At 44.5% G+C, this 144,179-nt stretch overlaps 1 pseudogene; it reads left to right on the forward strand.

The window, feature by feature from the left end:
* Positions 1-28,484: 28,484 nt before the first annotated feature.
* LOC137373229 (flavin-containing monooxygenase 5-like) lies at positions 28,485-84,023 on the forward strand (annotated as a pseudogene).
* The last annotated feature ends 60,156 nt before the right edge of the window (positions 84,024-144,179 follow it).

Raw genomic sequence — 144,179 nt, forward strand, 5'->3', positions numbered from 1 at the left:
CAACCTCCCTGCTGACTAGTCTGTAGACTGTCTCCTGCCTGTTCACACCCCAACTCTGCATGGAGCTTTCTACTGCCTGATCAGAGTCAAAACTGTTGCCCCTTCCCTGCCAGGCTGAGTCCCAAGGCCTAGGACATTGTTCACCATCTGGAGTGGGAACCCTGGCTGATTTTCCACACTCTCACTCGGTGACTGTGAGGCTAATTGTATCGCGAGAGGACCAGTATAGACTGGAGATTGACCATTGAAACTTCCCCATCGCAGCACCACACTGATCCACTAGTCTGTCTAATTAATTATTTTGAACAGCGGCCTTCACCGTCATTTGATCTAATATGAACAGCACAAACCTAAGCATTGTGCTTTTTTAAACAGTCTCACTTACAGTCACTCATGATTTTGCCACACCAGTATAATGGCTCTTGACAGTTTTGGACTATAGTGAGCCAAGAATTACAGGTTAACATCCTGGTCATTGTTGGCTATATATAGATTGGCGTGCTTAAGCACAGCTGCTGATATTAAATGTCAGTAAATTGATGCTACACAAAGCACTCATAATTCATGTGTGCTTGTTGCTATGGAAATGTGTCTAAGTATTTACCTTTCATCTGTGATGCAGTAAATCTTTTGACTGCTGTGCATCCTTTGCACATTTATACATCCTTTTAAAACTTGGGTGTGTTTCCTAGCATGCTAATGGCGAGAAGTGGAAACATGGTGGAAATTTTAACTTGAAGGCGTGCTGGGAGCAGGTGGGTCTGTTAACTCGTGGGAAATCCTGCAGTAAGTGCAGTGTGTCTATCAGTGGCTTTTTAACTCAGCCACTCCATTTGCATCTGACTTCCGGGTTTCCCAACCAATTAGGTTGAGTGGGCTTGATGACGACCCGCATGAGTTGATTTCAACTCCAGTACTTAAAGGGACACTGCAAACATGACTGTTGATAGATTCTAGAAGTGGGAAAACAAAAGAAGGAACTGCCAGAATTAAGTCCCAATGTTCCAAGTCTGTACCTCACTTTAGTGATGCCTCTCAGGATCTGATGCTGGGAGCTGGAAGGGCCTGCAAGGACATACCATTGCCTAATGACCAGAGGAAGAAGCATGTCAGTAAAAGCAAGAAGGCATGATTTGAGTTTGCTAAGGAGGTGAGCAGCAAGAGTGTGGTAGCATGTTCTTGTATTCAGTGCCGAAAGTGGTTTAATGACCAAATTGGAGCAGGAAAGGTGAGTACTTAAGAACAAAAGAAATAGGAGCAGGAGTAGATCATATGGCTCCTCGAGTCTGCTCTGCGATTTAATATGATCATGGCTGATCAGTTGCAACTCCCCACACCCGCTCCCCATATCCCTTGATTTCCTGTGACCAAAAATCTGTCTATCTCCGCCTTAAATATATTCAACGATGGAGCATCCACAACCCCCTACAACAGAGAATTCCAAAGATTCACAACTCTTTGAGTGAAAAGATTTCTTCTCATCTCAGTCCTAAATGATCAATGTCTTATCCTGAGACTGTGCCCTGTGTTTTAGATTCCCTAGCCAGGGGAACCAGCCTCTGTGTCTACCCTGTTAAGCCCCCTCAGAATCTTGTATGTTTCAATGAGATTACCTCTCATTCTTCTAAACTCCAGAGTGTATATACACAATTGACTAATAGGACAACTCTCTCATCCCAGGAACCAAGCTAGTGAGCCTTCATCATACTGTCTCCAAGGCAAGTATATCCTTCCTTAGATATGGATACCAAAACTACACACAGTACCCCAGGTGTGGTCTCATCAAAGCCCTGTACAATTGTAGCAAGACTTCCTTATTCTTGTACTTCAGTGTACAGTGGCACATTCAACTACATCCCAATGTGTTTATCACACCAACTTCCTCTCATTGTCTTCTCAAACCTACTCCAGCACATCACTCCTCATACCAACTTGTCTTGCAGGTACACCTATCCCTCTATGTCTATGCATTTCCTCATGACCCCATCTTTCCAACTATAACTGACAGTCTCCCTCATCTTAATGCAATATCATGTCTCTTCCTAATAGTCACCCTCAACAAATGTCCATCAATCTGTTCAACACAGTTCATTATTCTCACTCATAAGTCTCTTCTTTTCCCTCCTTGCAGGAGACGACAGCATAGAACACCAAAGAGAGGAAGAGAATTGGAGGTGGTCCTCGATCAATCTTGTAATTAACACCTGCAGAGAAGGAGGCCCTAGAGATCTGTGGAGTCTCGGTTTGCGTGGCTGGTGAAGATAGAGAGATGGGGGCCTTCCAGCTACCTGATGACAGAAATAAATATCTCTCAGCCGCATGGCATACAAGACTCACTCATGATGCAAGGGAAATATGATAATTTGCATAATCAATTAAAATATTCTTACCTTGACAGTTCTGATTCATGTCTTTAATCTTCCACAGGTCTTCAAGTGTCCCACAGGTGGTCCACAAGGACAACGTTGACTTCTCAGATGAGGTCTCTCCCTCTGAAGGTGCACCGTCACAGGCCATATGCAGACCATGCACCAGCTCAGATACTCACACATCAGTGGGACCGGTAAGTTGGGTTTCCACCTGGTGACTCACACATAAAAAGGGAGCAAGAACAGATGCTGGGGACAGGGACAGCAGTGGTGAGTCCACGTGAGAGGCTGCAGGATGCTCTAAGCTCTACTCAGCTGGATGGAGAGGCTGAACCTTGGGGACTGTCAATGAAGAGGACACCTCTAGAGCAGCAGCAGAGAATGTGCGATAGACTGGAGCAGCAGCAGAGAATGTTTACGATAGACTGGAGCAGCAGCAGAGAATGTGCGATGGACTGTGCATGCTTGCAGAGAGATTGGAGGAGTCCATCTCAAGCCTGGTGTCGCAGGTAGTTGCAATGATGACTTTGTTTGTGGAAAGAGTGGCCACCTGCATGGAGCATCAAATGTGGCAATCAAACAAGTACATGCAGACCCTCACGAATAGCTTGTTCGCAATGAATGCCAGGTAAAATAGGTTTCATGATACTCTAATCTGGGCCATCCATTGCTCATTGGTCTGCGGAAAAGTTTTCTCCAGCTTATTGTTAGCAGGGAAATGTGAATGGGCCATGAGAGGGTTGGTTTTTAGAGCGACATGGAAGTGGAGACTTGGCTCAAAGTGCTTCCACATTCCACCTGTTGGCTCCACCTGCAGTCTGTACGCCACATGCTGCCTCGTGTCCCGATGGCCAAGTCTTCCCCTGCACATATGCTGGTGGAGCAGTCTTTAGCAGGGCCTTCACAGGCTCCAAAACCCAGAGGATGTGGTCAAGAGCATCTCAGTAATCAAAGCAGGGATCTGAGCAGCCTGCCTTTACCTCTGCTGAAGCCACAGGGGATGCACCACATAGACATGCTAGGAAGAGGAAGAATAAAGATTTGTAGTTATGCAGGGTATGCACATGGGTGTGTGTTTGGTGATTGGTAAGTTTCTGCTTCATTTTTGAGCCATATGATATTTTTGTTTCCACCACTTTCCTGTCTTGCCCATTTTTGGCTGATGCCTGGCAAGTGGCGTTTTCACTTGTTATAAATGGGAAGACAAGACTTTATGCTGAGCAATAGGGAGCTGTGTAAGGGATGCTTGGTTGATTTAAGACTGCTTTGTGTTGGAGGAAGGGTGGGGGGAATTGGTTTTAGCATGTGCTGCCAGATGGTGGAACCTGAGGTAGAAGATCAGCCATGATAGCATTGAATGGCGGAGCAGTCCTGAAGGGCCAAATGGCCTACTCCTGCTCCTATTTCTTATGTTCTAAGTGCACCTTGCTATTATGGGGGCATCCTGGGCAGCAATGTGCGCCACTGCTGGTGCATTGGTTGCATCACATTCCTCATCCTCCTTCAAAGAGACTCTACGCTCTGTGCCTTGCTTCTCCTGAAGGTCCAAGCATCGCTGCTGTGCAACGTTGTGCAGAGCACAGCAGATCATTACCATTCTGGAAGCTCTGGCTGGTGCGCATTGAAGGGTGCCTCCAAATCTATCGAGACACCTGAAACACATCTTCAGCATGGCAATGGCTTACTAAGTGACACATCTGGTTTTCATGTGACTTTTATTGTATCACTCCTAGGCCTCATTGGTTGGATTCCCCATGGGTATCATTAGCCACATTTGAAACGATAGCCTTTGTTTCCAAGCAGCCACCTGCTTTGAGGTGCGAAGAGATCCGGGACGATTAGGCGTAGGATGAAAGCATCAGCGCAGCTGCCTGGACATTTTGTGCACACTTGCATAAAGATCTTTTTGTGGTTGAACATCAGCTGCACATTGATGGACTGGAAGCCCTTCTGGCTAATGAATACTCCTGGGAGATTTGGGGCTGCCTTAGTTCACCACATGTGTGCAGTCGATGATCTGCACCAGAGCGCTAAACTTGAGTGCCCACTCATTCTGACTGGCATCATCAGTGGTAAAGTGTAATTGCTTGCCATGACAAACATGACATCAGTCATTTGGTGTAATGCATTTGTGGCGGCTGACTCCAAGATCCTGCAAATGTCTCTGGTAAATCCCTGGAAGGATCCAGAGGCAAACAAGTTGAGGGTGGTGATGACTTTGACAGCCACTGATAAAGCGTGGTCACCAGGTCCAGCAGGCAGCAGGTCTTATTCCAGTTGGCTGCAAATGTCTTCCACCACCTGATTTGAGACCCTTATCATTCTGAGATACAAGTGTTCTGACATGTACACTGTCAAGAAAACCCCATATGCCAAAAGAGAATTATTAATTTCATCATTGGAAACTTGACTTTTAATGGAGAAAAACTTGCAGTTAACGTTTAAAAAAAAAGGAACCAAGATGGCCACCACAATTTGCATCTGAAACACTTTTTCATATTCAAAAGATCCACCCAGAGCCAGAGGGTTGAGCAGCATGCACCCAGGACAATGGCTTGCTCTAAGTGATTGAATTAGAATGGCTTCATTAGTACAATAGTCAAGGCAATCCCAACATATTAACTTCGAAAGAGAAATCCCCCTCCGAGTGTAAATTGGCACCCTGGGGCACGAGGAGCCAATTCCTAACCTTGAACTTCATTAGAAGGTTCCAGAAAATCTGAAGCAGCCATGTGACTGTCCATCTTGGGGGAAGCTATTTTTGTTTCCTTTGGACAAAAAAAAAGAAGTAACTGAGATTGCAGCAGCAGAGAAAGCTGTAGGCTTCCCTTTCTCTCTCTCTCTTTTTCTCTCCCCAGAAAACATCAAGTTTTGAAAACTATCTGCAACTGTGGAGCCTTCAAGTCTACAGACTGCTACAGCCAGTGACCAGGGGAAGACAGCCAACAACAATTCTGCCTTCAAGAAAACCTTGAGCAAAGCAGGCCAACCACAAAGTGCACTTTGACAAGTTAGGACTTCAAGAATACTGCTTCAGCCAGAGGACTACCGGATCATCCACTTCACAGACTGTGGCCGGGATTTAACCCTGGGCGGACAGGAGCCGGCCACCAACTAACTGATAGGTGGCGAATCCTCTTCCGCCTCACCTGGGAATCTGATCCATATTTTGCGGGTCGCTAGGCTTTAATAGATGCGAGGCGGGACTTCCACCCGCTTGCCGTAGGCAGTCCCGCCTAATAGAGCTGCTGGCTAATCAGCGGGCCGGCAGCTAACTGTCCCAGCAGCGCCACCGGGAGCGGTGGCCACTGCTGGGATTGCAGCCCAGCTTGAAGATGATGATATCGGGGAGCCCGGAACAAATGTAAGTTTTGGTTGCCTCGCTGGGGGTGATCGGTCAGGCCCCAGCGAGGCAAGGGTGGTCAATTGGGGAGACGGGGCGGGGGGGCATGTTGGGGTGGTTGGGGCAGCGGGGGTGGCCCTCCATCAGGCACAGGGTGCCTGATCATGAAGGCCCCCACCCCCGGGCCCTCAGAGAGCCATCCACTTTTGTTAGGCCGCTTCTCTCGGGCCTCGGCCGCCCAACTAGCCACGGGTAAAATCCCTGTGGAGATGGGTGAAAGCCCTTAAGTGGATGTTAAGTAGTCACTTAAGGGCCTTGATTGGCCTGGGGAGGGCGGGCCGTTTTTCACTGCCACCACACTGCGTAAAGTGGAGGCGGGAGCGGGTCAGGAAGGGCTCCCGGAACCTCCCGCTCCATTTTACGCCACCCCCCCCCCCCCGCCACAATCCTGCTCTTTGGGGGTGCATAAAATTCAGCCCTGTGTATTTAAGTTCCATTTATTCTGGACTTTAATCCATTAAGAGCAAGAAGATAATTAAGGAAAGGGTAGGGCCTATCAGATGTACAAGGGAACTTGTGCATGGATGCAGAAGATGTCGGCAGGGCTCTTAATGAGTTTTTTGTCTCTGTCTTCACAGAGGAGAGGGTTAATGTAGACATTGTAGTTAAAGAGGAGTGTGAAATATTAGATACGATAAGAATAATGAGAGAGGAAGTACTACAAGGTCTGATATCCTTGAAAGTGGATAAATCGCCCGGGCCGGATGGATTGCATCCCAGGTTGTTAAAGGAAGCCAGGGAGGAAATAGCGGATAAGCTGAGGATTATCTTCAGATCCTCACTAGATACAGGAGAGGTACCAGACGATGGAGGCCTGCGAACATTGTACTATTGTTTAAAAAGGGTGCGAGGGATAGGCCAAATAATTATAGGCTGGTCAGTCTGACCTGCTGGTGGGTAAATTGTTCGAATCTATTCTGAGGGACAGGATAAACTGCCACTTAGAAAGGACCAGATTAATCAGGGATAGTCAGCATGGATTTGTTAAGGGAAGGTTATGTCTTACTAACTTGATTGAGTTTTTTGAGGAAGTAACAAGGAGGATTGTTGAGGGTAGTGCAGTGGATGCGGTCTACATGGATTTTAGTAAGGCATTTGACAAGGTCACACCTGGCAGACTGGTCAGTAAAATGAAAACCCATGGGATACAGGGGAATGTGACAGGTTGGATCCAGAATTGGCTCAGGGACAGGAAACAAAGGGTAGTAGTCGACGGATGTTTTTGTGAATGGAAATCTGTTTACAGTGGTGTTCCACAGGGGTCAGTGTTGGGTCCCTTGCTGTTTGTGGTATATATTAGTGATTTGGACTTAAATGTGGGGGGCACAATTGGGAAATTTGCTGATGACACAAAAATTGTCCGTGTAGTTGATAGTGAAGAGGATAGCTGTAGACTCCAGAAAGATATCAATGGTTTGGTTGAGTGGGTAGAAAAGTGGCAAATAGAATTCAATCCAGATAAGTGTGAGATAATGCATTTGGGGAGGGCAAATAAAGCGAGGGAATACACAATAAACGGGAGGATATTGAGAAGGGTAGAAGAAGTGAGAGACTGTGGAGTATATATCCACAGGTCCCTGAAGTGGTAGGACAGGTAGATAGAGTGGTGAAGAAGGCATATGGAATGCTTTCCTTTATTGTCCCGAGGTATAGAATTCAAAAGCAGGGATGTAATGCTGGAATTGTATAAAACGCTGGTTAGGCCACAGCTGGAGGATTGCGCACAGTTCTGGTCACCACATTACAGGAAGGACATAATTGCTCCGGAGAGAGTACAGAGGAGATTTACAAGAATGTTGCCAGGGGTTGAAAGTTGCAGCTATGAGGAAAGATTGGATAGGCTTGGGTTGTTTTCCTTAGAACAGAGGAGACTGAGGGGTGACTCAATAGAGGTGTACAAAGTTATGAGAGGCCTAGATAGACAGGAAGGACCTTTTCCCCCTAGCGGAGAGGTCAATTACCAGGGGGCACAGATTTAAGGTGATTGGTAGAAGGATTAGAGGGGACGTGAGGAAAAACCTTTTCACCCAGAGGGTTGTGGGTATCTGGAATTCACTGCCAGGAAAGGTGGTGGAAGCAAAAACCCTCAACTCATTTAAAAGGTACCTGGACATGAACCTGAAGTGCTGTAACCTGCAAGGCTATGGACCAGGTGCTGGAAGGTGGGAATAGATTGGGCGGCTAGTTTTCTTGGCCGGTACGGACACGATGGGCTGAATGGCTGCCTCCTGTGCCGTAATTTTTCTACGGTTCCAACCACCAAATATATCTTTCCCTCTCCCAACTATTTTTGCATGTGATTCTTGTGTGAATGTGTGCAAGAATGTGTAGCATATTTTTAGATTATTTTTAAATTGGGGTTAGATTGTTAAGTATAATAAACCTATCTCTTTCTTCTTTAAACTCAAGAAAACCTGTCCAATTGGTTCTTTCACGATCACAATAAAGGTAAAAAGTAAAACACTCACATAGGTGGAAAGCACAACCACTGTTTAAAAGGAATAAACCCTGTTGCAGTCAAATAAGAGGAAGGGCAAGAGGGGAGCATAAGACCCCTCCTCACCGTCTACTGAGGTAGTATGGGCCGAGGTTAGAAACAGGAGAGGTGAGGTCACCCTGTTGGGAGTCTTTTATAGACCTCCAAATAGTTCCAGAGATGTAGAGGAAAGGATAGCGAAGATGATTCTCGACAGGGGCGAGAGTAACAGGGTAGTTGTTATGGGGGACTTTAACTTTCCAAATATCGACTGGAAATACTATAGTTCGAGTACTTTAGATGGGTCAGTTTTTGTCCAGTGTGTGCAGGAGGGTTTTCTGACACAGTATGTAGACAGGCCAACCAGGGGCGATGCCACATTGGATTTGGTACTGGGAAATGAACCCGGCCAGGTGTTAGATTTAGATGTAGGTGAGCACTTTGGTGATAGTGATCACAATTCGGTTAGGTTTACCTTAGCGATGGGCAGGGACAGGTATATACCGCAGGGCAAAAATTATAGCTGGGGGAAAGGAAATTATGATGCGATTAGGCAAGATTTAGGATGCGTAGGATGGGGAAGGAAACTGCAGGGGATGGGAACAATCGAAATGTGGAGCTTATTCAAGGAGCAGCTACTGCGTGTCCTTGATAAGTATGTACCTGTGAGGCAGGGAGGAAGTTGTCGAGCGAGGGAGCCGTGGTTTACTAAAGAAGTTGAAGCGCTTGTCAAGAGGAAGAAGGCGGCTTATGTTAGGATGAGACGTGAAGGCTCAGTTAGGGCGCTTGAGAGTTACAAGCTAGCCAGGAAGGAACTAAAGGGAGAGCTAAGAAGAACAAGGAGAGGACACGAGAAGTCATTGGCGGATAGGATCAGGGAAAACCCTAAGGCTTTCTATAGGTATATCAGGAATAAAAGAATGACTAGAGTTAGATTAGGGCCAATCAAGGATAGTAGTGGGAAGTTGTGTGTGGAATCAGAGGAGGTAGGGGAGGTGTTAAATGAATATTCTGCGTCAGTATTTACAGTAGAGAAAGAAAATGTTGTCGAGGAGAATACTGAGATTCAGACTACTAGGCTAGATGGGATTGAGGTTCACAAGGAGGAGGTGTTATCAATTTTGGAAAGTGTGAAAATAGCTAAGTCCCCTGGGCCAGATGGGATTTATCCTAGGATTCTCTGGGAAGCTAGGGAGGAGATTGCAGAGCCTTTGTCCTTGATCTTTATGTCGTCATTGTCGACAGGAATAGTGCCGGAAGACTGGAGGATAGCAAATGTTGTCCCCTTGTTCAAGAAGGGGAGTAGAGACAGCCCTGGTAATTATAGACCTGTGAGCCTTACTTCAGTTGTGGGTAAAATGTTGGAAAAGGTTATAAGAGACAGGATTTATAATCATCTTGAAAAGAATAAGTTAATTAGCGATAGTCAGCACGGTTTTGTGACGGGCAGGTCGTGCCTCACAAACTTTATTGAGTTTTTCGAGAAGGTGACCAAACAGGTGGATGAGGGTAAAGCAGTGGATGTGGTGTATATGGATTTCAGTAAGGCGTTTGATAAGGTTCCCCATGGTAGGCTATTGCAGAAAATACAGAAGTATGGGGTTGAAGGTGATTTAGAGCTTTGGATCAGAAATTGGCTAGCTGAAAGAAGACAGAGGGTGGTGGTTGATGGCAAATGTTCATCCTGGAGTTTAGTTACTAGTGGTGTACCGCAAGGATCTGTTTTGGGTCCACTGCTGTTTGTCATTTTTATAAATGACCTGGAAGAGGGTGTAGAAGGGTGGGTTAGTAAATTTGCGGATGACACTAAGGTCGGTGGAGTTGTGGATAGTGCCGAAGGATGTTGTAAGGTACAGAGGGACATAGATAGGCTGCAGAGCTGGGCTGAGAGATGGCAAATGGAGTTTAATGCGGAAAAGTGCGAGGTGATTCACTTTGAAAGGAGTAACAGGAATGCAGAGTACTGGGCTAATGGGAAGATTCTTGGTAGTGTAGATGAACAGAGAGATCTTGGTGTCCAGGTGCATAAATCCCTGAAGGTTGCTACCCAGGTTAATAGGGCTGTTAAGAAGGCATATGGTGTGTTAGCTTTTATTAGTAGGGGGATCGAGTTTCGGAGCCACGAGGTCATGCTGCAGCTGTACAAAGCTCTGGTGAGACCGCACCTGGAGTATTGCGTGCAGTTCTGGTCACCGCATTATAGGAAGGATGTGGAAGCTATGGAAAGGGTGCAGAGGAGATTTACTAGGATGTTGCCTGGTATGGAGGGAAGGTCTTACGAGGAAAGGCTGAGGGACTTGAGGTTGTTTTCGTTGGAGAGAAGGAGGAGGAGAGGTGACTTAATAGAGACATATAAGATAATCAGAGGGTTAGATAGGGTGGATAGTGAGAGTCTTTTTCCTCGGATGGTGATGGCAAACACGAGGGGACATAGCTTTAAGTTGAGGGGTGATAGATATAGGACAGATGTCAGAGGTAGTTTCTTTACTCAGAGAGTAGTAGGGGCGTGGAACGCCCTGCCTGCAACAGTAGTAGACTCTCCAACTTTATGGGCATTTAAGTGGTCATTGGATAGACATATGGATGAAAATGTAATAGTGTAGGTCAGATGGTTTCACAGGTCGGCGCAACATCGAGGGCCGAAGGGCCTGTACTGCGCTGTAATGTTCTAATTCTAATTCACCTGGCCGTAGCACCCCGGTGTTGTAGGTATCGTTTACTCTAAGCTGCAACTCACTCTTCATCCCCTGTTTCCTGTGGAGTAGGTGGTTTTTGATGAAAAGGCTGCTGCTGGTCATCTTGGTCCTTATCTGAGGTCTAAACTAATCCAGCATAGGTGGCACCCATGCTAATCTGATAGATCCCAGCTACAAAGTGGAGATATGATGCACAAACCTCCAAAGTAGTGAAATTAATTTGTAAAGTAGTGAAAATAACCTCTCAGCAAGTACAGTTCACACAATTAGGTAAGAAATCAGCTATGAGATTTCAGTACTTATGGGAACTTTTGCCTGTCTTGACCTCAGCCCCTCTCAGTTGCTAGTGTGCGCTCGCTTTGCTTTCACTAGTGAGTTCCAGGAAGCTCATGGACCCACTGTTAAATTTCAAAACCCATGTTAAAATTGCACTTAATGAGCTATTAACATATTGAAATTAACAACCTGCCTCTCCCAAGGAATTTGCATGGGCACAGCCTAACACGCTACGGGAAAATATGGAGGTCAGTGGGTTGGAGTCAGTTTCCCAAGTCGCTGCCAATTGCAGAGCTTTTAACCCCTATACCTGCTCCCAAACCCACTCACTCCTGCAAGTAAAAATTCCCCCCAATGTGAGCCATACAGAGCAGAAGATCAGTTCCCAGCAAGTATGGTGTTAAGTCTAGTTTATTTTCCTCTTTCTATGTTCTTCTTTTACTTTTCCTTCTCAGTTGGACTGCGACTGGGGAGACACAAGTCGCCCTGAACTGAGAGGAGAATTATTAACATGGTTTTACATTCCTGATCACTGGCTAGTGGAAATCACTGGAAACTGTGTGCACGATTGCTGGATGTAAACAGCATTAGGGTGATTTTGAGCTTGCCTCAATTGTGTAGCCCACCAAAACTCTTTACCTATACTTGCATATAAAGAACTGCCATGACGTTGCTGGCGCCCAGCAGTAGTGAGTAACTTCAGGAAGAAATTGTGAAAAGAAAATGACTTGTTGGAGCATTGCATGCATTTATTAGTACTGATAAATAATTTACCTCATCCATCTCATTTACTTTTTTCAGCTTTGGTGCTATTATGCACCACGGACTTTGGTGCAATGATTTCAACTTAAGACAAAAATTGTTATGACAGAATCATTTCCCTCCTTCATATAAATCCCTGGTGAGTCAATCACTAGTAGAATAGCAAGTTAAATGTACTAATTTCTGTCAAATACAGCATGGTGCTGCTACACGCTGGAAATGCATTCGCTTTTACAATATTGATGAGGTAAACTGATTCCCCATGTCCTTTTAATGTTGTGCTTCATTTTGTAGGTCTAGCTAAACTCCTGTCTGTCATTATCATGATGGCAAAAGTACTGGAGAGGAAAGATGACCAAAAGGTTTGTATTTTACACATCAGTACCGAAGATAATCAATTTGACATTCCACTTTAATCCACTGCCTCGATTGGGTTTCACTAATGTTGAAGGCTCCATTTCCCCTCGCAAGATTTGTTTTTTGTTAATGTCATTAGAATTTTAGAGTTCCTCAAGGGTCGAGGAAAAAAAAAACAGGCAGTTGCACTTAAGAGCTGTCAAATTGTCGATAAGTAGCACAAGACCTGTTGAACTCCTTAGGGATGATGTACAAGAATATTGAACTCCTCAGCATGCACTTGGGAGATCCACTAATCCCTTGAACAGTGATCCATAGAAGGCGCTCAATGCCTGAGTGCTGGCCCACAGAATTCACTAAATCCTCAAGCAGTTGCTCATAGGACCCATTAAATCCCCAACTGATAGCCTTTGAGACCCATTTAAACCCCTCTGTAGCATGTAGAAACCACTACATCCCCCAGTTAGACTCCTTCCACCCTATAGTGGCGTGCACATTGCTCAATTCAATATATGTTAGCATGGAAATGGAAGTGGTTATCCCACAACTAGAGATAATAAATACTGAGGCAGAGGAAAGAAATGGGTGACCATTCTCTTGGCGAAGTGGGTGGGAAAGGATTTTGGTACAGGAGGTTCTTATAGGTATATAGGGTAGAACAATCACAAGAAACATTTAGTATTTGGAGAATATTGTTATAGTTATTTGGTAGGAAGAGAGGGAGCAATAATAGTGTTGAGGAAAGCAAAGTGTCAGCTATAGGAAATGCAATCCTTAAAGGTTTAGATAACCTTTTCTACAGCCACAATTGAAAGTCTCAAATTGTCTGGTCATCCAGGTGCCATGATAATGGACCAGATTTTGGAAGCGGTGCAGCCTGAAGTTTTAGTTTGTACTGAAACCAATAGCATAGGGAAGAACTGAATGGAGGTCTTGCAAAGGGAGATTGAGGAGTTCAGTGACAGATTTTTAGAAAAGGCTTTTAGGGTAATAATTTCAAGATTACTCCCAGTAAAGTATGCTAGGCCAATTAGGGCAAAGTACATTGGACACATCAACACATGATAAATGGGGTAGAAAGGAGGGTTTCAGATTTCTATGGCACTGGGATGCGTTATCTAGTAGGGAAATGCTAATAGACATGATGATCTTTATTTAAACTGATCCCGTACCAATGTCCTTGCACCAAGGATAATTAGAGCAACGGGGGAGGTTTTAAGCTAGTAAAACACAGAGGAGAGACAAATTGTGGGGCACATGGAAATGGGTAAAAAATAAGGATGGTAAAGACAAGGAATAGGAGAAAGATAGTGAAGAATAAAGTAAGAACATTTGAAAGGAAAAGAATACTAAGCTACATAAACGTGTCATGGTTGTATTGGTTATGTGGAAATGAATAAAGTATAAGAAATAATGCCAGGGAACGAGAAACTCTAAGCATGGAGGGAGATTATATTCTCAGTCAAGAAGCCAATTTAGGTTATGAATATGAGGTGATGGGTGAGTAGGATGTAATGTGGAACAGAAAATGGACAGCTTAGATTGGGGGCAAAAATGAGTTTATGTAGGATGAAAAGCCGACAAAGTGGGTATTGGAAAAATTGGGTCTGGAGGTGACAGCAGTGTAGATAAGGATTTTGGTGGTGATGGGACTGAGGAAGAGCAGGAAGCAGGCAAGGTTCCAGAGCTGGAAGGAAATAATCTTGGTGATGGACAGGATGTCAAGTTTGAAGCTCTGCAAAAGATTGAACACAATGCGAAGCTTTTGCATAGTCTGGTTCAGCCGTGTGAGTGGTCAGAAAAAGGGAATTGTATCAGTGGCAAGGACGTGAAATTTTTAGTCGGAGCCAAACACAATGACGTTGGTCAGGTTTGGTTGGAGCAGATTTTGACTTGATGTTAAGCAGGTTTAAAAAATTTTTTTAAAAATTCATTCATGGGATGTGGGCGTCACTGGCTTTGCCAGCAATTATTGCCCATCCCTAATTGCCCTTGAGAAGGTGGTGATGAGCTGCCTTCTTGAACCGCTGCAGTCCATGGGAGGTAGGTACACCCACAGTGCTGTTAGGAAGGGAGTTCCAGGATTTTGACCCAGCGACAGTGAAGGAGTGGCGATATAGTTCCAAGTCAGGATGGTGTGTGACTTGGAGGGGAACTTGCAGGTGGTGATGTTCCCATGCACCTTCTGCTCTTGTCCTTCGAGGTGGTAGTGGTCGCGGGTTTGGAAGGTGCTGTCTAAGGAGCCTTGGTGCGTTGCTGCAGTGCATCTTGTAGATGGTACACACTGCTGCCACTGTGTGTCGGTGGTGGAGGGAGTGAATTTTTGTAGATGGGGTGCCAATCAAGTGGGCTGCTTTGTTCTGGATGGTGTCGAGCTTCTTGAGTGTTGTTGGAGCTGCACCCATCCAGACAAGTGGAGAGTATTCCATCACACTCCTGACTTGTGCCTTGTAGATGGTGGACATGGTTTGGGGAGTCAGGAGATGAGTTACTCACTGCAGGATTCCTAGCCTCTGACCTGCTCTTGTAGCCATGGTATTTATATGGCTACTCCAGTTCAGTTTCTGGTCAATGGTAACCCCCAGGATGTTGATAGTGGGGGATTCAGCGATGGTAATGCCACTGAATGTCAAGGGGAGATGGTTAGATTCTCTCTTGTTGGAGATGGTCATTGCCTGGCACTTGTGTGGCGTAAATGTTACTTGCCACTTATCAGCCCAAGTCTGGATATTGTCCAAGTCTTGCTGCATTTCTACATGGACTGCTTCAGTATTTGAGGAGTCACGAATGGTGCTGAACATTGTGCAATCATCAGCAAACATCCCCACTTCTGACCTTATGATAGAAGGAAGGTCATTGATGAAGCAGCTGAAGATGGTTGGGCCTAGGACACGATCCTGAGGAACTCCTGCAACGATGTACTGGAGCTCAGATGTTTGACCTCCAACAACCACAGCCATCTTCCTTTGTGCTAGGTATGACTCCAACCAGCAGAGAGTTTCCCCCCTGATTCCCATTGACTCCAGTTTTGCTAGGGCTCCTTGATGCCATACTCGGTCAAATGCTGCCTTGATGTCAAGGGCAGTCATTCACACCTCACCTCTTGAGTTCGGCTCTTTTGTCCATGTTCGAACCAAAGCTATAATGAGGTCAGGAGCTGAGTGGCCCTGGCGGAACCCAAACTGAGCGTCACTGAGCAGGTTATTGCTAAGCAAGTGCTGCTTGATGGCACTGTTGATGGCACCTTCCATCACTTTACTGATGATTGAGAGTAGACTGATGGGGCGGTAATTGGCCGGGTTGGACCTGTCCTGCTTTTTGTGTACAGTACATACCTGGGCAATTTTCCACATTACCGGATAGATGCCAGTGTTGTAGCTATACTGGAACAGCTTGGCTAGGGGTGCGGCAAGTTCTGGAGCACAGGTCTTCAGTACTATTGCCGGAATATTGTCAGGACCCATAGCATTTGCAGTATCCAGTGCCTTCAGTCGTTTCTTGATATCATGTGGAGTGAATTGAATTGACTGAAGTCTGGCATCTGTAATGCTGGGGACTTCAGGAGGAGGCCGAGATGGATCTTCAACTCGGCACTTCTGGCTGAAGATTGTTGCAAATGCTTCTGCCTTATCTTTGGCACTGATGTGCTGGGCTCCCCCATCATTGAGAATGGGGATATTTGTGGAGCCACGTCCTCCAGTTAGTTGTTTAATTGTCCACCACCATTCACGGCTGGATGTGGCAGGATTGCAGAGCTTAGATCTGATCTGTTGGTTATGGGATCGCTTAGCTCTGTCTCTTGCATGCTTCTTATGCAGTTTGGCATGCAAGTAGTCCTGGGTTGTAGCTTCACCAGGTTGACACCTCATTTTGAGGTATGCCTGGTGCTGCTCCTGGCATGCCCTCCTGCACTCTTCATTGAACCAGGTTTGGTCTCCTGGCTTGATGGTAATGGTAGAGTGGGGGATATGTCGAGCCATGAGGTTGCAGATTGTGGTTGAGTACAATTCTGCTGCTGCTGATGGCCCACAGCGCCTCATGGATGCCCAGTTTTGCATTGCTAGATCTGTTCGAAATCTATCCCATTTAGCACGGTGATAGTGCCACACAAAACAATGGACGGTATTCTCAATGTGAAGGCGGGTCTTCGTCTCCACAAGGACTGTGCGGTGGTCACTCCTACCAATACAGTCATGGACAGAAGCATCTGCGGCAGGCAGATTGGTGAGGACAAGGTCAAGTATGTTTTCCCCTCGTGTTGGTTCCCCCACCACCTGCCGCAGACCCAGTCTAGCAGTTACATCCTTTAGTACTCGGCCAGCTCGGTCAGTAGTGGTGCTACCGAGCCACTCTTGGTGATGGACATTGTCATCCCCCACCCAGAGTACATTTTCTACCTTTACCACCCTCAGTGCTTCCTCGAAATGGTGTTCAACATGGAGGAGTACTGATTGATCAGCTGAGGGAGGGCGGTAGGTGGTAATCAGTAGGAGGTTACCTTGCCCATGTTTGACCTGATGCCATGAGACTTCATGGGGTCCGGAGTCAATGTTGAGAACTCCCAGAGCAACTCCCTCCCTACTGTAGACCACTGTGCTACCACCTCTGGTTGGTCTGTCCTGCCGGCGGGACAGGACATACCCAGGGATAGTGATTGCAGTGTCTGGGACATTGTCTGTCAGGTATGATTCCGTGAGTCTGACTATGTCAGGCTGTTGCTTGACTAGTTTGTGGGACAGCTCTCCCAACTTTGGCACAAGCCCCCAGATGTTAGTAAGGAGGACTTTGCAGGGTCGACAGGGCTGGGTTTGCCGTTGTCATTTCCGGTGCCTAGGTCGATGCCGGGTGGCCCGTCCGGTTTCATTCCTTTTTATTGACTTTGTAGCGGTTAGATACAACTGAGTGGCTTGCTAGGCCATTTCAGAGGGCATGTAAGAGTTAACCACATTGCTGTGGGCCTGGAGTCACATGTAGGCCAGACCGGTAAGGACAGCAGATTTCCTTCCCTATAAAGTATATTGTTAGCAATATAGAGGTAGAGGCTGAGCCCATGGCTATGGATGATGTCACCAAAGGGCAGCATGTAAATGAGGAAAAGAATGGAGCCAAGAATAGAACCATAGGATGTTTAGTAGGTAACTGTACAGGGGTGAGAACAGAAGTCATTGCTAGAATGAACTAGCTGTGTTTGGACAGGGAGAAGTGGAATCACACAAGGGTAAAGCTGTAAATCAGGGGAATGGTGTCATAAAAAAACCCTATGTGCCAAATGGGAAATACTAATTTCATTGGTTAGAGCCTTACATTAGACTTTTAATGGAAAAATCCTGGAAGTTAACTTTTAAAAAAACTGGCAGCCAAGATGGTCACTGCAATTTACATTTGAAACACCAGGAGATTAAACTGGAGATGAAAAATTTCACCAAACTCAGCCAGAACAATGGCTTACTCTCAGTGATTGAATTACCTAGAATGGCTTTATCAACATTGTCATCAAGGCCATCCACACCCATTGACTTTGAAAGAGCCAACCCCCCTCCAAGTGTGACTGGACCTCCTGAGGCATGTAGGGCCTTGGATCTCAGAGAAGATTCTGGAAAAAACCTCATTAAAAACAAAGGGGTTTGATAGACCCATGTGATTGCCTGTGCAGCTCTGAAGAAACTGTAAGCTTCGTCACACGGACAGCAGAAGCAGTAACTGAAAAGCCATCAATGAAGCAGGCTCTCTCTCTCTATCTCACGCTCTCTCTCTCTCTCTCTCCCCCCAGAACATATCAAGAGAAGATCCGGCTGCAACTGGGAATACCCCCAAGCCTACAGACCGCCATAGCCAGCAACCAGGGGATGAGAATCCACCACCACCCTTCTGCCTTCAGGAGCCCTGAGCAAAGCAAGCCCACCACCGTGCACATGGCCCAATGAAGACTTCAAAAATACAATTTCAGCTGAGGACTATTAGACTCACATACTGTATTTAAATTCCATTTATTCGGGACTTTAATCCAACCACCAACCACTGTAATCTATTTGTGTGTGTGTGACTCTTGTGTTAATGTGTAGCATATTTTTAGTATTTTAAATTGGGTTCGAGTGTTAAGTGTAATAAACTTACCTCTTTCTTATTTAAACTAAAAAAAAAACCCTGTCTGGTTAGCTCTTTTGCAATCACATTGGAGGAACAGGAGCAAACACTCAATCAAGTGGTCTGCTCAACCACAGTTAAGAAAGAATAAACCCTGTTGCAGTCAAATGAGAGAAGAGGTGAAAGGGGAACTTGAGAAGCCTGCCTTCCCTGGCCGTAACAGAGGAGGATGGCTTGATCAACTAGATCAAACATGAAGAGGTTGAGGATGGTTAGTGAAGATGCATTTTTTTTTAACTTTGGTCTGGTTAACGTTGGAGTTGTAAATAAGTTGAAACCAGGTAGAAGTGATTTAAACAAGTTTTGGGAGAGATAGGCACTGACATGTTAAAGGACCTTAAGAGAAGAAAGGAGACAATAATTGAAGATAAGTGAGTCAAGGGTGGGCATCTTTGAATAAAGCAGGTGATAATGGTGGTATCATAAGAGAGAAGGAGATGGCCTGAGCAAAGCATTAACAATGTTGGCTAGCATGTGGGCCATCAGAGATGATTCAATGGTCAAAAGTTGAGTTGAGGGAGATTGAGGGAGCACTAGGTGAATTTAGTGGAAGATATGAGTATAGAAATGGTGGGAGGAACAAGGAGAGAAGCAGCAGAGTGACAGGATTAGAGCTAGAGTGGGTGGAAGACTGGGGGTTGGGGAGTAAAGAAAGGAAAAGCAGGCAGAGGGCTCAGCATGGATGGCTCTGATCTTAGAGATGTAGAAAACAGTAAGCTCTTCATAATGGATATTGAAAAGAAGAGGACAGCGAAGGAGGTTTAAGGGAATGTTTGGTCATGAAGAAAAATATTTTGGGTTATCCATGGTTTCTAGAGTGATCCTGGGGTAGTAGGAACCTAGGTAGTGCTTGACATGGTTGAGCTAAATCTGGCAGTGAATGACTAGGCCAGCTTTGCCCTATGTCACACAGATTTTCAGCCCTCTGACTTAAAGGAACAAAGATGATAACTGAGGAGGAGTGGCATGGCTGAAAGATGACGAGTAATTTTGTAGGAACAAGGGCATCAAAGGCAAGGGAGCAGTTTAGCAGGTGAACAATAAGAGGTGAACAGTAACAGGTGTAATTACAGATGGAGGGCGAGAGAAGGAGGTGGGAATTTGAGTGAATTTTTGAGGAAGCTTGTAAGATGTTGCTTTTGGTATATTTAATTAATAAGCCTGGAGTATAGTGTCAGTAATTTTAATACATTATTAAGTATAATCAATTTTTCTATCCTCTACCTTATCGTATTATCAAATCAATCATAGTAAATAAATAACATGTCCACATACCTACATGTAAACAGCCCGTTGGATGTAACCGTGGATACGTTGAGCTTGATCTCCACTGTCTTCGGTTCTAACTGCCCATTGGTTACTAGGGAACCCTAACCTTTATACTTCTTCCATAATACACCTACTTTAGTTCATAGGATGTGATGTAACCATAGCAACACGTTCTATTCTCAGAGAAATGGTAGCAACCAGTTTTGTCAAGTTTTGCAGTGCAGATATTTGTCCTTATCTCTTCAAGGTTTCTCTATTCAGTAGTTTGTTCCATTCGGCCACAGCTGGAGCCTGTCTCTCCAGGACACCACTTCAATTGTCTGATTTCAACCCTTTCACCAAACATTTATTCTACTTATCTGTAACTACCTTTCCTTCTGTTAATTATGTTAGTTCTTATACTGTTAAAATATCTGATTTATTCTATTATTTATTCTTGATTAGGCTACATTACAATTATCCATAGACAGTCCCATCTTCTCATGTTTCACTTCCTTATTTGTTGAACTTGTATCTCTTGTTTGAACCTTATCTGTTTCAGATACTTACAGTTCCTTGCCTCAAGGTCTCTCTCTCTTTTGCCTGCTTCCTCACAGAACTCATTAAAATTTCAAGCTAAGATTCCCATAGTAACCTCAGCCATCTTCAAGGCATTCACCATGCTTTCTGCTCCAGCCAAGTTACCTTAACCACTTTCTATGCACAGATTCTAACAGAGCTGAGGGTAAGTTTTTTTTCCCCCCTCCAACATCTGGAATGGATAGGTTTTATTAATAGTTGCACTTAATCCGACTTTTACATGGAGTACAGGAATGAAAATAATGCACTTCACATCAAAAGTAATAAATTGTGCAAACATTGTCCTTCAGGTGGGTACTTCACTTTTGCAAGTCAGTACCATTTCTACCTTTCTCACTCTAACTGTCCTAACCCAGAACCTCTGCAGACTTTCCTTTTCCAGTGAGGGGAAGTCAAAAACTTGACCCCTTTCTGCATCACTCAATATGACTTTTACCTCAATGAACCATTTATCCTTCAGCTTTTCCTCAACTAATTATGAAGAACATTTGAGCAGCAATTGCTGGAAGTAAAAGAAAAAGGTATTCCTCAGTATAGCTGACTGATATTGATGCATCCTGGGAAATTAGGCATGCTGTACATGCTCAGACTGGACAATCTGAATTCAGCTTACAGCTACACCGTTCCAAGCAAAAATATCAAATCCAAACCCAGGCTTTTGGCAGAGGCTGAGGCCATCAAGTAAAAACTTCAATAAAGACATTAAAGACAATTCAGTGTATAATATTAATCCCGTGAGCTACATGTTGGAGATTTTTTTATTCTTTCATGGGAATAGAATGACGGCAAAGCCAGCACTTGTTGCCCTTGAGAAAGTGGTAGTGAGCTGCTGCCTGGAACTGCTGCGGTTCATGTGGTGTAGGTACACCCACAGTTAAGGAAGAGTTCCATGATTTTGTCCCAGTGACAGTGAAGGAATGGTGATATAGTCCCAAATCGGGATGGTGTGTGGCTTGGTGGGGAACTTGCAGGTGGTGGTGTTCCCATGCACCTACTGCCCTTGTCCTTCTATTTGGTAGAGGTCACGGGTTTGGAAGGTGCTGTCAAAGCAGCCTTGGCGAGTTGCTGCATCTTGTCGATGGTACACACTGCTGCCACTGTGCACCAGTGGTGGAGGGAGTGAATGTTTAAGGTGGTGGATGGGGTGCCTATCAAGTGGGCTACTTTCTCCTGAATGGTGTCAAGCTTCTTGAATGGTGTTGGAGCTACACTCATCCAGGCAATTGGAGAGTATTCCATCACACTACTGACTTGTGCCTTGCAGATGGTGGGACAGGCTTTGGGGAGCCAGGAGGTAAATTATTCAGTGTAGTATCCAGTGTCTTCAGCCATTTCTTGATATCATGTGGGGTAAATCAGATTGGCTGAAGGCTGGCATCTGTGCTGCTGGGGACCTCAGGAGAAGGCAGAGCTGGATCATCCACTTGGCACTTCTGGCTGAAGATGGATGCAAATGCTTCAACCTCATCTTTTACACTGATGTGCTGGGCTCCCCCATCATTGAGGTTGGGGATATTTATGGAGCCTCCTCCTGTAGTTAATTGTTTCATTGTCCACCACCATTCATGATTGGATGTGGCAGGACTGCAGAGCTTAGATCTGATCCAAAAGAAGAGCAAAATACTGCGGTTGCTGGAACTCTGAAGTGAGAACCGCAAGTGCTGGAAATACTCCATAGGTCTAGCAGCATCTGTGTAGAGAGATCTCATTTGATCTGATCCATTGGTTGTGGGATTCCTTAGCCCTATTTATCACTGTTTAGCATGCATGTTGTCCTATGTTGCAGTTTCACCGGGTTTGTACCTCATTTTTAGGTATGCCTGGTGCTGCTCCTGGCATGCTCTCCTGCACTCCTCATTGAACCAGGGTTAATCCCCTGGCTTGATGGTAATTGTAGAATGAGGGATATACCAGGCCACAAGGTTACAGATTGTAGTTGAATACAGTTCTTTTTTTTTATTCGTTCATGGGATGTGGACGTCACTGGCTATTGCCCTTGAGAAGGTGGTGATGGGCTGCCTTCTTGAACCTCTGCAGTCCCTTGGGTGTAGGTACACCCACAGTGCTGTTAGGAAGGGAGTTCCAGGATTTTGACCCAGTGACAGTGAAGGAACGGTGACATAGTTCCAAGTCAGGTTGGTGTGTGACTTGGAGGTGGAGGTGCTTCATGCATCTGCTGCCCTTGTCCTTCTAGGTGGTAGAGGTCGCAGGTTTGAAAGGTACTGTTGAAAGAGCCTTGGTGAGTTGTTGTAGTGCATCTTGTAGATGGTGCACACTGCTGCCACTGTGCATCAGTGGTGGAGGGAGTGAATGTTGAAGATGGTGGATGAGGGGTCAATCAAGCGGGCTGTTGCTGATGGTTACAGAGCCTTATGGATGCCTAGTTTTGAGCTGCTAGATCTGTTCTGAATCTATCCCATTTAGTACAGTAGTTGTGTCCCACAACACGATGGAGGGTATCCTTAGTGTGAAGACGGGACTTCATCTCCATAAGGACTGTGCGGTGGTCACTCCTATCAAGACTGTCAAGAACAGATGCATCTGTGATGGATTGGTGAGGATGAGGTCAAATAGGTTTTTCCCTCTTATTGGTTCTCTCACCACCTGCCACAGGCCTAGTCTGGCAGATAAGTCCTTCAGGACTCGACCAGCTCAGTCAGTAGTGATGCTACCGAGCCACTCTTGGTCATGGACATTGAAGTTTCCCACCCAGAATACATTCTGTGCCCTTGCCACCTTCAGTTCTTCTTCCATTTGGTGTTCAATATGGAGGTGTACTTATCCATCAGCTGAGGAAGGGCAGTAGGTGGTAATCAGCAGAAGGTTTCCTTTCCCAGCCTTCATGAGGTCCAGAGTCCAGGTTTATGCCTCATTTTTAGGTACGTCTGGTGCTGCTCCTGGCATGCTCTCCTGCACTCCTCATTGAGCCAGGCTTGATCCCCTGGCTTGATGGTAATGGTAGAATGACGGATATGCCGGGTCATGAGGTTACAGATTGCAGTCGAATAAAATTCACTCCCACTTCCCATTCCTTCACGACTGGATACCATTGTGTCACCACTTCTGGTAGATCTGTCCTACCAGTGGGACAGGACATATCCAGGGAAGGTGATGGAGGAGTCTGGGACCTTGGCTGTAATGTATGATTCGATGAGTAGGACTATGTCAGGCTGTTGTTTGACTAGTTAGACAACTCTCCCAATTTTGGCACAAGTCACCTGATGTTGGTGATGAATATCCCTCCCCACCCTCATTTCAACACTGAGCAGCATTTTGAACCCCACTAGGGTTGCCAACTCTGGTTGGAGATATTTCCAGAGGTTTAAACACATGGCCTCCAACCACCCCACCCAGTAAAACAGCCTTTTCCTCGATCTCCAACATTTTTGTAACTTGTAAATGAAAGTGTTCAAAGCATTTGGGAAAAAAAACACTGAATTTTTGAATGGTCCTATGATTTTACACCTGGGGTGCTCACAGCAGTGTCTAAGCAATTACTCGGAGACACCAGGGTAGTCCTGGAGGTTTGCCAAACCTAAATCTATCTCTCCACTAAACTGTATTTCCATGTTTCCACCACCTCACTGTGCACCCCAAACAAGTTGATCCTCATCATGGCAAGGTACTGAGGTCCTTCTCCATGCTGTCACCCCTCACATGGCAAATTATAATGCAGCTGAGACAACGCCAAGAGTGGCAGGCGAGGGGGAGGTGGAATGGGGGGGGGGGAGAGTCAGAGTGACAGGGATGAGGGGGGAGGTGGATAGTTGAGTGCAGTGCTGAGCCATAGAAACCTGGATGTTCGCTGGTTCAACTCCCCAGCCTATGCTGAGTTAATGGAACACTGGTAGAAAACAACCAGAGAAGAAGAGAGCCAGGGAAGAAAGGCTAATCCAATTCTTCTTAATGACCGTCTGGAAAATTCCAGTCAGCCCAGGAGAGGGGCCTTAATAAGTCACTTAATTACCTCAATTACTTCATTCTGCCCCCAAACCAGCCTCCTGCAAATTGGCACAGGGTGGGATGGTGCAGGCAAACTGGCATGCTGGCCGGCAATGGCGCAAAATCAGGGCCCACCCGCCCACCAGTCCTGCCCCCATTGTCCTTCAAAAATCCTGCCTTGAGAGTCATCCAGAAGCTTCTTTGCCAATGCTGCTGAAACTCATGGCTCTGTTGGTTGCCCTTGGTGATGTTTATCTGCTTCTCCAATTAGTCAGAAGGTTTTTCTGAGGAGTTTCTCTCTGCGTTTGTGTCAGCTAAATAATAGAGATTCAGATTCTGATTGTTTTTAATCATAGTATTGATTACCTCTCACATGGTGTATTTTGTTTCCTGTGGATTTGTTGCTAAATACTGAACGTCTTGATTGAATCAGGTTTTACATCTGGGTTCAGCTGTTGTTAGTGATTTAAGGAACATTTCACCAAGAAGCAGACTGCCAACTGTGGGTACTTTATTTAATGAACAAAATGTTCCATGTGGTGTTAATAATTACTAATGTATAAACTGCATATCCTTCTTTATTCATAAGCTATTAATTAGAGTCAGGTGATTTACAAAAATAGGAATGAAAGTTATATTTTTTGAAATATGCTATGAAAGCTTTATTTAATAATGTGTTGCAGTGAGGTGGTGCTGTTGGAATCTTCTAATAGTTGAAGAAATCCATTCCAGCCAATTGCCAATTATGGCTACAGGACCATGCAGATATGCTTGATGAGTGTAATTGGGGAGTGTGAGATAACTGGGCAGCACAGAGGCGCAGCGGTTAGCACCGCAGCCTCACAGCTCCAGGGACCCGGGTTCGATTCCGGGTACTGCCTGTGTGGAGTTTGTAAGTTCTCCCTGTGTCTGCATGGGTTTTCTCCGGGTGCTCCGGTTTCCTCCCACAAGCCAAAAGACTTGCAGGTTGATAGGTAAATTGGCCATTATAAATTGTCACTAGTATAGGTAGGTGGTAGGGAAATATAGGGACAGGTGGGGATGTTTGGTAGGAATATGGGATTAGTGTAGGATTAGTATAAATGGGTGGTTGATGTTTGGCACAGACTCGGTGGGCCGAAGGGCCTGTTTCAGTGCTGTATCTCTAATCATAATCAACTAATATTGATGGACTGGACGTTGGATGCCTTTTAAGTGCTATAACAGGTGTCAATTCTAATTTGCAATGCTTTATCTTCTCACAGAAGTACTGTCCTGTGAAACACCTCTGGTCACTGCACAGCTGAGAGGAGTTAGTTTAGTGCACCACCAAGTGGAAAATGTTCAAACCTCTTGCAGTCCACCACATGTTGCTAGATGAAAATAGTTGACTGGAGTTTTTAGGAAAGATTGAACCTGAAATGCTGCTGTTCTGTTCGAAACAGATCTTATAAAAAGGGTGTCAGCAATCCCAGTAGTCAAACTATTTTTGCCTGTGGCATTTACAAAGTTGTAGTTGTCACTGACTGCAGGAGTTAAAAATGAAATCCAGTGGATACTTCATAGAAAGTTTTTTTAAATTCACTTATGGAATGTGGGTGTCGCTGGCAAGGCCAGCATTTATTGCTTATCCTTAATTGCCCTTGAGAAGTTGGTGGTGAGCCACTGTCTTGAACCACTGCAGTCCATGTCTTGTTAGGGAGGGAATTCCAAGATTTTGATCCAATGATGATGAAGAAACGGCGATATATTTCCAATTCAGGACGGTATGTGACTTGGTGGAGAATTTGTAGGTGGTGGTGTTAGTTTCCAGGTGGTCGGCCTGCTGTCCTTGTCCTTCTAGGCAGTGGAGGCACGGGTTTGGAAGGTGCTGTTGCCAAAGCCTTAATGAGTTTCAGCAATGTATCTTGTAGGTGGTACAAACTGCAGACATAATGTGTTGGTGGTGGAGGGAGTGAATGTTTAAGGGGTGGATGGATTGCCACTCAAACAAGCTGTTTTGTCCTGGATAGTGCCAAGTTTCGTGAGTGTTGTTGGAGCTGCACTCATTCCTTCAAGTGAAGAGTATTCCATTACACTCCAGACCTCTGCCTTGTAGAGGCTTGAAAGGCTTTGGGGAGTCAGGAGGTGAGTCATTTGCCATAGAGTACCCAAACTCTGGCCAGCTCTTGTAGCCACAGTATTTTTATGAATGATCCAGTTAAGTTTCTGGTCAATAATGACCCCCAGGATGTTGATGGTGGGGGAATTCATCAATGGTAATACCATTGAATGTTAAGGGAATGTGGTTAGACTCTCTCTCTTGTTGAAGATGGTCATTGCTTTGCACTTGTGTAGCGTGAATGTTACTTGCCACCTATCAGGCCGAGCCTGAATATTGTCCAGGTCTCGCTTCATGCAGGCATGCATTGCTTCAGTAGTCTGAATTGTGAATGATTGCACAGTGTTCAGGACCAGTGAAGAGCTCTGCTTCTGACCTTGGGACAGCACAATGGCGCAGTGGTTAGCACTGCAGCCTCACAGCTCCAGTGACCCGGGTTCAATTCTGGGTACTGCCTGTGTGGAGTTTGCAAGTTCTCCCTGTGTCTGCGTGGGTTTTCTCCGGGTGCTCCGGTTTCCTCCCACAAGCCAAAAGACTTGCAGGTTGGTAGGTAAATTGGCCATTATAAATTGCTACTAGTATAGGTAGGTGGTAGGGAAATATAGGGACAGGTGGGGATGTGGTAGGAATATGGGATTAGTGTAGGATTAGTATAAATGGGTGGTTGATGGTCGGCACAGACTCGGTGGGCCGAAGGGCCTGTTTCAGTGCTGTATCTCTAAACTAAACTAAACATTGATGAAGCAGCTGAAGATGCTTGGGCCTGGGACACTACCCTGAGGAACTCCTGCAGTAATGTCCTGGGGCTGAGATGATTGGCCTCCAACAACCACAACCTTCCTTTGTGCTAGGTATTACTCCAACCAGTGGAGCGTTCTCCCCCTGATTCCTATTGATTTAAATTTTGCTAGGGCTCCTGGATGCCATACTCGATCAAATAGAGGCAGCAAATATGTTAGAACCATTTAATAGTTAATAGAAGGTGGGGGAAAATATAGGCCGGAAGGCGGGAAGCAACCTACTCTATCCATTGAGGCAGATTGCAACTTTAACTATGATCAGGAGGCTGTGAGCCTCACAGTCATACATGTTTTAAACTTTAACTGCTGTCAGCCAGGTTTGAAAACCTTGCAGCTTCCTCGAGGCCAAGACTTTGGATTGAGGAGGTGATTGCCTTCACACCAACCTCCTGGACCCAGGTGCCTGCCTGAGGAACTGGACTCTATCTTCTCCAAGGCCTCTGACCTCCCCCATCACCACCACCAGACCTCTGAATTCCCTGCCACCTGACATGGCCTTCAATTTCCACCCACCCTGAGGCCTCCAACCTCCCCTCTCAGGCCTCTACCCTCCCCCACCTCAGGATGGGTAGCTCACCCGATCAACTCCCACATCCAGTTAACCTAACGCCCTGCCAAATCAATGCCACCCCAATCGACCTCCCCCACCCCAGGGTTGACCCCCCAGCACCGACTTTTCTGTTGCTGTGGTTCGTCAGTTACTGGCTCCTCACGTAACTGATGGCCAAGCCTGTCAATCAAGCTGCTCTGTGTCGTCGCTAACACGCTGTGGAATTAAAGCTCCATTGCACGTGAGGGAATTCTGAAATGCAGGTTCCCTACAACATTCTGACTGACCACACTCTGTGGGGCAGGTCAGTAAAAATTCTGCCCTGCAAGTGGGCCTGGGTGTCCCAGAGGGAACTGTTCCTTCAGAATGCTGAAAGGGGAGTGGAGTGGAAGATGTGTTTGTTGGTGGTATCAAACTGGACGTGGAGGAAATGAGAGAGAATGATCTGGTGAATACGGAAACAGGTGGGGTGGAAGGTGAGGACAAGGGGAACCCTATCATGGTTCTTGGAGGGAGGGGATAAGGAGTGAGAGCAGAATTGTTGAAATGGGACAGACATGGTCAAGGATCCTGTCAACCAGGGTGGGGGGGGTTATCCTCAGTTAAGGAGAAAGGAAGACACTGGTGTGGAAGGTTGACTCATCCAAACAGATGCGAAAGAGACAGAGAAACTGGGAGAATGGAGTTCTTACAGGAGGAAGGGTGTGAGGAAGTTCAGTTGAGGTAGCTATGGGAGTCAGTGGGCTTCTCATGAACATTTGTTGATCACCTATACCCAGAAATGGAGACAGAAGTCAAGGAAGAGAAGGGAAGAGCCAGAGATGAACCATGTGAAGGTGAGAGAAGAGTGAAAATTGGAAGCAAAGTTGATGAAATTTCCCAATTCAAGGTGAGAGCTGGAAACAGCACTGATACAGTCATCGATGTACCAGAAAAGAGGTGAGGGAGGGGGCTGGTTAGGACTGGAACAAGGAATGTTCCACATATCCCATTAAAATATAGGCATAGCTAGGACCCATGCAGGTACCCAAAGTTACGCCTTTTATTTGGAAGAAATGAGTGGGGTTAAAGGAGAATTTGTTCTGTGTGAGAACTAGTTCAGCCAGGCGGAGGAGGGTGGTGGTGGATGGGGACTGGTTGGGCCTCTGTTCAAGGAAGAAGCAGAGAGCCCTCAGACCATCCTGATAGGGGATGGAGGTGTAGAGAGATTGGACGTCCATGGTGAAGAGGAGACAGTTAGGGCCAGGAAACTAGAAACTGTTAAAGTGATGGAGGTCATCGGAAGAGTGACAGATGTAGGTGGGAAGAGACTGGACGTGGGGAGAAAAAATAGAGTTGGGATAGGAAGAAATCAGTTCAGTGGGGCAGGAGCAGGCTGAAATGATAGGAACGTCTTGTGACTACGTCCAGAGTGCAGAACTGCAGTCACATCCTTTCTGAAGGTATATTGTTGTGCTCTGGCCAGCTAAGAATAGACTCAGGTCTTGAACTTTCAAAAGGTGCAGTAAATGTTCTTGTGGGGTGGAAGCCATTTTTGAAATTTGACCTCAGACTCTCTAAAGTATCAGGTGAGGCGCATTTTTGATTTGGTGGCCCACTTTGTCCATCCTGTCCACCCTATGTATCAATAGTAATGAAAAAAATCAGTTGCCTTTAGAAGGGTTGTTGCCATTACACTGCCAAGTCCAAAACTGGGCAGAGCAGCTCAGTGCAGCAGGGCCTCTATATCATGGCATGCTAGATTAAATTGTTAGAAAATAATAGAACAGAAGTGAAACATGTTAGCACAAATAGAGATAAAGAGCAAGTGTTGGAAATATCCAGCAGCTGAAAAAGATAGGTTAACATTTTTGATGAAAAACCTGATCAGATTGGAGTTCTGAAGGAAGGTCATTTCACAATGTTAGTTGACTGTTTTTTCTCTTTCAGCTCCTTACTGACTTTCTGTTGCTTTTCTAGCATTTTGGAAGAGGCTGGAAGACTATGTTGTTGATTGACTTAGTAGGCCCCGAGTTAGGTATCGTTCTGAAGAAGTAAAAGAATTAAATTGTGCTGCATCAGCTAAAGTTGCAAACTACGAATGGGTGCTGGTAGTAAAGGGAGTAAGTAGAAAGAGTGGAGTTTATTAATCCCTGAGACAGATTGAGGTGTGTCACTAAATCCAGTTAGGTAATACCAGGACTGTCAACTCCTGCGTAAAACTGTTGAATATTTATGAAAGGATATCAAACAAATCCCCTCTGCCTCAATTCAACATCAGGAAATTGGTTGAAGATTTACCACCATATTTAAGGATTATTAGCTGCCTGAATTCTGGTTCATCTCAGAACTGTAATACTGTAGATTACCCATCTGAAAGTAGATTAAAAGTTACACCAATCAAACAAACCCCCCAAGCACACATACTATTACATGAATGAGTTATCCTCTTGACAAGAGTCATCTAAAATGGAGTCAGACATAGAAATTGATGAACTAACATAACTTTGCTAAGCTACCTATGACAACATGATTAATACCATTTTAAGATTAAGATCTAAGATTAGGTACCTGGTAGATATGTTAAGTGACAGAATCTAAATCATTACCAGCTCAAGTTTAGTTTAAATATGTTACAATAACATTAGCTAGGGTCTACTTAATACCAGATAAAAAGACCTCAATTACCAGGTTGAAAGCTTTGAATAACTAGTATGTCCAGGTATGTTTCAAGTCTATTTCAGTGTATTGCCTATAAGCTGCTGACTTCTACAATATTGTATCTTCCTTTCATACAATGTCACCCATCTGAGTCAATTGTGGTAGAGTTGGGGTGATAGGTCAGATGTGCCTGCCTTTGGAACACTAGGATTCAGCACTAGGGATGTTCAGGACTAATGTCCATTGTTAACGCTTATGTGTTTTGTTGAATGATAATTTTCTTTCGTCCACTGACTGGAGATCTGAATTTATATTTTTTTGAAGAAATTTAAAAAGGACATTTAAAACGGGGTGACTGCTGGCACCTTAAGATATTCACCTAGTTTGCTACACTGTATCCTACATTGCAAGGGACTGTGAGGAGGGAGATGAAATACTTGTGCATTTCCCAGCAAGAACCAAGATGCAGGAAGTTTAAAGGAACTACCAGTTCTTTTCAGCAAGCAGAGAAATACTACTAACTGCTATGTTTGAATCACTGAGTGACTGTCATGTGACAAGTCCCTCCCCATCTGTGGTTTTTAGGCTGGTGTTTTTCTCTGCAGCAGAGGAGAAGCAACTAGACTCTGATATGAGCAGACATAAGTGGGGTCTCTCTCTCTTTCTCCACCCCCCCTCCCCCACCCCCACCCCTGTTGGAGGAAATCATCTGCATCGCTAATTCCAAGAGGTTCACCGAACCAGTCATCGATCTCTTCAAACTAAAAGCCTCAGAACCACAGAATTTAGTTAGAAGCCAGTGAATCAGCAAACTCCACACACTGTATACCTTTTTTATGGACTCTAGCTCAACCAATCTACCTTTTCGCACTCTAACTTATTTGTGTGTGTGTAACCATCTAGTGTGTGTGTGAGAGTGAAAGTTGGCACATTGTTTATTATTTTATTAGTTCAGTTTAGGTGCAATAAAGTTAACCTCTTTCTTTGTTAAACTCAAGAAAACCTGACCGATTGGTTCTTGTTATGATCATAGCAAGTAAGTAATCAAACACCTACTGAATTGGCCAGTACATCCACTTTAAGAAAGAATGAAACCTGTTGTGGTCAAACAAAGTGAGGGGAAAGAGGGAAGCTGTTTGAACCCTCCTCACTTGACATTAACACCATCCATAGCTGTGGTACTGTCTTCTCATCCTGGCATATCCAATATTGCATGTACGTTATTATATTTCTGAACTATGAATAATTTCTCAATTTTTTTTTCTCAGACTTGAGCTATCACACAACAATGTTATATTTTCAAAATTTGACTTTGAACTTTCCATGTAAAATTTTCAAACCTTTTTTTGGGGGGAGGGGGTTATTCCCAATGATTCTCCTCTTTGGGTGTCCACAATACAATGTTTTATTCTTTTGACTACAAAAGATAAGATGCCTTTTCCTACATATTTGTTAAGTGACCAACCAACTTTGTCACGTGGATACATATTTAAGTGTCAGTTACTCTTTACAGACACATCAAGAACTCATTCAATTTCAATTAGTTAAGATGGTTAGGTCATTGGAAAGATATTTACCCCTTTTTTGTTCCTGTATCACTGAGACTTCAGTACTAACTAACTACAAATGGTCTTACTTGGGAACATTCTGAGATAATCCCTGTCTTAACAAAAAGGAAGGTTTTGATATCTCTTGCCCCACCCCTGCTTTATTTGCTTAAAACCTATTACATTTCTAACCTTTGCCACTTCTGATGAAAGGTCACTGACCTGAAACGTTAACTCTGCTTCACTCTCCACAGATGCTGCCAGTGCTGCTGAGTATTTCCAGTATTTCTTGTTTTTGTTTCAGATTTCCAGCATCTGCAGTATTTTGCTTTTGTTTTAGTATCCTACCTATCCTTGTGTCATTAGCAAATTTAGCAACCATACATTCGGTCCCTTCATCCAAATCATTGATATAGATTGTAAATAGTTGAGGCCCCAGCACCGATATCTATGGCACTCCAATAGTTACAGCTTGCCAACCTGAAAATGCTCCAGTTATCCCTACTGTCAGCTTATTGCTAGTTAACCAATCCTCTATCCATGCTAATATGTTACCCCCTACATCATGAGCTCTTATTTTATGTAGTAACCTTTGATGTGGCACCTTATCAAATGCCTTTTGGAAATCCAAGTACACCACATCTACAGGTCCCCCTTTATCCACCTTGCTTGTTACTTCCTTGAAGAACTCTAATAAATTAGTCAAACACAATTTTCCTTTCACAAAACCATGTTGACTCTGATCGCATTAAGAGTTTCTACGCGCCCTGCCATAACCTCTTTAATAATAGATTCTAGAATTTTCCCTGTGACAGATGTTAGGCCATCTGGCCTGTAGGTTCCTGCTTTCTGTCTCCCTCCTTCCATGAAAAAAGGAGTAACATCTGCTATTTTCCAATCTGATGGGACCTTTCCAGAATCTAGGGAATTTTGGAAAATTACAACCAATGCATCTACTATCTCACCAGCTACTTCTCGCAAGACCCCAGGATGCAGGCCATCAGGTCCTGGAGACTTGTCACCCTTTAGTTCCAATAGTTTTCTCAGTACCCTTTCCCTGGTGATTGTAATTGTTTTACGTTCGTCCCTCCCTTTCACCTCTTGATCTACAAGTATTTCTGGAATGTTATTTGTGTCTTTTACAGTGAAGACAGACACAAAATATCTGTTCAAAGCTTCTGCAATTTCCTTATTTCCCATCATTAATTCCCCAGACTCTCTCTGGAGGACCAATGTTCACTTTACTCACTCTCTTCCTTTTTAAATACTTGCAGAAACTCTTACTTTCCATTTTTATATTTCTAGCTAGCTTTCTCTCATACTCTAATTTCTCCCTCTTTATTTTTTCGTCATTCTTTGCTGGTCTTTAAATTCTGTCCAATCTTCTGACTTACCACTAATCTTTGTAGAATTGTATGCTTTTTCTTTCAATTTAATACTACCCTTAACTTCCTAAGCCACAGATGGTGCATCTTTCTCATTGCTGCATTAAAAAAGGGTTTCCTCGGGTTGCCTTTGGTTCTTTTGCCATTCACCTTAAATCGGTATTCACTGGTTCTCGACTCTTCTGCCACTGGCAACAGTTTCTCCCTTTCTACTCTGTCTCGACTCCTCATGATTTTGAACAACCTTTATCAAATCTCCTCTCAACTTTCACGAAAAACAGCACCAGCTTTCCCAATCTATCCACATAACCAAAGTCCCTCATCCCTGGAACCATCCTTGTAAATCTTTTCTGTACCCTCTCTAATGCCCTCACATCCTTCCTAAAGTATGGTGTCCGGAATTGGACTGAATTCTACAGAGTCGAGAATGAGGAGGCACGGACTGAAGATTTAAAGTAAGCGAATCAGAACACGCAGCAAGAGAAACTGCCTTAAACAGACAATTATGAGGTGGTTGAAATCACTTCTGAATGAGCGGCTGAGGCAGCAACTCCGTCAGTACAAGATCAGATTGGACAAGTGGAGGGAAAAAAAAGTGGGATAAAGGACTAGGGACGCAGGGTGAGTCAAGTGATTAACACTAAAGCTTGGCTACCCGAACCGAACTCGACCAAACCCGACTACATGTGCCGGGTTTGGATCGGGTCTGTATTCTATGTCCAGCATACAGGCTCGGGTCTGGTCAGGCTGGGCTGTACTGTTTTGTTTCGTATTGTTTTCGTTTTAATCTACAATTTTTTTCTGTTTCAATAATATGTTGTTTTATTCAGGTCGGGTGGGGCATGTTAAAAAATTAAAGGACTCAGGCCTGGCTCGGGCCCGAGTCAGGTTTTAATTTTACACCTGAGCCAGGCTCTAATTAGCACTATTTGCTGCTAAGGGGAGTAAAGGCTGACAGGGACTGTTTGTTCAAATCGCCTGTTTGCTTGTCGGTGTTTTCTGTCAAACCTGTTGCTGCGGGAAAGTCGATGACACCAGTTCTGCCTAGAGCCGATGTCGTGGCTGCAGTTTTCAATGGTGGCGGTGCAACCCAGCGCCTTTGCTAGAATGAGCCAGCCGAGCGCCCAAAGAAGTGGCTGCGATTGGTCTGCTAGGCGCTGACATTCCTTTATATATTTTTTTCTTTAAAAAGTAAAGCTAAATTAGAATTTTGTGCATTCAAACAGATACCTGAATCCAGGTAAAAGACTCCGACGGCCTTTTGATTTTAGTACTTTGCTTTTGCTGGGGGCAGGGTTTCTTGTGCAGATTGGCCTGAGGACCAAGTCCTTTTTTTTTTCACTGATTTATATAAAAATCTCTCAGCTCCGCTTCCCCGCACCCCCCCCGAGAGTTGAGAGAAACTTTCTCTTCAAAGGCCGCCCTGCCAGGCGGGATACCCGGGACCGGCTGGAGAGTGAGCGACCAGTCATACTCCAGACCTGGAGCAGACCCTGGCTGGACCCCTGGCCAGACCAGAGCCAGGTACCCAGGCCGGCCCTCTGGACCCCGGCCAATAATTCCGCAGAGGAGTAGTGCACAATCCTGTGCTGCAGTTTGGTTGGGATTGTAGATGTGTAGATTTTTCCACCCAAGAATGTACTTTATTCATAAAAATTTGTAAAAAAAAAGTTACAAAATAGTTCAAAGCAGTTCAAATTTGATATTTCGGAAATTACAATAGCAGATTCCTTCCATACAGAACACGAGTTGCCTCACAACTCTTTCCATTCTATTTTATATGCAATGTACATTTGCATTACACAGCAAAAACATATTTGGTGCATACATCCTGAGGGGTTTTACGCAGATTCCAGCTCCTCGGTTCACTATGGTGGGAGGACCTTACACAGTGGCCTTTCCCCATTGAGCCTTTGTGGCAGCTGCCCCAAGCTTTAGTGCGTTCCTCAGCACATAGTCCTGGACATTGGAATGTGCCAGTCTGCAACACTTGGTCATGGACAACTCTTTGCACTGTAAGATCATCAAACACAACCAGAGTGTCCAGACTCTGGGGACAGTCATTGGCCAGAATTTTAACTGGTGGCCTTGCCTCAGAGAGCTGCTGACCAGTCAGAGGGCCAGCAGCTCCTCAGTCCCAGCAGCTCCACCAGGAGCGGTGACCAAGGCTGGAACTGCAGGCAGTCCCGAGCAATAATAATGGAGGAGGCCCCAGAATGAAACATAGAATGGAGGTCAATCAGCTAGGCCCGGACGAGAGGCGGAGGAGAGTGGAAGCGGGGTTGGTGTGGTTGGGGGTGGGGGGGGGTGGTCAACGTGATGGGGGGAATCAGACTAGGAGGGGTTGGAGTGTGGGTGGGGATGGCTGGAGCGTGGTGGGGATAGTGGTTGGTGTGTTGGGGGGTGCTCAGAATGTAGAGTCGGGGGGAGTTTTTCAGCAGGGGCAGTCTGTGCTGCTGTGGGGACTCCAGGGGGCAAGGGTAGCTGATCTGGTGGGCCCCTCACCCAGCCTGTAAGGAGGCCACCAGGTATTAATGGGCTGTCTCCTCAGCTACCAAGGTGCCCGACTGCCACTGTTAACCAGCAGCACCAGAATAAGGCCCTTAAGTGGTCATTAATTGGCCACTTAAGGGCTTCATTTGGCTAAAGGGCAGGTGGGCTGCCTGCCAGCTCCCCTGCCACTGATCAAATAGCAGCAGGGGTGGTTAAGTGACCGGCATGGCAATCTCCCCGCTTCCCACCCTATTTTACAGCCCCACCCCACCCCCCTCCAACCTCATAGCCTGTTCCTGCTGAGAGCGTAAAATTCCAGTCATTGTATCATCTGAGCCATTTAAGACCATCTTTATATTTGGAAACTGTAGTTTAGTACCTTGGCTAGAACAAAATCAATGGGCAATCCAAATCCCACAAAATCAGCCTCACCAGGAGAGGTGGGGGCAGCTGTGACGGGTGGGAGATCGAGACGTCGCAGAGGTAAATTTTAAATTGAAATTCTGAGGCGTAGGGAGGTCCCTCTGGATGTCTCATTGGGGCCATGGGTGGTGGAGGGGGGAAAACAGCCTTCCCTGCCCACGGCCCCCTCTTTGGACTATCGGTTTTATACAACTGACCTACAGTATTGCAATAAATGGCGAGCAGTTAATACAACCCATTTGTCTTTCCACAAAAGTCTCGTTCACACTGATTAGATTTTTAATCTTGCGTGGATGCACTTTCAACCATCCTGAGAGTGCTGTGACCTTTTAAGAGAAACATGTCCTGCTCTTATGCTATTCAGCTACCTTGGGCTGCAGGTGCACACAATACATCCATAGTTTGCTGAAGCCTCGTATTTATTAGTTTAACCTGCTTCTAATCCTTCAGCCTTCCATCTTTGTTCCACATGCTTTGATTTTGGTCCTTTAAATGTGTGAGCTAGGTTCCTCCAGCAACTCTGCTTTTGATTAGGCACTTTGCAGCCTTCTGGACTCAACATCGAGCTCAACAATTTTAGATCATAACCTCGGCTCCCATTTTGTTTTGTTTTTTCTTGACTGGTTTGTTATTCCTTTTTTTTGATTTTAAGAACATATAAGAACATAAGAAATAGGAGCAGGAGTAGGCCATTCGGCCCCTCAAGCCTGCCCTGCCATTCAATAAGATCATGGCTGATCTGCCCCAGACCTCAGCTCCTCTTTCATGTCAGCTCCTCATAACCCTCAACTCCCCGATAGTTCAAAAATCTATCCACCTCCTCTTTAAATACTTTCAGTGATTTAGCCTCCACAACTCTCTGGGGTAGAGAATTCCAGACACTCACTACTTTCTGAGAGAAGAAATACCTTCACATCTCAGTTTTAAATGAGTGTCTCCTTATTCTGTAACTATGTCCCCTAGTTTGAGATTCCCCAATAGTGGAAACATCTTCTCAACATCTACCCTGTCAAGCCCCCTCAGAATCTTGTATGTTTCAATAAGATCACCCCTCATTCTTCTAAACTCCAATGAATAAAGGCCTAACCTGTTTATCCGTTCTTGATAAGTCATCCCCTTCATCCCAGGAATCAGCCTAGTGAATCTCTTTTGAACTGCCTCCGATGCCAGTATATCCTTCCTTAAATACGGGGACCAAAACTCTGCACAGTACTCTAGGTGGGGCCTCACCAACAAGTTGTAACAAGACTTCCCTATCTTTAAACTCTAACCCCCTAGCAATAAAGGCCAAAATTCAATTTGCCTTCTTAATTACTTGCTGCACCTGCATGCTAACTTTTTGTGTTTCATGCACAAGAACACCCAGATCCCTCTGTACTGCACTTTTTTGGAGTCGCTCTCCATTTAAATAATAGCCTGCCTTTTGATTCTTCCTACCAAAGAGCATGACCTCACACTTTCCTACATTAAACTCCATCTACCAAGTTTTTGCCCACTCACTCAACCTATCTATATCCCCTTGCAGGTTCCTTATGCTCTCCCACCTATTTTTGTATCGTCAGAAAATTTGGATATATTACACTCTGCTCCCTCCTCCAAGTCATTAATATAGATAGTAAATAATTGAGACCCTAGGACTGATCCTTGTAGCACTCCACTAGTTACATGTTTCCAACCTGAAAAAGACCCATTAATCCTGACTCTCTGTCTTCTGTGAGTTAACCAATCCTCAATCCATGCTAATGCATTACCCCCAATATCCATGACAATATGAAAGGCACAATTCAGCATAACGGTGCCTCATCAGACCCCTTTCCTATCCTGAGTGGCGTGAACCAGGGCTGTGTTCTCACACCTACACTGTTTGTGATCATCTTCTCCCTGCTGCTCTCGCATGCGTTCAAGTCTTCAGAAGAAGGAATTTTCCTCCACACAAGATCAGGTGGCAGGTTGTTCAACCCTGTCCGTCTATGAGCGAAGACCAAAGTACGGAAGGTCCTCATCAGGGAACTCTTCTTTGCTGATGATGTTGCACTAACATCCCACACAGAAGTGTGTCTGCAGAGACTCATCGACAGGATTGCGGCTGCCTGCAAAGAATTTGGCCTAACCATCAGCCTCAAGAAAACGAACATCATGGGACAGGATGTCAGAAATACTCCATCCATCAATATCAGCGACCACGCTCTGAAAGTGGTTCAAGAGTTCACCTACCTAGACTCAACTATCACCAGTAACCTGTCTCTCGATGCAGAAATCAACAAGAGCATGGGAAAGGCATCCGCTGCTATGTCCAGACTGGCCAAGAGAGTGTGGGAAAATGGCGCACTGACATGGAACACAAAAGTCCGAGTGTATCAAGCTTGTGTCCTCAGTACCTTGCTCTACGCCAGCGAGGCCTGGACAACAGATGTCAGCCAAGGGCGACGTCTCAATTCATTCCATCTTCACTGCCTTGGAGAATCCTTGGCATCAGGTGGCAAGACCGTATCTCCAACTCAGAAGTCCTCGAGGCGGCCAACGTCCCCAGCATATAGACCCGACTGAGCCTACGGTACTTAAGATGGCTTGGCCATGTGAGCTGCATGGAAGATGGCAGGATCCACAAGGATTGTACAGCAAGCTTGTCGCTGGTATCAGACCCACTGGCTGTTCATGTCTCCGCTTTAAAAAGATGTCTGCAAACGCGACATGAAGTCCTGTGACATTGACCACAAGTCATGGGAGTCAGTTGCCAGTGATCGTCAGATCTGGCGGACAGCTATAAAGGCGGGTCTAAAGAGTGGCGAGTCGAAGAGACTTACCTGTTGGCAGGAAAAAAGACAGAAACATAAGGAGAGAGCCAACTGTGTAACAGTCCCGACAACCAATTTTATCTGCAATGCCTGTGGAAGAGTCTGTCACTCTAGAATTGGCCTTTATAGCCACTCCAGGCACTGCTTCACACACCACCTCCAGGTGCTTATCCATTGTCTCCCGAGACAAGGAGGCCAAAGAAGAAGAATACCATGAGCTCCTTTCTTGTGGAATAATCTTTTATGTGGTACTTTATCGAATTCCTTCTGGAAATCCAAATACACTACATCTACTGGTTCCCCTTTATCAACTCTGCTTGTTATATCCTCAAAGAACTCTAGCAAATTTGTCAAACAAGATTTCCCCTTCACAAATCCATGTTGACTGTTTGATTGCGTTAAGCTTTTCTAAATGTCCTGTTATTTCCTCCTTAATAATGAACTCTAGCATTTTCCCAACGACCGACGTTAGGCTGACTGGCCTATAGTTTCCTGCTTTTTGTCTCTCTCCCTTCTTGAACAGGGGCATCACATTAGCGGTTTTCCAATCTGCTGGGACCCTCCCGGAATCCGGTGAGTTCTCGAATATTTCGACCAATGCCTCCACTATCTCTGCAGCAACTTCCTTTAAAACCCTTGGATGTAGGCCATCAGGTCCTGGCGAATTGTCTGCCTTTAGTCCCATTAGTTTGCCTAATACTTTGTCCCTCGTGATAGAGACTGTTACAAGATCTTTCCTCCCATTAGCTCCTTGCTTATCTGATATCTGTGGGATGTTAATAGTGTCCTCCACCATGAAGACCGATGCAAAATATTGGTTTAAATTATGCCATTTCCCTGTTCCCTGTTATCAATTCTCCAGTCATATCCTCCAAGTGTCCCACGCATACTTTAGCTATCTCTTTTTATATACCCCTAGAAGCTCTTGCTGTTTGTTTTTATATTACTTTCATAATCAATTTTCTGCCGCTTTATTAGCTTTTTAGTCAGATGCTGCTGGCTCCGAAAAGAAAAATTCCCAATCCTCTGGCCTACCACTAGTTTTCGCCACTTTGTATGCCTTAGTTTTTGATTGGATACTCTCCTTGACTGCCTTTGTTAACCGTGGATGGTTCATTCTTCTCATCGAGTCCTTCTTTTTGACTGGGATAAATTTTTGCTGAGTGTTATGAAATATCTGCTTAAATGTCTGCCATTGCTCATCCACTGACCTTCCCCTTAGTTTATTTTCCCAGCCCGCTTTAGACAACTCTTTCTTCAGACCTCTGCAATTGTCCTTGTTTAAGTTCAGGACACTGGTTTGAGACCCGAGTTGCTCGCCCTCGAACTCAATTTGAAATTCTGCCATGTTGTGATCGCTACCCCATAGAGGATCTTTAACTACAATATCTCTTATTAATCTTACTTCATTACACGTTACTAGATCTAAAATAGCCTGTTCCCGGGTAGGTTCTGCAATATATTGCTCTAAGTAACAATTCCTGATGCACTCTACAAATTCCTCTTCTATGTTACCTCTGCCAATCTGATTTGTCCAGTCAATATGCAGATTAAAATCACCCATGACCATTGTAGTGCCCTTTTTACACGCCTCCATTATTTCCCGATTTATACTTTGTTCTACAGTGAGGCAACTCTTCGGGGGCCTACAGACCGCTCCCACCTGTGACTTCTTCCCCTTGCTATTCCTTATTTCCTCCCAAACTGATTCCACATCACGATCTATTGCACCTATATCACTACTCACCACTGCATTGATCCCTTCCTTTATTAACAAAGCTACCCCACCTCCTTTTCCTTTTTGCCTATTTTTTCCAGAACGTTGAATACCCTGAATATTGAGTTCCCAGTCTTGGTCACCTTTGCAACCACGTCTCTGTAATAGCTATCAAGTCACATTCATTTATTTCTATTTGTGCCGTCAACTTATCTATCTTGTTACAAATGCTGTGTGCGTTCAGATAAAGAGCCTTAAGCTTTGACTTTTTGCCATTATTACTCATTCTGGTTCTAACTTCTGCTGCACTCTTCTTATATTTTCTGCACCTTCCTGTCACACTTTGATTACCATTCGCCTCTTCACTACCCTGCACCTTTGCCACCTTGTTTTTTAAAAAAAAAATTTTAAACATCCCTTCAGTTGAACGCTCCCTCACCCCCCACCCCCCACTAATCAGAACCCATTTCTCCCACACCAATCTTTGAGCCACGCATTTACTTCTAATCTTATTTACTTTACGCCAATTTACACATGGTTCAGGCAGCAATCCAGAGATTATTACCTTTGTGGTTCTGCTCTTTAATTTAGCCCCGAGCTGCTCATAGCTCTTCAGCAGAACCTCTTTCCTAGTCCTACCTATGTCTTTGGTAGCTACGTGGACCACGACAACTCGATCTTTCCCCTCCCACTCAAAGTTCCTCACCAGCCCAGTACCAGATAGGCAACACAGCCTTCGGGACTCCCTGCCTTTGCTGCAGAGAACAGTATCTATTCCCCTAACTATGCTATTCCCTATTACTACTACATTTCTCTTTTCTCCCTCCACTTGAATGGCACTCTGAACCAAGGTGCTGTGGTCAGTTCTCCCAAAAACTCATCCTCCCAAAAACCTGTGCCCTTGTCCACACTGGGAGCAAGAACGTCATACCTATTGGATAAGGGCACTGGCTGAAGCTCCTCCAAAGCTAAATTCTGGATCCCCATACCTGTCTCACTCTCAGTCACACTCTCTTGTCCCTGACCACGGTCCAAATTTGACGTATGTAATCTAAGGGGTGTGACTGTCTCCTGAAACAGTGTCCAGGTAACTCTCCCCCTCCCTAATGTGTCACAGCGTCCGCAGCTCGGACTCCAGCTCATCAACTCTGAGCTGAAAGTCCTCGAGCAGCCAACACTTGCTGCAGATGTGGTCACCGTGGATCGCACTGGCGTCCACCAGCTCCCACATACTACAGCTGCAACACATCGCCTGCCCAGCTATCTCTATTCTATTTAATAATTAATTTGGATTTTTTTTTATTCATGGGATGTGGGCATCGCAGGCCAGGCCGGCATTTATTGCTCATCCCTAATTGCCCTCGAGAAGGTGATGGTGAGCTGCCTTCTTGAACTGCTGCAGTCCATGTGGGGTAGGTATACCCACAGTGCTGTTAGGAAGGGAGTTCCTGGATTTTGACCCAGCGACAGTGAAGGAACGGCGATATAGTTCCAAGTCAGGATGGTGTGTGACTTGGAGGGGAACTTGCAGGTGGTGGTGTTCCCATGCATTTGCTGCCCTTGTCCTTCCAGTTGGTAGAGGTCGCGGGTTTGGAAGGTGCTGTCTAAGGAGCCTTGGTGCATTGCTGCAGTGCATTTTGTAGATGGTACACACTGCTGCCACTGTGCGTCGGTGGTGGAGGGAGTGAATGTTTGTAGATGGGGTGCCAATCAAGCGGGCTGCTTTGTCCTGGATGGTGTCGAGCTTCTTGAGTGTTGTTGGAGCTGCACCCATCCAGGCAAGTGGAGAGTATTCCATCACACTCCTGACTTGTGCCTTGTAGATGGTGGACAGGCTTTGGGGAGTCAGGAGGTGAGTTATTCGCCTCAGGATTCCTAGCCTCTGACCTGCTTTGGTAGCCACAGTATTTATATGGCTACTCCAGTTCAGTTTCTGGTCAATGGTAGCCCCTAGGATGTTGATAGTGGGGGATTCAACGATGGTAATGCTGTTGAATGTCAAGGGGAGATGGTTAGATTCTCTCTTGTTGGAGATGGTCATTGCCTGGCACTTGTGTGGCGCGAATGTTACTTGTCACTTATCAGCCCAAGCCTGGATATTGTCCAAGTCTTGCTGCATTTCTACACGGACTGCTTCAGTATCTGAGGAGTCACGAATGGTGCTGAACATTGTGCAATCATCAGCGAACATCACCACTTCTGACCTTATGATTGAAGGAAGGTCATTGATGAAGCAGCTGAAGATGGTTGGGCCTAGGACACTACCCTGAGGAACTCCTGCAGTGATGTCCTGGAGCTCAGATGATTGACCTCCAACAACCACAACCATCTTCCTTTGTGCTAGGTATGACTCCAGCCAGCGGAGGGTTTCCCCCTGATTCCCATTGACCTCAGTTTTGCTAGGGCTCCTTGATGCCATACTCGGTCAAATGCTGACTTGATGTCAAGGGCAGTCACTCTCACCACTTGAGTTCAGCTCTTTTGTCCATGTTTGAACCAAGGCTGTAATGAGGTCAGAAGCTGAGTGGCCCTGGCGGAACCCAAACTGAGCGTCACTGAACAGGTTATTGCTAAGCAAGTGCCGCTTGATGGCACTGTTGATGACACCTTCCATCACTTTACTGATGATTGAGAGTAGGCTGATGGGGCGGTAGTTGGCCGGGTTGGACTTGTCCTGCTTTTTGTGTACAGGACATACCTGGGTAATTTTCCACATTGCAGGGTAGATGCCAGTGTTGTAGCTATACTGGAACAGCTTGGCTAGGGGCGCGGCAAGTTCTGGAGCACAGGTCTTCAGTACTATTGTTGGAATATTGTCAGGACCCATAGCTTTTGCAGTATCCAGTGCCTTCAGTCATTTCTTGATATCATGTGGAGTGAATCGAATTGGCTGATGTCTGGCATCTGTGATGCTGGGGACTTCAGGAGGAGGCCAAGATGGATCATCAACTCGGCATTTCTGGCTGAAGATTGTTGCAAATGCTTCTGCCTTATCTTTCGCACTGATGTGCTGGGCTCCCCCATCATTGAGGATGGGGATATTTGTGGAGCCACATCCTCCAGGTAGTTGTTTAATTGTCCACCACCATTCACGGCTGGATGTGGCAGGACTGCAGAGCTTCGATCTGATTATCGCATGCTCCTTACGCAGTTTGGCATGCAGATAGTCCTGTGTTGTAGCTTCACCAGGTTGACACCTCATTTTGAGGTATGCCTGGTGCTGCTCCTAGCATGCCCCCCTGCACTCTTCATTGAACCAGGGTTGGTCTCCCGGCTTGATGGTAATGGTAGAGTGGGGGATATGCCGGGCCATGAGGTTACAGATTGTGGTTGAGTACAATTCTGCTGCTGCTGATGGCCCACAGTGCCTCATGGATGCCCAGCTTTGCATTGCTAGATCTGTTCAAAATCTATCCCATTTAGCACGGTGGCAGTGCCACACAACACGATGGACGGTATCCTCAATGTGAAGGCGGGACTTCCTCTCCACAAGGACTGTGCGATGGTCACTCCTACCAATACTGTCATGGACAGAAGCAGCTGCGGCAGGCAGATTGGTGAGGACGAGGTCAAGTATGTTCTTCCCTCGTGTTGGTTCCCCCACCACCTGCCGCAGACCCAGTCTAGCAGCTATATCCTTTAGTACTCAGCCAGTAGTGGTGCTACCGAGCTACTCTTGGTGATGGACATTGAAGTCCCCCATCCAGAGTACATTTTGTGCCCTTGCCACCCTCCATGCTTCCTCCAAGTGGTGTTCAACATGGAGGAGTTCTGAGTCATCAGCTGAGGGAAGGCGGTAGGTGGTAATCAGTAGGAGGTTACCTTGCCCATGTTTGACCTGATGCCATGAGACTTCATGGGGTCCGGAGTCAATGTTGAGGACTCCCAGGGCAACTCCCTCCCTGCTGTATACCACTGTGCCACCACCTCAGGTGGGTCTGTCCTGCCGGTGGGACAGGATATACCTGGGGGTGGTGATGGCAGTGTCTGGGACATTGTCTGTAAGGTATGATTCTGTGAGTATGACTGTCAGGCTGCTGCTTGACTAGTCTGTGGGACTAGTTAAATATGTGGGGATGTTAAATATTTTAAAAGTGAATTTCTTAACTGTACTCTTCAGCTGTAATAACATCTCTTGATATAAACCACTTGGCCAATCAAAAGAGACACGGAAGAGATACCCACCAATCACCTACCTGTTTTCCTGTGACGTTGCACTTTGGCTCTGACTGGTACAAATGGGTAGAAGGGGCTCTCTGCTGCCGGTTTTTATGTCCCGCCAACGCTGCCCTTCTCACGCAGGTCCGCTCTCCGTGTGCACAGCAGCTATACGTTATCCTGCCATTCACACCTCCTCTAGGCACATATACAAAAGCAAAATACTGTGGATGCTGGAAATCTGAAATACAAACAGAAAATGCTGGAAATACTCAGCAGGTCTGGCAGCATCTGTGGAGAGAGAAGTGGAGTTAACGTTTCAGGTCGATGCCCTTTCATCAGGACAGAAACATTAACTCTGTTTCTCGCTCCATAGCTGCCAGCCCCGCTGAGTATTTCCAGCATTTTCTGTTTTTATTCCTCTAGACACATATTTTGTTTCTTTACTTGTGCCATTACCACTCCCTTTGGCACCATGAACCCTTCTGTCATTTAATCTCTCCTGCCCTCCACCCTATCACACACCTTCCCGTTTATTCTTTTACTCCATCCTTCCCCCACCCCCACTATTCACACTCTTAAACCTATACGTTTCTAACTCTTCCCAGTTCACTGACCTGGAACATTAACTCTGTTTCTCTCTCTGCAGATGCTGCCAGACCTGCTGATTAGTTCCAGCATTTTCTTTCTTTATTTCAGATTTCTAGCACCTGCAGTATTTTGCTTTTATATATTAAAGCTTGTTGTTTAAACCCTCTCTAGCCTGAATCTGAGTGGAGGTTATTGCCACCCAACTACCAACATTTTGAGCAACTGTAACCACAGAGAATTGCACTAACATGCTCTAAAGAAAGAACTTGCATTTATATAACACCGTTCATCACCTCAGAACATCTCAATGTGCTTCAAGGTTAATGAAGTACTTTTGAATTTTTAAAAAATATTTCCAAAATATACTTCATTCATAAAAATCTGTAAAAATTACATTACCAGTTTCAAACAGCACCAAGTCAAAAAATACAAACCGTGCATAAGTGATCTGTTTCCTTCAATACAATCATGAGTTGCCTCACAACCCTTCCATTTCACATTTGTCGTGCCAGATACATTTTTACATTTTACACAAGACAAAATTTCTCCGATACAGTTCGAGGGGTTTCCCATGGATCCAGCCCCTCAGTTCAGCTTGGTGGGGGGACCTTACACTGTGGTCTTTCCCCATTGAGCCTTTGCTGCGGCTGCCCCAAGCTTTAGTGCGTCCCTCAGCACGTAGTCCTGGACCTTGGAATGTGCCAGTCTGCAACATTCAGTGGTGGACAACTCTTTGCACTGGAAGACCAGCAAGTTTTGGGCAAATCAAAGGGCGTCTTTCACCGAATTGATAGTCCTCCAGCAGCAGTTGATGTTTGTCTCGGTGTGCGACCCTGGGAACAGCCCGTAGAGCACAGACTCCTGTGTTACCGAGCTGCTTGGGATGAAACTCGACAAAAACCACTGCATCTCTTTCCACACCTGCTTTGCAAAGACACATTCCAGGAGGAGGTGGGCAACCCTCTCTTCCCCACCACAGCCACCGCGGGGGCATTGCGCGGAGGGGGCGAGACTTCAGGCGTGCGGGAAGGATCTGACGGGGAGGGCTCTTCTCACCACCAGCCAAGCTACACCTTGGTGCTTGTTTGAAAGTTCTGGTGATGAGGCATTCCGCCAAATGACTTTGGCGGTCTGCTCGGGGAACCATCCGACAGGATCCACCATCTCCTTTTCCCGTAGGGCCTTGAGGACATTCCGTGCAGACCACTGCCTGATGGATCGGTGGTCAAAGGTGTTTTCCCGCAGAAACTGCTCCACGAAGGATAGGTGGTACGGCGCCGCCCAACTGCATGGTGCGTTCCACGGCAATGTGACCAGGCCCATCCTTTGCAACACCGGGGACAGATAGAACCTCAGCACGTAGTGACACTTGGTGTTTGTGTGCTGCATGTCTACACACAGCTTGATGTAGCCGCACAAGAAGGTGGTCATCAGGATGAGGGTGATGTTGGGTACATTTTTCCCGCTCTTATCCAGAGGTTTGAACATCGTGTCCCTGCGGACTCGGTCCATTTTAGATGCCCAGATGAAGTGGAAAATGGCTCGGGTGACCGCCACAGCGCAGGAGTGGGGTATGGGCCAGACCTGCGCCACGTACAGCAACAATGTGAGCGCCTCACACCTGATGACCAGGTTCTTACCCACAATGGAGAGAGATCGCTGCCCCCATATGCTCAACTTTTGTTGTACCTTGGCTACTCGCTCCTCCCAGGTTTTGGTGCACGCCCCGGCCCTTCCGAACCATATCCCCAGCACCTTCAGGTAGTCTGACCTGACGGTGAAGGGGATAAAGGATCGGTCAGCCCAGTTCCCAAAGAACATGGCCTTGCTCTTGCCGTGGTTAACTCTGGCTCCCGAGGCCAGTTCGAACTGGTTGCAGATGCTCATCAGTCTGCGCACAGACAGCGCATCCGAACAGAAGACGGCGACGTCATCCATGTACAGGGAGGTTTTAACCTGAGTGCCTCCACTGCCTGGGATTGTCACCCCTCTTATGCTCGCATCCTTCCTAATCGACTCAGCAAAGGGTTCAATACAGCAAACAAACAAGACCGGGGAGAGAGGACAGCCCTGTCTGACTCCAGATTGGATCGGGAAACTTTCCGATTCCCACCCATTGATTGAGACTGAGCTACTGATGTTTGTGTAGAGCAGTTTGATCCAATTGCAGATTCTCTCCCCAAAACCCCATTTTGGAAAGCACGTCCATCGTGTAGGTGTGCGATATCCTGTCAAAAGCCTTCTCCTGGTCCAGGCTGATGAGGCAGGTGTCCACCCTCCTGTCCCGTACATAGGCGATCGTATCCCTGAGTAGCGCGAGGCTATCGGAGATCTTCCTTCCGGGTACAGTACAGGTCTGATCGGGGTGGATCACCGACTGCAGAGCAGACTTGACTCGACTGGCTATGACTTTGGACAGAATCTTGTAGTCAACATTAAGCAGTGAGATGGGCTGCCAACTTTTGAATTGTTGTCACTGAAACCCAGTTGGCAATTTCTGAACTGCAAGCAGCAGTAAGAACAATGACCAGATAATCTTTCTTCGTGATGTTGGTTGATATTACCTCTGTAAATACATTTTACTATTCAATTCAGAATTTTCATGTTAATTTTTACTTAATATTCTTTTTCGAAACATCTAGAATCATAGAATAATACAACAAAGAAAGAGATTCTCTTTTGAGAGAGCTATCCAATTATTCCCACTCCCTGCTCTTTCCCCATAGCCCTGGAATGTTTTCCATTTCAGGTATGTATCCAACTCCCTTTTAAAAGTTGCTGTTGAATCTGCTTCCAGCACCCTTTCGGGCTGTGCATTCCAGGTCACAACAACTTGCTGCATAAAAAGAATTCTTCTCCTTTTCCCTCTGGTTTAGATTTAGAGATACAGCACTGAAACAGGCCCTTCAGCCCACCGAGTCTGTGCCGACCATTAACCACCCATTTATACTAATCCTACACTAATCCCATATTCCTACCACATCCTCACCTGTCCCTATATTCCCCTACCACCTACCTATAATTTATAATGGCCAATTTACCTATCAACCTGAAAGTCTTTTGGCTGTGGGAGGAAACCGGAGCACCCGGAGGAAACCCACACAGACACAGGGAGAACTTGCAAACTCCACACAGGCAGTACCCAGAATTGAACCCAGGTCGCTGGAGCTGTGAGGCTGCGGTGCTAACCACTGCGCCGCTGTGCCGCCACTGTGATTCTTTTGTCAATTATCATAAATCTGTGTCCTCTGGTTACTGACCTTCCTGCCAGTAGAAACAGTTTCTCCCTGTCTATTCTATCAAAACCCCTCATAATTTTGAACACTTTATTGAATCTCCCTTTAACCTTCAATGCTCCAAGGATAACAATTCCAGCTTCTCTAGTCTCTCCCTATAAGTAAAATCTGTCATCCTTGGTACCATTCTAGTAAATCTCCTTTGCACCCTCTTCAAGGCCCTCTTCCAAAAGTGTGGTCTCCAGAATTGGACAGAATGCTCCAGCTAAGAACCAACCAGTGATTTATAAAGCGTTCGTATAAGTCCTTGCTTTTGTACTCTAAAACCAAGGATCCCAATGCTTTTTTAAACAGCCTTTGCAACTTATGCTGCCATATTCAAAGACTTGTGTACCTGTATCCCCGGGTCTCTGCTCCTACACCCTGCTTTAAAATTACCATCTATTTTATATTGCCTTTCCTCATTCTTCCTTCCAAAATGTATCACTGCACACTTGTCTGTTAAATTTCATCTGCCATGTGTCTGTCCATTTCACTAGTCTATGTCCTCCTGAAGTCTGTTACTTTCCTCCTCACTTTTCTTCATTTCTGAGTTTTGTGTCATAATTTCTGACCCTTTTCATTGCGTAAATTGCATTCTTCACTTCTACAGTGTGAACGGAACACTTGTGCACTGTAGTCAATAGTATTGCATACCATTACAACATGTAAAAACCTGACGAGCTGTATCATTCTCTTTGATTTTTGTGTAAATTCTGGCCGGTGGCCACTCTAGTTACTGTATTTGTTTCAAAACCTTGTGGTCTCTCTCAGTTTGTTGTTCATCCACTTTAAATTTCCAGAGGAGAAAATGTATTTTAACTTGTCGCCATTTATGTGGATTTTAAGCAACAAGTGGCAATATTTACTCAACTTGTAGCTAGATGCATTGAGGTCCCATCCTCCCATTCAGCCATTAGCTTGGCTTGGTTCAAGCCACTTTCAAAATAGAATGAAAAATCAAGTTCACACTTTGGACTTTGTTCAATGAAATGGAATAATAAACTGTCGATAACAATGATCATAGGTTAGCAGCCACCAAACTTACCTACAGGGGCAGAATTGTTTTTCTGATGTGAAATTGACCTTCCCTGGCTATTTAAAAAAAAAATAATTCTCTTGACGTGGGTGTTTGGCATGCCAGCAGTTATTGCACTGTAACTACAGTGATCGTAGTGGGACAAGGGCTTGTAAGTTAAGTTTAGTTTAGAGATACAGCACTGAAACAGGCCCTTCGGCCCACCGAGTCTGTGCCGACCATCAACCACCCATTTATACTAATCCTACACTAATTCCATATTCCTACCACATCCCCACCTGTCCCTATATTTCCCTACCACGTACCTATACTAGGGGCAATTGCTAATGGCCAATTTACCTATCAACCTGCAAGTCTTTGGCATGTGGGAGGAAACCCACGCAAACACAGGGAGAACTTGCAAACTCCACACAGGCAGTACCCAGAATTGAACCCGGGTCACTGGAGCTGTGAGGCTGCGATGCTAACCAATGCGCCACTGCACCGCCCATAAATTGCAAACATACTCAACATTCCTTCAGTTTTGAAGGAAACAAAACGGTTAATGAAATCCTGAGTAGAAAGAAGTGCGAAAAACCTAAGATTTATTTTCTTGAGTGGGGGATCTCTGCCCCAGAAAATATTAATTTGTTTTTCACACTTGATTGATGCATTTCGTAGATGCAATGAATTTGGAAAATAGTTTTTTTTAATCTAAAAAGGACAAATTGCTCAATTTATTGAAAACTACTCTATCCTATTTAGAAATTAATTTGCTTAATATATTAAATTTTTTTAAAATTAAGAGTAAATGGGGGTTCAAACTTGATCTTACGGACTAAAGTGGAAGAGCTTTGCCTGTGAGATTACTTACTCAAATTATTTTTTACTCACCATGGTTCTAGGTGCTAAAAGTCAATCTTATGTATAGACCAGGGATGTCCAACCTTTCTGTGTTGTGTGGGGTTGGGGGTGGGGGTCACATTACAATTTTTGTCCTGCATAGGGGGCCTCTCAATCTCATTGTTCTGTGTGTTTTATTTAGGCTGTCGACAAGTTAACTCGTGACTATATCAGACGTGGAGTCGGGACAAGTAACAGAATGGATAGCAAACTGGCTACAAAAGAAAGAGTAGGTGTTAAAGGTAGCTACTCAGACTGACAAAAGGTGGGAAATGTGTTTCATAAGTATCGGTGTTAGGACTACTGTTGTTCACTATTTACATGAACAATTGGGAATTGGATGTACAATTTCAAAATTTGTGAACTACACCAAATTGGGGATATAGCCAATAATGAGCAAGACTGCGACAAAATACAGGAAGACATTAATAAATCTGCAGAATGTGTGTGGAATTGGCAAATGAATTTCAATATGCATAAGTGGGAGGCAGTACATTTTGGTAAGAAGAATAAGGAGGCCATATACTCCTTGGAAACTAAGTCTAAATGCGGTAGAGGAGCAGTGGGATCTGGCACACAGATACACAAATTACTAAAAGTAGCAACGGAAGTTAATAAGGCCATTTAAAAAAACAAAGCACTGTGGTTAATTTGTAGAGGGACAGAATTGAAAAGCAGAAACTGCATTAAACTTAAATAGACCAAACTTGGAGTGCTGAGCACAATTCTGATCTCCATATTATAAAAAGGATATAGTGATGCTGGAGAAAGTGCAAGAAAGAGTTACAAGGATGATATCAGAACTGAGAGATGATATCTATCAGGAAATACTGAACACACTGGTGCTCATTCCTAGAGAAAATATAAGGCTGGGGGCGTGTCCTGATAGAGGTCTTTATAGTTATGAAGGAGCAAATGCATTTAAAGGAAAGCTGGATGAGCAAATGAGGCAAGAAAGGAATAGAAGGTTATGCTGATGGGTTTGGATGAAGAGGAATAGGAGGAGGCTCATGTGGCGGATAAACGACGGCATAGACCAGCTTGGCCGAATGGTCTGTTTCTGTGCTGTAAATTCTATGTAATGCTATGGAGGCGGTAAAGCGAAGCTTCAATACATTAGTTCCTGGGATGAGAGAGTTGTCCTATGATGACAGGCCAGTCAGTTTAACCTCGGTGTTGGGGAAGCTTCTAGAAACAATAGTTATGTACTAAATTAATAGTCACTTGGGCAAATGCGGGTTATTTAGGGAAAGCCAGTACGGATTTATGAAGGGGAAATCATGTTTAACTAACTTGGAGTTTTTTGATGAGGTAACAGAGAAGGTTGATTAGGGTAATGCTGTTGATGTGGTGTACATGGACTTCCAAAAAGCATTTGATAAAGTGCCGCACAACAGATTTGTGAGCAAAGTTATAGCTAATTGAATAAAAGGAACAAAAGCAACATGGATACGAAATTGGCTGAGTGACAGGAAATAGAGAGTAGAGGTTTATGGATGTTTTTCAGACTGCAGGAAGGTCTGCAGTGAAGATCCCCGAAGGTTGGTGTTTGGACCCTTGCTATTGCTGATATATATTAATGACCTAGACGTTGGTGTACAGGGCACAATTTCAAACTTTGCAGATGATACAAAACTTGGAAGCATTGTCAGGAAACTAGAGTTGAGTCAGTAGGACCATATAAAATCAGAATGCTGGAAATTGAAGGGCAAGCCCGTAGCTCTCGTGAGTTTACTGAAAGCCTGTCCTGAAAAGGATGCCCCAATAGATGGCGCTGTTGACAAGCCAGTGCATTTGGCGATGTTGGCTCAGGAACAGAAGTGTTCACTCTTGTATGATAATGAATTAAGTCAGGTCCCTGAAGGATATAGAAGTTTTATGTTCAGGGGTACGGTGTCCTCATATTTGTCAGATGAAGCAGGCAACCCGATAGTATAGTGGGGAAGCTTGGATTTTATTTCCATGCAAAGAGTTAATAATGTGTGGATTGCATGGCTTGAAGCAGCTCATGAGGGAGACAGGCTAGTCTTCACATTCCAGAATGGGAGAAACGCTTGAAAAGGAAAACAACTTTGCAGAAATGGCGAAAGAGGAGGGACGGAGGTTTGGCATACATTTCCCTGCTGTGGAGGGAGTTTGATGCTGAGATGGGAGAGGTCTGAAGCACAGCTCTGTTTTGGAGGGAGTCTGTTGATGAGGACGGATCAAGGTCTGGTGTACATTGCACGGATGTGGAGGAAGTTTGGTGATGAGGAAGGCTAGAGATCTGGCAGACAGAGCTCGGCTATGCAGGGAGTTTGGTGATGAGGAGCAATAGAGGATTGGTGTATATTGCTCTGATGTGAAGAGAGTTTGGTGACAAGGATGGATGTAGGACTGGCGTGCATTGCTCTGCTGTGCGGGGAGTTTGGTGATGAGGAAGACTAGAACTCTGGAGTACTGAGCTCTTATGTGGAAAGAGTTTGATGTCAAGTTAAGTGGGCCAATTGCCCCCCTCCACTGGCATTTGCACAATTGATCGTAATCTGAACCAGATGTAACCCAGCTCTTGCACACATCCTCATTTTGTGGTCATTCTTTTCATTTCCCCATGTGCTACCTTAGTTTTCACTCTCCTCTTTCAATTAATGACTTTGTCTCAACAGTTTCACTTCACTTCTGGTTGCTGTTGCATTACATGGGAGTGGGCTGCAGGAGACCAATTTATTGTGCTACCTGTTCCTTTGGGATTCTCAAAACATGGCCTGATGAAATATAAATGGTAGTGCCTCAGGATTCTTGTCACATTGTATGATTCATGATTCACCAGCAACACATTTGAACAGCACAGCTGGTGCTATTTGTAATGTATAATTAAAGGAGTTCTGAAATATTGCCTTATGTATGTCTTGTGGAAAGAAACAAATGGTGCTTTGGTGCCACATCATACTGCTCACCTGACATGGATGGCAGTGTTGCAGACTGCTAGGTAAATGCTATGTTAATTATTTGATAGAGGCAGTTGCCATCACCCTTAATATATTCTAGTGCTCACTATACGTTGTATGATCTGCAATGAACTGATACATAAAGGCACAAATAATAGCAGCCTTGCATTGTGCTGTTGTAGAAAACATTATCCATTAAACAGATGCATCCTTGGACAACATCTTCACTAGTCATTAGTTGCATTAATAGCAACAGCTTATACTTATAGTGCCTTTAACATAATAAAGCATCCCAAGGTACTTCACAGGACCATTATAAAGCAAAATTTGATACCAAGCCACATGAGATATTAGCACAGGTGACCAAAAGCTTGATCAAAGAGTTGGTTTTAGGGAGCGAGGTGGAGAAGTTTATGGAGGGAATTCTAGAGCTCAGTACCGAGGAAATTGAAGGCACAGCCACTAATGGTAGAGCAATTAAAATCAGGGATGCTCAAGAGGGCCAGAATTGGATGAGCGCAGATATCTGAGGATTGCGAGACTTGAAGAAATTACAGAGATAGGGAGGGCCTAGGCCATGGAAGGATTTGAAAGCAAGGAGGAGAATTTTAAAATCGAGTTGTTGCTTAACTGGGAGCCAATGTAAGGCAGCAAGCATAGGAGTGATAGATGAACATGACTTGGTGCCAGTAAGGAAACGGGTAGCAGAGTTTTGGATGACCTCAAGTTTATGGAGGGTAGAATGTGGGAGACCAGCCAGGAATACATTGGAATAATAAAGTCTAGAGGTAATAAAGGCATGAACGAGGTTTGCAGCAGCAGATGAGCTGAGGCAGGGACAAAGTCAGGCAATGTTATAGAGGTGGAAATAGGTAGTCTTAATTTTTTTTTAAATTCATTCAAGGGATGCTGGCCAGGCCAGCATTTATTGCCCATCCCTAATTGTCGTTGAGAAGGTGGTGGTGAGCTGCCTTCTTGAACCGCTGTAGTCCATCTGCGGTAGGTATACCCACAGTGCTGTAAGGAAGGGAGTTCCAGGATTTTGACCCAGCGACAGTGAAGGAATGGTGATATAGTTCCAAGTCAGGATGGTGTGTGACTTGGAGGGGAACTTGCAGGCGGTGACGTTCTCATGTAATTGCTGCCCTTGTCCTTCTAGTTGGTAGAGGTCGCGGGTTTGGAAGGTGCTGTCTAAGGAGCCTTGGTGCATTGCTGCAGTGCATTTTGTAGATGGTACACACTGCTGCCACTGTGCGTCGGTGGTGGAGGGAGTGAATGTTTGTAGATGGGGTGCCAATCAAGCGGGCTGCTTTGTCCTGGATGGTGTCGAGCTTCCTGAGTGTTGTTGGAGCTGCACCCATCCAGGCAAGTGAAGAGTATTCCATCACACTCCTGACTTGTGCCTTGTAGATGGTGGACAGGCTTTGGGGAGTCAGGAGGTGAGTTACTCGCCTCAGGATTCCTAGCCTCTGACCTGCTCTTGTAGCCACAGTATTTACATGGCTTCTCCAGTTCAGTTTCTGGTCAATGGTAGCCCTTAGGATGTTGATAGTGGGGGATTTAACGATGGTAATGCTGTTGAATGTCAAGGGGAGGTGGTTAGATTCTCTCTTGTTGGAGATGGTCATTGCCTGGCACTTGTGTGGCGCGAATGTTACTTGCCACTTATCAGCGCAAGCCTGGATATTGTCCAGGTCTTGCTGCATTTCTACATGGACTGCTTCAGTATATGGTGCCAATATGTGATCAGAAGCTCATCCCGGTGTCGATTATGATACCAAGGTTGCAAACAGTCTGGTTTAGTCTCAGAGAGCTGCCAGGGAGAGATATAGAGTCAGTAACTAGGGAACGGCGTTTGGAGCGGGGACAGAAAATAATGGCTTTGGTCTTCCCAATATTTAATTGGAGGAAATTTCTGCTCATCCAGTACTGGATGTCAGATAAGCAGTTCAAATATTTAGTAATGGTGGAGGAGTTGAGAGAGGTGTTTGTGAGGTAAAGCTTGGAGTCTTCAGTGTATATGTTAAAACTAACATGGTGCTTTTGGTTGATGTTGCCAAGGGCAACGTGTGGATGAGAAACTGAAGAGGGCCAAGGATAGATCCTTGAGGGACAGCAGAGGTAATAGTGCAGAAGCAGGAAGAGAAGCCATTGCAGGCAATATGCCAGCTATGATAAGGTAAGAATAGAACCAGGTACGTGCAGTTCCACCAGTTGGACAACAGTGGAGAGGCGTTGGAGGAGGATGTTGTAGTCAACCATGCCAAAAGCGACAGGTCAAGAAAGATGGGGAGGGATAGTTTACCTTTGCCACAGTCACATAGGATGTCATTTGTGATTGATAAGAGACATTTCAGTTTTGTGGCAGGGGCAGAAATCTGATTGAAGCAGGCAGTTCCAAGAAACACGGGCATGGATTTGGTAGACAACAGCACATTCAAGGACTTTGGAGATGGGGGAGATTGGAGATGGGCTGGTAGTTTCCAAGGACAGTGGAGTTAAAGGTTGTTTTTTTGAGGAGAGGCTGTTGATGGCTGATTTAAAGATGAACAGTACCTGAAGAAAGAGAACCATTTACAATGTTCGCTAACATTAACTTAATGCATTAGGGGAAGCCAAGTTTTGACAGATTTCCTACCCTGTGTTACTTCTGAAGCTCCTAGATGTCTACCCAAAAATTGTACTGGAATCACCAATTACTCTCAAAGCTGAAACTCTACTGGCTCAGGCGTAATCATACTTCGAGACACAAACACTCTGGCACTGTTAAATGCATCGCATTGCTACACAACTCAATATGTTGCATGATTAACATCTGAATGTGAAAAAGATATCACTGAGGTATCTGTACCTGCATGACATTGCTAAAGGACATGATGCATTGAATGATTTTATTCTGGCTGAGAAAGGTTCACACTACTGTAGTATATTGCATGCACAATCTCGATCTTACTCAGAAAAAAATATGCACACCATTGTCATCCCAGTATCATTACAGAACTGTAATTAACATTCAAAAAAGGTGAAGAATGGACCACATCCAACCCAGTAGTGCCCACCCCTTTCATTAGCTGGCGTAACCTCTTGCACTAAATTCATTAACCTCTAAAAGCCTTGCTGTCCAGTAATGTGGTTGGCCTATGATTTTCATGTAAAAAAAAAAGGTTGATTAATTTTACTTGTAGAACATATTAAATATTGGTGTCTCAATGTATCTCAATGTACAAAATGATATTGAACTGATGGCTGTTTGTTAGGTGAAAATGACAAAGCGTGTCACCATCATCGGGGCTGGTGCCAGTGGCCTAACTTGTATAAAGTGCTGTTTGGATGAAGACATGGAGCCTGTCTGCTTTGAGAGGAGCAATGACATTGGAGGGCTCTGGAATTTTCAGGTATGTTCTGGTGTTTTATAGGGTTTCATTTGGTGTGATTGAAAGTCACAGGGCTGGATTTTCAAAGTGGAGGTGGGAAACGGGAATCTGGTCTGGTTTTTGGTCTGAAACCTGCCACCAATGGGAAGCTGATTCAGATTGCAATGTTCAAGTGGGAAAACATTAATTGGTATGGAGACAGGTTTCCTGTCCTCTTAGAGCCAGTGGGATTGAAAATGGCAGTGGGTCAGATCAAGCTTGAGGCTCATGTAGACTTCCACAGCAGCCATCACCGAGGTTGCTTGTTGTCCTTAAGGAGAGATCTGCCTTCCACAGCACCAGAGGGAAGTGGGATGTCACAGGGGAGCTGGAGGCCTGGCACTAGCGGCAGGGCAGACCCTCACTTCATAGATGCCCACCTGGATCTAATGCTGCAGACCATGAGGGAGAGGAGTGTGGTCCTCTTCCTGGAGGGTGGCAGGAGGCGGCCACCTCATCATGCAGCAGGGGCAACTCTATTTTCATTGATATCCCCTCCGCCCCCTCTTTCTCCTCCTGTCCTACCTCCTGCTCCTCCCCCAATTAGCTGTCTCCTTCCAGGGCCTAACTGTCCTCAAGGTTCAAGCCTCTCTGGAGGGCCAAGTTATGGAGAGCACAGCAGTAGACCACCACAATGTGAAACCCCTCCAGGATAGTATTGGAGGGCGCCACTTGACCAATCCAGGCACTAGATTGCGTCTTCAGAAACACAATGGCCTTCTCAAAGGTTGGCTGCTGCGCAGATGGCATTGGTTATTTTGCCTGTGTGCTAGTCTCTGGGGCTCCATTAGCGGGTTCAGTAGCCATTTTTTTAAGGGATTTACCTTGTCCTCTTGGAGCCAGCCATGCACTTTGGGGGATGGAGTGAAGGACTGAGACAGTTTGGACTGGCAGAGGATGAATCAGTCATGGCAGCTGCCAGGAAAACGAGCGCACACATGGAGGAAGTTCCGAAGAAGGGTCACTGACCCGAAACGGTAACTCTGCTTCTCTTTCCACAGATGCTGCCAGACCTGCTGAGTGATTCCAGCATTTCTTGTTTTTGTTGGAGGAAGCTATTGTTGTAGTTGCGTACCATTTGGACGTTGAGAGTGGAAGCCATTCCTGTTAATGGATCTCACTGGCCAGTTGCTGGATGCCTTGATGGCAACGTGGGTACAATCACAACCATATCCCCCATCCCCCCACCCCAACACCCCCCCCTCCCCCCCCCCCCCCGCTGCATCTGAAAAAATCCATCCATGGCATCACACTGTGTCAAAGTGGGTGTAGTCCCTGCCTTCCTGAAAAGGGCATCCGTGATCTGACTAATGGCCTAATGAGATGCTGACTGCGAGATACCACTTAGGTTCACAGCTATTCCCTGGAATTACCCAATTGCATAGAAGTTCGGGGCACCTGAGACATTGACGGCCGCAGATATGGGACTGCTATGGGGACCGTGAGGCCTAAGGTCATTGTGAATCAGCACACAGGACTGAGACCATCTTCCTGGATAGGCACAGCCTCCTGTGCCACTGGCACACTGTCATTTTCAGGTACCTGACTCTTGAACAGTGCACCCAATATCTTGGGTAGCACCTTCCTCTCCTTGCAGACCGCCCAGCCCCCAACCATCCTGTCCTCCAGTCTCTAAGCTTCAGCTCATCTGAAACTGTTCTGCTGATCCTGCACCATGTCCCAATGACCCATATCACTGAGTTGAGCTACGTTGGCTGCCAGTCCCTCAATACCTCAGGATTGAAAATGATCATCCTTGTATTGAAGTCCCTTCATGGCCTTCCTCACCCATCTTCCTATCTCTTTAATCTGCCATAAACAAGATAATAGTTGTAAGGAGTTTGTTGAGGGGAGGGAGGTGGCAGGGTGGAGTTGCAATGGGAGGGTGTTCCTGAGAGTAGAGGCAGTGTTGTGGAAGGAGTGACCGCATGGTGGAATGGAAAACACTGAGAGGGCTGATGTTGGAGAACTGGAGACTATTTGAATAATACAAGCCTAGAGGCGATCAGAGATTGGGAGGAGCAAGGACAGGCAGGGATTTGAAATGGAGCACAAGAATTTTAAATTCATTTATCTTGGACACACGAAACCAGTGGATTCGGCAAAAGCAAGAATAATGGGATGGGGGCATGGGTGAGAACATAGGCTGTGGCATTTTCATGACAAACGTTCAGTTGAACCTATATTAAGAAATGTTAACACTCTTTTTGGATATTACCTTTTCAGCTCCATACCCTGCAGCTAGATGCTCACTGTATTGTTGGGCTTGCCACAGATTTTTCTGTAGCTTGAGGGTGCTCAAAGTATGGAAAGATTTAAAATGTTGAGCTGCCTAGATCCAATATAAATTTAATAAGGAAAATAATGTTCTAAATGTAACATAGAACTAACTTTGCTTTTCTCACTCTAGTAACTCTAATCTGGTACAAAAGCAAAATACAGTGAATGCTGGAAATCTGAAATAAAAACAGAAAATGCTGGAAATGCTCAGTAGGCCTGGCAGCAACTGTAGAAAGAGAAATGGAGTTAATATTTCAGGTCGATGACCTTTCATCGGAACTTTAATCTGGTTGTTTTTCCTTTTGCTTGAACTGGGACCCGTTGTGATGACAGCATGCTTGTTACCTTCTCTGCCTTCAGTAAACTTCTATTTGCAGAATTGTCGTGGTTCCTTTGAAAATAGGAATAAAGTCAGCAAGGTGTTTGCAGATAATGGGATTTTCCCCGTTTGCTGTCAGTCAAGATTCACATTGTTCACACTATTTGTTATGAGCGCTTCCTTTCCTTTGGATAAATTTTGAGGATTTGTGGTTTAAAACTGAAAAGGACTCCATGGATTTTTTTTTTCTACCAGGATCACCAGACGTCTGGCTTTGGAAGCAGGTGCCTGGCTTTGAAAACAAGCAGTTACTGGAAGGCACCTGTTTTCAAATAATTACCCAGTAGGGGTTGTTTTTGACTTGGGGAAGATGTTTACAGAGAAGTGACAGGTCAAGATTTATAGAGGTCAGGAGGCTTGTCTCTTGTGACATTGTTTATGGTTTTGCTTTGGACAGTGAGTCGGGATATGGACAATGGGTTTGAAAAGACAGTTGGAGAAAACTTTCTAAGAAGAACAAACCACCCCATCTCAGTCTGTTCCAGCAGTTTGGAAAAAGCGTGCCAGTTTTCCATCTCTGGAGGAGCTGAAAAGCAAGTATAAGAAGCAGACTAAAACTGTCACTGAGTTCCTTCTGTAAGGCCTGTGTCTGAAACCTCTGTTGCTGCATTTCCTGGAAGTCTGCCGAAACTGATCTTCAACATCGCCTGAAAAGAACTGTTCTAGGAAGATCCCAGTGACAGCCATCTAAATGCATTTGGGACGCCAAACCTAAACAAAGGACATCTTTCCATATCTTCTCTTTCCTCAAGAATTAGCAATTACTTAAACCAAGTGTATTGGGTTATTTTAGCTATTTTAGGGTTTTTAAAAGAAAATAACTTTTTTGATTTTTTTTTTTAGTTGTTTACAGCAATAAGAGCAGTTACTTACCAACCAATCAGCTTACAGATTTCCCGTGATGTCACTAAGTTTTTTAAAACTCAGCGCACGCCGATACAGCCAGAGAGAGAAAGAGAGAGAGACTGCTGTCTGCCGCTCCCAGGTGATTAAGGAATGGAGAGGGAACAGTTTAGGAATGTCATCACCAAGTTCACCCCGCAGCTTCCTATAGGATTCTTAGAGATCAGAACAAGATACAGGTCCAATGGGAACTTCAACATGGTTTATTGAGTTAAATAATATAATACTGTTATTCTATGGCCATATCAGACCTGCTTCCAGTGACAATGTCTACCTGATGATGTGAAAGAGCAGTGTGGGGTGACCAATCATTTTTCACCCTTTCCTTCACTGCTGAATGACTCCCTGATTTCCCAGCTTAGAGCAGCAACTCAGGAATGCAGTATTCACAATGTGGCAGGACAGCAGAGCAAAGATCTGATCCATTGGTTATGGGATCGCTTAGCTCTGTCTATCGCATGCTACTTACACAGTTTGGCACGCAAGTAGTCCTGTGTTGTAGCTTCACCAGGTTGATACCTCATTTTGAGGTATGCCTGATGCTGCTCCTGGCATGCCTTCCTGCACTCTTTATTGAACCAGGGTTGGCCCCCCAGCTTGATGGTAATGGTAGAGTGGGGGATATGCCGGGCCATGAGGTTACAGATTATGGTTGAGTACAATGCTGCTGCTGGCCCACAGCGCCTCATGGATGCACAGTTTTGCATTGCGAGATCTATTTGAAATCTAAGGATCCTCTAGGGGGTAGCAATCACAGCATGGTAGAATTTCAAATTCAGTTTAAGGGCGAGCAAGTCGGGTCTCAAACCAGTGTCCTCAACTTAAACAAGGGCAATTACAGAGGTATGAAGAAAGCGTTGTCTAAAGCGGGCCAGTAAAATAGACTAAGGGGAAGGTCAGTGGATGAGCAATGGCAGACATTTAAGCAGATATTTCATAACACTCAGCAAAAATTTATCCCAGTCAAAAAGAAGGACTCGACGAGAAGGATAAACCACTCATGGTTAACAAAGGCGGTCAAGGAGACTATCCAATCAAAAACTAAGGCATACAAATTGGCGAAAATTAGTGGTAGGCCAGAGGATTGGGAATTTTTTAGGAACCAGCAGAGGATGACTAAAAAGCTAATAAAGAGGGAGAAAATTGATCATGAAAGTAATTTGGCAAGAAATATAAAAACAAACATGAAGAGCTTCTACGGGTATATAAAAGGAGAGTAGCTAAAGTGAGTGTGGGACCCTTGGAGGATACAACTGGAGAATTGATAATGACGAACAGGGAAATGGCAGATAATGTGAACCAATATTTTGCATTGGTCTTTACGGTGCAGGACACTATAAACATCCCACAGATACCAGATGAACAAGAAGCTAATGGGAGGAAAGATCTTGTAACAGTCTCTATCACGAGGGACAAAGTATTTGACAAACTAATGGGACTAAAGACAGACAAGTCGCCAGGACCTGATGGCCTACATCCAGCAGAGATAGTGGAGGCATTGGTCAAAATATTCCAGAACTCACTGGATTCCGGGTGGGTCCCAGGTGGGAGTGGAAAACCATTAATGTGACGCCCCTGTTCAAGAAGGGGAGGGAGACAAAAAGCAGGAAACCATAGGCTAGTCAGCTTAACATTGGTTGTTGGGAAAATGCTAGAGTCCATTATTAAGGAAGAAATAGCAGGACATTTACAAAAGCCTAACGCAATCAAACAGAGTTAACATGGTTTTGTGAAAGGGAAATCATGTTTGACAAATTTGCCAGAGTTCTTTGACGATATAACAAGCAGAGTTGATAAAGAGGAACCAGTAGATGTAGTGTATTTGGATTTCCAGAAGGCATTCGATAAGGGGCCACATAAAAGATTATTGCACAAGATAGGAGCTCATGGTATTGGGGGTAATGTATTGACATGGACTGAGGATTGGTTAACACGCAGAAGACAGAGGCCAGAATTTTACGCTGCCCCAGCAGGTCGGATGATGGCGTGGGGGCGGTGTAAAATTGAGCAGCAGGCTCCGGGAGGCCTAACCGCCCCGATTCCGCCTCTGATCAAGATTACGGAGGTCCGGCAGGGGGGCGGGGAGGGGGGGGGGGGTGAGAAGCGACCCTTGAGTGGCCAGTTAAGGGCCCTCGCCCGCCTCCACAGGTATTTTACCCGTGGCAAGCGGGTGTGCCAGGGATGTAAAAGGCTGCCCAGCTATAGCTGCCGGCCTTTCCGCACTCTGGTGGCGGGGTGCCTGGCAATCGGGCACAGGGTGCCCGATTGAGGGCTGCCCCCGCCTCCCAACCCAACCCAACCCTGGGCTCCAAGACGCCCCCCCCCCCACTCCCCCCAGACGACCACCCTAGCCGTAAAATACGGGACAGATCCCCAGGCTGGGCGGGAGCGGGATTGGCACCGACATTTACGTTGGGTTCTGGCTCCGGTCCACCCAGCGTAGAATTCGGGCCAGAGAGTCGGGATTAATGGGTCTTTTTTAGGTTGGGAAGGTGTAACTAGTGGAGTTCCACAAGGATCAGTCCTAGGGTCTCAATTATTTACTATCTATATTAATGACTTGGAGGAGGGGGGCAGAGTGTAATATATCCAAATTTGCTGATGATACAAAAATAGGTGGGAGAGCATGTTGTGATGAGGACATAAGGAATCTGCAAGGCGATATAGATAGTTTGAGTGAGTGGGCAAAAACTTGGCAGATGAAGCTTAATGTAGGAAAGTGTGAGGTCATGCTCTTTGGTAGGAAGAATCAAAAGGCAGACTATTATTTAAATGGAGACAGACTTCAAAAATGTGCAGTACAGAGGGATCTGGGTGTTCTTGTGCATGAAACACAAAAGATTAGCATGCAGGTGCAGCAAGTAATTAAGAAGGCAAATGAAATTTTGGCCTTTATTGCCAGGGGGTTGGAGTTTAAAAGTAGAGAAGTCTTGTTACAACTGTACAGGGTGTTGGTGAGGCCACACCTGGGGAGTACTGTGTACAGTTTTGGTCCCTGTATTTAAGAAAGGATATACAGGCATTGGAGGCAGTTCAAAAGAGATTCACTAGGCTGATTCCTGGGATGAAGGGGTTGACCTATCAAGAACAGCTGAACAAGTTAGGCCTTTATTCATCAGAGTTTAGAAGAATGAGGGGTGATCTTATTGAAACATACAAGATTCTGATGGGGCTTGACAGGGTAGATGTTGAGATGATGTTTCCACTAGTGGGGGAATCTCGAACTAGGGGACATAGTTACAGAATAAGGGGACACTCATTTAAAACTGAGATACAAAGGAATTTCTTCTCTGAGGGTAGTGAATATCTGGAATTTTCTACCCCAGAGAGTTGTGGAGGCTAGATCACTGAAAGTATTTAAAGAGGAGGTAGGTAGATTTTTGAAATATTGGAATGTTGAGGGCTACGAGGAGCTGGCACGAAAGAGAAGTTGAGGTCTGGGGCAGATCAGCCATGATCTTATTGAATGGCAGGGCAGGCTTGAGGGGCCGAATGGCCTACTCCTGCTCCTATTTCTGATCATCATTCCAATCCTATAGACCAATATATGCAGCATAACAAAGTGGGTGGATTTCGCCTCCATGGGACAGTGGGTTGTGACGAGACGCTGAGGACAACTTGGAATCTGTTATTTTCGATGCCGTTCCGGTCTGTAGTAGTTACCATGTCAACCCCCATTTGCCACTGGTATCTTTTCCTGGTGAGTTTGTAATGAGTATATTCATCAATTAAATCTCATGTTGCTATTCAGATTAAAAAAAAAATACTTTTTTATACACCGGGTAGAACATGGTCTGCAACATGCTACAGAGCATTAATGAAATAAAAACAGTAAGTGCTGGAAATACTCAGGTCTGGCAGCATCTGCGGAGGGAGAAACAGAATCAAAGTTTCAGGTCTGTGAGCTCTCATCAGAACTGATGCTACCAGACCTCTGAGTAGTTCCAGCAATTTCTGTTTTTATATCAAATTTCCAGCATCCGCATATTTTGCTTTTATTAAAAAGAAAAACTTGCATTTATCGAACACCTTTCATGACCTTAGGACATCCCAAAGTGCTTTACATCCAATGATGTACTTATTTAAAAAGTGTAGTTACTGTTCTAATGTAGGAAATGCAACAGTAATTTGTGCACAGCCAGCTCCCAGAAACAGCAACGTGATAATAACCAGGTTTTTGATAAGGTGCCACATAACAGAATAATGAAATAAGGTCAGCGCATGCGGAGTCAGGGGACAAGTAGCAGAACGGATTGTTAGCTCGCTGCAAGGCAGAAAGCAGAGAGTAGGGTAAAGAGTAGCTATTCCAAGTGGCAGAAGGTGAGAAGTGATGTCACCCAAGGGTCAGTGTTAGGACCACTGTTGTTCACAATTTACATTCACGATTTAGACTTTGGAATCAAAAGCACAATCTCTAAATTTGCGTATGGCAACAAATTGTGTGGTATAGTCAATAAGGAAGAACGCAACAACCTCATTAATAAACTTGCAGAATGGGCATATAATTGGCAAATGAATTTCAATACGGATAAGTGTGAGGTATTTCATTTGGCTAATAAAAATAAGGAGGTCACATATTACTTGGAAATAAGAATCTAAATAGGGCAGAGGAGCAGTGGAATCTGGGAATACCAATACACAAATCAGTGAAAGTTCAAGTAGGTCAATAAGGCCATAACAAAAGCAAACCAAGCACTAGGGTTTATTTCTAGAGGGATAGAGGAATTGAAAAGTAGAGCAGTTATGCTAAACCTGTAAAGAACCTTGGGTTACATTTGGAGTACTGTATACAGTTCCAGTCACCATGTTGTAAAAAGGATATAGAGACATTGAAAGGGTGCAAAAAAGATTTATAAGGATGATACCAGAACTGCGAGGTTATACCTGTCAGGAAAGGATGAACAGCCTGGGTCTCCTCTCTTGAAACGAGAAGAATGACCTTTAAAATTATGAAAAGGTTTGATAAAGTAGACAGAGAGGCCGGGATTTTCAGTCACCCATGAGGGCAAGAACAGACGCAGGTATGCTTTGAAAATAGCACTCCTGGATGGCATGTCAGTGTCCTGGTGCCTTTGGGACACACTGGAATTTTCAAAGCGAGGGCAGGGTGGGGGAACCTACTTACCTCCAATTAATAACCTGTTAAGCTCCTTGAGCTTGTTAATGGGTCAGGGAGGGCCAGAAGGCAATTTTCAATTCGCAAATCGTCAAACTGGAACAGTCGGGTACACATTAATGCACAGCTGTCGGGTTCAATGCGGTGAGCAATTAAGTAATTTTTTTTAATGAGGAAAGCTTATCGCCATTAAGGATTTTTGTGAGAGATCGGGTGCAGTACCTTTTAGTTGGCCATTCGGCCACTTCACTGCACAGTGAGGCTGCTGGCCCTCCAATGTCCCGCCTCCTCTTCTGCAAAGCAGCGACAGGCTCCATCATAGCTACTGTCTGCTATTGATGATCATGTTCAGCAGGCAGCTCCCAGGTATCTACATTTGAAGATTGTGTCACCTGAGCAGGACCTGGAAATTATCTGGGTGCAGGTTCCCAACCCCAAATTGAAAATCAAGCCCAGCAAGTGTTTCTACTTATGTGGAAGAACAAAACTGGAGACCATCAAAATAAGATAGTCACCAAAAAATCTAATAGGGAATTCAGAAGAAACTTCTTTACCTAGAGAGTGGTGAGAATGTGGAACTCACAGTCACAAGGAGTAGTTGAAGTGAATCGTATAGAGGAATTTCAGGGGAAGCTAGATAAGCATATGAGGGAGAAGCTAATGAGGGTTATGTTGATAGATGAGTAAGGATTGGAGGAGTCTCAAGTGGAGCATAAATATCTGCATGGAGTTGTTGAGCTGAATGGCCTGTTTGTATGGTGTATGTTCTATGTAATCCTATGCAGATAATATGTTTATATTGAATGATGATTGATTATTGCTAGATTGGGCAGGAAGCCCCTGCTGTTTTTCAAAATAGTGCCTTGCAATCTTTTACATCCACCTGAGAGCAGGCAGGGCCCTCAGTTTAACATCTTTTCCGACAGACGACACCTCCAACAGTGCAGAACTCCCTCAGTACTGCACTAAAGTGTCAGCCTAGATTTTTGTGTCAGGAGTCAGCCTAGATTTTTGGGCTCAGGCCTCTGGAGTGGGACTTGAACACACAACCTTCTAACTCAGAGGCAAAAGTGCAACCCTAAGCCACAGCTGATATTAGTTACTGGCTGTTCTCCAGGTTTGTTACCACCTCAACAACAAGAGGAGTAATCTATCTCACTTGGAATACATAGGTGAGTGTATTATTCAATACATAAAAACTTGGTGATTTCTCCTTTTTTTACTGTCAAAGTTGTAGCAATGCTCTTGCCTTGCAGTCAGGTGATTTATCAATCAATGATAATAGAATTTATTTTTCCGGGGTCCTAGAAACTACCTTCTGCTGTCTGCAAGTTTGTAGGTAATGAGTGTGTCCCAGCAACTTCCATTGCTGCAAGTTAAAGTTGCATGTTATAGAACTGATTCTAATTACACAATGCTCCAGCACTTGGTTGCTTTGTGAATTTAACCTATTGTGTTTGCTGCTTTGTTTTTTTTCCCCAGTTGTGCAGGTCTTTTGCTTCTGGCTATGCACATTTTCAAACTACTTTGCTGTCTCCCCTTGAGTCTTTTCCAGCACAGATGGAGGCCCATCGAGTCCATGCCAGCTCTCCTCAGAGCTCTGCAGTCAGTCCCACTCCCCCACTCGATCCTTGTAACCCTGCAAGTGCACTTCCTTCAAGTGTCCATCTAATTTCCTTTTGAATTCATTTATTGTCTCTGCTTCCGCCACCGTTGTAGGCAGCAGGTTCCAAGTCATTACCACATACTGTGTTAAAGAAGTTCTTCCTCATATTCCCCCTGCATCTCTTGCCCAAAGCATTCAATCTGTGTCCCTTAGTCCTTGTACCATTTGTTAATGGGAACAGTTTTTCCTTGTCTAACTTATCAAACCTGTCATAATCTTGTACATTTCGATTAAATCTCCCCTCAATCTCTTTTGTTCTAAAGAGAACAACCCCAGTTTTTCCAACCTAACCTTGTAATTAAAATTCTCCATCCCTGGAACCATTCTGGTAAATCACCTCTGCACCCTCTCCAGGACCCTCACATCCTTCCTAAAGTGTGATGACCAGAACCAGATGCAATAGTCTAGTTGGGGCCTAACCAGAGCTTTACAAAAGTTCAGCATAACTTCCCTGCTTTTGTACTCAATACCTCTATTTATCATAGAATCATAGAAAGTTTACGGCACTTAAAGAGGCCACTTGGCCCATTGTGTCTGTCATTTATGAATCCCAAGATCCCATATGCTTTACTAATCACTCTCTTAATATGTCCTGCCACCTTCAAAGATCTATGCAGCACTTGACAGTGCAGTGAAGCCTGGTGGAGAGTTTTAGCAGTGCTTGGCACCCACGATCATGTGCTGAATTCAATTAAAGCTATGCCTTCACTAGTCAAACCTTGACTTTAGCAGGAATTCGCATTCAACTTAAGTCACAAATTTTCAATGGGAGACATTTTTGGTGCTCTTTCCATTTGTACTAATTAACGATTGAATTAAAAGAAGTAGATTGTACAATCATTCAGTGAAGAACAGTGTAGTGCCAGACTTGGTTCTGGGTAAACCAGAGGGACCCAAAAATAATATAACATTCGGGTGGATTCTCAACCAGCTGCCAAGTGGTAAAACTGGCATCACAGACAGTGTCATTGATGAATAAAAAGATAGAATTATGGAATGGTTACAGCAGAAAAGGAGGCCGTTCGGCCAGTTGTGTCCGTGCCAGCTCTCTGCAAGAGCAACTTAGCTAACTCCACTCCCTACCCTTTCCCTGCAGCCTTGCAGATTTTTTTCTCTTCAGGTGTTTATCCAATTCCCTCTTGAAAGCTCCGATTATATTTACCTCCATCATGCTCTCAGGCAGTGCATTCCAGATCCTAACCACTTACTGCATAAAAAAAGTTTTTCCTCATTTCACCGTTGGTTCTTTTGCTAATCACCTTAAGTTGGTGTTCTCTGGTTCTTGAGCCATCAATGGGAACAGTTTCTCCCTATCTACTCTGTCTAGATCCCTCATGATTTTGAACACCTCTATCAAATCTGCTGTCAACCTCTTCTTCTCTAAGGAACACGCCAGTGGTAAACCAACATTGGTCTGAATTTTGCGGCAGCATCAAAGCAACAGTGTTCATCGCTGACCTTGAAGGAAGCTGCCCACAATGATCTAGCGATCTCGATTGGCGATCCCTTTCCTGATGTGTAACAAATTCCCTGTTAATTACTTAAATGATTCCTCATGGTTCAGGTTACACCAACTCATACAACCTGGTTTCCTGCAGACCCAAGGAGATCAGACTTGGTTTCTGTAGGCTTCTTTTTCAAAAAATATACTTTATTCATAAAATTTGTAAAAGTACATTACATAACAGTTCATATTGGATATTACATGACATGTAATACAGATCAGTTTCTTTCAATACAGTACATGAGGTGCCTCACTACACTTACCATTACAGGTTATATTTACAATGTACATTCACACTTCATGTCAAACATTCTCTGGTGCATATAGTCTGAGGGGGTTTACATGATTTCCAGTCCCTCTAAACTATGGCGGGAGGGCATTAGACAGTGGCTTTTCCTCATTGAACCTTTGCGGCGGCTGCCCAAGGGTTAAATGCATCCCTCAGCAAGTAGTCTTGGACCTTGGAATCTGCCAGTCTTAAACACTCGATCGTTGACAGCTCTTTGCACTGGCTTCTGTGGGCTGCACTTCCGTCTGTCCTAACAGCCCATTACTTGTTCTGATGTTGTCCCTTTAATGTGAGTCTTCTCATATGATGTGCAGAATGTAGAATGTTGAAGTTCCTTTTCACCAAACCTCCAGACACTGAGATGATGGCCATCTTAATGGGAACCAAAGTAACTTTCGGCAAGAGTAAAACCATGTTCTTTGGGAACTGGGTCGACCAATGCTTTCTCCCCTTCACCATCAGCTCGGACAACCTGCAGGTGCTAGGGATATAGTTTGGAGGGGACAGGGCGTGTGGCAAAAACTGTAAGGAGCATATAACCATGGTGAAACAGACACTGGGCATGTGGGAGCAACATTCCCTCTCCATTGCAAGAACCTGGTCATCAGGGGCAAGACGCTCTCTGTGTTGCTGTTTGTGGCGCAGGTCTGGCTTTTATCCTGCTCGTTCACCATGACAGTCACCCGAGCCATCTTTCCCTTTATCTGGAGATTGAAAATGGACCCTGTCCGTAGAGAGACCACGTTCAAACCTCAAGATAAATGGGGTAAAAACATACCCCATATCACATTCATTCTGATGGCCACCTTTGTGTGCGGCTGCATCAAGCTGTGCATAGACCTTCGGTACGCAAACACCAAGTGTCACTACATGCTGAGGTTCTATCTGTTCCCAGTTTTACGAAGGGTGGATCTGGCTCTGTTGCTGCGGAACGCTCCATTCAGTTGGACCGTCCAGTACCACCTGTCCTGGAACAGTTTGTATAAAAACAACTTTAACCACAAGTCCATCAGCATGTAATGTCCTCGAGGACCTGTGAGAAAAGGAGATGGTGGATCCTGTCAGATAGTTCCCCGAGCAGACTGTCAAACTTATTTGGCAGAATGCATCATCACCAGAATTTTTAAAAAAGCACCAAGACATAGCTTGGCTGGTGGTGAGAAGGGTCCTCCCCATCACATCCTGTTGGCTTCAAGTCTTGCCGTCTCTGTACGCGGCTCTCGAGGCGGCTATGGTGGGGAAGAGACTGTCGCCCACCTCCTTCTGGAATGCCCCTTCGCAAAGCAAAGAGATGCAGTGGTTTTTGTCGGGGTTCATCCCAAGCAGGACTCGGTGCTCTACAGGCTGTTTCCAGGGACACAAACTAAGATAAACATCAACTGCTCCTGGTGGACCATCAACTCGGTGAAAAGACGCACTTTGGTCTGCCTGAAACCTGCTCGGTCTTCCAGTGCAAAGAGTTGTCGATGACTAAGTGTTGCAGACTGGCACATTCCAAGGTCCAGGACTACATGCTGAGGAACGCACTAAAGCTTGGGGCAACTGCCACAAAGGCTGGGGAAAGGCTACTGTGTAAGGTCCTCCCACCATTGTGAACCGAGGTCTATAAATCTATAAAACTGCTACGGCTGTATGGACCAGAGACTGTTTGACACAAAATGTAAATGCACTTTGTAAATATAATCTGTAAATGCAAGTGTAGTGTGGCATCTCATGTATTGTGTTGAAAGAAACTGATCTGTATTGCTCTTTATGTAATGTCAAATTTGAACTGTTATGTAATTTACTTCTACAAATTTTATGAATAAAATATATTTTTGGGGAAAAAATGTCTTGATAGCTTGATTGACAATCAGTTTAACCCGATGCCTCTTGCCTGGCAATATAAAGGGACAGGAGATGCCCTGGGCATCCCAGATAGATAATGTGATGACTGGCTGGCTGTAAGGAAACTCCATTGTTCTGACTAAATTCTGATGTTAACACAAATCCTTAATTGATAATCACATCAAGATGTGATTAAATTTGATGGGTCACAATGCAAATTCTAACATTCCCCCTAATGAACCTTCGATTTAAACTCTGGTTCATTTATTTTCAATTGTGTTACCCTACTAACTGGATCACCTTGAGTCCACAATCTTCAAAATTACAAAGTAGCAACATTTACTCATAATTTTACAGATATTGCTAAATGTGCGGAATTCCTGCCTGCTCATGGCACCTTCCAAAATGCCCACATAATCAGGCAAAGTTTACTGGATCTGCAGTTGATTCTGACACCGACGACACACTCCACATATACATATCAAAGTAATAATCAGAGCAACTGTCAAAACAAACTGAGCAATTAAGCAAACATACGGGAGCTTACGAGCCCAGATGGATTGCCCCATATTGTAAAGCACATCCCACCATTTGTGATCTAAGGTTTTGATTCATTTTTCAATATCATTATTATCCTGTTGCATACAAACCAAATATTCTTGCGCGGTGGCAATGTGTTGAAGGATTGACTTCAGGCTAAGTGATGGTGGGGGAGGGGTGGTGGCGAAATCAGGTGGGCGAAGACCTAAGAGCTTCCTCTTGAAGGGGAAACTGTAACTGTATTTCTGTAACGTTGTGTAGGCGGACTGGTAATATTTTTCTTCCAAATCTGATAGGGTCAACTGGGGAGAGGCAGGATATAGGTGTATTAATCAGACCAAGGTCTCCCCATGATGTAGGTATGAGGCACTTGTTGTAATGCAGTACCTACCCCTGCCCACATAGGCTGTTCTCACCTGGCCAGCACTCCATTGACTTATGGCAGCTGTGCAGTTTGGGGGATGCTCATCCAATGTGAACCCACATGTGGGATACTTGACACATTTTGCATCTGTATTTTGAAAAGTAGGTGAAGGAGAAAGGCAGAAATACTGGAGGAGGATGTGGGGGGTGCCATTAATTAATGTTAAAAAGTACCTTGAATGGGATTTAAGATCAGTAAGTCTGGTGGATTGAAGCTGATCAATCTGGGCACTTGAGCAGAAATTAGATAGAGTAAAAATATTAAAGGGAATAGGAAAAGAGATTGGAATTGGTTAGATGGGGAAGCCAACATCTGCAGACACAATGAGGCCAAGTACCGCCTGTGCTAAAATTATTATAATTATATGACTATTTCCTGCACAAACTAAAACACAAATGTACAAATTATTTTAGCCTGTCCATATCAAGCTTTTTATTATGATATTGAGTAAGTAACATTCTTCTTGCTTTTTTCTCTCTTGTTTTTGCTAGGCATTGAAAAGTGCAAGGGTCAATACATGCTCAGTAAGGAATACAAAGGACCCTCAGGTTTGAAGGAAAGAGAGTGGTAGTAATTGGAATTGGAAACTCTGGCGGTGACCTTGCAGTTGAAATCAGTCGACATGCTAAACAGGTAAGGACCAACACAAAAGAAGGTATCTCAACTTTCAAAATTGTTGAAAATAGGTACCATGACTGTCTGCAAAAGAATCGACTGCCTTTCACTGAAATTATATCTGCCTGTCAGCTGGTGCTATTGCAAACCTGATCTGCTATAATCTGGTATAGAGCATCTCTTTTCCACCTCCCTTCTAGTCACGTGGCAGAAGGCTGCAAAGCAAACAATGACACTCATAATGTGACAGCAAATAACAGTGGACAGTTACACAGGAACAAGGGTAGGCCATTCAGCCCTTTGAGCGAGTTCCACCATGAGATCATGGTTGTTCCTTTCTTAACTCCATCACCTGCCTTGGCTCCATTTCCTTTTTTACCCTCATCTAGCAAAAAATTATCGATCTCTGTTTCTAAATTCTTATTTGAGCTGGCATCTTTTTTTGGGGGGGGGTGGGGGAATGGTGGGAAGAGTTCCATGACCCACTTCTACCACCCTTTGCGTGAAGAAGTGTTTCCAAACTTCTCTCCTGAATGGCCTGGCTCTAATTTTAGGATTTATGCCCCCTTGTCCTAGCCTCCCCCACTAGCAGAAAAAATTCTCTCTGTCTACCCCATCAATTCCTTTCAAAATCCTAAATATCTCAATCAAATCACAAGGCCAGTTTATGTAATCTTACTTCATAATTTAACTCTTGGAGCCAGGGGTATCTCTAAGCTGCGTGGGTTTGCAGCCACACAGCAATCGGAATGTGCTGCTGCACACAAGCAGCTGTCCTTTTAAGATGCACACTGCATGGCTGCATGACATTCTTAAAGGGACAGTGCAGTGCAACAAATGGGATGTGCACAGCGAAAAGAAATTAAAAGGAACGTCGCTTGGAGCCCTGGTAACATTCGGGTGAATTTGCGGTGCACTCCATCCAAGCCAATATATAATTGCCAAGGTGTGGTGCTCAGAACTGTACACCATACTCCAGATGTGATCTAACCATTGTGTGTACTAATGGAAAATACAGACTCCAGTGCTAAAATACTAAGAGAAACCATTGGAAGCTAAAACTCTCTATCAAGTGTGATAGAAAGTAGGAGCTAAAATGACTGCTCATTTTGCGTTCACTCTACCGTACACTCGCAAAGTGCAACAAAGCATCTATCATTTATTCAGATTCAGGAGAGTAAGGATTGTAGGAGTTGCCCAGGTTTAGAGATCAAAAGGAAAAAATACTGCAAATGCAAGAAACTTGAAATAAAAGCAGAAAATGATAGAAATGAGCAGCAGGTTAAAAGATAAGGACAGTTTGTTATCCAGTTCCTACTTCCCTCTATGTCCACCATTGGAAAAAAAACTGTCTCCCAATTCACTTACAACTACATTTTCAAAATCTCAACAGCCTAGCCTTGACCCTCCATTCATCACAACATTTCTTCAGCTATCCATCAGCTCAACCACACCCTCACCTCCAACTTTGATGCCCTAGTCCTCATTAAAACCACTACTCTTTCTCACCCTGCTCATTCGTGATACAGCCCTCATCTCCATTCCCTTAAGTCCAGGGAACGAAGACTTGAATGGATATTTCGGACAACTGGTTTAGTCATTCACCGACCGAACTGGCTGGACCACATGAAGCACTATTGGGCCCTGTTCTTGTCTGCCAAAACTTCTTACTATTCCAGGATCATCCTGGAAAGCAAATATAACCCCTGGCTTCTTTTCTCTACTTCTTAAATGCCTCTGCCTTGTTTCCTCCACCCTCACCATCAAGAAGTGTAAGAAGCTCATGGACATCTTACCACTAAGATTGAGTGCCTCTGCCACTTCTCTTCCTTCGCCTAGCCCACCAGGCCAAGCTTCCTCTCCGATTCCCCATTGCCCTAGCCCTGAGCTTGCATCTTTCTGTAGTTTTTCTCCTATCTCCCTCATGCCCTTCCCAAGCTCATCTTGTCCATGAGGCCAACCTCCTGCTCCCTTGACTCTATTCCCACTAAACCTCTGACCACCAAACTTTGCTTCCTGGCTCCCATGTTGGCTAATATTGTTAATGGTTCTGTCTGCACAGGTACTGCCCCCTTCTCCTTAAAATCTGCCATCCTCACCCCTCTCAAAAAAAACAACCCTTGACCTTTCCATCCTGGCAAAGTACCACCCCACCTCCAACTTCCCTTTCCTCTCCAAAGTCCTTGAACATGTTGTTGCCTCCCAAACCCCATGTCTGAATCCCTCCAATCCTTCCTTCCCTTCCACAGTACCGAAACAGCTCTTAATAAAGTCACAAAGGACATACTATGTGACTGTGACAAAGGTAAACTATCCCTCCTTGTCATTCTCAGCCTGTCTGCAGCCTTTCACACAGTCGACCACACCATCCTTCTCTAACGCCTCTCCACTGTCATCCAGCTGGTTGAGACTGCTCTCACTGCATTCCATTCCTATCTATATAATCATAGCCAGAAACACAGCTTCTCTTCCTGCTCTCATATCATTACCTCTGGTGTCCCCCAAGGATCTATCCTCGGTCACCTCTTATTTCTCATCCGCATACTGCCCCTGGGTAACATCATCCAAAAGCACGGAGTCAGTTTCCACATATGCACCCGCAACACCCACCTCTACCTCACCACTGCCTCTCTCAACTTCTCCATTGTCTCTAAATTGTCAGACTGCTTGAATGACATCCAGTACTGGAGGAGCAGAAATTTCCTTCAACTAAATATTGGTAAGATTAAGCCTTGTCTTCAGCCCCTGCCACAACTCCATTCCCTAGCCAGTGACTCCATCCCTCTCCCTGGCAACTGTCTGAGGCTGAACCAGACTGTTTGCAACCCTGGTGTCATATTTAACACCAAGATGAGCTTCTAACCACATCTCCGCACCATCACCAAGATTACCTATTTTCACCCCATAACATCGTCCGACTTTGCCCTTGCTTCAGCTCATCTGCTGCTGAAATCCTCATCATGCCTTTGTTACCTCTAGACCTGACTATTCCAATGCTCTGCTGGCCAGCTTCCCACATTTTACCCTTTGTAAACTTGAGGTCATCAAAAGCTCTGCTGTCCTTATCCTAACTCACACCAAGTCCTGTTCACCCATATACTCACTGACGTACATTGACTCCCAGTTACGGAATGCCTTGATTTTAAGATTATCATCCTTGTTTACAAATTGCTTCATAACCTCAAAGTTAAACATCTTCTCTACATCTACCCTATCGAACTACTTAATAATTTGAAATACCTGAAACAGATACAGTATTGGTGTTTACCTGTGCACGTACATGGGGCAGCTTTTAAAACTTACTGTCCTTATGTTCTTGAAATGTCCTGTAGGTATTTCTGAGTACGAGAAGAGGTGCCTGGATAATAAACCGTGTGGATGAAAGAGGATTCCCTGGGGACATGCTGTTTAACTGTCGCATTTATCACTTTTTGCCTTCAACTATTATTGCCTGATTTGCTGAAAGGGGCCTGAGCAGTCGATTCAATCATGCAAACTTCAGCCTACAGCCTAGCCACAGGTCTGTAATACCCAGCAACATTCTGTTGTAGGAGACTGAAGCTTTGTGGAGCAGCTATCGCTCTCCTTTAATTTGCATCTTGAAACCTACCTCTTTGACCAAGCTTTTGGTGACCTATCCTAATGGCCCAGATTTCACGGTCAGTGACGAGAGAACAGTGCTCGCCATTCATTATGCTTACAACTGCCCACAGAGTTTCCGTGGACGTTTGTATGGCACCTTGCAGTTCTGAGACATCTTTTTCAGCGTGGCGCCCTCCACATGAGATCTGTGGCACGTGTGAACAGCGTGTCTTGTCAACCAATCAAATTGAAGAATCCTCACTGAGACATGCAAAGTTGAAACCAGGAAGTGTCAATTCAAATAATCAATTCCATCTAAAATCATATACAGAAAGAGAAATAGAGAGGGAAAGAAAAATGAGATTGAGAGAAAAAGAGAGATAAAAGACCAAAAGAAATATTTTTTAAAATTCAATTTTTTAAGATCTCCAACAATAACTAAAATTTGAAGGAGTCAATCTCCATACCTGTAAAAATAAATTTTCAGTGTCAGGGAAGTTATTTGGCAGTAATGAAGACTTATCAGACTGTTATAAGTTCACTTACACCTGAATGCACAAGCCCTACCTTTTGTCTGGTGCATTTAGTCTGTATCTTGTGGGCAAGTATCATGCCCGAAGTTCATCTGTTTTAATGCCAAATCTTTTGGTATAGCGCAACTTGTGGGGGAGCAGGGCAAATCAGGCAACAACTTCCTGATTTCTGTGTTTAACTGTGCTGATGCAGAGGCCAGAGGTTGGTGTCCGAGTTATACCGTAACAACGGTGAATGCTGATAGTTTCACTGTAATTCTTAATGTAAAATCTGGGCCACTATCTCCTTTTATGGCTCAGTGTCAAATTTTGTCTGATAATGCTCCTAGGAACTACTTTGGGCATTTTACTACATTAAAGGTGCTATATAAATGCAAGTTGTTATTGGAACAGATTTTTTTTTAGCAATTAATGACATAATTTTATGTTGCTTTTTGTGGTGTCTCAGCCTCCAGCTCATTCTCCCAATTACTTTCTTAATTATTTTTCTTACCTATTTTCCCTCTCTTGAGGACATTAACTGCTTTCTGGGGTAGAGTTCCTTACATCCTGAATGCCCTTTAATACCAAGAATCATGGATACATTGTAGGTAAGGCCAGGCCTATCCCCATAATACTTGCATATGCCTATTTCCAACAGGAACAGGAATCCTGACCAATTTTTACTTTTCCATAGCTCAGATCAAGCAAATTCAGCACAAGGTGGGAATTGAACCTGGTAATTTTCATTTTCTCTGTGGATCAGGCAGTGATCAGATAAACTCAATTACCTTAAGAGTATGTTCCTGTTTTAAAAATATTAGGCTTGTGATAGTTTTATCTTTCACCAAAGCAGGTGCAGCCATTTGATTTCCCAACTCAAGTTGTATTTCAGTTAAATCGGTTACTTCGCCAGGGCTGGTGGTCAGCAGTGAGAGTGCAGAACATGTGTCATACCTTACCGTACACTCCATCTAAGTGACCACCTCGGTTTCAGATCTATACTCTTCCAATTTCCGTCCTTCCCTATGTGGTAGCATTAAGTCTATGCTCTTCACACCACCTGGGTTTTCAGTGCCTGGGGGAAATAACATGAAGGGAACCTCCTCTCTGGCGATCTCCAATGACTAAGTTCCTTTGCTCTTTTGTAATTGCCCATCATTTACCTGGCAATATTTGTACATTCGCTGATCCTGCCATTTGATAAGATATTTGGTAAACCTGGACTGTAATTTCAGAAATGTTGATAACAATAACATACTCCAGACATTATTGATGGGGGTGTTACCCCAATGGTCAATGATGATTTACCAAATCGCGTTAGATCAGAAACTGTACTTGTAAAACCTAATGTGAGACGATTTACTGAAACTGCTGCCATCTTTGAAGATAGCACAATGGAAGATATCAGTTATTTTTGCAACATTTCTGGATGAGTCTGTTGTTAAAATCAACAAAAACCATGTTTCTCTCTACAAATACATCTTTCCATCTAAGCTGGAGCAGCCAGCTTTGGCCGCCATTGGGCTTGTCCAGCCATTAGGAGCCATTATGCCAGTATCTGAACTTCAGACACGTAGGGGTACCAGAGTTTTTAAAGGTATGAGGACACTTAAAATAAAAGCGAAGGGTAAAAAGCATTAAGAATTTGCATGTGCTTTCCATAGACCTGAACAGACTAATCTAATTAATAGTGAGGTGTGTTGCTGAAGTGATGTCATTATGTAAATTTCTTGTTGCCAAGGTGAAGATGACTTACTACAACTTTTCAAATGGCCTGTCAGATACTGAGCCGCAAAGACCAGAAGGTCCCCGGTTTAGTCCCCAGCAGGTGCTGCATTAAGCTTAATCTCTTTGGTTGTGTTTTTCTTTGCCTTCTCAATTGCGGAATGCAAATGGCCCCAAACTGGCAGGGAAACAATTAATCAAAAGCTCCTGCTCCGGATTGCTAACTGGTGGAGAGTTCAGGAAAGACAGTGCGTGGATGCTGACAAAGAACGATATTGAGGTGACCTTGTTGGCCTACCAAGTAGCCCACTGACCATCACTTGTCCCGCATCACACATGAAGAATTCCCCTCTGGTTGAAGTTGCAGAGGACTTGCAATAGTCAGCAACTTCTAGAGGGAAATTGAGGGGGAAATAAACATGGATGATTGATAGAGCCTTGCCAGCAGTCATTGCACCCTGCTGCAGCTTACTCTTTTTGAGCTGATCCAAACTATAGAATGGCTTAATGTCTTCCTAGGATTATCAGACTTTTAAAATTCAAGTTCTCTGGCACTCAATCGCTACATTCCAATTTATCTCAATCTCTCTTTTACTTTTCAACTCCAGTTTGTCCTGCACCATGGACTTTGGCCCTTCACACCAGTTTCTTAATTTAAAAAAAAACTCAGTTGATGAAGTGAATTCGAAGAGGGCCGTTAAGACATAATTAATCCCTGCCTTTATATAAATTTCTGGTGATTCAATCACAGGTAAAACAGTAAGCTAAAATGTACTAATTTCTGTGAAAGACAGAACTACATTTATTTTTTACAATATTGATGAGGTAAACCTGATTCCCTGTGTGGAACAACGTTCTCCTTAATTTTGTATTTCATTTTACAAGTTTGGCTAAACTGCCTTCTGTCAGCACCATGATGGCAGAGATATTGGAGAAGAAAGAAAAAATGGCCTAAAGGTATAATATTATATAGAATTTGCAGCACTGAAACAGGCCATTTGGCCCAACTGGTCTATAACAGTGTTTATGCTCCACACAAGCCTCCTCCTATCCCTCGTCATTGAACCCTACAGCATAATTTTCCATTCCCTTCTCCCTCATTTGTTTATCTAGCTTCCCTTTAAATGGATCTGTGTTACTTGCCCTCATCTACTTCTTGTGGCAGTGTGTCCCACATTCTAACCACTCTTTGGGTAAGGAAGTTTCTCCTAAATTCCCTATAGGATTTATTAGTGACTTTCTTATGTCCTCCAGTTTTAGACTTCTCCACAAATAGAAACTTATTCCCTAGTCAAACCCTTTCATAATCTTAAAGACCTTTTATCAGGTCACCCCTCAGCCTTCTCTTTTCTAGAGAAAAGAGCCCTAGCCTGTTCAGACTTCCTGATAATTACATACACTCAGTTCTGGTATCATTCTTGTGTGTCTTTTTTTTTGCACCTTCTCCGGTCTCTATATCCTTTTCATAATATAGAGACCAGACTGCTCACAGTACTCTTAAATGTGGTTCAACGAAGGTGCTACACAAAGTTACGATAACTTTGCTTTTCAATTCTATGGGTATGTATTTTACACATCGATACTGAAGATAATCAATTTTATATCCCCTATTAATTCACTGGCCAGAATTTTACATTGTGGCTTTAAATGGCCTCGGTCGGGCCATCTGCCCCGAGTGTGGTGGCCACTGGTGGGACTAAACCCAGCAAGAAGAGGGCAATGGATGCCGGCCTCCAAAAATGTAAGTGGGGTTCAGGCCTCACCGGGGACAATTGACTGGGCCCTGGCAAGTGGGGTGGGAGACTGAGAGCAGGGCGGGAGGGCAGCCTGTGCTGCTGAAGGGGGCCTCTATGGGATACAAGGTGCCCGATCAGGAGGGCCCCAGCTTGCAGGGAGGCCCCCAAGTATTTCTGGGTGCTTCTCAGATGCTGAAATGTCCGTCTGCCGCTGTTAAGATACCAGCGTTGGTGGGAGGAGGCCCTTAAGTAGCAATTAATTGGCCATTAAGGGTCTCAATTGACCTGAGGTAGTCGGGCTGTTTCTCAGCTCCCGCGCCACAGGTAAAATAGCAACAGTTGCAGTTAGGCAACAGGCATGGCACCCCCCCCCCCCCCCCCCACCCCACCTCCCACTCGATTTTACGCCCCCCCAAGCCTCTCAGCCAGCTCCCTTGTGAGGGGAGCAGATGGGGCATTAAATTCTGGCCAGTGTCTTTATTACGTTTTACTAAATGTTGTTGAAAGCTTCATTTCCCCCCCCACCCCGGCACTTTTTGTTTGTTAATGGCGGTGGAACTTAATGAAGACCTTGGGGGAATAAAATCACAAAACAAACCTAGCATCTAGGACCTGTCCCTCTGGGTGAGGTTCCTCGCGTAATACTCATGAAGATTATGTGCCCTACGCTGGGCTTGCCACCATGGCTGCTGATATCCCTAGATGCATGGAAATCTGCCCAAGAGGCGGGTCACTCCTGTGCCTGTTGCCTTTGATCTATGCTCGCACCCACTCCAATCATAGTTCCATGCCACCTGGCTGGCCTCAAATAGCAAGGGGTTAAATCAGTCTAAAATAATGTGCTGTTAGGGGAACAGTATGGTGGGACATTGTTGAGGGCAGATAGGAGAGGAAAGAATAAGAAAAAAAAAAGTGAAAGGGTAGAGTGTGCTCGTGTTCATGTGTTTTACCTGCTCATAGGTGAGGGAAAGAGATGGGAAGTCATGTGATGCACCACCTGGTTAGGGACAGAGCCAATCTTTCATCAGATTGCATCCATGTCAGCAAGTGGGTGGGTGGGTGAATTGGCAGGGGCCAGCCAGAGCAGAACCTGTGGAAAACAACCAGCCACAGTCTCGGGGCAAAACTGATGGTATCTATCCTGTGTGTCTGTTGCCCACATGAGGTATGCAGATAGCTCGAGGCCAGCCAGGTGGTGCCAGCATTGAACAGTGGGTGGGGAAGTGGGGGCAGGGTGCAGCAGGTGGACCAGAGGGGGCGCATGTGTCACTGCTCAGGACTTCTGACTATTTGCCTGATAGGACTTTGATACCCACCTTCAATATGTGGATCTCATACAACATCTTGCTGTGTTCAATCAGCTTTAAAGAAGATAAATTAAAATATTTTCTTTGAAAAAATGGTAAAGAAGTAAAAGACCACTCCATTATGGTTTTCACAGAATAATGGATGGTTATGGAACTCAATCTCCAATGCATCAGGAAAAGTCACAATAGATTTAAATATAAATGGAATGTGATTTATGTCAACCGTTGAAATCACTGGCTTAAGTACTGTCCCCTCCCTGCTATAAACATCCCTATTGCAATAAAAAAGGCAAATTCTTCTGGCTCACTACAAGTAAGGCATGGGAGATCCACTCATTAATATTGAGAACTGTACCATTAAGGTTTGTGTGTGAACATACAAACATATGAATTAGGAGTAGGAGCAGACCACTCGGCCCCTCGAGCCTGCTCCACCATTCAATAAGATCATGGCTGATCTGATTGTAACCTCAACTTTATATTCCTGCTTACCCCCGATAACCTTTCACCCCCTTGCTTATCAAGAATCTATCTACCTCTGCCTTACAAATATTCAAAGACTCTGCTTCCACCACCTTTCGAGGAAGAGAGTTCCAAAGACTCACAACCCTCAGAGAAAAAATTTCTCCTCATTTCGGTCTTAAATGGGTGACCCCTTATTTTTAAACATGACACCTAGTTCTAGATTCTCCCACAAGGGGAAACATCCTTTCCATATCCATCCTGTCAAGACTCCTCAGAATCTTATGTTTCAGTCAAGTCACCTCTTATTCTTCTAAAGTCCAGCAGATACAAGTCTAGCCTGTCTAATCTTTCCTCATAAGACAACCTGTCCATTCTAAGTATTAGCCTAGTAAACCTTTTTTGAAATGTTTCCAACGCATTTACATCTTTCCTTAAATAAGGAGACCAATACTGTACACAGGACTCCAGATGCAGTCTCACCAATGCCCTGTACAGCTGAAGCATAACCTCCCTATTTTTGTATTCAATTCCCCTTGCAATAAATGATAACATTCTATTATCTTTCTGAAATACTTCCTGTACCTGCATACTAAACTTTTGCAATTCATGCACTAGGACACCCAGATCCCTCTGCATCTCCGAGCTCTGCAATCTCTCACCATTTAGATAATATGCTTCTTTTTTATTCTTCCTGCCAAAGTGGACAGTTTCACATTTTCCCACATTATACTCCATTTGCCAAATCTTTGCCCACTCACTTAACCTATCTATATCCCTTTGTAGCCTCCTTACGTCCTCTTCACAAGTTACTTTCCTACCTATCTTTGTGTCATCAGCAAATTTATCAACCATACCTTCGGTCCCTTCATCCAAATTATTGATATAAATTGTAAAAACTTGAGGTCCCAGCACTGATCCCTGTGGCACACCACTTGTTACATCTTGCCAACCAGAAAGTGACCCGTTTATATCTACCTTCTGTTTCCTGTTAGCTAGCCAATCTTCTATCCATGCCAATATGTTACCCCATACACCATAAGCTTTTGTTTTCTGCAATAACCTTTGATGTAGCACCTTATCATCCAGTGGTTCCCCTTTATCCACAGCACATGTTACTCCTTCAAAGACCTCCAATAAATTGGTTAAACATGATTTCCCTTTCACAAAACCATGTTGACTCTGCCTGATTACCTTAAATTTTTCTAAGTGCCCTACTATAACGTCTTTAATAATAGCTTCTAACATTTTCCCTCTGACAGATGTTAAGCTAACTGGCCTGTAGTTTCCTGCTTTGTCTCCCTCCCTCCCTTCCAAGCTTCCACAGTGGCCAGTAAGGGATATGTGCACTGCAGGGTGTAGTGCTAAGCCACACAGACAAGGATATTCCCTTGTTTGATCCCTAGATGGCACTGAGTTTGTTGATCTGAAGCAGAGCGGCAGTAGAAACAAAAGCTAATGGAAAATGCTTTTGCTCACTTTCCAGTGCACTTGGTCGAAAATGTGTGTCTGTGTGTACATTGAGTGAGGTTAGGGGTTGAGCTTGACTGTAATACCTTGCTTGACATTCATTGTCAAAGCTCACACAGCAAGAACACCCACTGCATTGAAAGCTGCCAGCATCTCTGTAAAAGCACAAGACTGTGTCCTGCAGCAAAGTGGAGCTTGAAAATTTGAGGCAAAAATTTGATTTTTTAAAAAGGTTCTCTCCCTCTTTCGTTCTCTCTTGCTCTCTCTCTCTCTCTTTCACACACCCACACTCACACACACACACCCACACTCACTCACTCTCTCTCTCACACACACACTCTCCCTCTCTATAAGGTATATCAACTCCCAAAGACACACTATTCAAGTTGATTGTATACCCTATATGGATGAATTAGCTCAACTGATTGCTGTGAAGCCCAACATGAAGCAGCTCTTCAGTGATCCAAAGTTGCCATTTGAGGTTTTCTTCGGCCCCTGCTCACCATACCAGTTTCAACTGTCTGGGCCTGGAAAATGGCCAAAAGCTCAGGAAACCATCCTAACATAGTGGGAATGCACCGTCAAACCAGCCGAAACACGTGTGGTCACTGAGTCAGCAAGAAGCTTCTTTGCCAATGCTGCTGAAGCTCATGGCTCTGTTAGTTGCCCTTGCTGCTGTTTATCTGTTTCTTTAATTAGTCGGAGTTTCTCTCAGCCTTTGTGTCAGCCAGATAATAATAGAGATTCAGATTCTGATTGTTTTTGATCAAGTATTGACCACTGCACAGTGGCGCAGTGGTTAGCACCGCAGCCTCACAGCTCCAGGGACCCGGGTTCGATTCCGGGTACTGCCTGTGTGGAGTTTGCAAGTTCTCCCTGTGTCTGCGTGGGTTTTCTCCGGGTGCTCCGGTTTCCTCCCACAAGCCAAAAGACTTGCAGGTTGATAGGTAAATTGGCCATTATAAATTGTCACTAGTATAGGTAGGTGGTAGGGAAATATAGGGACAGGTGGGGATGTTTGGTAGGAATATGGGATTAGTGTAGGATTAGTATAAATGGGTGGCCGATGTTCGGCACAGACTCGGTGGGCCGAAGGGCCTGTTTCAGTGCTGTATCTCTAATCTAATCTATAATCTAATCTAAAAAACCTCTCACATGGTGTATTTTGTTTCCTGTGGACTTTGTTGCTAAATACTCAACGCCTTGATTGAATCAGGTTTTACATCTGGTTCAGCTGTTAGTGATATAAGGAACATTTTGTCAGGAAGCAGCCTGCCAACTGTGGGTTTGTTATTTAATGAACAAAATGTTCCATGTAGTGTTAATAATTACTAATTTACAATCTTTTTTTATCCATGAGCTATTAGCATGCAGTGTATTCGGGTCAAGTGTTTTAAGAAATGAGAATTAAAAATGATTTTTTCAAATACTATGGGAATTCTATTCTATTCCAACACTTATGACCAGGCTGATGAGGAATAGCAGGGTGCTTGTGGATTTGTGCCGCAGCTGACATTAGCAATTTCAGAAGCGGGAGGGGGGGTGGAAAACCAGAATAATTTTTATATACTATATGAGAAATATTTACATATCTCTTTTTAAAAAAAAAAGTTATACTTAGTTCCAGAAGTGAAAATAAAACATGCATCCTACGGATCCTCAACTTGGTTCAGTTGATAACAGTCGCAACTCTTCAGTCATAAAGTTTCAAATCCTGCTCAAAGACTAAAGCACATCTACACAGATACCCCAATATAGTACGGAGGGACATCCACTTCTTGTTTCTGGTTATTTGGGTGAATGTTGAAAATCCCACTGAATTAGAGTCCTTGTGGTGTCCTAATCAACATTCCTCCCTCAAACAACACCCAAAAAAACCTTTTTCCCCTTAGTCATTTATCTCGTTGCTGTTGGTGGGATTTTGCTGTTTGCAAAGTGTGCTTGCCTACATTACATAACATTTCCCATACAGTGAGGCAACTCAGAGATTTTTAGCTGATGATGTTCAGATACACAATTATCTAAAGCCTGCAGCATTTTTGATTTTATTTTGAAGATGAGAGTAAATCAATGGATAATGTTTGCGCAGGATACAATTGACATCTTTCTTTGTGTAATTATGGTACATACTTTGATTTCACTGAGAGTTTGACTGATGGTGTAAAAATTGATCCAATGAAAGCCACAGCTATGCGATGAACTGAGCAGTTTACCAGGGACATGATGCAGCAAATTATTGGATGTAGGTACAGAAGCAGTAAATATTCAGGCAAGCTCAGTAAGTGCTCGTGCAATGCTAATTAAATTCAGGTTTGATCCCAAAATTGTAGATTTCTCAAAAGCTCAGTTCTGGTCTTTTATAACAATAGAAAAAGTGAGAAATCAAATCAGTTGTATCACCAGTTGAGTTACAATTTTTTTCAAATGTGTTCTTGTATGATTTGTAGGATAAGATGAAATTCGGAATGACGGTGGACTTGTTTAATGTTAATGACGTGAGTGTTATAAGGCTCCAGCATCCAAGTCCATTGTTCATTTACAGATGGAAAAGTATGTTGTTTCACTGTTACTCCAGGAACAAAAGGGGCAAGTATGGGAATTTACTTTGCTTCTTCGGCTCAGTGTCAATAATTGTCTGTTAATGCTCCTATGAAGCATCTAGGGATGTTTCACTACGTTAAAGGCACTATATGAATGCCACCACCTGTCAGTTCCCCTGATCTGAGTGGGGTTGGGCGCACAGCTTACTTCTTTGGGGTGCAAAGGAAGAGATGTTTTGCATTCCGGGCCTCTGCTCCTTTTTCTCTGCCATAAGAACTACGGATTCTCCACAATTCAGCCCTTCACCTGGTCGGTGTCGCCGAACAGCAGGCCATCTCAAAATGGCAGCATCGTGTGCATTTCCAGAGATCATTCCTTTGACCTGCATGATCTTATGGTAGGGGTTGTGCAAAATGCTGCACAATGACATAGTAGAAGCCCCACCCTATTCGTATGAGGGTTATCCCTGTGCTGAGGAGAATGAAGGGAAAAGTGCATCCTATTATTAGGGAAGTGGAACAGCCAAGTCAAATGACACCACTGCAGTAAAAGCACTGAATCATATATAACACAGAAAGAGGCCATTTGACACATCGTGTGAGTGCCAGCTCTTTGAAGGAGCTATTCAATTAATCCCACTACCCTGCTCTTTCCCATAGCACTGTAAATTATTCATTTTCAAGTAGATATCTAATTCCCTTTAGAAAGTTACTAATGAATCTCCTTCTGCCACCCTTTCAGGCATTCCAGATCTTAACTTAATGTTTTAAAAAAATTCTTATCTCCACTCTGGTTTCCTTGCAAATATCATGGATACCAGCTGAACACAGGTAAAATGAGGTGCAAGTAATCATTGAGTACACCATTGGACTGTTAAAGTTGCACTTCAGGTACCTGGATAACTCTGGGGGTATACTACAATACAGTCCAGCTATAGTTCTAAACTCTTCTGGGTGCTGCAAACCTCATCATGGGGACATGAAGACACACACCAGAGAAACTTGTAAAGTGGAACCTAACAGGTTGGTTTATGAGAGTATTTGGTGAGCTATCAACATCCTGGGGGTTACCATTGACCAGAAGCTGAACTGGACCAGCCATATTAGTACTGTGGCTATAAAATCAGGTCAGAGGCTGGGAAATCCGCAGTGAGTAACTTGCCTCCTGACTCCCCAAAGCCTGTCCAAAAGGCATAAGTCAGGAGTGTGATGGAATATTCTGCACTTGTCTGGATGGGTGCAGCTCCAGCAACACTCAAGAAGCTCGACACCATCCACGACAAAGCAGCCCACTTGATTGGCACCCCATCCACCACCTACAACATTCACTCCTTCCACCACTGACACACAGTGGCAGCAGTGTGTACCATCTACAAGATGCACTGCAGCAACTCACTAAGGCTCCTTCAACAGCACCTTCCAAACCCATGATCTCTACCATCTAGAAGGTCAAGGGCAGCAGATGCATGGCAACACCACCACCTGCAAGTTCCCCTGCAAGCCACACACCAACCTGACTTGAAACTATATCGCTGTTCCTTCACATCGCTGGGTCAAAATCCTGGAACTCCCTTCCTAACAGCACTGTGGGATTACCTACACTCTATGGACTACAGCGGTTCATGAAGGCAACTCCCCACCACCTTCTCAAAGGCAATTAGAAATGGGCAATCAATGCTTTCCTAGCCAGTGATGCCCATATCCCATGAAAGAATTTTTAAAAATCATACAGAATGCTTCCTCTGAACTTGCAAATGCATTATAATAAGGGCTTTAGATTTTGCTTTGCTGCCAGGAAGCAAATGAGAGAATAGGATGACCAGGAGGAGCAGCAGACGGTTATGACAATCCCTGAGCTGCTGATGATCCTATTTCTCTAGCGCTCTCTGTAGCCTCCCTTCCATGGATTCTCAGGGCTTCCTCCTCATGTGAGGGTAGTTTGTGTGGGTCAGGAGGTGCTCTTGCCAGTGTATGTGCTTTCTCTTTTGTTTTGGGCTGTTTTCTCCTTTAACTTTCCAGGCCGCCACAAAAGCACTTTCTGCTAAAATGCCTTAAATCTGTGTGCATGCAAATCCCTTTGAATTGAGATGGTTCTCTTCCCCAACTTGCTAGCTACGTGATGTCCATTAATTATATGTCACACTGGACACTGGCCATGCTTTCTGCCAAATGTGCAGGCATCAGATTATGCAGGTGGAAGGGGCTGGATGGTTTGGAGTTTCAGGAGACACCACCATCATCTGTGTCAGTTCCAGCCATGTCCCTTTTGCTGGATGGTCACTGAATGGCATGAGTGCAGTCATAAGAACATAAGATATAGCAGCAGGAGTAGACGATACTGTGCCCCAAGTTTCCTCCACCATTAGATAAGATCGCGGCTGATCTTTGACCTCAATTCCACTTGCCCGCCTGATCCTCATATACTTTGATTCTCTTGGAGTCAAAAACGTATCGATCTCAACGTTGAGTATAGTCCTGTTGCCATCAATGAAATCAGTGAATCCTTGCATGCTAATGTCTCTGTGAGAGAAGCACTGGCTGTCTGTAGGGCATGGGGAGTGTGGTTCTGCTACGAAATATCTCTGGTGTTGCCGTACGCTCCATAATGGGTGGCAGTGATGTGAAATCATTATGTACGGCTACGTATATGTGATGACAGAAGGCCTCCATGTGAACCACCATCTACAGCACATTGCTTGGCACTGTTGCCAGTGACTACACCAGTGCCTAATGCTCAGAAAGCATTGTTCCTTTAAAAGAATGTCTCATCAGGCCCTGATCCCCATCCTCCTCTACCAGGGTGAGATACCAACTCACCCTCCAGCCTGTGAGTTTCTCTGCTACCACCAGCTGCTCCTGCTGTATGTCTAAATGCTGTGAGGGACCAAGTGAGTGACAGTATGTGTTGTGAAGTACTGGCATGCCAGAATTACTGAGCCTTGGCTCTGCTCCCAGTGCCGCAGGTAGAGAAGGAGAAAAGGAAGAAGGTGTCTTACTAAGGGTTGTGAATCTTTGGAATTGAGGTCAAAGATCAGCTGCGATCTTATCTAATGGTGGAGGAGACTTGGGGTGCAGTATCGTCTACTCCTGCTGCTATATCTTATGTTCTTATGACTGCACTCATGCCATTCAGTGACCATCCAGCAAAAGGGACATGGCTGGAACTGACACAGACGAGCCATGGATGTTCAGCCATTCAGTATATTCAAGATGGAGGTTGATAGATTTTTTGGTATTCGGGGAATTAAGGAAAATGGGTATAGTGTGACAAGGTGGAGTTGAGGTAGAAGATCAGACAAGATCATATTGAATTGTAGAACAGGCTCGAAAGGCCAAATGGCCTACTCCTGTTCCCAGTTCTATTGTTCTTAGGTTATATCTCACCAGATGCAGATTCCACCTCTAAACTATCCTCGAAATTATGTGCAGTGTCAGCAATAATCCCTCTAATTTCTTTTCGCTGTGGTGGTCCCATTAAAATTGCCACTGTCACAAAAGTTTTGATTTTTATTTGAAAGCTTAGAATCCTATGTGTTTCAAAAAAAGATGGAGTAAAAGGATTTTCTGTGAACATTGAATGATGAAACTTGGTATTTGAATTGAATGGGACATACTGCAAGACATCTGTTCCAAACAACAGCAAGGGAAATGTTCAGTTTCACTTTTGCTTTATGAAAGACCAGTACTGGACAGGCAGGAGGCAGAACAAACTGGCTGGGACCTACATTTTGCAGACCAGAGAAAAAGACCTCCCTGAAAAAGAAGGCTTGCCTCTCTTATAAAAAATAAATTCTACATTTGAGGTGGTGGCTGTGGTCTCCCTGGAGAGTGAAAAAGACTCCTGGAGAGGAAAAGACCCAGAAAAAGAGGAGTTGCTGCTCTCTGTGGAGAAAGGCTCCTTTGCTGAGAGGAAGCCCTGCAATTTAAAAGGTAGCAGATTCCTATTGCCTCCAGTCTCTGAGAAATCTCTGCCTCAGGAGGGATTCCTGTTGCCTCTTATGTTTTGAGAGATCCTGAGAACTCAAGAAAGCTTCTATTGTGAGACTGCTATTTCAAAACCCAAGCAGACCTGTTGCTACGCCCTTTGCTGAAAGATCTGTGTGACACCTACTGTAGACAAAGTGCTGTGAACGCCTTACCATCACAGACCGTTCATCAACCTTGCCTGGAGAGATTTTGAGTGACATCCGACTATTCGACTCTGGGAAACCTCTCCAACCCAGAAATATCCTACCAGAGCGTGACAACCTAATTAATTTCTTATGCCTAAGAAACAGTTGTAAACTAAAACATCCTTTTCTCCCAGATAACTTTTTTTTAATGTATGTGTGCGTGAATGAGGGTTAGGAAGAATAAGACATTTGAAAAGAATCTTTTCACATATAGAGTTATCTCATTATTGTTTAAGACTTAGTTTATTAATAAATAGTTAATTTTGTTGTTGTTTAAAGAAATCTGGTTTGGTGTGCTTTATTCTGGGGGACAAATAGAGTGTTTAATTTGGCTATTTTCTGGGGGAACTTTACTAATATGCTATGACCTGTGGAGTAGTGGGACTGAATTAACTGCACATTACTCCCACCTTGGTCGTAACATATTAATTGGCTCTTGTTTCCAATGCTAATGTGATAATTGTGAGGGGAGTAATAATTTGAAAGGAAAGAAAAGGAACCAGGTTTCTTGTATAAAGGTAAAGGCTATGCCATCGGAATGGCATTAGCAGTTGCAGTCCTTTTGCTGGGAGAGGAGAATGTGTCCCTCAGTGACTTGACAACTTTAACTAAGGTGAAACTGAAAGATTTGGCAGCACAATTGGGGTTGGAATTGAAATCAGATGCTAAAAAATCAGAGATAATTGATGAAATTGCCCAACGTTTAAAATTAGAAGAAGATAGTAAGTCAGAGGGTAATGCAGTTGAATTGCCTTAAATTCAGTTAGAAATGGCAAAACTTGAGGCTGAAAAAGAATTAAGAAAACTTGAATTGGAAGAAGAGGAATGGGAGAAAGAGAAAGCATTTCAGAGAGAAAGTGAAAGAGAAGCAAGGGAATTCAAATTAAAAGAGATGGAACTAAGACAAAGGGTAGTCTTAACTCCAGGGAAAATTCTGGTCAGGAAGAATCTGAATCCAGCTCAGGACCCAACAAAAAGCTGTTTAAATTTATACAAGCTCTCCCTAAGTTTGAGGAAAGGGATATAGAGGCATTTTTCATTTCTTTTGGAAAAAATGGTCAAAGGAAAGCTAGACACTGCTTATGTAAAGCAGGTTGATGGGCAGAGCTTATGAAGTTTATGCCATGCTTCCCGAACAGGGTTCTGCATATTACGAGATGGCAAAAAAGGCTATTCTCGATGCATATGAATTGGTCCCTGAACCTCTAGTAGTGAGAACTTATAGAGAACCAGAAAGTTTTAAAACCCAGATAAGCTGATGATTTTGAGCTCGAATAAGCCAAAACCTTTTGTCCGTATCCCCACAAACCGGAGATGGATGGAAAGTGGGAGAGTGAAAGAAAGGCAAGCAGCTGGGGATAAGAAGGAACAGCTGGGAACACACCTGGATCCCATCCTACATACGAACATACGAATTAGGAGCAGGAGTTGGCCACTCGGCCCTTCGAGACTGCTCCGCTGTTCAATACGTTCATGGCTGAACTGATTACTCCACATTTCCACCTATCCCCAATAACCTTCCACGCCCTTGCTTATCGAGAATCTATCTACCTCTGCCTTAAAAATGTTCAAAGACTCTGCTTCCACCGCCTTTTGAGGAAGAGAATTCCAAAGACTCACGATCCTCCGAGAGAAAAGATTTCTCCTCATCTCTGTCTTAAATGGGTGACCCTTTATTTTTAAACAGTGACCCCTAGTTCTAGATTCTCCCACAAGGGGAAACAACCTTTCCACATCCACCCTGTCAAGATCCCTCAGAATCTTATACGTTTCAATCAAGTCGCCTCTTACTCTTCTAAATTCCAACAGATACAAGCCTAGCCTGTCCAATCTTTCCTCATAAGACAGCCCGCCTATTTCAAGTACTAGTCTAGTAAACCTTCTCTGTACTGCCTTCAATGCATTTACACCCTTCTTTAAATAAGGAGACCAGTACTGTACACAGTACTCCAGATGTGGTCTCACCAATGCCCTGTGTAGCTGAAGCATAACCTCCCGAGGAAGGTGCTGAGAGTAGAAGTGAGATTCGCAATCCAAAGTGTTATCATTCACAAGGTGGGACATCTTTGTTCAGAATGCTGGAAGTTGCAAAATAAACCCATGGGACATGTTGGGGTACACAAAGTTAATGCAGAGAAAGGGGCTCTGATGGAGAGTACAGCAGGCCAAGCTGTAGCTTTAATGGCAGCAATAAAACCTGAAACTAAAGTGAGTGGAAGGGTTGAGAATATATTATGATCCTGTAGTTTTTTGGGGGGAAGAATGCAGTGTGCCTTTAAGGCTGGAAAGGGAGCAGCAGTGTTTTTTGCAGGCCAGAGAAAAAGACCTCTCCCTGAAAAAGAAGGCTTGCCTCGCTTGTAAAAAGAAATTCTACATTTGAGGTGGTGGCTGATTTTTACAACCGTCCGTGCCGGCCATCAAGCACCTATCTATTCTAATCCCATTTTCCAGCACTTGGCCCATAGCCTTTTATGCTGTGGCATTTCAAGTGCTCATCTAAATACTTCTTAAATGTTGTGAGGGTTCCTGCTTGTACCACCCCTTCAGGCTGTATGTTCCAGATTCCAACCACCCGCTGGTTGAAAAAAGTTTTCCTCAAATCCCCTCTAAACCTTCTGCCCCTTACCTTAAATTTATGCCTGGAGAGAGAAAAAGACCCCTGGAGAGGAAAAGAGGAGTTGATACTCTCTGTGGAGAAAGGCTCCTTTGCTGAGACCTGCAATTTAAAAGGTAGCAGATTCCTATTGCCTCCAATCTCTGAAAAATCTCTGCCTCAGGAAGGATTCCTGTTGCCTCTTATGTTTTGAGAGTTCCTGAGTGTTCAAGAAAGCTTCTATTGCGAGACTGCTATTTCAAAACCCAAGTAGACCTGTTGCACACCCTTTGCTGAAAGATCTGTGTGACGCCTGCTGCAGAGAAAGTGCCATGAATGCCTACCCATCAACCTTGCCTGGAGAGACATGGAGTGGTATCCGACTATTCGACTCTGGGACACTGACCCGGAAATGTCCTACCAGAACATGACAACCTAATTCTTTTTTTTTAAGAAGAACATTACAGCGCAATACAGGCCCTTCGGCCCTCGATGTTGCGCTGACCTGTGAAACCATCTGACCTACACTATTCCATTTTCATCCATATGTCTATCCAATGACCACTTAAATGCCCTTAAAGTTGGAGAGTCTACTACTGTTGCAGGCAGGGCGTTCCACGCCCCTACTACTCTCTGAGTAAAGAAACTACCTCTAACATCTGTCCTATATCTATCACCCCTCAACTTAAAGCTATGCCCCTCGTGTTTGCCATCACCATCCGAGGAAAAAGACTCTCACTATCCACCCTATCTAACCCTCTGATTATCTTATATGTCTCTATTAAGTCACCTCTCCTCCTCCTTCTCTCCAACGAAAACAACCTCAAGTCCCTCAGCCTTTCCTCGTAAGACCTTCCCTCCATACCAGGCAACATCCTAGTAAATCTCCTCTGCACCCTTTCCAAAGCTTCCACATCCTTCCTATAATGCGGTGACCAGAACTGCACGCAATACTCCAGGTGCGGTCTCACCAGAGTTTTGTACAGCTGCAGCATGACCTCGTGGCTCCGAAACTCGATCCCCCACTAATAAAAGCTAACACACCATATGCCTTCTTAACAGCCCTATTAACCTGGGTAGCAACTTTCAGGGATTTATGTACCTGGACACCAAGATCTCTCTGTTCATCGACACTACCAAGAATCTTCCCATTAGCCCAGTACTCTGCATTCCTGTTACTCCTTCCAAAGTGAATCACCTCACACTTTTCCGCATTAAACTCCATTTGCCATCTCTCTGCCCAGCTTTACCCTCATCCACCTGTTTGGTCACCTTCTCGAAAAACTCAATAAGGTTTGTGAGGCACGACCTACCCTTCACAAAACCGTGCTGACTATCGCTAATGAACTTATTCTTTTCAAGATGATTATAAATCCTGTCTCTTATAACCTTTTCCAACATTTTACCCACAACCGAAGTAAGGCTCACAGGTCTATAATTACCAGGGCTGTCTCTACTCCCCTTCTTGAACAAGGGGACAACATTTGCTATCCTCCAGTCTTCCGGCACTATTCCTGTCGACAATGACGACATAAAGATCAAGGACAAAGGCTCTGCAATCTCCTCCCTAGCTTCCCAGAGAATCCTAGGATAAATCCCATCTGGCCCAGGGGACTTATCTATTTTCACACTTTCCAAAATTGCTAACACCTCCTCCTTGTGAACCTCAATCCCATCTAGCCTAGTAGTCTGAATCTCAGTATTCTCCTCGACAACATTTTCTTTCTCTACTGTAAATACTGACGAAAAATATTCATTTAACGCTTCCCCTATCTCCTCTGATTCCACACACAACTTCCCACTACTATCCTTGATTGGCCCTAATCTAACTCTAGTCATTCTTTTATTCCTGATATACCTATAGAAAGCCTTAGGGTTTTCCTTGATCCTATCCGCCAATGACTTCTTGTGTCCTCTCCTTGCTCTTCTTAGCTCTCCCTTTAGATCCTTCCTGGCTAGCTTGTAACTCTCAAGCGCCCTAACTGAGCCTTCACGTCTCATCCTAACATAAGCCTTCTTCTTCCTCTTGACAAGCGCTTCAACTTCTTTAGTAAACCACGGCTCCCTCGCTCGACAACTTCCTCCCTGCCTGACAGGTACATACTTATCAAGGACACGCAGTAGCTGCTCCTTGAATAAGCTCCACATTTCGATTGTGCCCATCCCCTGCAGTTTCCTTCCCCATCCTACGCATCCTAAATCTTGCCTAATCGCATCATAATTTCCTTTCCCCCAGCTATAATTCTTGCCCTGCGGTATATACCTGTCCCTGCCCATCGCTAAGGTAAACCTAACCGAATTGTGATCACTATCACCAAAGTGCTCACCTACATCTAAATCTAACACCTGGCCGGGTTCATTACCCAGTACCAAATCCAATGTGGCATCGCCCCTGGTTGGCCTGTCTACATACTGTGTCAGAAAACTGCACACACTGGACAAAAACTGACCCATCTAAAGTACTCGAACTATAGTATTTCCAGTCAATATTTGGAAAGTTAAAGTCCCCCATAACAACTACCCTGTTACTCTCGCCCCTGTCGAGAATCATCTTCGCTATCCTTTCCCCTACATCTCTGGAACTATTCGGAGGTCTATAGAAGACTCCCAACAGGGTGACCTCTCCTCTCCTGTTTCTAACCTCGGCCCATACTACCTCAGTAGACGAGTCCTCAAACGTCCTTTCTGCCGCTGTAATACTCTCCTTGATTAACAATGCCACACCCCCTCCTCTTTTACCATCTTCTCTGTTCTTACTGAAACATCTAAATCCCGGAACCTGCAACATCCATACCTGCCCCTGCTCTACCCATGTCTCCGAAATGGCCACTACATCGAGATCCCAGGTACCAACCCATGCTGCAAGCTCACCCACCTTATTCCGGATGCTCCTGGCGTTGAAGTAGACACACTTTAAACCAAGTTCTTGCTTGCCAGTGCCCTCTTGCATCCTTGTAACCTTATCCCTGACCTCACTACTCTCAACATCCTGTACATTGGAACTACAATTTAGGTTCCCATTCCCCTGCTGAATTAGTTTAAACCCCCCCGAAGAGCACTAGCAAATCTCCCCCCCAGGATATTGGTACCCCTCTGGTTCAGGTGAAGACCATCCTGTTTGTAGAGGTCCCACCTACCCCAGAAAGAGCCCCAATTATCCAGGAAACCAAAACCCTCCCTCCTACACCATCCCTGCAGCCACGTGTTCAACTCCTCTCTCTCCCTATTCCTCGCTTCACTATCACGTGGCACGGGCAACAACCCAGAGATAACAACTCTGTTTGTTCTCGCTCTAAGCTTCCACCCTAGCTCCCTGAATTTCTGCCTTAAATCCCCATCTCTCTTTCTACCTATGTCGTTGGTGCCTATGTGGACCACGACTTGGGGCTGCTCCCCCTCCCCCTTAAGGATCCCAAAAACACGATCCGAGACATCACGAACCCTGGCACCTGGGAGGCAACACACCAACCGTGAGTCTCTCTCGTTCCCACAGAACCTCCTATCTGTTCTCCTAACTATGGAGTCCCCAATGACATGCTCTGCTCCTCTTCCCCCTTCCCTTCTGAGCAACAGGGACAGACTCTGTGCCAGAGACCTGTACCCCATTGCTTACCCCTGGTAAGTCGTCCCCCGCAACAGTATCCAAAACGGTATACCTGTTGTTGAGGGAAACGGCCACAGGGGATCCCTGCACTGCCTGCTGGTTCCCTCTCCTTCCCCTGACGGTAACCCATCTACCTACTTCTTTTACCTGAGGTGTGACTACCTCCCCATAATTCCTCTCAATAACCCCCTCCGCCTCCCGAATGATCCAAAGTTCATCCAGCTCCAGCTCCAGTTCCCTAACGCGGTTCTGGAGGAGCTGGAGTTGGGTGCACTTCCCGCAGATGCAGTCAGCAGGGACACTCTTGGCGACCCTTACCTCCCACATTCTGCAGGAGGAACATACAACTGCCTTAACCTCCATTCCCACTATTCTAAATTCCCAACAAATCTACTGAAAACCCCCCAAAAAAAGTCAAAACTTGTTAGCTTAGCAATCCGACGGACAGAACTTTTTAAATAAAAAGCTTACCTTATCAACACACCAGAGTCCTTTTTTTTCGTTAGAGGAGGAGGGTGGGTGGGAGACACTACACGTGTAGTGTCTCGGGTACAGCCACCGCCCAAATATATAGTTTTCACTTACCCAGCAGTCCCCTGGTCCTCCGAAAACAAAAGGGAATTAACTTTTAACTTACACTGAAATTGACCTCCCAGCTGTAAGTTCACTCCGTACCTCTGCTTCTGTCCAAGCTGCTGCAACCAAAACTAAAAGAAATTGATTTTAAACCGCCCAAATATATAGTTTTCACTTACCCAGCAGTCCCCTGGTCCTGGTTTTTTTATGCTTAAAAAAACAGTTGTGAACTAAATATTCTTTTCACACAGTTAACCTTTTTTTTAATGTATGTGTTTGTGCATGTGGGTTAGAAAGAATTAGATGTTTGAAAAGAATCTTTTCACATATAGAGTTATATCATTGTCGTTTAAGACTTAGTTTATTAATAAATAGTTAATTTTGTTGTTTTCAGAAATTTAGTTTGGTGTGCTTTATTCTGGGGGACAAATAGAGTGTTTAATTTGGCTATTTTCTGGTAGGTGAGAAACTTTACTAATATGCTATGACCTGTGGAGTAGTGGGACTGAATTAACAGTGCATTACTCCCACCTTGATCATAACACCGCACATGCATGCATCTTAAATGAAAAGTTGGCTGTGCAAAGTCTGTTCCCTGCACGCTTCATTCTGAATTGCTGCGCAACCACGTACCTGCGCAGCTGAGACAGAACATTGAGTGTCAGTATCTGAACTTGTGGCTATGAGTGTAAAATTGAGCGACAGTGCATATTTATCATCATTGCCTTCTTGCCGTTCCTCCACTGCCTGGCCAGGTTACACTTTTTGGGCATTTGAAAAGAGAAAGGCACAAAGGTTGTGGTGCAAGGCAAGGGGGGAAGTAAGAGGTGCATGCTTACATCATCCACAGCTTTAAATGAGAAGATGGTGTAGGATGAGAGGGAGGTGGGATGTGAGAAGAATCATGTATAAGGATACTGCCATCAAATATGTTCAGTCCCACTGCTGGCCATGACCTCAGCAATGGGTGTCCCAATAATAGCTAGCAGCAGCTCCTTCATGGGGGTTGGGCATGCAGGTGCACCCATCCCCATCCTGTTAGCTCCTGTTGCCTTTGGTTGAGTGCCATCTTGTGCTGCAAGAGAGAGGGGTGTCTGTCAGTGTGTGTTGGGCAATCTGTTTGGTTGATGTGGCTGTCATGGGTGACGAGCTGGTAGTGTGTGCAGCCTGTGAGATGTAGTTGAGATCCGCAGCAGTGCTAAATTTTTGAGTATGAGGTGAAGCATATGCATGTCAACTATGAGTCCTGACTGATAGAGATTTTTGGTAGTAGAGTGATGGGGGTGTAGTCAACTGAGCAGTGTCTGAGGCTAGTGGTGCAGTTGGTGGTATATGGCATTTGAAGATGCATTCACTGACCTTGGCCACTCGGTTAAGGTCACTGAACATCTTGCAGCACTATGTCTAGGTCTTCAGAGCTTGACTCCTGGCATTGACCTCCACAGTTATCTGCTCCCACTGCCTTCTGAACATTTGTCTGTATAGCCTCCTGGTCCCCTTGTGGATACAAGACATCTCTCCTCCTTTCCACTGTCTCCACAAGATCTCCAATGCAACGTCTGAATACCTTGGAGCCCACTCTCTCCCATGTTGTGCCATTTTTCAATGTTAAAGTCATTTTCTGAATGACTTGCTCTAGTCACAATGCACCTTCCCATTTAAGTGGTGCAGGATAACTTTAAGCAATGCAGGCTAGCTTTAAGTAATTCTATTCACTCAAGATATTGGCCCCCTGCTGATGCATCCAGCCAATTAACAGCATAGTTAGTGCTGGCTGGATGCTGAAATCATTGAAATGACCTGGCAGCACAACATTGGCGTCCTGCCTGCATCACAATCCATGAGCTATCGAAGTTTGCCCCCTAGATATCAGTTTGTACCAGTATCTATTTGGAGGTAGCATGCTAGTAGAATCATGAGTGCTGCACCTGCATCAATGTAGTCAGGGAAAGCAGAGTTAGCATCTCAGCTAAAGCTTAATACAATGGGTTCTATTTATCACATTCCATTCTAATAGCTGCCCACCCACTCCACTTGCCTACTAAATCTCCTGCCCATCTTCCTAGATTTTCTTCACTGTCTATCCACGCCTTAGCCCTAAAGCCCCATCTCTCTGTATTCTCTCCAGTCTCCCCTTATGCTCTCTCCAAGTTCATCTTGTTTCATGAGACCGATTTCCTGCTCCCTCAATCCCGTTCCCACAAATCTGACAACCACCTAACCTCCATTCCTGAGCCCCATGCTTTCTTTGGCGATTCGGATGAAGTCTTCTGAGGGACAATGCTCAGTCCAGGACGGCAGATTGAGAAGATGTGCCTTGGAATCAGTCCTGTTCCTGAATGTCCAGCGTGAAGGACATGTCATCCTCATGGTACAGCTCAAACATGTGATGGGAAGCGTTTGGATGAGTTATACTGCTGTACATTTTCAGCACCATCTTTTATTTTTATTTATTTTATTTAGAGATACAGCTTTGAAACAGGCCCTTCGGCCCACCGAGTCTGTGCCGACCAAGAACCACCCATTTATACTAACCCTACAGTAATCCCATATTCCCTACCACCTACCTACACTAGGGGCATCTATAGAACCTTGAGCATTATATTGTGCACTGAACTCTTGATCATTGTGACGGGAGTGGGAGTAGACTCATTTTTCACTTGATTAATGTTCTGAAGGATTTGATTGAGGAGCATGTTGTAAATGGTTGCTCCTTCTGAGGCGCTGTCATCAACAACCTCCTCAAAATAACCCACTCTCAACCTCGACATTCTTGAAAACCTTCACCCTATCTAAGATCTTTTCCTCTCCACAGCCCTTGAATGTGTTTGGTACCTTCAAATTCCATTCCCATCTGTCCCACCACACTTTGTCTCAATCTCCACAAACAGGTTTTTGAAAGCACAAAGCACAAAAATAACCATAACCAAAGTCATGAATAATATTCTCTGTGACTGTGACCACTATCACTTCTTGTCATCCTTGACTTTTCCCAATGCCTTTGGCACGAACAACCATACTATCATCATCCAATACCCATCCTTTATTGTCCACCTCAGTAGCACTCCCCTCACTTGATTCCACTCTTACCTATCCGATAATAGCCAGAGCACCTCTAGCAACAGCTTCTCTTTCAGCCTCACATTACTACCTCTGGAGTCTTCCAAGAATATATGATTAGACTCTCCCTCTTCTTCATCTGCATCATCCACAAACATAGTCAGTTCCCCCTCTCGATCCCTCCATTGTGTTGTCAGATTGCTTTGCCCATCAGCCAGTCTTCGATGCATTGAAATTTCCTCCAGCTTGGCAGCCTCTGCCTCAAGCCCATTTTGCTTGCTCATGACTTCATTTCTTCCAGATCCAGTGTCTTGGAACGTTCGCAACCTCAGCATCTTATTTAACTGAGCTGTGGTTCCGGCCCTTATTCTCACCATCTTGAAAACTCCCTACATCTGCCTCCTATACTATTGCATCATCTTACCCCTACCCCAACCTCAGCTCACCTGCCACTAAAAACCTTCATCCATGACTTTGAAATCTTCAGACTCTATTATATCAATGCTCTATGGACTTGCCTCCTCCAACCTCATAATTGCCCTTGTTTAAGTTTAAAGTACTAGTCTTGGACCCATTCTTCTCTCCCTCAAACTGAATGTAAAATTCAATCATATTATGATCGTTGCTACCTAGGGGCCCTTCACTGTGAGGTCATCAATTAATCCTATCTCTCTGGTTGGCTCCAGAACATGCTGATTGAAGAAACCTGCTCTCTGGTTGGCTCCAAAACATGTTGTTTTAAGAAACTATCCTGAAAACGTTCTATGAACTCCTCATCTAGGCTACCTTTGCCTATCTAATTCTTCCAGTCTATATGTAGATTAAAATCCCCCATGATTATCGCTGTACCTTTCTGACAAGCTCCCATTATTTCTTCCTTTGTACTGTGTCCTACCATGCGGTTAATGTTAGGGGGCCTGTACACCACTCCCATAAGTGACTTCTTACCTTTATCATTTCTTATCTCTACCCAAATTGCTTTGACATCCTGGTTTCCTGAACTTGGGTCATCCCTCTCTAATGTGCTAATACCATCATTAATTAAGAGAGCCACCCCTCCACCTTTTCCTAGCTGCCTGTCCTTCCTAAATGTCATGTGCCCTTCAATATTCAGGTCCCAATCTATGTCATCCTGCAGCCATGTCTCTGTAATGGCTATCAGATCGTATTTATTTACATCTTTTTGCTCTATCAGTTCATCTGTTTTGTTTCGAATATTACATGCATTCAGATACAGAGCCTTTATTTTGTCCTTTTATTATTTTTGTTAACGTCAAGCCTTGACTGCTGATTTGCTCTTAGATTTATATTCTCTATCCCTTCCTTTCATGGTCTGTTTATCATTTTCATGGACCTACCTGGAGCAGAGCAGAGGCAGTCGTCCAGAGCTATTTCAGCTGCTGGAGAACTGAGTGAAAAAACAACTGTAACATCACAGAAACTAGTAAGTTGACTGGTCAGTAAGTGCTTCGTGTAAGAGACAGTGTGTGAACAGCTAGCTTAGGACACCAGAGTTAAGGTAGATCTATAAAAAGAACTAACACTTGAAAATTAAATAAATAAAGCATAAAATAAAAAGATAAAATAATTAAAATAAATACCTAAAACACATATCTGTGCAATTAAGAAAAGAATAACTTTAGTTGTAGGTGATACCAGCATTTAATAAGCACAGTAAATTCTACTATGAGTAGAAATTATTCTAAATTAATTAAGAAAGTGATTAAAGTAAATTAACTAATAACGTAAGTAACAATGGCAGGACAGGTGTTATGTTGCAGCTGTGGTATGTGGGAGCTTTTGGATGTCAAGGTAATCCAAGCCAAACACGTCTGCAGAAAGTGTAAGCAACTAGAGGAATTACGGATCAGGATTATTACATATAAGCATAGAAAATAGGAGCAGAAGTAGGCCATTCGGCCCTTCGAGCCTGCTCCGCCATTCATTATGATCATGGCCGATCATCCAACTCAGTAACCTGTTCCCGCTTTCCCCCCATATCCTTTGATCCCTTTCGCCCAAAGAGCAAAATCTAAATCCTTCTTGAAAACATACAATGTTTTGGCCTCAACTGCTTTCTGTGGTAGCGAATTCCACAGTCTCACCACTCTCTGGGTGAAGAAATTTCTCCTCATCTCAGTCCTGAAAGTTTTACCCGTATCCTTAGACTATGACCCCTGGTTCTGGACTCCCCCACCATCGGGAACACCCTTCCTGCATCTACCCCTGTCAAGTCCTGTTAGAATGTTATAGGTTTCTGAGATCCCCCTCACTCTTCTGAACTCCAGCAAATATAATCCTAACCGACTCAATCTCTCCTCATACATCAGTCCCGCCATCCCAGGAATAAGTCTGGTAAAACTTCGCTGCACTTCCTCTATAGCAAGAACATCCTTCCTCCGATAAGGAGACCAAAAATGCACACAATATTCCAGGTGTGGCCTCACCAAGGCCCTGTATAATTGCAGCAAGACATCCCTGCTCCTGTACTCGAATCCTCTCGCTATGAAGGCCAACATACCATTTGCCTTTTTTACCGCATGTTGCACCTGCATGCTTACCTTCAACGACTGGTGTACGAGAACACCCAGGTCTCGTTGCATATTTCCCTCTCTCAGTTTATAGCCATTCAGATAATAATCTGCCTTCCTGTTTTTGCTACCAAAGTCGATAACCTCACATTTATCCACATTGTACTGCATCTGCAATGCATTAGCCCACTCACTCAACTTGTCCAAATCACCCTGAAGCCTCTCTGCATCCTCTTCGCAACTCACCCTCCCACCCAGTTTTGTGTCATCTGCAAATTATATTACATTTAGTTCCCTCATCTAAATCATTAATATACATTGTGAATAGCTGGGGTCCTAGCACCGATCCCTGCGGTACCCCACTAGTCACTGCCTGCCATTCAGAAAAAGACCCATTTATCCCTACTCTTTGTTTCCTGTCCGCCAACCAATTTTCTATCCATTGCAATACATTACTCCCTTTAATTTTACACACTAACCTCTTATGTGGGACTTTGTCGAAAGCTTTCTGAAAGTCCAAATAAACCACATCCACTGGCTCCCCCTCATCAACTCTACTAGTTACATCTTCAAAGAACTCTAGTAGATTTGTCAAGCATGATTTCCCTTTCGTAAATCCATGCTGATTCTGTCCGATTCTACCACTGTTCTCCAAGTGCTCACATGGACTCTAGAATTTTCCCCACTACTGACGTCAGGCTGACTGGTCTGTAATTCCCTGTTTTCTCTCTACCTCCCTTTTAAAATAGTGGGGTTACATTAGCTACCCTCCAATCTATAGGAACTGTTCCTGAGTCTGTAGAATCTTGGAAGGTGACCACCAATGCATCCACTATTTCTAGGGCCACTTCCTTAAGTACGCTGGGATGTAGATTATCAGGACCTGGGGATTTATCGGTCTTCAATCCCATCAATTTCCCCAACACCATTTCTCTACTAATACTGATTTCCTTCGGTTCCTCCATTTCACTAAACCCTGTGTTCCCCAACATTTCTGGTATGTTATTTGTTATTGATCTGGAAGCCAAACTGCAAACACTGCGCAACATAAGGGAGAGGGAGAAATACCTGGACACTTTGTTCCCGAAGACGGCCACACGTCTTAGAACAGGGTTATTTGTTTTGGTCAGCAGTGAGTGACAGGAGGATGTGATCGTGACTGAGGCAGGTAATGGGACCGAGTAGACAGTAGTGGAGGAGACTCAGACTTTGCAATTGTCAAACAGGTTTGAGGTGCTCTCAACCTGCGTAGACTAACGTGAAATCAGCAAGGTGGATGAGCGGACTGGCCATGGCACTGTGGTACAGGAAGCCATTCAAGTTGGGGAGCAAAAAGGAATGTCGTGGTAGTAGGGGATAGTATAGTGAGGGGGAGTGACACTGTTCTGTTCAGCCAAGAGCATGAGTCCAGAAGGCTGTGTTGCCCACCCAGTGCCAGGGTTCGGGACATCTATTCCGGGCTGGACACGAATTTGGAGTGGGAGGGGGAGGATCCAGTTGTTGTGGTCCATGTAGGTACCAACGATGTGGTTGGACTAGGAAAGAGGTTCTGCTTAGACAGTATGCAGAGCTAGGCACCAAATTGAAGAGCAGAACCTCAAGGGTAATAATCTCTGGATTATTACCTGAGCCACGTACCAATTGACAGAGAGCATGTAAGTCAGGAGAATTTATAATGGGGAATACAGAAATGGCAGAGAAGAAATGATTACATTGTATCTGTCTTCATTGAGGAAGATACAAGAAATCTCCCAGAATTAGAGATTCAAGGGATTAGAGAGAATGAGGAATTGAAGGAAATTAGTATTTGTAAGAAGGTTGTATTGGAGAAAATAATGGGACTGAAGGTTGATAAGTCCCCAGGACCTGATATTCTACATCCCAGAGTGTTGAAAGAGGTAACTATGCATTGATGATCATCTTCCAAAATTCTATAGATTCTGGAGTAGTTCCTGCAGATTGGAAGGTCGCAAATGTCACCCCACTATTTAAGAAGGGAGGGAGAGAGAAAACAGGGAATTACAGACCTGTTAGCCTTACATCAGTCATTGGGGAAAATGCTAGAATCTATTCTAAAGGATGTGATAAATGGACACTTGGATAATAATGATCTGATTGGACATAGTCAACATGGATTTATGAATAGGAAATCATGTTTGACAAACCTGTTGGTGTTTTTTGAGGATGTTACTAACAGAGTTGATAAAGGGGAGTCGGTGGATATGGTATACTTGGATTTTCAGAAGGCTTTTGATAAAGTCCCCCACAGGAGGTTGGTTAGCAAAATTAAAGCACATGGCATAGGAGGAAATATACTGGCATGGATTAAGGATTGGTTAACAGGCATAAAGCAGAGAGTAGAAATAAATGGGTCATTCTCACGCTGGCAGACTATGACTAGTGGGGTAGCGCAGGGAACAGTGCTTGGGCCCCAGCTGTTCACAATATATATCAATGATTTGGATGTGGGGACCAAATGTAATATTTCCAAGTTCGCTGATGACACAAAACAAGGTGGGAATGTGTGTTGTGAGGAAGATGCAAAGCGGCTTCAAGGGGATTTGGACAGACTTAGTGAGTGGGCAAGAACGTGGCAGTTGGAATATAATGTGGGAAAATGTGAGGTGATCCACTTTGGTAGGAGGTATAGATGTGCAGAGTATTTCTTAAATGGTAAGAGATTAGAAAGTGTAGATGTACAAAGGGACCTGAGCGGCCTTGTCAATAAGTCACTGAAAGCTAACATGCAGGTGCAGCAAGCAATTAAGAAGGCTAATGGTATGTTAGCCTTTATCACAAGAGGATTTGAGTACAGGAGTAGTGAAGTCTTGTGTCAATTGTATAGATCCTTGGTTAGACTACACTTGGAGTACTGTGTGCAGTTTTGGTCCCCTTACCTGAGGAATTATATTATTGTCATAGAGGGAGTGCAACGAAGGTTCACCAGACTTGTTCCTGGGATGGCGGGACTGCCCTATGAAGAGAGATTGGGGAAACTGGGCCTGTGTTCTCCAGAATTTCAAAGAATGAGAGGTGATCTCATTGAAGCCTACAAAATACTTAAAGGGATAGACAGGGTAGATGCAGGTAAGATATTTCCCCTGGCTGGGGAGTCGAGAACCAGGGGACACAATTTCAAAATAAGAGGGAAGCCACTTAGGACAAAGATAAGGAGAAATTTATTTACTCAGAGAGCTGTGAAATTCTCTACCCCAGAAGGCTCTGGAAGCTCAGTCATTGAGTATGATTAAAGCAGAGATTGACAGATTTCTAAATACAAGTGACATAAGGGAATATGAGGATAATGTAAGAAAAGGGCATTGAAGTGGATGATCAGCCATGATTATATTGAATGGCAGGGCAGGCTCAATGGGCTGAATGGCCTACTCCTGCTCCTATGTTACTATTAGTGAAATGAATACCTGGCTCAAAGACTGGTGGGGGAGAGGTGGGTTTCGGTTCAAGGGGCACTGGCACCAGTATTGGGGAAAGTGGGGGCGATACCTTTGGGACAGTCTGCACCTGAACCGTGCTGGGACCAGTGTTCTAGCAAACTGTATAACTAGAGAAGTAGAGAGGACTTTAAACTAAACAGGGAGTGGGGAGTGAGGGATCAAACTTGAGTAAATGTAGCAAATCAAGGTGTAGAGTCAAGGCATGAGAGCAGAATAGTAAGATGGGAAATGAAGATCAGAGAATGGCAGGAAGGGACAGAGGGAAAAAAACCTAAGAACCACACCAACAGTCGAGACTAGATGTTACAAAGATAACAAAATAAAACTAAAGGCTTTGTATCTGAATGCACGTAGCATTCATAACAAAGTAGACAAACTGATAGTGCACATTGAAGTAAATAAATATGATCTGATAGCCATTACGGAGACGTGGCTGCAGAATGACAAGGATTGGGTCCTGAATATTGAGGGGTATGTGACATTCAAAAAGAATTGGAAGCTAGGTAAAGGTGGAGGGGTAGCACTGTTAATCAAGGATGGCATTAGTGCAATAGTTAGAGATAACCTTGGTTTGGGAGATCAGGATGTAGAATCGATTTGGGTGGAGATGAGGAATAGTAGGGGAAAGAAGTCACTAGTGGGAGTGGTCTACAGGCCCCCAAACAGTAATCACAATGTAGGATGAAGTAGACAAGAAGAAATATTGGGTGCTTGTGATAAAGGGACGGGAATAATCATGGGTGATATTAATCTATATTTAAACTAGAAAAATCAGATTGGCAATAGTCGCCTGGATGAGGAGTTCATAGAATGCTTTCAAGATAGTTTCTTAGAGCAGCATGTTCTGGAACCAACCAGAGAGTAGGTTATATTAGACTTGGTATTGTGTAATGTGTCAGGATTAATTAATGACCTCAGAATAAAGGCACCTCAAGGTAGCAGTGACCACAATATGATTGAATTTTACCTCCTGTTTGAAAGAGCGAAGAGTGGGTCTAAGACTAGTATTTTAAACTTGAATAAAGGCAACTATGTGGGCTTGGAAGCTGAGCTAGATGAAGTGAACTGGGTTACTAGGCTTGGAGATAGATCAATAGAGAAGGAGTGGCAGTCATTTAAGGGGATATTTCAGAATACTCAGAATAAGTATATTCCTACTATAAAGAAAAATTCTAAAGGGAGGACCCACCATCTGTGGTTAACTAAAGAAGTTAAGGAAAACATCAAACTTAAGGAAAAGGCATATAATTGCACAAAGATGAGTGGCAGTTGAGATGATTTGTCAGAATATAAAGAACAGCAGAGAATGTCTAAAGGTTAATCAGGAGAAAGAAATTAGAGTATGAGAGGAAGCTAGCTAGAAATGTAAAAATGGATAGCAAGAGTTTCTACAGGTATTTAAAAAAGAAAAGAGTAAGTAAAGTGAGTGTTGGTCCTCTAGAGAGTGAGAATGGACAGCTAATAGTAGATAAAAAGGAAATGGCAGATGCAATGAACAAATATTTTGCTCCTGTCTTCACTACAGAGGATACAAAAAAACATTCCAGTAATAGCTGTAAATCAGGAGGTGGAAGGAGGAGAGGACCTTGGTGAAATTATAATCACCAGGGAAGTGGTACTGAGCAAACTGATGGATCTGCGGGCTAACAAGTCCCTGGGTCCTGATGGTCTTCATCCTAGGGTCTTAAAAGAGCTGGCTAATGAGGTAATAGATGCGTTGGTGTTAATTTTTCAAAATCCTCTAGTTTCTGGTAAGACTGGAAAGTAGCAAATATAACCACTCTATTCAAGAAGCAGGGGAGGCAGAAAACACGTAACTATAGGCCAGTTGGCTTGATGTCTGTCATGAAGAAGGTGTTAGAATCAATCATTAAGGAGGTTATAGCTGGGCACTTAGAAAAACTCAAGGTAATCGGGAATAGTCAGCGTGGTTTTGTGAAAGGGAAATCATGTTTAACCAATTTGTTGGAGTTCTTTGAAGGAGTGACATTTGCTGTGGATTGAGGGGAGCCCATTGATGTACTGTACTTGGATTTCCAGAGGCATTTGACAAGGTGCCAAATTAAAGGTTATTGCGCAAAGTAGGAGTTCATGGTTTTAGGGGGTAACATATTAGCACTGAGAGAAAATTGGCTGGCTGGCAGAAAACAGAGAATATATATAAATGGGTCCTTTTCTGATTAGCAGGATGAGCGGAGTCCCGCAGGGGTCTGTGCTGGGGCTTCAACTTTTGACAATTTATATCAATGACTTGGATGAGGGTAGCTAAATTTGCAGATGACACAGAGATGGGTAGGAAAGTAGGTTGTGAAGAGGACATAAGGAGGTTGCAGACCGATATAGAGAGGTTGAGTGAGTGGTCAAAAATCTGGCAGATGGAGTATAATATGGGAAAATGTGAAGTTGTTTACTTTGGCAGGAAGAATAAAAAAGCAGAGTATTTCTTAAATGGAGAACGACTGCAGAATTCCGAAGTGCAGAGGGATCTATGTGTTCTAGTGCAGGAGTCACAAAAAGTTAGTATGCAGACACAGCAAGTAATAAAGAAGGCTAATGGAGTGCTATCCTTTATTATGAGAGGAATTGAAAATAAAAGTAAGGATGCTATGCTTCAGTTATACAGGGCATTGGTGAGACCACATCTCGAATACTTTGTGCAGTTTTGGTCTCCTTATTTAAGGAAGGATGTAAATGCATTGAAGGCGGTTCAGAGGAGGTTTACTAGATTGATACCTGGAATGAGCGGGTTGTCTTATGAGGAAAGGTTGGACAGACTGGGCTTGTTTTCACTGGAGCTTAGAAAAATGAGGGGAGACTTGATTGAAGTTTATAAGATCCTGAACGGTCTTGACAAGGTGGATGTGGAAAGGATGTTTTCTCTTGTGGGTGAGTGCAGAACTAGGGCCCACTTTTTTAAAATTAGGGGTCACTCTTTTAGGACAGAACAAAGAACAAAGAACAGTGCAGCACAGGAACAGGCCATTCGGCCCTCCAAGCCTGCGCCGATCTTGATGCCTGCCTAAACTAAAACCTTCTGCACTTCTGGGGCCCGTATCCCTCTATTCCCATCCTATTCATGTATTTGTCAAGATGCCTCTTAAACGTCTCTATGGTACCTGCTTCCACCACCTCCCCCGGCAACAAGTTCCAGGCACTCACCACCCTCTGTGTAAAGAACTTGCCTCGCACATCTCCTCTAAACTTTGCCCCTCTCACCTTAAACCTATGTCCCCTAGTAACTGACTCTTCCACCCTGGGAAAAAGCTTCTGACGATCCACTCTGTCCATGTCGCTCATAACTTTGTAAACCTCTATCATGTCGCCCCCTCCACCTCTGTCGTTCCAGTGAAAACAATCCGAGTTTATCCAACCTCTCCTCATAGCTAATGCCCTCCAGACCAGGCAACATCCTGGTAAACCTCTTCTGTACCCTCTCCAAAGCCTCCACGTCCTTCTGGTAGTGTGGCGACCAGAATTGCACGCAATATTCTAAGTGTGGCCTAACTAAAGTTCTGTACAGCTGCAGCATGACTTGCCTATTTTTATACTCTATGCCCCGACCGATGAAGACAAGCATGCCGTATGCCTTCTTGACTACCTTATCCACCTGCGCTGCCACTTTCAGTGACCTGGGGACCTGTACGCCCAGATCTCTCTGCCTGTCAATACTCCTAAGGGTTCTGCCATTTACTGTATACTTCCCACCTGTATTAGACCTTCCAAAATGCATTACCTCACATTTGTCCGAATTAAACTCCATCTGCCATTTCTCCGCCCAAGTCTCCAACCGATCTATATCCTGCTGTATCCTCTGACAATCCTCATCACTGTCCGCAACTCCACCAACCTTTGTGTCGTCCGCAAACTTACTAATCAGACCAGCTACATTTTCCTCCAAATCATTTATATATACTACAAACAGCAAAGGTCCCAGCACTGACCCCTGCGGAACACCACTCGTCACATCCCTCCATTCAGAAAAGCACCCTTCCACTGCTACCCTCTGTCTTCTATGACAGAGCCAGTTCTGTATCCATCTTGCCAGCTCATCTATTATCCCGTGTGACTTCACCTTTTGTACCAGTCTGCCATGAGGGACCTTGTCAAAGGCTTTACTAAAGTCCATATAGATAACATCCACTGCCCTTCCTTCATTAATCATCTTTGTCACTTCCTCAAAAAACTCAATCAAATTAGTGTGACACGACCTCCCCTTCACAAAACCATGCTGCCTCTCGCTAATAAGTCCATTTGTTTCCAAATGGGAGTAAATCCTGTCCCGAAGAATCCTCTCTAATAATTTCCCTACCACTGACGTTAGGCTCACCGGCCTATAATTTCCTGGATTATCCTTGCTACCCTTCTTAAACAAAGGAACAACATTGGCTATTTTCCAGTCCTCTGGGACCTCACCTGTAGCCAATGAGGATGCAAAGATTTCTGTCAAGGCCCCAGCAATTTCTTCCCTTGCCTCCCTCAGTATTCTAGGGTAGATCCCATCAGGCCCTGGGGACTTAGCTATCTTAATGCTTTGCAAGACACCCAACACCTCCTCCTTTTTGATAATGAGATGACTGAGACTATCTACACTCCCTTCCCTAGGCTCATCATCCACCAAGTCCTTCTCCTTGGTGAATACTGATGCAAAGTACTCATTTAGTACCTCGCCCATTTCCTCTGGCTCCACACATAGATTCCCTTCTCTGTCCTTGAGTGGGCCAACCCTTTCCCTGGTTACCCTCTTGCTCTTTATATATGTATAAAAAGCCTTGGGATTTTCCTTAATCCTGTTTGCCAATGACTTCTCATAACCCCTTTTAGCCCTCCCGACTCCTTGCTGAAGTTCCTTCCTACTGTCTTTATATTCCTCAAGGGATTCGCCTGTTCCTAGCCTTCCAGCCCTTACAAATGCTTCCTTTATCTTTTTGACGAGGCTCACAATATCCCGCGTTATCCAAGGTTCCCGAAACTTGCCAAACTTATCCTTCTTCCTCACAGGAACATGCTGGTCCTGGATTCTAATCAACTGACGTTTGAAAGACTCCCACATGTCAGATGTTGATTTACCCTCAAACAGCCGCCCCCAATCTAAATTCTTCAGTTCCTGCCTAATATTGTTATAATTAGCCTTCCCCCAATTTAGCACCTTCACCCGAGGACTACTCTTCTCCTTATGCACAAGTACCTTAAAACTTATGGAATTATGGTTACTGTTCCCGAAATGCTCCCCTACTGAAACTTCGACCACCTGGCCGGGCTCATTCCCCAATACCAGGTCCAGTACGGCCCCATCCCTAGTTGGACTATCTGCGTATTGTTTCAAGAAGCCCTCCTGGATGCTCCTTACAATTTCTGCCCCATCCAAGCCCCTAGCACTAAGTGAGTCCCAGTCAATATAGGGGAAGTTAAAATCACCCACCACTACAACCCTGTTACCTTTACATCTTTCCAAAATCTGTCTACATATCTGCTCCTCTACCTCCCGCTGGCTGTTGGGAGGCCTGTAGTAAACCCCCAACATCGTGACTGCATGAGGAGAATTTTTTTCTCTGAGGGCTGTGCGACTTTGGAACTCTCTGCCTCAGAAGATGGTGGAAGTAGGGTCATTGAATATTTTTAAGACGGAGGTAGATGGATTCATGTTAGGTCAGGGAATCAAGGGTTATTGGGGTAATGGGAGTGTGGAATTCAAAACACAAACAGATCAGCCATGATCTTATTGAATGGCGGAGCAGGCTCGAGGGGCCTAATGGCCTACTTCTGCTCCTAATTTGTATGTTCGTATGCTGGTATGTTCATATTTTCCGTATTAATACCTTTCTCTCTTGTCTTGTCTCTACTCTTTGATTTACCACATCTTCCCAAATTTGATCCCTTACCCCACTATTTAGTTTGAAACCTTCTCTACTTTCCTTGTTATGCGGCTGGCCAGAACACCAGCCCCAGCATGGTTCAGGTGTAGTCTGTCCCAATGGTACTGCCCCCACTTTCTCAGGTACTGGTGCCAGCGTCCCACGAACCAGAACCCACACACCAGTCTTTGAGCTGCACATTTATTTATCCAATCTTTTTGCCTTATGCCAATTTTCCTGTGGCTCAGGTAATAATCCAGAGATTATTATCTTTGAGGTTCTCCTTCTTAATTTGGTGTCTAGCTCCTCATACTGACTCATGCAGAAACTCAATCCTTGTCCTGCTTATGTCATTGGTACCTACATGGACTGGATCCTCCCCCTCCCACTATAAGTTCCTCTCCAGCCCTGAGCAGATGTCCCAAACCCTGGCACTGGGCAGGCAACACAGCCTGCTGGGCTCTCACTGTTTGTTGCAGAGAATGGTGTCTATCCCTCTCACTATACTGTCCTCTACTACCAGTACTTTCCTTTTTGCTCCCTCCACTTGAATGGATTCCTGTACCACGGTGCCACGGTCAGTTAGCTCATCCATAGTGCAGCTCAAACGAAACTCTGCACCAAAACTGCTTGTGTTTGTTGACCTACATTGGCTCATGATTCCCTGACACCTCAAATTTAAAATTCTCACCTTGGAGCTCTCCAGAGCCTTGTCCCTGCTTATCTCGGTAACCACCACCAGCCCAACAAAATTCTCAGTTCCTCTGATTATACTCTCTTGTGCATTCCCCTTTCCTTCTGCCCCACCATTGGCTGCTTTGTCTTCAGCCACCTAGGCCTCACCTTTGGAAAGCCATCCCTAAATCCCTCCACTTCCTTCTCCTCCTTTGGACCCTACTCTTTGGTCACCCCTCCGAATACCTCCTTTTATGTCTCCGGGTCCATTTAGTTTTTTGGATTTCATCTCGGTGAAGCAGTTTGAGGGTTTTGTACATTTAAGGTGCTATATGAATGTTTGTTGTCACTGCTGTTACAGCAGGCATGCTTTGTCTACATAAGCAAGTAAGCTGCGTCGAGCCAAACTCAGTATATTGAAGGTAATGCGTGTCATTGGTTCGTTTGGATGTACCAACTACACATATCCATCTCCACACTAACATTCAGTTTTCTGCTAACATTAAGAAAATAGGATGAAGCTTAAAAAGTTCCCAGGCAGTCCAATCCAGAAGCTTTAGGCCCAATTTCAACTCCCAGGCCTCATCTGCAACTCATCATCAGCTGCACACCCTGAATAGGTGGGAAGTGGCAGCTGGCTGTTGGGTGGGAGAGGAGGCTTGGGTGCTCATATGCCACCAAAGGGAAGCTTACCAATGAGGGTAAGTTGCGGGGAGGGTTTTTTGAGAGGGTGTCACAGTGAAGGTTGCGCGGAGGCCTAAACTTTTGTGGGGTCTGCAAGAGCACTGCTGCTTCTCCTAGTCCCACAAATGAAAGCTTAAAAACCTTTCCTTAAACAGTCTCTATATATTTTCAGGTTTTCCCCCAACTGTCTGTGGGAGAGGCACAATGGCTTCTCTGCTTAGGCCAGAGTTAAAATTGCAGTCAGGGCCCAATTCTGCATATTTAAAGATAGATCCCGACAGCTTCAGGGGACGATGTACCACATCAGTAGACTTCAGGACAGTCTGATTAACCCTTTCCATATGCGAGCAATATAATCCTAATACTCTATTAGTTTTTGCTATAGCCTCAGAGCTTTTGTCAGGAATCTTTAGATATTCATGCACAATAACACCTACATCTCTTTCCTACTCAAAAGACTTCAGTTTGAAACCCTGCATGGTATTCACATTCTTGGCATTAGTCTTACTCACATGCATAACACTACATTTATCTAGTGATCTTTGCCAGAAATGGGCCCATTCCCCCATCGCATCTAGATCTGATTGCAATCCTTTTATTCATCACTTGCACAAATCTTTGTATCATCCTCAAATTTGGAGATGGTATCCCAATGCCTTCATCCAGAACATTAATAAAGATTGTGGAGAGAAACCATCCAAACACCGATCCTTGCTGGCCACCACCAGTGACTAGCCTCCTCAAGGAGCTGCTACTCTTAATAACTGTCTGCCCACAAAAATGTACCAGTCGAGGATTTTCCCTCTAATACCACAGGGCACTATCTTATAAATTAGCCTATTGTGTGGCACCTGGCAAAACATTTAGGAAAATTGAGGTGTGCAATATCAATCGAGCTACCTTCATTCACCAAACTAGTAATTTTGTCAAAAAAATTCAATCACAATGGTGTGACACAATCGTTTCCAAAAGCCATGTTGTGATTCGCTCATAGTCCCTTATCTGTCCAGTGGTCATATGGTGACTTAATGTTGAGTGCATCACAAGGGAGATAAATACTGAAAGAGTACATAACCCCAAATGCGTCCATGGCATTTTATTCTTCTTTGAAGATTCTACCTGGAAACAATTGCATTTTTGTTTTCTCTTTCAATAAAAGCAATGTATCTCGGGTACACATTTCTCACTCAGATGTGGGCTGGATTTTGTGTGGCCGTTGAGGGTGGGAATGGTGGTAGGGGCAGAGAATCGAAACGCAGCCGTCCACCTGGAAATCTGGTGTCGTGACGCATTTCCAGATTTTGTCAGAAGCAGGAAAGCACAATGGTGGCATTTTCGCTGCGACAAGACGGGAACTTATTAAATTGTTGAGATGCTGATTTAAATGTATTTAAATATCATTAAAAGCAATTTTATGTTCGATGCCAATTCTGTGAATGGCAGGCAGCACTGACATGCCTCCAGTTTCACGACCAGTGATGCACATTGATGCGATGAGTAGGCAGCCTTGAGCACTGCAGCATAGGGATAGTGGAGGGTTTTGGAGGCCATTGTGGGAGCGCGTTGCTGCAGTCTCTGCAAAGGGGTCTGGGGTAGCGGGGGTTCTGCAAGAGTGTCCGGGGTTGTTCCAGGCTCTGCAAAGGGGTCTGAGGCTGCTGCAGGCTTTGTAAAGGGGTCCAGTGTAGCGGGGCCTCTGCAAGGGGATGATTGTGTGGTTGGGGAATATGGGGATGGGGGGTGAGTGTGGCATAGACAAACAGCTATATGATGGGTCTGTGTGATCACACAGCTGGAACAGAGGTTGGACCATCATCTAGGCTGGGATCTGAGGTCCATGAGCGACTACGCTGACAGAATTTGCACAACCTCATGTACTAAGGCAGGAGGCCAGATAGGTAGAGCTACGCGCAAAGCAGACAAGCGAGAACCTCACAAACACTCATTTTCAGCCATCCTGGTGTCCATTCACAGAGCATGAAATAAAGGCTCACCTTAATGCCTCAGCTCTGTTGTGTCCTTTCCATTTGTGGTCCCTGTCTTGCATGCGAATGGGCAATGTGCACTAGTGCTCATTTGTTAACAAAGGTTATCATCACATTGGCATGTTAATGAGGGCTGTGTTCACATTGGCATTGCCCTGAGGGGGAAGGGTGAGTTCTAATTTCACAATTCAGGCATAATGGCACATGGCTTTCTCACAAAGAAGCCTAAAGATTTGAACAAAGGATCTTTTAATTATTTAACACAGAAGGTATAACATAAACCCATGAAACCCACAGTGTTGATATGTGTTCTTTTTAATCAGTTTGCGGGTGCTGTTACGCTGTGTGATCCCAGTGGCAGCAGCTGGGCTGCAGGCAGGCTGCTGGTCAGGCTGTCCCTTGGCCTGGGATGACTTTGTCGGGTGTTCTCTGGCTACTTGAGGCCTGGAAGGCCCCGGCTGACTGGGGAGATCCTGGATTGGTGCACGACTCTCCTCAGGTGTTGCAGCTGCTGGAACTGGGCTCGCTGGTGGAGGGACTGAGGAGCCGGGTACCACACTCTGAGGGGAGCCCCCAGATGTGGCTGGCAGCCTCTCTTCCTCCCTTTGAAGGCTCTTTTGAGCCTCCCTGGTCAACAGAGAAGGACCAGGAGCTGCAAAATTATCTGGGCTCCTGTTCCCTGCCTTGTTACTGCGTAGAGATCATGACCAAGGTGATGGTGTGCAGGTGAGCATGGATCTATGGGATGTGGCTGTCTGTGAGGGTCGCCAAGCTCTTGATGGAAGAAGCCATGCACTCATAGGCCTGAGACATGGCAGCTGTCATGGCATGGATGGACTCCTCCATTGTCTGCTCATCCTCTGAGTCAGCTTCCTTCTCAAAGATGGACAGTTGTTCCCCAGGTTCCTGCAAATGTCTACCGGCATGAGAGAACACAAACATACATGGGTTAGGCTGTGCAGTTCTTCTGATGCCTACCAAGTGTTATTTGGGTCTCCAACATTGATGTGCATGTCAACGGGAGACAATCATCACTCTCTTGCACAGGGACTCCAATCTTCCTGTTGGCTATTGAACGGCTGCCCTGGATGCCTGCCAGCTCCAAGGTCTTCCTCAAGGAAGTGGACATACATCTGGGATTCTTCCGTCTGTCCGGGACATCCCCCTCCTATTATGGGTCCTCTTGTCCTTCAAGAGGAAGGATGGAGATGATAGAGAATGGCACAGAGATCAACATGACAGTTCAGCTCTTTTCAGCCCCTCAACCCCCACTGGGGAATCTGATGTCGCTCATACCGACACTTGCTGTCATGGGAGTTAAGTGGGGTGAGCTATGAAAGAAGGTGGCCTGTGGCTGAAAGATATCACTGCATCTTTCAGGATGAGACAGAACCCTAGGCACTCTGGCAACGCCACATCGCTGGCCCCCTCCCCATGTTGCACAACCCTCCGGAGGCGGCTGGCATGGAGCACTCACCTTGGCTGAATGCAGTAGGCCAGCGACCCTCTTCCTGCACTAGACCCAGTCATGCTGGGTGACCCCACAGCTGCTAATTTCCTGTGCAATTTCCACCCAGACTTGCTTGGTCAGGCGGGAGGACCTCTTCTTGCCATCGTGGAGGAAAAGAACCTCCCACCTTTTCCTTGCAACCTGGACGAGAATCTGCAGGGGGCCACCCTGTGTCTTTGTTCTAACATCGTCTTCTGCCCTCCTTGAGGAGTGGGTGGAATACAAGACCCAGTAGGTCAGAGTTGGAGGCTGCACCATACCCAGAACAAAGTGAATGCAGGGCTGGGGTTTAGATATGGCACCATCACCTGCTCCAGAGTCATCTGAGGTCATAATCAATGAATTAAGTAATTGGGGGGGGGACCCACGCCTCCAATATGCAAAAGGGATACCCACTGCGTAATCGTGGTGAGGGGGGCGCCCACGTGACGGACGGGAACGGTGGCATTTACTGGGTCCACTGCCAGGATTGGTGGTGGGCTCATTAAATTCAGCCCATTAAGTGCAGTCATCAAGCATCTCTCACTCTCACTGCTCACAAGAGATAGATTTATTTTCATTGTTAGTCATAAAATTAGCCAAATGGAAAGCGAGAAGCCAGATTTGAAGTGCATTAATTAAATACGATACCGCAACATTTGTCTACCAAATTAAATAGAGTTTCACCACATAAGAAGTCTGTATTAAATACACAAATAACTCATGCATTGGACTCACCACGCAGTAATGTGCTTCGCCTATGATTTTCAAATAAAAAGAAAGATTGAATGATTTTTTGCAGAATATGTTAAATATTGGGTATCTCGATGTATTTTACCTTATCAAATGATGTCGAGCTGGAGACTGTTTGCTTTGTTAGGTGAAAATGACAAAGTGAGTCAACGTCATTGGGGCTGGTGCCAATGCCCTAACTTATATAATGTGCTGTTTGGATCAAGACTTGCAGCCTGTCTGCTTTGGCAGGAGCAATGGCATTGGAGCGTTCTGGAATCTTCAGATACATTCTGGTGTTTTATAGGTAGGGCCCTATTGAATTCACGGTCAAATTTTACAAATTTCACAGTCACAGTATTTTAAGAATTGTGAATTTCACAATTTCATATATTTAAATTGAAGGTTTCACAGTGTCGCAACAAACCACGAGAATTATCTACTTAAAACAATAAAAGATGAAGGAGGTTTCTGGTTTGAAATTACATTTATTGTATACTCAAAACCTATTGTAAAAAGCTGACTATAAACAGGTCACATTCTTTACTCACTGAAGTCAGTGGTTAAATGTGAGCATGGAGCAACCTGCAACTTTCTCTTTCTTCATTCCCTGTCTCTGTGCTGTGAACACTTGCCTTTGTTTAGATACAGCTCTCTTTGTGTCCACAGAGTTTGTTGGAATTGTGTAGCAAAAGCCTTCGGTAGGTAGTCCTGTCGCTGTTTATTTGCACTTGGCAAGAAACCATCATTTTGCACATTATGTTGAATGAATACCTGTAGCTTTGGTGATCAAGTTTTTCCAATGATATGTTGATGCTTACAAAATCATCCACAAGTTCCATTGTAATGAACTGACGATTTTCCGAGCTGTCTGCTGACTTCTTAAAAAGAGATGAATTCATTGCTTTTTTGTGTGTGTATTCGTTTTTCAGCAGTGCGGTGTCGGATTCTCTTTCTGCTGTGATGGCTTATGGACTCTAAGTGGTGCTGAACCGTTGCCCACCATGTGTGATCCAAGGAAACATTGCAGCTTGTACAATGCAGTATTCCACCATTGGCATGCAAAATTTGGCTTCCAAATTCTTTCACTCGATGTGCTGCAGTAATGGTTGTAGCCATTTTTGATTTGCTCATTCTGGCATTCTCACTTGTCTGCTAATACTTGGGACTGCTCCTCTCAAAACTGTGCCAGAAGCCTTCCCTCATCCACCAATCAGCAAGTTAAGCCTTGTGTTTATCTGTAAAACACGTGATGTTTGCAACATGCCCAGCAATCAGCGAGTTCAGCCTTGTGTCTATCAGTAAAACAAGCAAAGTTCGCAAAATGGTCCATTTCACGGAGGACCCGAAATTTCGTGGTCCATGTTGCATTTTTCACAGCCGTGAATTTGTTAGGGCGCTCTTTATAGGGTTTCATTTGGTGTGATTGAAAGTCACAGTGTTCCAACCACAACCCCTGCTGCCCTCACCACGGTGCCTCCTTCAATTCAAAATGGGTCTGACTCAAAAAAAGGTACTTTTATTTATAATTTGGAATCATAGAACCATAAAATGGTTACAGCACAGAAGGAGGCGATTTAGCCCATCGTGTCTGTGCTGGCTCTCTGCAAGAGCAATTCGCCTAATCCCACCTCCCGCCTTTTCCCCGTAGCCCTGCAAATTTTTTATCTTTAGTTTGTTACAACCAGGTGAGGAGGGGGTCTCAGGCACCCCTTTTGCCCCTTCCTCTTATTTGACCGCAACAGGGTTTATTGCTTTTAAATAGTCGTTGTGCTTACTCTGTGAACGTTTTACCTTTTCCTTCACTGCGATTGCGAAAGAACCAATCGGACAGGTTTTCTTGAGTTTAAACAAGAAAGAGGTAAGTTTATTATACTTAACACTCCATACCGATTTAAAAATGCTAAATATACGCTACACATTCACACACACATTCACACGAGAATCACACACACAAGTAGATTACAGGAGGGAAAATAGATTTGGTGGTTGGGTTAAAGTCCAGAATAAATTGAACTTAAATACAGTCTGTAAAGTGGGTGATCCAGTAGTCCTCGGCTGAAGCTGTATTATTGAAGGTCTTGGTTAGTCAAAGTGTATTTTAGCTGGCTTGCTTTGCTCAGGGTTTTCCTGAAGGCAGAATCCATAGTTGGTTCTCTTCCCCTGGTTGCTGGCTGTAGCGGTCTGTAGCTTGGAGGATCCCCCAGTCGCAGATGGTTTTCTCTTGATGTTTTCTGGGGAGAGAGACAGGGGAGCAGCAGCCTTCTGTGCTGCTGTACACTCAGTTACTGTCTGTATTTTTGCTGTGTAACAAAACTTGTTTCTTCAGGGATGAACAGGCAGTCACATGGCTCTTTTCAACTCCCTTTGTTTCTAATGAGGTTTTTCTGGAATTTTTCAATGAAATTCAAGGTTCTACATGCCCCAGGATGTACATTCACACTTGGATGACGTTGTCTTTTTCAAAGTCAATGGGTGGGGATGGCCTTGACTGTCATGCTAATGAAGCCACTCTAGGTAATTCAATCACTTAGAGTAAGCCATTGTCCTGGCGGAACTTCTTGTGAGACATTTTGTCTCCAGTCCAATCTCCGGGTATTTCAGATTTAAATGGCAGTGGCCATCTTGGCTGCTAGTTTTTTTTTTAAGTTACTGGTAGGGTTTTTTTCCATTAAAAGCCTAAGGTAAGTTTCCAACCGATGAAATTAATATTTCCCATTTGGCATATAGGTTTTCCTGACAAGTTAATTATCCAATTCTCTTTTGAAGGCCTCGACTGAATCTGCCTCCACCACACTCTCAGGCAATGCATTCCAGATCCTAACCACTTGCTGCGTAAATGAAGCTGTTGATTCTTTTGCCAATCACTTTAAATCAGTGTCCTCTGGTTCTGGATCCTTCCCTAATGGGAACAGTTTCTCCCTATCTACTCTGTCCAGAGCCCTCATGATTTTGAGCATTTCTATCAAATTTCCTCTTAATCTTCTCTTCTCCAAGGAGAACAACACCAGCTTTTCCAACCGATCCACATAACTGAAGTTCCTCATCCCTGGAACCATTTTTGTGAATCTTTTCTGCACCCTTTCCAATGCCTTCACATCCTTCCTAAAGTGTGGTTTCCAGAACAGGACACAATACTTCAGTTGAGGCCAAACCAGTGTTTTATAAAGGATTATCATTCCTTCCTTGTTTTTGTACTCTGTGTCCTTATTTATAAAGCCCAGGATCCCATATGTATGCTTCATTAACCGTTTTCTCAACCTGCCCCGGCCATCTTCAATGATTTGTGTATATATACCCCCAGGTCCCTCTGCTCCTGCACCTCTATTAGAATTGTACCCTTTAATTTATATTGCCTCTCTTCGTTCTTCCTACCAAAATGAATCATTTCACACTTGTCTGCATTAAATTTCATCTGCCACTTGTCTGCCCATTCCAGCAGCCTATCTATGTCCTCTCAAAGTTTATCACTATCCTCATCACAGTTCACAATATTTCCCAAGTTTTGTGTTATCTACAAATTTTGAAATTGTGCTCTGTACACCGAAGTAAAGATCATGATATATCAAGAAAAGCAGGGGTCCTAACACCAACCCCTGGGGAACACCACTATATACCTTCCTCCAGTCCGAGTACAATCCTTCACAATTACTCTGTTTCCTGTGTTTCCTGTCATTCAGCCAATTTTGTATCCTTGCTGCGACTGTCCCTTTTATTCCATGGGTTCTAACTTTGCTGACAAGCCTATCTAATATCTCCTCTTATTAATTTTTAGACCATCCAGTGTCTCAACTACCTCCTCTTTCACTATGATTTGGGCAGCATCTTCTTTCTTGGTGAAGACAGTCTCCCTCGACTGCATGGCAGTCACCCATTCTCTCTCTGCCTGCAAATCCTTAAGCTGTGGGACAACTACATCTATAAATGTGCTATGCATGAAACTCTCAACCTCACAGATGCACCACATGTGATGCTAACTGCTGCTCAAGCTGTGAAACCCGGAGCTGCTGCAGCTGGTGACACTTGCGTTTGCGTTTATCCAGGACAGGAGAAGTTCCCACATGGAATCGGATGCACACTCCACGGGTCCGAGCTGCCTTGCCATGCCTCTATTTATTAGACTACTAAACTTACTACTTAAATAAAAAAAGACACACCAGCTACTCGGAATCAGCTGCTTCTCCTTTGCCGACGTCACTTTATTTTATAGGGAGGTTAACTGGAATGTTTTTACTTAACTCTTATTATCCAAAAGCCTTAGATTTTAATTTACTAAAAAATTCAGACTTGCTTAGATTCACTATCCCCTATTATTTCATATATCATTTTATCCACGAGATGTGATGGACTAATTAAGCACTGATTTTAATTATATGATAAATTATCAAATTGGCTTTAGGTTTTAGCTTTTATACTAATTATTTGATCAAATCCAAAGCAAATAACCTCTATTCCCTCTTTTACAGTCTAGTTCATACTTTGTTTGAAGTAGTAATTTTAATTAATGCCTCTAGATCTGCTCTGCACCAATACTCATTAATGTACTTACTGATATACTTAGCCCAATTGAAATTTTTAATTTCTCAGTTCCTAGTGTGAATGAATGCCCAAGTTTAGAGACAGAAAAAGAGAAATACTCCTCAATCAATCACTTATCTGCTTTTCTGTGATGTTACACTTCGATTTCCCCCCCCCCCCAACTTTTTTTTCAAACGTGGTCACTCTGCTTTGAACCTCTGAGTTGGGGGAGGCAGTGGTGTAGTGATATTGTCACTGGACTAGTAACCCAGAGACCCAGGGTTTTGCTCTGTGATCATGGGTTCAAATCCCACCACAGCAGAAGATGGAATTTGAATTCAATTAATAAGTCTGGAATTAAAAAGCTAGTCGAATGATGGCCATGAAACCATTGTCGATTGTTGTAAAAACCCATCTGGTTCACGAATGTCCTTTTGGGAAAGAAATCTGCTGTCCTTACCTGGTCTGGCCTACATGTGACTCCAGAACCACAGCAATCTGGTTGACTCTTACATGCCCTCTGAAATGGCCTAGCAAGCCACTCAGTTGTATACTAACCACTACAAAGTCAACAAAAAGGAATGAGACCGGATGGATCACCCGGCATCGACCTAGGCACCGGAAACGACAATGGCAAACCCAGCCCTGTCAACCCTGCAAAGTCCTCCTTACTAACATCTGGGGGCTTGTGCCAAAATTGGGAGAGCTGTCCCACAGACTAGTCAAGCAACAGCCTGACATAGTCATACTCACGGAATCATATCAGGCAGACAATGTCCCAGACACTGCCATCACCATCCCCGGGTATGTCCTGTTCCACCGGCAGGACAGACCTAGTAGAGGTGGCAGCACAGTGGTATACAGTAGGGAGGGAGTTGCCCTGGGAGTCCTCAACATCGACTCCGGACCCCATGAAGTCTCATGGCATCAGGTCAAACATGGACAAGGAAACCTCCTGCTGATTACCACCTACCACCCTCTCTCAGCTGATGAGTCAGTACTCCTCCATGTTGAACAGCACTTGGAGGAAGCATTGAGGGTGGCAAGGGCACAGAATGTACTCTGGGTGGGGTATTTCAATGTCCATCACCAAGAGTGGCTTGGTAGCACCACTACTGACCGAGCTGGCCAAGTCCTAAAGGACATATCTGCTAGACTGGGTATGCGGTAGGTGGTGAGGGAACCAACAAGAGGGGAAAACATACTTGACCTCGTCCTCACCAATCTGCCTGCTGCAGATGCATCTGTCCATGACAGTATTGGTAGGAGTGACCACTGCACAGTCCTTGTGGAGACGAAGTCCCGTCTTCACATTGAGGATACACTCCATTGTGTTGTGTGGCACTACCACTGTGCTAAATGGGATAGATTTCGAACAGATTTAGCAATTCAAAGCTGGGCATCCATGAGGCACTGTGGGCCATCAGCAGCAGCAGATTTGTACTCAACCACAATCTGTAACCTCATGGCCCAGCATATCCCCCACTCTATCATTACCATCAAGCCAGGAGACCAACCCTGGTTCAATGAAGAGTGCAGGAGGGCATGCCAGGAGCAGCACCAGGCATACCTCAAAATGAGGTGTCAACCTGGTGAAGCTACAACACAGGACTATCTGCATGCCAAACTGCGTAAGCAGCATGCGATAGACAGAGCTAAGCGATCCCATAACTAACAGATCAGATCTAAGCTCTGCAGTCCTACCACATCCAGCCATGAATGGTGGTGGACAATTAAACAACTAACTGGAGGAGGTGGCTCCACAAATATCCCCATCCTCACTGATGGGGGAGCCCAGCACATCAGTGCGAAAGACAAGGCCGAAGCATTTGCAACAATCTTCAGCCAGAAGTGCTGAGTTAATGATCCATCCATAAAATGCGGTAAGGATCCCCGGGCTGGGCAGACGCGGGTTCACCACCAACTTTTACGTCAGTGGCCAGGTCCCATCCGCTTGATGTAACATCCAGCCTCTAGTCTCGCTGTGCTCTGCCACCACTCTTTATACCCGCCGGTCTCACTCTGTTTCCGTTGCTGGTCTTACTCTACTCTGTTGCTGCTCTTTATGTTCGCAGGTCTCGCTGTGTTCCTGCTGCATATGTATATAGAATTACCCCACCACCCCATGGTGCTTCATTTATCTGAAAGGGAGCAGAATTCCAGGATTGTATTACACTGTCACCTTCATATTGTATCGATACATCTCAAAGTCCAGTTATGTTCTAACTCCAGGGAACAGTAATGTTGGACCACTTCAGGAAGGCTTTTCAATATCAGTGGGATGAAAATCAGATCGGTTGTATAGCAGGAAAGCAATTCGTTTTGTCGTATTATCACCGAGGCAGAGAAATTGAAAATTACTTGGGAGTTTTTCTCGATTTACCGTATAACCCAGATAATAATAGAGATTCAGATTCTGATTGTTTTTGATCAAGTATTGACCACTGCACAGTGGCGCAGTGGTTAGCACCGCAGCCTCACAGCTCCAGGGACCCGGGTTCGATTCCGGGTACTGCCTGTGTGGAGTTTGCAAGTTCTCCCTGTGTCTGCGTGGGTTTTCTCCGGGTGCTCCGGTTTCCTCCCACAAGCCAAAAGACTTGCAGGTTGATAGGTAAATTGGCCATTATAAATTGTCACTAGTATAGGTAGGTGGTAGGGAAATATAGGGACAGGTGGGGATGTTTGGTAGGAATATGGGATTAGTGTAGGATTAGTATAAATGGGTGGCCGATGTTCGGCACAGACTCGGTGGGCCGAAGGGCCTGTTTCAGTGCTGTATCTCTAATCTAATCTATAATCTAATCTAAAAAACCTCTCACATGGTGTATTTTGTTTCCTGTGGACTTTGTTGCTAAATACTCAACGCCTTGATTGAATCAGGTTTTACATCTGGTTCAGCTGTTAGTGATATAAGGAACATTTTGTCAGGAAGCAGCCTGCCAACTGTGGGTTTGTTATTTAATGAACAAAATGTTCCATGTAGTGTTAATAATTACTAATTTACAATCTTTTTTTATCCATGAGCTATTAGCATGCAGTGTATTCGGGTCAAGTGTTTTAAGAAATGAGAATTAAAAATGATTTTTTCAAATACTATGGGAATTCTATTCTATTCCAACACTTATGACCAGGCTGATGAGGAATAGCAGGGTGCTTGTGGATTTGTGCCGCAGCTGACATTAGCAATTTCAGAAGCGGGAGGGGGGGTGGAAAACCAGAATAATTTTTATATACTATATGAGAAATATTTACATATCTCTTTTTAAAAAAAAAAGTTATACTTAGTTCCAGAAGTGAAAATAAAACATGCATCCTACGGATCCTCAACTTGGTTCAGTTGATAACAGTCGCAACTCTTCAGTCATAAAGTTTCAAATCCTGCTCAAAGACTAAAGCACATCTACACAGATACCCCAATATAGTACGGAGGGACATCCACTTCTTGTTTCTGGTTATTTGGGTGAATGTTGAAAATCCCACTGAATTAGAGTCCTTGTGGTGTCCTAATCAACATTCCTCCCTCAAACAACACCCAAAAAAACCTTTTTCCCCTTAGTCATTTATCTCGTTGCTGTTGGTGGGATTTTGCTGTTTGCAAAGTGTGCTTGCCTACATTACATAACATTTCCCATACAGTGAGGCAACTCAGAGATTTTTAGCTGATGATGTTCAGATACACAATTATCTAAAGCCTGCAGCATTTTTGATTTTATTTTGAAGATGAGAGTAAATCAATGGATAATGTTTGCGCAGGATACAATTGACATCTTTCTTTGTGTAATTATGGTACATACTTTGATTTCACTGAGAGTTTGACTGATGGTGTAAAAATTGATCCAATGAAAGCCACAGCTATGCGATGAACTGAGCAGTTTACCAGGGACATGATGCAGCAAATTATTGGATGTAGGTACAGAAGCAGTAAATATTCAGGCAAGCTCAGTAAGTGCTCGTGCAATGCTAATTAAATTCAGGTTTGATCCCAAAATTGTAGATTTCTCAAAAGCTCAGTTCTGGTCTTTTATAACAATAGAAAAAGTGAGAAATCAAATCAGTTGTATCACCAGTTGAGTTACAATTTTTTTCAAATGTGTTCTTGTATGATTTGTAGGATAAGATGAAATTCGGAATGACGGTGGACTTGTTTAATGTTAATGACGTGAGTGTTATAAGGCTCCAGCATCCAAGTCCATTGTTCATTTACAGATGGAAAAGTATGTTGTTTCACTGTTACTCCAGGAACAAAAGGGGCAAGTATGGGAATTTACTTTGCTTCTTCGGCTCAGTGTCAATAATTGTCTGTTAATGCTCCTATGAAGCATCTAGGGATGTTTCACTACGTTAAAGGCACTATATGAATGCCACCACCTGTCAGTTCCCCTGATCTGAGTGGGGTTGGGCGCACAGCTTACTTCTTTGGGGTGCAAAGGAAGAGATGTTTTGCATTCCGGGCCTCTGCTCCTTTTTCTCTGCCATAAGAACTACGGATTCTCCACAATTCAGCCCTTCACCTGGTCGGTGTCGCCGAACAGCAGGCCATCTCAAAATGGCAGCATCGTGTGCATTTCCAGAGATCATTCCTTTGACCTGCATGATCTTATGGTAGGGGTTGTGCAAAATGCTGCACAATGACATAGTAGAAGCCCCACCCTATTCGTATGAGGGTTATCCCTGTGCTGAGGAGAATGAAGGGAAAAGTGCATCCTATTATTAGGGAAGTGGAACAGCCAAGTCAAATGACACCACTGCAGTAAAAGCACTGAATCATATATAACACAGAAAGAGGCCATTTGACACATCGTGTGAGTGCCAGCTCTTTGAAGGAGCTATTCAATTAATCCCACTACCCTGCTCTTTCCCATAGCACTGTAAATTATTCATTTTCAAGTAGATATCTAATTCCCTTTAGAAAGTTACTAATGAATCTCCTTCTGCCACCCTTTCAGGCATTCCAGATCTTAACTTAATGTTTTAAAAAAATTCTTATCTCCACTCTGGTTTCCTTGCAAATATCATGGATACCAGCTGAACACAGGTAAAATGAGGTGCAAGTAATCATTGAGTACACCATTGGACTGTTAAAGTTGCACTTCAGGTACCTGGATAACTCTGGGGGTATACTACAATACAGTCCAGCTATAGTTCTAAACTCTTCTGGGTGCTGCAAACCTCATCATGGGGACATGAAGACACACACCAGAGAAACTTGTAAAGTGGAACCTAACAGGTTGGTTTATGAGAGTATTTGGTGAGCTATCAACATCCTGGGGGTTACCATTGACCAGAAGCTGAACTGGACCAGCCATATTAGTACTGTGGCTATAAAATCAGGTCAGAGGCTGGGAAATCCGCAGTGAGTAACTTGCCTCCTGACTCCCCAAAGCCTGTCCAAAAGGCATAAGTCAGGAGTGTGATGGAATATTCTGCACTTGTCTGGATGGGTGCAGCTCCAGCAACACTCAAGAAGCTCGACACCATCCACGACAAAGCAGCCCACTTGATTGGCACCCCATCCACCACCTACAACATTCACTCCTTCCACCACTGACACACAGTGGCAGCAGTGTGTACCATCTACAAGATGCACTGCAGCAACTCACTAAGGCTCCTTCAACAGCACCTTCCAAACCCATGATCTCTACCATCTAGAAGGTCAAGGGCAGCAGATGCATGGCAACACCACCACCTGCAAGTTCCCCTGCAAGCCACACACCAACCTGACTTGAAACTATATCGCTGTTCCTTCACATCGCTGGGTCAAAATCCTGGAACTCCCTTCCTAACAGCACTGTGGGATTACCTACACTCTATGGACTACAGCGGTTCATGAAGGCAACTCCCCACCACCTTCTCAAAGGCAATTAGAAATGGGCAATCAATGCTTTCCTAGCCAGTGATGCCCATATCCCATGAAAGAATTTTTAAAAATCATACAGAATGCTTCCTCTGAACTTGCAAATGCATTATAATAAGGGCTTTAGATTTTGCTTTGCTGCCAGGAAGCAAATGAGAGAATAGGATGACCAGGAGGAGCAGCAGACGGTTATGACAATCCCTGAGCTGCTGATGATCCTATTTCTCTAGCGCTCTCTGTAGCCTCCCTTCCATGGATTCTCAGGGCTTCCTCCTCATGTGAGGGTAGTTTGTGTGGGTCAGGAGGTGCTCTTGCCAGTGTATGTGCTTTCTCTTTTGTTTTGGGCTGTTTTCTCCTTTAACTTTCCAGGCCGCCACAAAAGCACTTTCTGCTAAAATGCCTTAAATCTGTGTGCATGCAAATCCCTTTGAATTGAGATGGTTCTCTTCCCCAACTTGCTAGCTACGTGATGTCCATTAATTATATGTCACACTGGACACTGGCCATGCTTTCTGCCAAATGTGCAGGCATCAGATTATGCAGGTGGAAGGGGCTGGATGGTTTGGAGTTTCAGGAGACACCACCATCATCTGTGTCAGTTCCAGCCATGTCCCTTTTGCTGGATGGTCACTGAATGGCATGAGTGCAGTCATAAGAACATAAGATATAGCAGCAGGAGTAGACGATACTGTGCCCCAAGTTTCCTCCACCATTAGATAAGATCGCGGCTGATCTTTGACCTCAATTCCACTTGCCCGCCTGATCCTCATATACTTTGATTCTCTTGGAGTCAAAAACGTATCGATCTCAACGTTGAGTATAGTCCTGTTGCCATCAATGAAATCAGTGAATCCTTGCATGCTAATGTCTCTGTGAGAGAAGCACTGGCTGTCTGTAGGGCATGGGGAGTGTGGTTCTGCTACGAAATATCTCTGGTGTTGCCGTACGCTCCATAATGGGTGGCAGTGATGTGAAATCATTATGTACGGCTACGTATATGTGATGACAGAAGGCCTCCATGTGAACCACCATCTACAGCACATTGCTTGGCACTGTTGCCAGTGACTACACCAGTGCCTAATGCTCAGAAAGCATTGTTCCTTTAAAAGAATGTCTCATCAGGCCCTGATCCCCATCCTCCTCTACCAGGGTGAGATACCAACTCACCCTCCAGCCTGTGAGTTTCTCTGCTACCACCAGCTGCTCCTGCTGTATGTCTAAATGCTGTGAGGGACCAAGTGAGTGACAGTATGTGTTGTGAAGTACTGGCATGCCAGAATTACTGAGCCTTGGCTCTGCTCCCAGTGCCGCAGGTAGAGAAGGAGAAAAGGAAGAAGGTGTCTTACTAAGGGTTGTGAATCTTTGGAATTGAGGTCAAAGATCAGCTGCGATCTTATCTAATGGTGGAGGAGACTTGGGGTGCAGTATCGTCTACTCCTGCTGCTATATCTTATGTTCTTATGACTGCACTCATGCCATTCAGTGACCATCCAGCAAAAGGGACATGGCTGGAACTGACACAGACGAGCCATGGATGTTCAGCCATTCAGTATATTCAAGATGGAGGTTGATAGATTTTTTGGTATTCGGGGAATTAAGGAAAATGGGTATAGTGTGACAAGGTGGAGTTGAGGTAGAAGATCAGACAAGATCATATTGAATTGTAGAACAGGCTCGAAAGGCCAAATGGCCTACTCCTGTTCCCAGTTCTATTGTTCTTAGGTTATATCTCACCAGATGCAGATTCCACCTCTAAACTATCCTCGAAATTATGTGCAGTGTCAGCAATAATCCCTCTAATTTCTTTTCGCTGTGGTGGTCCCATTAAAATTGCCACTGTCACAAAAGTTTTGATTTTTATTTGAAAGCTTAGAATCCTATGTGTTTCAAAAAAAGATGGAGTAAAAGGATTTTCTGTGAACATTGAATGATGAAACTTGGTATTTGAATTGAATGGGACATACTGCAAGACATCTGTTCCAAACAACAGCAAGGGAAATGTTCAGTTTCACTTTTGCTTTATGAAAGACCAGTACTGGACAGGCAGGAGGCAGAACAAACTGGCTGGGACCTACATTTTGCAGACCAGAGAAAAAGACCTCCCTGAAAAAGAAGGCTTGCCTCTCTTATAAAAAATAAATTCTACATTTGAGGTGGTGGCTGTGGTCTCCCTGGAGAGTGAAAAAGACTCCTGGAGAGGAAAAGACCCAGAAAAAGAGGAGTTGCTGCTCTCTGTGGAGAAAGGCTCCTTTGCTGAGAGGAAGCCCTGCAATTTAAAAGGTAGCAGATTCCTATTGCCTCCAGTCTCTGAGAAATCTCTGCCTCAGGAGGGATTCCTGTTGCCTCTTATGTTTTGAGAGATCCTGAGAACTCAAGAAAGCTTCTATTGTGAGACTGCTATTTCAAAACCCAAGCAGACCTGTTGCTACGCCCTTTGCTGAAAGATCTGTGTGACACCTACTGTAGACAAAGTGCTGTGAACGCCTTACCATCACAGACCGTTCATCAACCTTGCCTGGAGAGATTTTGAGTGACATCCGACTATTCGACTCTGGGAAACCTCTCCAACCCAGAAATATCCTACCAGAGCGTGACAACCTAATTAATTTCTTATGCCTAAGAAACAGTTGTAAACTAAAACATCCTTTTCTCCCAGATAACTTTTTTTTAATGTATGTGTGCGTGAATGAGGGTTAGGAAGAATAAGACATTTGAAAAGAATCTTTTCACATATAGAGTTATCTCATTATTGTTTAAGACTTAGTTTATTAATAAATAGTTAATTTTGTTGTTGTTTAAAGAAATCTGGTTTGGTGTGCTTTATTCTGGGGGACAAATAGAGTGTTTAATTTGGCTATTTTCTGGGGGAACTTTACTAATATGCTATGACCTGTGGAGTAGTGGGACTGAATTAACTGCACATTACTCCCACCTTGGTCGTAACATATTAATTGGCTCTTGTTTCCAATGCTAATGTGATAATTGTGAGGGGAGTAATAATTTGAAAGGAAAGAAAAGGAACCAGGTTTCTTGTATAAAGGTAAAGGCTATGCCATCGGAATGGCATTAGCAGTTGCAGTCCTTTTGCTGGGAGAGGAGAATGTGTCCCTCAGTGACTTGACAACTTTAACTAAGGTGAAACTGAAAGATTTGGCAGCACAATTGGGGTTGGAATTGAAATCAGATGCTAAAAAATCAGAGATAATTGATGAAATTGCCCAACGTTTAAAATTAGAAGAAGATAGTAAGTCAGAGGGTAATGCAGTTGAATTGCCTTAAATTCAGTTAGAAATGGCAAAACTTGAGGCTGAAAAAGAATTAAGAAAACTTGAATTGGAAGAAGAGGAATGGGAGAAAGAGAAAGCATTTCAGAGAGAAAGTGAAAGAGAAGCAAGGGAATTCAAATTAAAAGAGATGGAACTAAGACAAAGGGTAGTCTTAACTCCAGGGAAAATTCTGGTCAGGAAGAATCTGAATCCAGCTCAGGACCCAACAAAAAGCTGTTTAAATTTATACAAGCTCTCCCTAAGTTTGAGGAAAGGGATATAGAGGCATTTTTCATTTCTTTTGGAAAAAATGGTCAAAGGAAAGCTAGACACTGCTTATGTAAAGCAGGTTGATGGGCAGAGCTTATGAAGTTTATGCCATGCTTCCCGAACAGGGTTCTGCATATTACGAGATGGCAAAAAAGGCTATTCTCGATGCATATGAATTGGTCCCTGAACCTCTAGTAGTGAGAACTTATAGAGAACCAGAAAGTTTTAAAACCCAGATAAGCTGATGATTTTGAGCTCGAATAAGCCAAAACCTTTTGTCCGTATCCCCACAAACCGGAGATGGATGGAAAGTGGGAGAGTGAAAGAAAGGCAAGCAGCTGGGGATAAGAAGGAACAGCTGGGAACACACCTGGATCCCATCCTACATACGAACATACGAATTAGGAGCAGGAGTTGGCCACTCGGCCCTTCGAGACTGCTCCGCTGTTCAATACGTTCATGGCTGAACTGATTACTCCACATTTCCACCTATCCCCAATAACCTTCCACGCCCTTGCTTATCGAGAATCTATCTACCTCTGCCTTAAAAATGTTCAAAGACTCTGCTTCCACCGCCTTTTGAGGAAGAGAATTCCAAAGACTCACGATCCTCCGAGAGAAAAGATTTCTCCTCATCTCTGTCTTAAATGGGTGACCCTTTATTTTTAAACAGTGACCCCTAGTTCTAGATTCTCCCACAAGGGGAAACAACCTTTCCACATCCACCCTGTCAAGATCCCTCAGAATCTTATACGTTTCAATCAAGTCGCCTCTTACTCTTCTAAATTCCAACAGATACAAGCCTAGCCTGTCCAATCTTTCCTCATAAGACAGCCCGCCTATTTCAAGTACTAGTCTAGTAAACCTTCTCTGTACTGCCTTCAATGCATTTACACCCTTCTTTAAATAAGGAGACCAGTACTGTACACAGTACTCCAGATGTGGTCTCACCAATGCCCTGTGTAGCTGAAGCATAACCTCCCGAGGAAGGTGCTGAGAGTAGAAGTGAGATTCGCAATCCAAAGTGTTATCATTCACAAGGTGGGACATCTTTGTTCAGAATGCTGGAAGTTGCAAAATAAACCCATGGGACATGTTGGGGTACACAAAGTTAATGCAGAGAAAGGGGCTCTGATGGAGAGTACAGCAGGCCAAGCTGTAGCTTTAATGGCAGCAATAAAACCTGAAACTAAAGTGAGTGGAAGGGTTGAGAATATATTATGATCCTGTAGTTTTTTGGGGGGAAGAATGCAGTGTGCCTTTAAGGCTGGAAAGGGAGCAGCAGTGTTTTTTGCAGGCCAGAGAAAAAGACCTCTCCCTGAAAAAGAAGGCTTGCCTCGCTTGTAAAAAGAAATTCTACATTTGAGGTGGTGGCTGATTTTTACAACCGTCCGTGCCGGCCATCAAGCACCTATCTATTCTAATCCCATTTTCCAGCACTTGGCCCATAGCCTTTTATGCTGTGGCATTTCAAGTGCTCATCTAAATACTTCTTAAATGTTGTGAGGGTTCCTGCTTGTACCACCCCTTCAGGCTGTATGTTCCAGATTCCAACCACCCGCTGGTTGAAAAAAGTTTTCCTCAAATCCCCTCTAAACCTTCTGCCCCTTACCTTAAATTTATGCCTGGAGAGAGAAAAAGACCCCTGGAGAGGAAAAGAGGAGTTGATACTCTCTGTGGAGAAAGGCTCCTTTGCTGAGACCTGCAATTTAAAAGGTAGCAGATTCCTATTGCCTCCAATCTCTGAAAAATCTCTGCCTCAGGAAGGATTCCTGTTGCCTCTTATGTTTTGAGAGTTCCTGAGTGTTCAAGAAAGCTTCTATTGCGAGACTGCTATTTCAAAACCCAAGTAGACCTGTTGCACACCCTTTGCTGAAAGATCTGTGTGACGCCTGCTGCAGAGAAAGTGCCATGAATGCCTACCCATCAACCTTGCCTGGAGAGACATGGAGTGGTATCCGACTATTCGACTCTGGGACACTGACCCGGAAATGTCCTACCAGAACATGACAACCTAATTCTTTTTTTTTAAGAAGAACATTACAGCGCAATACAGGCCCTTCGGCCCTCGATGTTGCGCTGACCTGTGAAACCATCTGACCTACACTATTCCATTTTCATCCATATGTCTATCCAATGACCACTTAAATGCCCTTAAAGTTGGAGAGTCTACTACTGTTGCAGGCAGGGCGTTCCACGCCCCTACTACTCTCTGAGTAAAGAAACTACCTCTAACATCTGTCCTATATCTATCACCCCTCAACTTAAAGCTATGCCCCTCGTGTTTGCCATCACCATCCGAGGAAAAAGACTCTCACTATCCACCCTATCTAACCCTCTGATTATCTTATATGTCTCTATTAAGTCACCTCTCCTCCTCCTTCTCTCCAACGAAAACAACCTCAAGTCCCTCAGCCTTTCCTCGTAAGACCTTCCCTCCATACCAGGCAACATCCTAGTAAATCTCCTCTGCACCCTTTCCAAAGCTTCCACATCCTTCCTATAATGCGGTGACCAGAACTGCACGCAATACTCCAGGTGCGGTCTCACCAGAGTTTTGTACAGCTGCAGCATGACCTCGTGGCTCCGAAACTCGATCCCCCACTAATAAAAGCTAACACACCATATGCCTTCTTAACAGCCCTATTAACCTGGGTAGCAACTTTCAGGGATTTATGTACCTGGACACCAAGATCTCTCTGTTCATCGACACTACCAAGAATCTTCCCATTAGCCCAGTACTCTGCATTCCTGTTACTCCTTCCAAAGTGAATCACCTCACACTTTTCCGCATTAAACTCCATTTGCCATCTCTCTGCCCAGCTTTACCCTCATCCACCTGTTTGGTCACCTTCTCGAAAAACTCAATAAGGTTTGTGAGGCACGACCTACCCTTCACAAAACCGTGCTGACTATCGCTAATGAACTTATTCTTTTCAAGATGATTATAAATCCTGTCTCTTATAACCTTTTCCAACATTTTACCCACAACCGAAGTAAGGCTCACAGGTCTATAATTACCAGGGCTGTCTCTACTCCCCTTCTTGAACAAGGGGACAACATTTGCTATCCTCCAGTCTTCCGGCACTATTCCTGTCGACAATGACGACATAAAGATCAAGGACAAAGGCTCTGCAATCTCCTCCCTAGCTTCCCAGAGAATCCTAGGATAAATCCCATCTGGCCCAGGGGACTTATCTATTTTCACACTTTCCAAAATTGCTAACACCTCCTCCTTGTGAACCTCAATCCCATCTAGCCTAGTAGTCTGAATCTCAGTATTCTCCTCGACAACATTTTCTTTCTCTACTGTAAATACTGACGAAAAATATTCATTTAACGCTTCCCCTATCTCCTCTGATTCCACACACAACTTCCCACTACTATCCTTGATTGGCCCTAATCTAACTCTAGTCATTCTTTTATTCCTGATATACCTATAGAAAGCCTTAGGGTTTTCCTTGATCCTATCCGCCAATGACTTCTTGTGTCCTCTCCTTGCTCTTCTTAGCTCTCCCTTTAGATCCTTCCTGGCTAGCTTGTAACTCTCAAGCGCCCTAACTGAGCCTTCACGTCTCATCCTAACATAAGCCTTCTTCTTCCTCTTGACAAGCGCTTCAACTTCTTTAGTAAACCACGGCTCCCTCGCTCGACAACTTCCTCCCTGCCTGACAGGTACATACTTATCAAGGACACGCAGTAGCTGCTCCTTGAATAAGCTCCACATTTCGATTGTGCCCATCCCCTGCAGTTTCCTTCCCCATCCTACGCATCCTAAATCTTGCCTAATCGCATCATAATTTCCTTTCCCCCAGCTATAATTCTTGCCCTGCGGTATATACCTGTCCCTGCCCATCGCTAAGGTAAACCTAACCGAATTGTGATCACTATCACCAAAGTGCTCACCTACATCTAAATCTAACACCTGGCCGGGTTCATTACCCAGTACCAAATCCAATGTGGCATCGCCCCTGGTTGGCCTGTCTACATACTGTGTCAGAAAACTGCACACACTGGACAAAAACTGACCCATCTAAAGTACTCGAACTATAGTATTTCCAGTCAATATTTGGAAAGTTAAAGTCCCCCATAACAACTACCCTGTTACTCTCGCCCCTGTCGAGAATCATCTTCGCTATCCTTTCCCCTACATCTCTGGAACTATTCGGAGGTCTATAGAAGACTCCCAACAGGGTGACCTCTCCTCTCCTGTTTCTAACCTCGGCCCATACTACCTCAGTAGACGAGTCCTCAAACGTCCTTTCTGCCGCTGTAATACTCTCCTTGATTAACAATGCCACACCCCCTCCTCTTTTACCATCTTCTCTGTTCTTACTGAAACATCTAAATCCCGGAACCTGCAACATCCATACCTGCCCCTGCTCTACCCATGTCTCCGAAATGGCCACTACATCGAGATCCCAGGTACCAACCCATGCTGCAAGCTCACCCACCTTATTCCGGATGCTCCTGGCGTTGAAGTAGACACACTTTAAACCAAGTTCTTGCTTGCCAGTGCCCTCTTGCATCCTTGTAACCTTATCCCTGACCTCACTACTCTCAACATCCTGTACATTGGAACTACAATTTAGGTTCCCATTCCCCTGCTGAATTAGTTTAAACCCCCCCGAAGAGCACTAGCAAATCTCCCCCCCAGGATATTGGTACCCCTCTGGTTCAGGTGAAGACCATCCTGTTTGTAGAGGTCCCACCTACCCCAGAAAGAGCCCCAATTATCCAGGAAACCAAAACCCTCCCTCCTACACCATCCCTGCAGCCACGTGTTCAACTCCTCTCTCTCCCTATTCCTCGCTTCACTATCACGTGGCACGGGCAACAACCCAGAGATAACAACTCTGTTTGTTCTCGCTCTAAGCTTCCACCCTAGCTCCCTGAATTTCTGCCTTAAATCCCCATCTCTCTTTCTACCTATGTCGTTGGTGCCTATGTGGACCACGACTTGGGGCTGCTCCCCCTCCCCCTTAAGGATCCCAAAAACACGATCCGAGACATCACGAACCCTGGCACCTGGGAGGCAACACACCAACCGTGAGTCTCTCTCGTTCCCACAGAACCTCCTATCTGTTCTCCTAACTATGGAGTCCCCAATGACATGCTCTGCTCCTCTTCCCCCTTCCCTTCTGAGCAACAGGGACAGACTCTGTGCCAGAGACCTGTACCCCATTGCTTACCCCTGGTAAGTCGTCCCCCGCAACAGTATCCAAAACGGTATACCTGTTGTTGAGGGAAACGGCCACAGGGGATCCCTGCACTGCCTGCTGGTTCCCTCTCCTTCCCCTGACGGTAACCCATCTACCTACTTCTTTTACCTGAGGTGTGACTACCTCCCCATAATTCCTCTCAATAACCCCCTCCGCCTCCCGAATGATCCAAAGTTCATCCAGCTCCAGCTCCAGTTCCCTAACGCGGTTCTGGAGGAGCTGGAGTTGGGTGCACTTCCCGCAGATGCAGTCAGCAGGGACACTCTTGGCGACCCTTACCTCCCACATTCTGCAGGAGGAACATACAACTGCCTTAACCTCCATTCCCACTATTCTAAATTCCCAACAAATCTACTGAAAACCCCCCAAAAAAAGTCAAAACTTGTTAGCTTAGCAATCCGACGGACAGAACTTTTTAAATAAAAAGCTTACCTTATCAACACACCAGAGTCCTTTTTTTTCGTTAGAGGAGGAGGGTGGGTGGGAGACACTACACGTGTAGTGTCTCGGGTACAGCCACCGCCCAAATATATAGTTTTCACTTACCCAGCAGTCCCCTGGTCCTCCGAAAACAAAAGGGAATTAACTTTTAACTTACACTGAAATTGACCTCCCAGCTGTAAGTTCACTCCGTACCTCTGCTTCTGTCCAAGCTGCTGCAACCAAAACTAAAAGAAATTGATTTTAAACCGCCCAAATATATAGTTTTCACTTACCCAGCAGTCCCCTGGTCCTGGTTTTTTTATGCTTAAAAAAACAGTTGTGAACTAAATATTCTTTTCACACAGTTAACCTTTTTTTTAATGTATGTGTTTGTGCATGTGGGTTAGAAAGAATTAGATGTTTGAAAAGAATCTTTTCACATATAGAGTTATATCATTGTCGTTTAAGACTTAGTTTATTAATAAATAGTTAATTTTGTTGTTTTCAGAAATTTAGTTTGGTGTGCTTTATTCTGGGGGACAAATAGAGTGTTTAATTTGGCTATTTTCTGGTAGGTGAGAAACTTTACTAATATGCTATGACCTGTGGAGTAGTGGGACTGAATTAACAGTGCATTACTCCCACCTTGATCATAACACCGCACATGCATGCATCTTAAATGAAAAGTTGGCTGTGCAAAGTCTGTTCCCTGCACGCTTCATTCTGAATTGCTGCGCAACCACGTACCTGCGCAGCTGAGACAGAACATTGAGTGTCAGTATCTGAACTTGTGGCTATGAGTGTAAAATTGAGCGACAGTGCATATTTATCATCATTGCCTTCTTGCCGTTCCTCCACTGCCTGGCCAGGTTACACTTTTTGGGCATTTGAAAAGAGAAAGGCACAAAGGTTGTGGTGCAAGGCAAGGGGGGAAGTAAGAGGTGCATGCTTACATCATCCACAGCTTTAAATGAGAAGATGGTGTAGGATGAGAGGGAGGTGGGATGTGAGAAGAATCATGTATAAGGATACTGCCATCAAATATGTTCAGTCCCACTGCTGGCCATGACCTCAGCAATGGGTGTCCCAATAATAGCTAGCAGCAGCTCCTTCATGGGGGTTGGGCATGCAGGTGCACCCATCCCCATCCTGTTAGCTCCTGTTGCCTTTGGTTGAGTGCCATCTTGTGCTGCAAGAGAGAGGGGTGTCTGTCAGTGTGTGTTGGGCAATCTGTTTGGTTGATGTGGCTGTCATGGGTGACGAGCTGGTAGTGTGTGCAGCCTGTGAGATGTAGTTGAGATCCGCAGCAGTGCTAAATTTTTGAGTATGAGGTGAAGCATATGCATGTCAACTATGAGTCCTGACTGATAGAGATTTTTGGTAGTAGAGTGATGGGGGTGTAGTCAACTGAGCAGTGTCTGAGGCTAGTGGTGCAGTTGGTGGTATATGGCATTTGAAGATGCATTCACTGACCTTGGCCACTCGGTTAAGGTCACTGAACATCTTGCAGCACTATGTCTAGGTCTTCAGAGCTTGACTCCTGGCATTGACCTCCACAGTTATCTGCTCCCACTGCCTTCTGAACATTTGTCTGTATAGCCTCCTGGTCCCCTTGTGGATACAAGACATCTCTCCTCCTTTCCACTGTCTCCACAAGATCTCCAATGCAACGTCTGAATACCTTGGAGCCCACTCTCTCCCATGTTGTGCCATTTTTCAATGTTAAAGTCATTTTCTGAATGACTTGCTCTAGTCACAATGCACCTTCCCATTTAAGTGGTGCAGGATAACTTTAAGCAATGCAGGCTAGCTTTAAGTAATTCTATTCACTCAAGATATTGGCCCCCTGCTGATGCATCCAGCCAATTAACAGCATAGTTAGTGCTGGCTGGATGCTGAAATCATTGAAATGACCTGGCAGCACAACATTGGCGTCCTGCCTGCATCACAATCCATGAGCTATCGAAGTTTGCCCCCTAGATATCAGTTTGTACCAGTATCTATTTGGAGGTAGCATGCTAGTAGAATCATGAGTGCTGCACCTGCATCAATGTAGTCAGGGAAAGCAGAGTTAGCATCTCAGCTAAAGCTTAATACAATGGGTTCTATTTATCACATTCCATTCTAATAGCTGCCCACCCACTCCACTTGCCTACTAAATCTCCTGCCCATCTTCCTAGATTTTCTTCACTGTCTATCCACGCCTTAGCCCTAAAGCCCCATCTCTCTGTATTCTCTCCAGTCTCCCCTTATGCTCTCTCCAAGTTCATCTTGTTTCATGAGACCGATTTCCTGCTCCCTCAATCCCGTTCCCACAAATCTGACAACCACCTAACCTCCATTCCTGAGCCCCATGCTTTCTTTGGCGATTCGGATGAAGTCTTCTGAGGGACAATGCTCAGTCCAGGACGGCAGATTGAGAAGATGTGCCTTGGAATCAGTCCTGTTCCTGAATGTCCAGCGTGAAGGACATGTCATCCTCATGGTACAGCTCAAACATGTGATGGGAAGCGTTTGGATGAGTTATACTGCTGTACATTTTCAGCACCATCTTTTATTTTTATTTATTTTATTTAGAGATACAGCTTTGAAACAGGCCCTTCGGCCCACCGAGTCTGTGCCGACCAAGAACCACCCATTTATACTAACCCTACAGTAATCCCATATTCCCTACCACCTACCTACACTAGGGGCATCTATAGAACCTTGAGCATTATATTGTGCACTGAACTCTTGATCATTGTGACGGGAGTGGGAGTAGACTCATTTTTCACTTGATTAATGTTCTGAAGGATTTGATTGAGGAGCATGTTGTAAATGGTTGCTCCTTCTGAGGCGCTGTCATCAACAACCTCCTCAAAATAACCCACTCTCAACCTCGACATTCTTGAAAACCTTCACCCTATCTAAGATCTTTTCCTCTCCACAGCCCTTGAATGTGTTTGGTACCTTCAAATTCCATTCCCATCTGTCCCACCACACTTTGTCTCAATCTCCACAAACAGGTTTTTGAAAGCACAAAGCACAAAAATAACCATAACCAAAGTCATGAATAATATTCTCTGTGACTGTGACCACTATCACTTCTTGTCATCCTTGACTTTTCCCAATGCCTTTGGCACGAACAACCATACTATCATCATCCAATACCCATCCTTTATTGTCCACCTCAGTAGCACTCCCCTCACTTGATTCCACTCTTACCTATCCGATAATAGCCAGAGCACCTCTAGCAACAGCTTCTCTTTCAGCCTCACATTACTACCTCTGGAGTCTTCCAAGAATATATGATTAGACTCTCCCTCTTCTTCATCTGCATCATCCACAAACATAGTCAGTTCCCCCTCTCGATCCCTCCATTGTGTTGTCAGATTGCTTTGCCCATCAGCCAGTCTTCGATGCATTGAAATTTCCTCCAGCTTGGCAGCCTCTGCCTCAAGCCCATTTTGCTTGCTCATGACTTCATTTCTTCCAGATCCAGTGTCTTGGAACGTTCGCAACCTCAGCATCTTATTTAACTGAGCTGTGGTTCCGGCCCTTATTCTCACCATCTTGAAAACTCCCTACATCTGCCTCCTATACTATTGCATCATCTTACCCCTACCCCAACCTCAGCTCACCTGCCACTAAAAACCTTCATCCATGACTTTGAAATCTTCAGACTCTATTATATCAATGCTCTATGGACTTGCCTCCTCCAACCTCATAATTGCCCTTGTTTAAGTTTAAAGTACTAGTCTTGGACCCATTCTTCTCTCCCTCAAACTGAATGTAAAATTCAATCATATTATGATCGTTGCTACCTAGGGGCCCTTCACTGTGAGGTCATCAATTAATCCTATCTCTCTGGTTGGCTCCAGAACATGCTGATTGAAGAAACCTGCTCTCTGGTTGGCTCCAAAACATGTTGTTTTAAGAAACTATCCTGAAAACGTTCTATGAACTCCTCATCTAGGCTACCTTTGCCTATCTAATTCTTCCAGTCTATATGTAGATTAAAATCCCCCATGATTATCGCTGTACCTTTCTGACAAGCTCCCATTATTTCTTCCTTTGTACTGTGTCCTACCATGCGGTTAATGTTAGGGGGCCTGTACACCACTCCCATAAGTGACTTCTTACCTTTATCATTTCTTATCTCTACCCAAATTGCTTTGACATCCTGGTTTCCTGAACTTGGGTCATCCCTCTCTAATGTGCTAATACCATCATTAATTAAGAGAGCCACCCCTCCACCTTTTCCTAGCTGCCTGTCCTTCCTAAATGTCATGTGCCCTTCAATATTCAGGTCCCAATCTATGTCATCCTGCAGCCATGTCTCTGTAATGGCTATCAGATCGTATTTATTTACATCTTTTTGCTCTATCAGTTCATCTGTTTTGTTTCGAATATTACATGCATTCAGATACAGAGCCTTTATTTTGTCCTTTTATTATTTTTGTTAACGTCAAGCCTTGACTGCTGATTTGCTCTTAGATTTATATTCTCTATCCCTTCCTTTCATGGTCTGTTTATCATTTTCATGGACCTACCTGGAGCAGAGCAGAGGCAGTCGTCCAGAGCTATTTCAGCTGCTGGAGAACTGAGTGAAAAAACAACTGTAACATCACAGAAACTAGTAAGTTGACTGGTCAGTAAGTGCTTCGTGTAAGAGACAGTGTGTGAACAGCTAGCTTAGGACACCAGAGTTAAGGTAGATCTATAAAAAGAACTAACACTTGAAAATTAAATAAATAAAGCATAAAATAAAAAGATAAAATAATTAAAATAAATACCTAAAACACATATCTGTGCAATTAAGAAAAGAATAACTTTAGTTGTAGGTGATACCAGCATTTAATAAGCACAGTAAATTCTACTATGAGTAGAAATTATTCTAAATTAATTAAGAAAGTGATTAAAGTAAATTAACTAATAACGTAAGTAACAATGGCAGGACAGGTGTTATGTTGCAGCTGTGGTATGTGGGAGCTTTTGGATGTCAAGGTAATCCAAGCCAAACACGTCTGCAGAAAGTGTAAGCAACTAGAGGAATTACGGATCAGGATTATTACATATAAGCATAGAAAATAGGAGCAGAAGTAGGCCATTCGGCCCTTCGAGCCTGCTCCGCCATTCATTATGATCATGGCCGATCATCCAACTCAGTAACCTGTTCCCGCTTTCCCCCCATATCCTTTGATCCCTTTCGCCCAAAGAGCAAAATCTAAATCCTTCTTGAAAACATACAATGTTTTGGCCTCAACTGCTTTCTGTGGTAGCGAATTCCACAGTCTCACCACTCTCTGGGTGAAGAAATTTCTCCTCATCTCAGTCCTGAAAGTTTTACCCGTATCCTTAGACTATGACCCCTGGTTCTGGACTCCCCCACCATCGGGAACACCCTTCCTGCATCTACCCCTGTCAAGTCCTGTTAGAATGTTATAGGTTTCTGAGATCCCCCTCACTCTTCTGAACTCCAGCAAATATAATCCTAACCGACTCAATCTCTCCTCATACATCAGTCCCGCCATCCCAGGAATAAGTCTGGTAAAACTTCGCTGCACTTCCTCTATAGCAAGAACATCCTTCCTCCGATAAGGAGACCAAAAATGCACACAATATTCCAGGTGTGGCCTCACCAAGGCCCTGTATAATTGCAGCAAGACATCCCTGCTCCTGTACTCGAATCCTCTCGCTATGAAGGCCAACATACCATTTGCCTTTTTTACCGCATGTTGCACCTGCATGCTTACCTTCAACGACTGGTGTACGAGAACACCCAGGTCTCGTTGCATATTTCCCTCTCTCAGTTTATAGCCATTCAGATAATAATCTGCCTTCCTGTTTTTGCTACCAAAGTCGATAACCTCACATTTATCCACATTGTACTGCATCTGCAATGCATTAGCCCACTCACTCAACTTGTCCAAATCACCCTGAAGCCTCTCTGCATCCTCTTCGCAACTCACCCTCCCACCCAGTTTTGTGTCATCTGCAAATTATATTACATTTAGTTCCCTCATCTAAATCATTAATATACATTGTGAATAGCTGGGGTCCTAGCACCGATCCCTGCGGTACCCCACTAGTCACTGCCTGCCATTCAGAAAAAGACCCATTTATCCCTACTCTTTGTTTCCTGTCCGCCAACCAATTTTCTATCCATTGCAATACATTACTCCCTTTAATTTTACACACTAACCTCTTATGTGGGACTTTGTCGAAAGCTTTCTGAAAGTCCAAATAAACCACATCCACTGGCTCCCCCTCATCAACTCTACTAGTTACATCTTCAAAGAACTCTAGTAGATTTGTCAAGCATGATTTCCCTTTCGTAAATCCATGCTGATTCTGTCCGATTCTACCACTGTTCTCCAAGTGCTCACATGGACTCTAGAATTTTCCCCACTACTGACGTCAGGCTGACTGGTCTGTAATTCCCTGTTTTCTCTCTACCTCCCTTTTAAAATAGTGGGGTTACATTAGCTACCCTCCAATCTATAGGAACTGTTCCTGAGTCTGTAGAATCTTGGAAGGTGACCACCAATGCATCCACTATTTCTAGGGCCACTTCCTTAAGTACGCTGGGATGTAGATTATCAGGACCTGGGGATTTATCGGTCTTCAATCCCATCAATTTCCCCAACACCATTTCTCTACTAATACTGATTTCCTTCGGTTCCTCCATTTCACTAAACCCTGTGTTCCCCAACATTTCTGGTATGTTATTTGTTATTGATCTGGAAGCCAAACTGCAAACACTGCGCAACATAAGGGAGAGGGAGAAATACCTGGACACTTTGTTCCCGAAGACGGCCACACGTCTTAGAACAGGGTTATTTGTTTTGGTCAGCAGTGAGTGACAGGAGGATGTGATCGTGACTGAGGCAGGTAATGGGACCGAGTAGACAGTAGTGGAGGAGACTCAGACTTTGCAATTGTCAAACAGGTTTGAGGTGCTCTCAACCTGCGTAGACTAACGTGAAATCAGCAAGGTGGATGAGCGGACTGGCCATGGCACTGTGGTACAGGAAGCCATTCAAGTTGGGGAGCAAAAAGGAATGTCGTGGTAGTAGGGGATAGTATAGTGAGGGGGAGTGACACTGTTCTGTTCAGCCAAGAGCATGAGTCCAGAAGGCTGTGTTGCCCACCCAGTGCCAGGGTTCGGGACATCTATTCCGGGCTGGACACGAATTTGGAGTGGGAGGGGGAGGATCCAGTTGTTGTGGTCCATGTAGGTACCAACGATGTGGTTGGACTAGGAAAGAGGTTCTGCTTAGACAGTATGCAGAGCTAGGCACCAAATTGAAGAGCAGAACCTCAAGGGTAATAATCTCTGGATTATTACCTGAGCCACGTACCAATTGACAG

The sequence above is a fragment of the Heterodontus francisci genome, chromosome 8 (genome assembly GCF_036365525.1).
Source record: "Heterodontus francisci isolate sHetFra1 chromosome 8, sHetFra1.hap1, whole genome shotgun sequence".
In the NCBI taxonomy this organism is placed as follows: domain Eukaryota; kingdom Metazoa; phylum Chordata; class Chondrichthyes; order Heterodontiformes; family Heterodontidae; genus Heterodontus; species Heterodontus francisci.